The 135,737-nt window shown below is 34.8% G+C and overlaps 23 protein-coding genes across 36 annotated transcripts in view; 14 read left to right on the forward strand and 9 right to left on the reverse strand.

Annotated features, from left to right (window-relative positions):
• Nucleotides 1-3,278: 3,278 nt before the first annotated feature.
• LOC9329584 (glyoxysomal processing protease, glyoxysomal) lies at nt 3,279-7,538 on the reverse strand. 2 transcript variants are annotated; one of them, XM_021013337.1, is made up of 14 exons: nt 7,340-7,538; nt 7,177-7,223; nt 6,898-7,081; nt 6,757-6,804; nt 6,608-6,667; nt 6,287-6,415; nt 6,015-6,125; nt 5,780-5,883; nt 5,578-5,663; nt 5,392-5,486; nt 4,628-5,306; nt 4,212-4,404; nt 3,843-3,934; nt 3,279-3,743 (listed from the first exon to the last, which is right to left on the reverse strand). In XM_021013337.1, exons 1-14 carry the CDS (start codon nt 7,403-7,405, stop codon nt 3,496-3,498), a joined length of 2,142 nt encoding a protein of 713 aa, XP_020868996.1. In that variant the 5' UTR covers nt 7,406-7,538; the 3' UTR covers nt 3,279-3,495. The 2 variants fall into 2 exon arrangements, with proteins under 2 accessions (XP_020868996.1, XP_020868995.1); XM_021013336.1 differs by having other exon boundaries at nt 3,843-3,979; nt 7,340-7,512.
• A 3,356-nt stretch (nt 7,539-10,894) lies between these two features.
• On the forward strand, nt 10,895-11,974 carry LOC9329585 (putative E3 ubiquitin-protein ligase RING1a; the record flags this gene model as incomplete). The annotated part of the gene is made up of 3 exons (XM_021014790.1): nt 10,895-11,206; nt 11,286-11,393; nt 11,496-11,974. Coding segments are annotated over 3 exons (660 nt in total), but the record flags the coding sequence as incomplete, so codon positions are not given.
• Nucleotides 11,975-13,392: 1,418 nt separating this feature from the next.
• On the reverse strand, nt 13,393-14,805 carry LOC9326831 (dormancy-associated protein 1). Of its 2 annotated transcripts, XR_002329613.1 has the most exons (4): nt 14,650-14,805; nt 14,339-14,558; nt 13,990-14,107; nt 13,393-13,800 (listed from the first exon to the last, which is right to left on the reverse strand). XR_002329613.1 is itself a non-coding variant. In XM_021014301.1 (3 exons), the coding sequence occupies exons 1-3, from the start codon at nt 14,753-14,755 to the stop codon at nt 13,764-13,766; spliced, it is 363 nt and encodes a 120-aa protein (XP_020869960.1). In that variant the 5' UTR covers nt 14,756-14,794; the 3' UTR covers nt 13,393-13,763. The 2 variants fall into 2 exon arrangements, 1 of the variants encoding a protein (XP_020869960.1); XM_021014301.1 differs by lacking the exon at nt 13,990-14,107 and having other exon boundaries at nt 14,650-14,794.
• A 3,381-nt stretch (nt 14,806-18,186) lies between these two features.
• LOC9329586 (defensin-like protein 153) lies at nt 18,187-19,111 on the forward strand. The gene is made up of 2 exons (XM_002890723.2): nt 18,187-18,278; nt 18,700-19,111. Exons 1-2 carry the CDS (start codon nt 18,218-18,220, stop codon nt 18,882-18,884), a joined length of 246 nt encoding a protein of 81 aa, XP_002890769.1. The 5' UTR covers nt 18,187-18,217; the 3' UTR covers nt 18,885-19,111.
• A 9,392-nt stretch (nt 19,112-28,503) lies between these two features.
• Nucleotides 28,504-31,925, forward strand: LOC110224775 (putative leucine-rich repeat receptor-like serine/threonine-protein kinase At2g14440). Its single transcript, XM_021011827.1, has 9 exons — nt 28,504-28,707; nt 28,878-29,933; nt 30,274-30,421; nt 30,647-30,718; nt 30,935-31,006; nt 31,098-31,169; nt 31,258-31,335; nt 31,450-31,631; nt 31,722-31,925. The coding sequence occupies exons 1-9, from the start codon at nt 28,635-28,637 to the stop codon at nt 31,847-31,849; spliced, it is 1,881 nt and encodes a 626-aa protein (XP_020867486.1). The 5' UTR covers nt 28,504-28,634; the 3' UTR covers nt 31,850-31,925.
• A 568-nt stretch (nt 31,926-32,493) lies between these two features.
• LOC9326832 (tyrosine--tRNA ligase 2, cytoplasmic) lies at nt 32,494-38,395 on the forward strand. Its single transcript, XM_021011826.1, has 21 exons — nt 32,494-32,602; nt 32,999-33,071; nt 33,392-33,545; nt 33,664-33,947; nt 34,029-34,125; nt 34,306-34,411; nt 34,498-34,580; nt 34,667-34,812; nt 34,997-35,102; nt 35,287-35,346; nt 35,462-35,478; nt 35,574-35,660; nt 36,003-36,156; nt 36,503-36,786; nt 36,868-36,964; nt 37,042-37,147; nt 37,223-37,305; nt 37,389-37,531; nt 37,637-37,742; nt 37,955-38,014; nt 38,109-38,395. The coding sequence occupies exons 2-21, from the start codon at nt 33,013-33,015 to the stop codon at nt 38,127-38,129; spliced, it is 2,253 nt and encodes a 750-aa protein (XP_020867485.1). The 5' UTR covers nt 32,494-32,602; nt 32,999-33,012; the 3' UTR covers nt 38,130-38,395.
• A 5,463-nt stretch (nt 38,396-43,858) lies between these two features.
• On the forward strand, nt 43,859-45,073 carry LOC9326834 (ethylene-responsive transcription factor 12). The gene has a single exon (XM_002890726.2). The coding sequence runs from the start codon at nt 44,061-44,063 to the stop codon at nt 44,610-44,612; it is 552 nt and encodes a 183-aa protein (XP_002890772.1). The 5' UTR covers nt 43,859-44,060; the 3' UTR covers nt 44,613-45,073.
• A 4,792-nt stretch (nt 45,074-49,865) lies between these two features.
• On the reverse strand, nt 49,866-50,711 carry LOC9326835 (ethylene-responsive transcription factor 11). Its single transcript, XM_021014924.1, has one exon. The coding sequence runs from the start codon at nt 50,594-50,596 to the stop codon at nt 50,096-50,098; it is 501 nt and encodes a 166-aa protein (XP_020870583.1). The 5' UTR covers nt 50,597-50,711; the 3' UTR covers nt 49,866-50,095.
• Nucleotides 50,712-56,437: 5,726 nt separating this feature from the next.
• LOC9329587 lies at nt 56,438-57,155 on the forward strand. Its single transcript, XM_002890727.2, has one exon. The coding sequence runs from the start codon at nt 56,562-56,564 to the stop codon at nt 56,871-56,873; it is 312 nt and encodes a 103-aa protein (XP_002890773.1). The 5' UTR covers nt 56,438-56,561; the 3' UTR covers nt 56,874-57,155.
• An 862-nt stretch (nt 57,156-58,017) lies between these two features.
• LOC9326836 (MACPF domain-containing protein NSL1) lies at nt 58,018-60,861 on the forward strand. Its single transcript, XM_021011206.1, has 7 exons — nt 58,018-58,531; nt 58,612-58,850; nt 58,933-59,134; nt 59,226-59,306; nt 59,396-59,579; nt 59,667-59,833; nt 59,914-60,861. The coding sequence occupies exons 1-7, from the start codon at nt 58,259-58,261 to the stop codon at nt 60,604-60,606; spliced, it is 1,839 nt and encodes a 612-aa protein (XP_020866865.1). The 5' UTR covers nt 58,018-58,258; the 3' UTR covers nt 60,607-60,861.
• A 236-nt stretch (nt 60,862-61,097) lies between these two features.
• Nucleotides 61,098-63,442, reverse strand: LOC9326837 (serine/threonine-protein kinase-like protein At1g28390). The gene has a single exon (XM_002893480.2). It carries the CDS (start codon nt 62,768-62,770, stop codon nt 61,373-61,375), a length of 1,398 nt encoding a protein of 465 aa, XP_002893526.1. The 5' UTR covers nt 62,771-63,442; the 3' UTR covers nt 61,098-61,372.
• Nucleotides 63,443-63,884: 442 nt separating this feature from the next.
• On the reverse strand, nt 63,885-65,920 carry LOC9329588 (protein NUCLEAR FUSION DEFECTIVE 6, chloroplastic/mitochondrial). Of its 5 annotated transcripts, none has more exons than XM_021011210.1 (4): nt 65,704-65,920; nt 65,508-65,623; nt 64,266-64,333; nt 63,885-64,077 (listed from the first exon to the last, which is right to left on the reverse strand). In XM_021011210.1, exons 1-3 carry the CDS (start codon nt 65,853-65,855, stop codon nt 64,314-64,316), a joined length of 288 nt encoding a protein of 95 aa, XP_020866869.1. In that variant the 5' UTR covers nt 65,856-65,920; the 3' UTR covers nt 63,885-64,077; nt 64,266-64,313. The 5 variants fall into 5 exon arrangements, with proteins under 5 accessions (XP_020866869.1, XP_020866868.1, XP_020866867.1 ...); XM_021011209.1 differs by lacking the exon at nt 64,266-64,333 and adding an exon at nt 64,608-64,648; XM_021011208.1 differs by having other exon boundaries at nt 64,269-64,333; nt 65,704-65,919.
• A 9,933-nt stretch (nt 65,921-75,853) lies between these two features.
• On the reverse strand, nt 75,854-77,333 carry LOC9329590 (homeobox protein 2). The gene has a single exon (XM_021013680.1). The coding sequence runs from the start codon at nt 77,135-77,137 to the stop codon at nt 76,142-76,144; it is 996 nt and encodes a 331-aa protein (XP_020869339.1). The 5' UTR covers nt 77,138-77,333; the 3' UTR covers nt 75,854-76,141.
• Nucleotides 77,334-81,584: 4,251 nt separating this feature from the next.
• LOC9329591 lies at nt 81,585-84,436 on the reverse strand. Its single transcript, XM_021010867.1, has 9 exons — nt 83,933-84,436; nt 83,691-83,818; nt 83,354-83,401; nt 83,104-83,217; nt 82,647-82,697; nt 82,466-82,522; nt 82,189-82,347; nt 82,021-82,101; nt 81,585-81,925 (listed from the first exon to the last, which is right to left on the reverse strand). Exons 1-9 carry the CDS (start codon nt 84,066-84,068, stop codon nt 81,869-81,871), a joined length of 831 nt encoding a protein of 276 aa, XP_020866526.1. The 5' UTR covers nt 84,069-84,436; the 3' UTR covers nt 81,585-81,868.
• Nucleotides 84,437-84,542: 106 nt separating this feature from the next.
• On the forward strand, nt 84,543-92,804 carry LOC9329592 (homeobox-DDT domain protein RLT1). Its single transcript, XM_021010866.1, has 18 exons — nt 84,543-85,181; nt 85,291-85,770; nt 85,899-85,969; nt 86,297-86,659; nt 86,751-86,840; nt 86,949-87,113; nt 87,239-87,461; nt 87,865-87,965; nt 88,134-88,220; nt 88,323-88,475; nt 88,565-88,720; nt 88,895-89,104; nt 89,192-89,839; nt 89,939-90,469; nt 90,593-91,147; nt 91,228-91,332; nt 91,428-91,670; nt 91,782-92,804. Exons 1-18 carry the CDS (start codon nt 85,001-85,003, stop codon nt 92,535-92,537), a joined length of 5,118 nt encoding a protein of 1,705 aa, XP_020866525.1. The 5' UTR covers nt 84,543-85,000; the 3' UTR covers nt 92,538-92,804.
• A 5,033-nt stretch (nt 92,805-97,837) lies between these two features.
• Nucleotides 97,838-99,956, reverse strand: LOC9326838 (cytochrome P450 705A5). Its single transcript, XM_002893485.2, has 2 exons — nt 98,774-99,956; nt 97,838-98,683 (listed from the first exon to the last, which is right to left on the reverse strand). Exons 1-2 carry the CDS (start codon nt 99,674-99,676, stop codon nt 98,030-98,032), a joined length of 1,557 nt encoding a protein of 518 aa, XP_002893531.1. The 5' UTR covers nt 99,677-99,956; the 3' UTR covers nt 97,838-98,029.
• A 2,068-nt stretch (nt 99,957-102,024) lies between these two features.
• Nucleotides 102,025-105,780, forward strand: LOC9329593 (receptor-like protein kinase HSL1). Its single transcript, XM_021011687.1, has 2 exons — nt 102,025-104,809; nt 105,077-105,780. The coding sequence occupies exons 1-2, from the start codon at nt 102,223-102,225 to the stop codon at nt 105,478-105,480; spliced, it is 2,991 nt and encodes a 996-aa protein (XP_020867346.1). The 5' UTR covers nt 102,025-102,222; the 3' UTR covers nt 105,481-105,780.
• Nucleotides 105,781-109,656: 3,876 nt separating this feature from the next.
• On the forward strand, nt 109,657-111,774 carry LOC9326839 (NAC domain-containing protein 10). Its single transcript, XM_002890731.2, has 3 exons — nt 109,657-110,079; nt 110,185-110,377; nt 110,899-111,774. The coding sequence occupies exons 1-3, from the start codon at nt 109,879-109,881 to the stop codon at nt 111,453-111,455; spliced, it is 951 nt and encodes a 316-aa protein (XP_002890777.1). The 5' UTR covers nt 109,657-109,878; the 3' UTR covers nt 111,456-111,774.
• A 1,298-nt stretch (nt 111,775-113,072) lies between these two features.
• Nucleotides 113,073-114,552, reverse strand: LOC9326840 (glutaredoxin-C9). Of its 2 annotated transcripts, XM_021014692.1 has the most exons (2): nt 113,948-114,552; nt 113,073-113,300 (listed from the first exon to the last, which is right to left on the reverse strand). In XM_021014692.1, the coding sequence occupies exons 1-2, from the start codon at nt 114,300-114,302 to the stop codon at nt 113,239-113,241; spliced, it is 417 nt and encodes a 138-aa protein (XP_020870351.1). In that variant the 5' UTR covers nt 114,303-114,552; the 3' UTR covers nt 113,073-113,238. The 2 variants fall into 2 exon arrangements, with proteins under 2 accessions (XP_020870351.1, XP_020870352.1); XM_021014693.1 differs by lacking the exon at nt 113,073-113,300 and having other exon boundaries at nt 113,760-114,546.
• A 6,107-nt stretch (nt 114,553-120,659) lies between these two features.
• On the forward strand, nt 120,660-122,818 carry LOC9329594 (syntaxin-61). Of its 2 annotated transcripts, XM_021014335.1 has the most exons (8): nt 120,660-120,789; nt 121,166-121,247; nt 121,340-121,453; nt 121,705-121,818; nt 121,914-122,101; nt 122,245-122,335; nt 122,421-122,486; nt 122,571-122,818. In XM_021014335.1, the coding sequence occupies exons 2-8, from the start codon at nt 121,194-121,196 to the stop codon at nt 122,679-122,681; spliced, it is 738 nt and encodes a 245-aa protein (XP_020869994.1). In that variant the 5' UTR covers nt 120,660-120,789; nt 121,166-121,193; the 3' UTR covers nt 122,682-122,818. The 2 variants fall into 2 exon arrangements, with proteins under 2 accessions (XP_020869994.1, XP_020869995.1); XM_021014336.1 differs by lacking the exon at nt 120,660-120,789 and having other exon boundaries at nt 121,164-121,247; nt 121,701-121,818.
• Nucleotides 122,819-122,898: 80 nt separating this feature from the next.
• LOC9326841 (putative UPF0725 protein At1g28500) lies at nt 122,899-124,872 on the forward strand. Of its 4 annotated transcripts, none has more exons than XM_002890733.2 (6): nt 122,899-123,182; nt 123,463-123,606; nt 123,701-123,893; nt 123,982-124,115; nt 124,202-124,288; nt 124,372-124,872. In XM_002890733.2, exons 1-6 carry the CDS (start codon nt 123,096-123,098, stop codon nt 124,681-124,683), a joined length of 957 nt encoding a protein of 318 aa, XP_002890779.1. In that variant the 5' UTR covers nt 122,899-123,095; the 3' UTR covers nt 124,684-124,872. The 4 variants fall into 4 exon arrangements, with proteins under 4 accessions (XP_002890779.1, XP_020869993.1, XP_020869991.1 ...); XM_021014334.1 differs by having other exon boundaries at nt 124,381-124,872; XM_021014332.1 differs by having other exon boundaries at nt 123,985-124,115.
• Nucleotides 124,873-129,475: 4,603 nt separating this feature from the next.
• On the forward strand, nt 129,476-131,772 carry LOC9329595 (OPA3-like protein). The gene is made up of 4 exons (XM_002890734.2): nt 129,476-129,811; nt 129,964-130,098; nt 130,643-130,729; nt 131,287-131,772. Exons 1-4 carry the CDS (start codon nt 129,683-129,685, stop codon nt 131,449-131,451), a joined length of 516 nt encoding a protein of 171 aa, XP_002890780.1. The 5' UTR covers nt 129,476-129,682; the 3' UTR covers nt 131,452-131,772.
• A 2,813-nt stretch (nt 131,773-134,585) lies between these two features.
• The window catches only part of LOC9326843 (transcription factor VOZ1), a 2,703-nt gene continuing 1,551 nt past the window's right edge, over nt 134,586-135,737 (forward strand). For 2 of the 3 annotated variants that reach the window (XM_021013219.1, XM_021013220.1), the window contains exons 1-4: nt 134,586-134,692; nt 135,054-135,319; nt 135,458-135,607; nt 135,705-135,737. The exon at nt 135,705-135,737 is cut by the window's right edge and continues 484 nt beyond it. In XM_021013219.1, the coding sequence (XP_020868878.1) occupies nt 135,089-135,319; nt 135,458-135,607; nt 135,705-135,737 (414 nt within the window). In that variant the 5' untranslated portion in view covers nt 134,586-134,692; nt 135,054-135,088. The remainder of the gene's footprint in view (nt 134,693-135,053; nt 135,320-135,457; nt 135,608-135,704) is intronic. The other variant, XM_021013221.1, reaches the window with a different exon arrangement.

The following is a 135,737-nucleotide window of genomic DNA, read 5'->3' on the forward strand; positions in this document are numbered from 1 at the left end:
ACCCACATCACCCTATCAATCCCACTTCCAACTCTTATATTTTAATTTATATACATTCCAACAATTATATTATATACACATATTCCTTGATTGAAAAATCGCCAGGCGCTAGTCGGGCGCTCGGCATGGGCCTAGCGATTAATCGGAAAATCGGATTAAAATCGGGGATTAATCGGAGATTAGTTTTAGGGTTATTTTAATATTTTTAAAACATATTAATCCAATATTATTTTTAAAATTGCAGTAAACACATAAAAATGTATTTTTGAGACAAATATTTATGATTTTTATTAAAATATGAACATAAATTATTGTAAAACATTACAAACTCCCAATTCAAATGATTGAATAACAAAAATAAAAAGTTTTTTTATACTAACAATCTAAAAATAATCGGGGTATGTAAGATTAGGCGGGGAATAATCGGATTAAGCGGGGAATAATCGGATTAGGCGGAGAGTAATCGGATGACTGATTTCTTTAAGGGATTAGTCATTAATCGAGACAGATAGGGTGGGCCTAGCGATTAAGCGGGGAGTAATCGGGTCTAGGCGAGGATTTTTAGAACAGGGCACATATCTATCATACAAGCTCACTATAGTTTATAAGCGTCGGTTTGAATATTATATCGTACTCCTACCCCTACAATAATACTAGTTGCAACTTTTAAGATGTCAGTAATAATTCAAGAGATTTCTTACAATATTTTAGCAAGCTGGAGAATGTTTAGAGATATTGATAATTAATACATCCAAGCCAAGAATGATAGCAATGCACAATATAATAGTATACAAATAATGTTCTTTTGAAATCAAGATATTCAAGTTTAAAATCAAAGGTTATAGTATAGTAGTTACTTCGTATTGATTGACGTCACAAAATCACATCGCGTTTTTAGTGACTACGATGGTCATGCGATATATTCTGAAATAGCCAATATTGTCTACTTATAATTGAGACTATATGCATGGTAGATCAAATTATCACATCATTACTAAGTCATGAATAGGAAAAAAACAATGAGAATCTTTAAGAATTAAATAAGAAATGGGTTTAGATTAGAGTTGCAAGAAAAACAAATTAGAAGAAGGTTTTTGACAAGCAGGGCCGGCCCGCAGGACAGGCCACCCAAGCGGTGGCTTGGTGCACCACAATTTTTTTTTTTTTTAAGGGTTTTATTTTTTTTTTTTTTTGGTAAAAAGGCTCATAAAATGAAAATATTTGGTAGAAACTAAAGTTTTTTTCGAAAAAAATAAATAAAATAGGGCCCAAACAATTAAATTTGAATGTAATAATATTCAAAATATCATTATTTTTGTATAATTTACTAAAAATAGGTCAAAAAAAAATTTTAGTCCTAAAACTTATAAATATATTGGACCTCATTTTATTTTTTGTGTAGAGCCTCACAAATGCTCGGACCAGCACTGTTGACAAGTGAAAGTGACAAGTGAAAGCTCCAAGAGGAAAGGGACAAAATAGAGCACAAGTGCATGTGATGTTCCATCTCACTCACTGCCAACCCCAAATGGGTTCACATTTCCAATCTTTACTTTATTCTCCATCGTCTCTTTCCTTGCATTATCTTTGCTTTTCCTTACTTTTTAATAAAATAATATAATTAGATCTTAGGACTATGTATAGAAAACTAAAACATATCACATCTTACTACATATTTGCAATTTTTTAGTAGCATTTAAACTATACTATTGCAAAAATTAATTATTTCAATTGATTTATCATGAGATGACCATAAACCATAATATATCATTTAGCCAAAGAATAGCGTTACAAAAACAATTAAGAAGTTGCAAACCCTTCATTAAAAAATTAAGAAGAAAAGCATGCACTATAGTTATACAATTAGGATATAGTCATATAGATTATTGTTTATTATAGTTTCGAATCTAAAACCAAATATCTTTTTTTTTAATATGTGATTAATTAAGAGTGCAGTTATATCTGTATATGAAACTGATTTTTGTAAATAGTTAGCCGTGTCATTTACAACCAATATGGTAATGGTAGACCATATGATAAAATGTACATGAGACTCTTTTTGCAATTTTTGCATGAACCGCACAAAATCTCATTCTCTCACTCTCCCGACTAGCTCGGTTTTTACATATGTACTTACTTAAAACTTTCGTTTTCCTTAATATGTCTTCTTCTAGTCGTCCTCTTTCTTGGTACTAATTTCTCAAGACATCACCGCAAACTCTATTCACCAAATAAAAATTACCAAAGAACTACTTACATACGTCGAACTTCTTAGATAAGTCATTACTCATTTTTAAAAAGAGTCTACACTTTATCCAAAAAAAAAAGAGAGTCTACACAAATACTTTTAATTAGTGCATATGTGGTATGTTGTACCGTACGTATGTGTCAATATATTTACGATGATGCATGTGGGAGGCAGATTGGGAAAAAGAAAAGCAAAAGCATTAGCATAGGGAAACTAACGAATTTTGTATAACTCCAAGGGATTTTCTCTTCTCCCCTAAAGTTCTATTCTCTAATTAATTACTGTAAAAATCCTCCTCTTTTTATTTATTGTTATTCATTTTTGTCAGATTATTGTTAATTTGTTTTTTTATTCCCCTGAATTTGGTTCTATTTTCTCGAATGTCGAGGTTACTTTGTCTTCTCCAGATTACTCTTTTTCTTGGAATACTTGCTTTTGCCAAAGAAGGTTAATGTTTTTTTTCTTTTCATATTTTGTTGTTTTCTTCGATAGTGTTCTCGCAGTTTGATTGGCAGTTGATTTCGATTCCTTTGCATCACAATCAATATTAAAGTAAGCATATTCAGTTATTACACCCAAAAAAGAAAAAGAATGTTTTGTTTTGTTTTTATCCAAGAACTTGCGAATACAAGACAAAGAAGGGAATGATGTTATTGAGAATAGTTTTACATGGTTATAAGATTAAACAAACAAGGATAATATTTTCAATATAATTTTAGAAAGGCACGAAACTTTTAATATATAGTTCAAATAACGCAAAGTTCCCCCAAATTATATTCAAACCACGCAATATCTCAAAAATAGTCAAGGGACTTATAAAACGTAACACTAATGAAGTAATAACCAAACTAACAAATCAATAAAGTCGAAGCATTACACTATTACTGGTTTCATGTTTTCCATATTGTTTGAATAGATGATCATTTGTATATCATGAAAATCTGTATGGTCTACATGTTACTTTACAAGGTACTAGTGCTTGCCATTGCTTGCAATCACTGAGATATGGCATGAAAAAAGAGGAGACGACGAGCTAAAAAGCTATTAAAGAAACACAGAATCACAGTTTGAAGACTGATAAACAGTTGCCAACATACTACTGTATAAGGTTTTACATATGTTACAAGCAGAAGAATCCAGAAACAGCAGCAACACATTGTAATCTCTCTATCTATACAAAAGTTAAAGTTGCCACTCCAGCAAAAGGGGGAAAAGAAGGCGCACACTCTGCAAAAAAGCTAATCTTGTCATAACTTGCTAGGGATCACATCACGGGAAAGCTTGGTCGGCTTTACAAACATGTCTTGGGTCTCTGCAATGAACTTGGCAAACTGAGATCCTTTCTTTTGTTTGTTATTACCATCTTTGAGTAACTTAGGCAGATTGGGTAGAGACTGCTCAGTCTTTGGTGATAGTGATGGCATCAAAGCCCAAATGGATAAGAGTTCTTCGCTTGGTTGATCAAGTGTTTGAAGGATCTCCATGTTTTGCATATCTGTTTTAAGACGGGAACAATAATAAGCAAACACTTTTTGTCACATCTGCTCTTTATTCTGCTTCCATAAGTAAAATAAACCAACTATATTAGACAAACCTTCTGCAAACTTGAAGATTGGTGCCAAGACTGCACATGGGATGCTGAAGTTGAGATGCGGTATAAGAGTCCCCGCTCCATGTCTTGCGTTGCTGCAGATACAGAAAAAGACGTTTTCTCTTTGGAACAACAGAAGCCTACTTTAGGTACAAGCACATAACATCTATTATAAAAATCTTGTCGCAAGCATAGCAAACATCTATCACAAAAATCTTGTTGCAAGCATAGCAATGAAAAATCAACTACGTATCATGATTAAAGAAGACCTATCCGTTTCAATGCTGTATAGATATGTCCGTTTCTAATGACCCATCTTATATTTGAATCTAAAAGACCTACATTTTGTATTTGAGAATGATTTTCTGTTACCTGGTAACAAGTCCAATCATATGGCCACTTGAATTGAGAACAGCACCACCACTACCACCAGGATGCACAGCAGCTGTTGTTTCGAGCATAGCGGGGAACTCTGCGACTTCTTGCGAAATGGATTGCGTATTCAATCTCCTCTTCACGTGAACTACCTTTGCTACAACTCCAGAACAAATAGAAGGAGAAAGCCCTAATAACAAAACAAAAATGTTAGACAACAAAACTATCACGGAAGAATAGAGAGGATCTTTTCTTTCTTCCATTTAAGGACACTTGGCTCATATAAGGCACAAGAGAATGTAGTTTTAGGGTGTGCAAAGAAATCTATGCAAGATTATGGAAGCACAACATAAGCAAGAATTAATCACAAATCTGATTCAACAAGATAATTCTAGGACTAATGGAGTCTTTACCACATCTTGGTCCGAAGAGTCCATGTCCAACAACATGCGCTGTTGTACCCAAAGGAGGAGAAGAAAAATTGGCAGCAATAGGTTGGAGCTTTCCAGGGACATATTCTAGCTGCAGTAAAGCAATATCTAATTGTTCCTTGCAAATATAGACCACATTTGCCGTACACCAAGTCCAAGAATCTAGGTGACACAATCGTACACGTATGTCTCTATGCCCAGTCTGAAGGAAATTGTGTTTGTATTCCCTAATGTTCTCTCCAACAGCCGAATAGAGATTTGCTGGAGCTTTCCGTGGCAATGTTTGACTCTTCTGTTCCCAAACTTTACCTCCCGTGGAAGAAAACTCATCGGCTCCTAAGACATAGGGTTTTAAACCAGCATCGTTTCCTTCACCATATACACCACCTTTTCCATACCTCCACGGCTCAAGCAGGTGAGCATTTGTTAGTATGAGACCATGTTCGTTAAGAATAATACCAGATGCCCAAACACCATCATTGACCGTAATAAGACAAACTGATTCCATCGCCTTCTCAATAGCCACTTGTGCAGGAATACTAGTATCTGATTTAACATTTAGTGCTTCACTCCCCCACTTACTTGCTTTTCCTGCTTCAGATGGTTCCTCAAGCAGCAAGTGGCTGCACGCAGTTGTGATTGCTCCCCATGGAACCACCAGCTGCTACCGAAGGCTACAGTTTTGCATGAAACATTACAATAAAACTTCAATGAACATAAAGGAAATGAGGCTGGCGTTGACAAACCTGAATTTCAACGCCGCTATTCTTTTGCCTTAGTGGTCTAATCAAAATGCCAATTAAGTGCCCATTCTTATCAAACACCGGGGCCCCTTCCATTCCTGAAAGAAATTGAACCGGAAGGGAACAAGTTTTAGCTCTTAAGATGAAACAAATGGAGCATATATAAAAACTATTGAGAATTGTACATACCAGGGAGACATCGAACATCAGCTATCATCAGTGACTTCTTTAGGGATCCAGAAGGATAGCAATTCGCAATGGAACCAGTTGATACACTGTTTCAAACCAGTTTAGATTCCCAGAGTTAAATGCTGACATTATCAATAGAAAGGAAATCATGATGAGCTCTAGTCGATTAAAATGCAGTAACGCTAGTGTAGCCATAATTCACCTGTTAAAAAAGTTAACAGGTGAAAGGATTCCAAAAGGAGAACCTAGTGCTACAAGTGTATCACCCTTGCTACTTGATGAAGCAAATTTCATGTTTGGCTGACCCTGATTTCACAAAACATTTGCACCACGAAGCATAGTTTAAAATAGTTAGAGATAGTGTAAGGTACAGTAACATTAAGATGAACCATAAATCATAAAGAATATACGGGGAGGAAAATCAGGGAAATATTTACCAGTAAACTTAAGGGGACTCCTAGAAGAGCCATTCGAGTGGCAGACTTGGCCATGAAGTTAGCATTGAGTGGCTCATCAAGTTGCATCAAGGGCTTGCTGTAATGTTCAATCTAATAAATGATAGAAAACTGATTTTCAGAAATAGACAGAGCTCTTTCATTTCAAAGAAGGAAATACAAACACACATCAATTACAGGTAGAAGTTCAAACGCTCAGAATGTTTCCCTTGCAACGAGCCATCAAAGAGCATTCGTGTTTGCATTTGACTTACCTTGGTTGAAGGCTGAGAACCATTAGCAGCAGAAACCAAAGACCAACCAACATCCCATCCAGAATCTTTCGAACCGGAAGAAGCTTCAATAAGAGATTGGAGTGCAGCAGAAGATACAGGGACATCAACCTTGTAACATATTAGTAAAAATCAGCACCGAAAAGAAGTTCATATTCCACGAAAAGGGAGCTACAACATATGCCATAAGAAGTGCATATCACCCATCTTGCAATATCAGTTTAGTGGATTCATAAATCATCACCACAGGGAGGTATCAATTGTCACTTTTAATGCAAGGAAGAAGGGGCATTTTATCCGTACCAGAGAAAGAAGTTGCGCAGGAACCCAAAAAGGAGCTTCCTCTCCTGACTTTAGCTGACCCTGGAAAGAGTAAGTATCTAGATCATACCTTAAAAAATCCAAACAACTTACCATTCAACATAAACTATTCATAAACACTATCTGTATACCTCCACCATAATCTCAATCCGAGCACCCGGAATAAGCTTCACCGGATCCTTTACCAAAAAAACAAAAGACATCAAGATTGAAGTAGCACATCAAGCAAAAACATGTATCATTGATAGTGAATTCTAGCATGTGTATCTAACCTGAGAGATACTACTACTAGTTCTGTGACCTAATGTTAAGAATGGCTCTACAACAGATGCAACGGTCAAAACCAGGGCCATCTCCTGACCAGCTTCAAACAGAACCTTAGCCGTGACCTCACCACCACTTAAGATATTTCTTGGAAACAAGATCCCAGAAGCTGAAAGTGTTGCATTGCCAGAACTTCAAACACACACAAAATTTCAGCCACATTAAGTTCCAAGATAAGAAACCAAATCAAAGAATATATCTATGAAAATAATTCATCTTGTGCTCACTGGTATTGATGAAAAGCATGCTTCCTCATCTTCAATCCCTTTGGATCCTAAAATTGACACCAAGTATGATTATTAACACTTTGTACCCGATCATGTGTAAAGTAGATAAATTCATGGATAGAATCTGTAAATAAGAATTGGGTAAAGAGAGATAAGAGCTTACAGGGCCTTCGACTTTGACCAAGACGGCGAAATTCCGGGAAAAGCTGACGACTTTCGACACATCCATGATCGAAAGAGAAGGCGTTTTCAATCGGAAGATGGTGGATTTGGATTCTGTATAGCAGACACCAAAATTGCAGAAGTTTGGATTTTGTTGGATCTTTTTAGTTTTCGGGGTAAAAGGGCAACGAAGATACTGTAATCAGCTACGGAAACGGAGTCTTCGGGTCGGGTCGGTTCGGTTCGGTTCGGTTCGGTTCGGTTCTTCGAGTTGAAAATAATATCTCAGAATTAGTATTTTCGGATTAGAGTCTAAAGTTTCGGTTTAAATAATTTCTTTTTAAATAAAGTTACGACTGCGATTTTGAATTGCAAGATGTTGTTTGTTTAGCAATCGCGTGACTAATCGCTATTTAAAAAATCGCATCACTAAACCAACAATTTTTAGTCTCAATCGCAGTCGCAGAAGACCTTATTATTGGTAAATTTATGGTAAACTTATTATGAAATATTTGCAAACTTCGGTTTGTTGTATGAATTGACATGTTTTCCGGAGTTCTCTATTATGTATGACTTGGAAAGTGTGTCGATACTTAGGGAAGTCCGTCATCAAGTGTCGTTAGCTCAACTTGTAAAGATCTTAGGCGAAGCTTAGAGATCGCTGGTTCGAGTGACGTTTGGGACGAAACTAATATTACATAATATGGTTTCGGGCCTGGGGGATTACGGGCTTTGGCCCAAAACCTCTTGGTATTCAAAACAAAAAAAAAGTCCGTCAACGTGCTCAATAATTCAGATATTACGTGGCATGCAGTGATTCGTGTTTTATATATTTCATACCATATTAGCTATTCAAATACATTTTAGCTATTATTAAGTAAAAAATTTGATATGATATTTTAACATATCTTTAAAAATCATATGGTGTAAAACGAAACACGTAATACAATTAATTAGGATAAAAAGGTAAATAATTAATTCTCTCTTTTGACTTAATTTCTACCAAAAAAACCAATTTAAGAGTTAACAAATTTCTTTCAAATAATGCTATTTATTTTTTTAATCCTCGTTTTTTTTAGATTTTTTATCAGATATCAGCCAATCGGAACTCACCATCGAGCGACGAGACGGAAATTTAGGTGTAAGCAAATTGTTTTCTTCTTTTGTGTTTTCTTATCGTATCTTTTATGTTCCTCTTTGTGATTGACATCGTTGTTTTAATAGATCTACATACAATTTACGGTGCGGTTTATAAATTTTAGTTTGAACATAATGAATGTGCATTTTGAGTAAATGTGTGTCCCTTTTTTGTTCTTATATTTTGGGGGCATGAATATGGTTTGGATATGTCAATATATGGATGGAGACTTTAGATCTTGGGCTCGATTCTTCACATTTATTATGTTTGATTGAGTTTACTAGTAGAAAGTAAATCTGATGTTAAATTCAGTTCTGATTTTACCGTGCTCTTATATTTTTGGTTTGATTATTTGGGACTAGTAGAGCTTTACAATAATGATTAGATGCTACAACTTATCAAATTCTTGCATTTTTTGCTTGCAGATTTGTCATGGTGAACTTCTCAAGACTTCTCAAGGAAATGGAATGTCCAATCTGTCTAGGTATCTTAAAAATTAACCTTTTTTCATGTATTTGTTTGTGGCATACATATCTATATAAGGTATATGTAAGCCTCCTTGATCGGCTTCGATAAAATTTAAAATTTAGCTAATGTGAAGTGACAAAAATCTTTTTTATAATTAAAAAATATTTATGGGAGTTATTTTATCCCTCTATAAGGAGCTAAGAAACAAAAGACCTAATACATTTACATGCATATGTTACTTTTTTTTTTCTTAAGCCATTCATGTATTAAGAAAAAATATAAGTTTCGTTTGGAGCCAGGTTTTCCTTCTCTTTATGTAGAGTCCACCTTTTTAGAATTTGTCCTAGCATATATTTGTAGGTCTGTCAAGCGGGTCAAACCCGTCATGCGAGTTCAAAATTTATTTACCTGCAATAATCCACAAGAGTAAATAATATGTCCGCATCCGCCTTGTGGGTTATCCGCAGGTATGGTTCGTTCGGTTATCACCGAATGCGTAGCCCTACTTTTTCTAATTTATAAAATATTTTTAAGCAAAAAAATTATTTAATATTAATAGAAATAATTTTAAATGTAATACACATTTTCGTTTTAGAAACTCAAAATTTGATAATTTATTTATATATAAAAATTTTAAATTTATAATATATATATATATTTTTTAAAGCTTGCGGGTAACTCGAAAACCATCATGATTTACCCACAAAAACTTGTAATTTATGAAAGTGAAACCTCTGTGTCCAAAACCTGTTTTTTGCGGATTAATTTTTTTTAGACCTCCACTCACCTCGCGGGGGTGTGGGGTGGGGTGGAGGGGTAGGTGGTTTGCTCGGTTTTGGTTCATATTGACAAACTTATATGTTAATATCAGAAAGCGCTAGGCGTTAAGCGGGTGGTGACTTAGTGCCTAGCGCCTAGAACGCTTAATCGGGGTCTAGGCGATTTTTAGGTGGTTGAGACGTTTATAACATAAAACATTATAAATATAATATTATATATAAAAGTTATATAAAATATCTATATAAAACTAATATTATGAAATTATAAACAAAAACTAGATAAATATTTATATTAAACAATATAAGAATATTTATAACTATATATATAAATAAAACTCTAATTAAAATTGAAAAAATATATTAAACAAGATCTATATAATTTTAGGCGGTCAAAGCGGTTATCTAGGCGTTGCATGAGAGCCTAGCGCCTAATCGGGGCCTAGACGACCGCCTAGACCGCTTTTTAGAACACTGTCTTAATATTCAATCATAGTATTTAATATGATTGTGATGGCATTTTGAGAGTTTTTTTTTTTTTTTTTTTTTTTTTTTGTTAAAAAGGCATTTTGAGAGTTATTCTATCAACAGGAAAATATTTTACACTGACATGTTTATACCAATGATTTGGCTTTCTTCAGGTATCCTTCGGAAAGCTCAACTTTGTGTGGAATGCATGCGCCGTTTCTGTAAAGAATGCATTGAAACATCCATGAACTATACGTATATGACTATTTCTTAAATACTATTTGCTTTATAAGTTAAAATTTTTTTGTGCTCACCCTTCTAGTTCTTTTTTTTTTTTAAAGAGACCTTCAATGCCCTTCTTGTTGTGTCCGCTTTCCCAATCATCACTCTCTCAAAGATGATAAATTTGTAGATGCAATAATTTCATGTCTGGATCCGGATGATAACCAGTACCAAAAAGAGGTAAACCATTATTGTCTTTTCTTGATTATATTATATATCTTTAGACCAAATCTTATTTTTGCTTTTATGTTGCGGAGGAGCTAATGCTCAATGAAATAGAACAGATTAATATTAAACAGCTGGTTAGTTTGGCCATTAAAAGATTATGTTTAGCTTCCTAAGTCTCTTTTTAAAGATGGTTTTGATTAGTACTAATTCCTCTATTCACTTAATTGAAACATGACTTTTTTTTTAATCTAATCGTTCAACGAAGGTCAAAGTTAGAGGACTTGCTTCTTCTTCTGGTGATGGAGATAGTCCATCTTATCCATCTGAGAATCAAACTACCATTCGTGAAAGAGAAAAAGCTCGTTTAATGTATGAAATTTTTGGTCCTGAAATCACGGATGATAGTGATGAAAATGGCTCTGAAGAAGAATTTATGGAGACCAACTTATTGCCCTTGGTGCCCTTGGAGAGTCTGAAATGGGGAAAACGTGGAAAACGCAGCATGCGTAGTGGCACATGCAAAAGACACATGCTAGAAAATCATGTTGAACAACATAAAAATAATGAGGTAAAAAAAAAATTGTCTACATTGTGAAACATTAGGTCATAGTTTTTCCATTTTGATCGGTGTTGTTTCCATGATGCAGATGGATATTCAAGTCTTGCTTGTTTCAATGGATACGTCAGTGATACCAAATTTGCAGAATCCTCAAGTAAGCTGCAAACCTAACGTGACAATGAAGTCACTATGTGAGGTATGTTAAATTTTAACCTAATCTAAAAACAAAAACAATGCATGCTTATTGATTTCATGAGTCTAATTAAAACTTTTTCATATAAATTGATCATATGTTTAGATGTACGTTGCTCCTTACGTTGAGGCACAAGTTGAAGAAATCGAGATGTTTGTGGTTAACGAGTTGGTGACAGAGTCGAGAGTGATTGATCCCCACAAAGACAGAGTACAAATTGTGAAGAAAGAAGACAATGTTGGTGGATTGATGAGAATGTATGACTTCAACAAGGGACATGTGGTGAGTCTTTTGATCTTCTTGAAACCTTCTATGTATCGAAGTTACAATTTTTTTTCTTACTAGGAATATTGTTTTTGCTACAGATTATTGGCTATATGAAGACTCCTTCAGATAACCAAGAGTAATAACAACAAATTGAGTGATGGAGGCCAGTGGAGATGTCAACTCATTTACAAATAAGAAACCACCGAGACTTTAAGTTTGTTTTTTTAAATATTTTTATCGACAAGAGAATGAAAACTTTGGTATTTTTGAGACAGGATGAATTGTTTCATATATTTCATTGTAGAACTTTCTCTCTTTCTGTTATTTGCCATTTCTTGGACAAATGTGTTGTTTTTCAGGTATTTCAAGAATTTAACAACCTTTTTGCATTACTGAACACCTATCCAGCTTGCATTTTAGGATAGACCTACTTCCATTTTTTTTGTTTTTCTATTTATTCCTACAATAGAATTAGAGTTTTCAAGAGTTTTTTTTTAAGAAATTGTTTCTAAGATTTTTTCTTCTAAAGAAAGGTTTTAAGATTGAGGTTTTTTTATCTGTAATTTGATTAGTAATACACACTAAATCGTGTTCATCGTGATTACTCTTGCTTTTTTTTTGCTAAAAATGTAAATATTTCATAAAAATAAAAACGGTTTAGGTTTACAATCGATGATTATAGACCCACATAAATGGTTCCATGGCAAAAAAAAATTATAACATGGAAGCATAATTCATACCAAGAATTGGGTCCATCTGTTGGAGATACAATCCAAGTCCCACATCGGAAGTTTGATGGGACAATCAATAATATATAAAGGGTTAGAGCCAATCCACTAATTGCCAATTGGTTTTTAGTTGGAAGCCCAGAATTAGCCCAAATTTAACATGGTATCAGAGCCCAAGATTCAAATTCTAGTGGACCTAGAAAAGTGGATACGGACATACCTCAAACCCGAGTAATGGGGGCCCGAGAAAGAGGCTTATTATCGGTCCGAGTGAGGGATCGAGGATGTGTGTTACGATCTATGTGGTCCTTGGATTGAAGGGGAGATTGTTGGAGATACAATCCAAGTCCCACATCGGAAGTTTGATGGGACAAACAATAATATATAAAGGGTTAGGGCCAATCCACTAATTGCCAATTGGTTTTTAGTTGGAAGCCCAGAATTAGCCCAAATTTAACACCATCCACTCAAATAAAACGATGAAGCTATAAGAGTTAGATGAAGCGGTGAAGATTTTGATTGCATAGGAATTAGGTGAAGCTATAGGAGTTAGGTGAAGCTATAGGAAGTGATTAGTCTTGTTGAGTTATTACATAATTTCTAAGCTAGCATCCATAGAATCAAAAACCTCTATAGAACAAACTCAATCTGTTTTGTTTTAAGTCTTTGAGATTATATTACTAGCATTGAGGGTCTCTACCCCTTGGCAAAATAGACAAATGTCATGGATTCAATATTAATTTCAAAAAAAATCCCAAGGTTAAAAAGACCCAATGTTTTTAAAAAAAAAACTTTTTACTAAGAAGTTTTAGTTATTCATTTGGTTTTGCCGGAGACCCCACTATATATTGAGACAGCCTGCTAGCATTAGCTTAATAAGAAAAAATTGACAATGGCTAGAACAAAACAATTGTCTCAACAACAACGTACGTCACTCATCAACCTCCGCAAGAATTCTTGATACGATATTGTACAAGAAAACTAGGAAATGTGAACTGATGCAATGGTAACTAGCAAAAATATGCTTATTTATTGAACATTAAAGCAAACGCATCAACCATCATCAAAATCCAACAAGATAGTGAAAGATCCAACCGCCACTTGCAACTACACTACACAACTCTAAAATACAAAAAGAAAAAACTTGCAAAACACAGCCCAAAACAGAAACGAACACACATTGCGTAGGTGCCAGGTGGGAGACAGTTTTATGCACAAAAGAAAAACATCCCCCGTCACTTTATCCACTCTGATAAAGTACACAAAAACAGTAAAAAAAAACTAAGGTAAATAGTAAAAAGTAACTAAACAGACACGTGGCGAAAGATCTGGTCACCGTATTTACATCACCCGCATGTCACACTCCATCGGACCATCCTTAATGGTGCTGACTCCTTGACTCACTACTGTACAACCTGCGAACACCACACGTGCGATCAATTAGTGAACTATCAACTTCTGATCTGAACCCTCCGATCAGCAATCTTCAATACTTTAGAAAATCAAAGGATGTGATTAGCACTCTAAAAACTTTGGTTATGTTAAACCAAAAAAAAAAAAAAAAAAAACTTTGGTTATGAGTTAAAGAGTTAATGATATTATACCATATATGCACAAAAAGGAAGGTTGATTTGGTAAAACCAGAATAAAAATAGTCATTTAATCCAAGCGCCCACTAAACACAGTGCCACATGTTCCTTCCTTTGAGCTTCGTTATCAACGCTGACACATACCAAAATATTCAGATAATTATGTTAAAAAATCAATAACCGGACTAAACCAACCTAACCGTTCCTAGATTAATCCGGTTCTTTGTTTCATAAGTCATAAATCTTAAAGGTTAAGTCGATCACATAACTTGTTTCTCTCTATACTACGACATCGACTAAGAGTCTAAGACTATGTTATAATCATGTACTATATGAAATAAAATAACATAAAAATAGTAGTTACCAGTCGTAGACGGAGGGAGAATTTGGATGGGTTGGTTTATCGAAGATGTTGGAGCCGATAGCTCTAGTGGCGAGGTTGCTTCCCGGATTAAAGACACTCCTCCACACGTTATCCTTACGTGGAGTGGTCGGAGTCGTCGGAGTCGTCGGAGTTCCGGGGCTAACTGCCGCCGGCATGGTCAACGACCTATGCATCACCTTACTGCTCCCTTCTCCTATATCTTGCATGCCAACAAAACATACTAGTTATATTTTCTTATTCTAAATTTTTGATTAAGCTTCAAGTGTTTGAACGTATAAATAGATAGTTACCTCTGATATTAATGGGTTGGGTGGTGATCTTACGGAGGCGGCCAAGGCCACGGTCAGGCTGAGGTCCAGCCACAACATCATCCCAAAGCTTCTCTAGCAGAACCATCTTTTTTTTTTGGTTCCTCTTCAATGATTTTGTAGACAGTGAAACACTTTTGGTGGTGGTATATGACTTTTATAGACAGACACCTTATCAAAATATCTTGATTTTATTTATACATTATAAAAAAAAAATTCACTACCGGCCACGCCATTTAAAAAGTTTGGTGACTTTATTTTACTGGTTGTTTTTTTTTACTGAATAAAATTTATTAGTTTAGTTTTTCACTATAATCCTAAATTTTGTACTTAAATATTTATCATTCAATGTTTAGTTTAAGAAATCGGAAGATTCCAAATTAAAAAGTATACAAATTTTGAAATTAATTTTAGGACAAAAGAAAAGGAGTGAGGAGGGTATGCAAATAAAAAAAAGTGCAAGGTGGAATGGAAGATGACAGAGATATAGATAAGGATGATGAGTCATTGAAATGGGACCTATAAATTAAAGTATCCTAGGCTCGAGATCCGTGAAATTATCACAAGGTAACAAATTGGTAATTATTTAGATTTTTATGTAAAGTATCATGACAAACTCTTAGAATCCATGCATATTCACCCATTCATTTCAAATGATCAAATCAAACTTACTCGTTTCAACAATAGAACAAAAACTTTAAAAATTGGAAATAGAATAAGGGATTGATGATTATGGATGATAGACAAGTGGTCACCTTTTGAAAATCTGGCCAGTTATTTCATTATGACAGGAGGCACATTTTGGGATCGAAGTTATAGTTTCATTCTCCAAGTCCATGGAATGGGCAAAACTGGAGGTTACTTGCACCAAGATCAGAACAACAAGTCAATTTAAAACTTTATCTTACCACAGTAAAATTAGATGAAAGTAACATTTGTAATAATTCTTTGTTCTAATAATAATATACTATTTTGTTTTCACAAATGTCCAAAAGCATGGGAAGATGTCTCCCTATGGACGGCCTTACTGGGACCAAAAGTGAAAAGAGATCGACTGCGAGCGACACGTGGGCCGTCAGATCCAGCCATAACATGACTCTTTTACCTTTTTAGTTTTTACCCACAGATTAAAAAGAGCATTTTTCTTTTATCTCACGATCAAACAGAATCTTACGCGTTCCCGTATAGAAGACTAATAAATTATAGGGTTAATTTAATCTAAATACATATAAGAGTAGTTTATTAGTTTTATAATATTGATAATTTAAATATTAAATAAATAGGAAAGAGAAAATAAAAATAAACCATAAATATCATTTTCATTTAGTTTAATTACATAAATGTCATTGACATGATAAACTTTTTTTGACGTGCTAAAAAGTATGATGTCACGATAAATTTACTTATTATGTGTTAAAATAAATATTTATCGATTTGAAATTATGAATCAATACTTTTTATTTATGTATATATCAAAACAATGAAAAAATTAGATTTTTTTTACATAATTAACATGATAACAATTATAACAACATGTTAAATAGAATAATAACATGCTAACATATTAAATATCCGAATAACAGTTGTATGAACACGGTAAAATAGTCGATATGTGGATAATATTTATATTAACATGTAACTTACACATAATATTCATTAATAATAATTGATAACGAAGTTAACGTGATAACAATGAAAATAACTAACAGTGAAATATAATATGTTTTGTTTTAGATCTGTTCACCGACAAGATAGACGGAGAAGACGTTGTCGCTTATAAACCTTTTTAGCTCTCGCATCTTCTCCAACGCTATCACCATAAAATCCTTTAGCTTGCCGCATCTCTCCGACGCCATCTGAATCCACGATTCCATTCACGACACTTCTTTTTTTCCAAAACTCACCACCACCGATAATATAATCATCACCACTATCATCGTAAATATCATCTCCACCATTGTTAAGAATCCAATTTAAATAGAAATAAACACCACTTACAATCACCACCGCCCGACACATAATCGAAATAAGAATCACCACTACTGGTTGTCTTTCTCCAACATAAAATCAAATTGACTATGTAATTTTTAAAACACAGAGGTTTGTTCCAAAATTTTCATGATAATTTGAGAATCTCATTGATGGGAAAAAAAAAAGATAGAAGAGGAAGAAGACATGAAAGAATAGATGAAAGAGTAATATAAAGAAAAAATAGAGAGAATGATAGTGATGTAACTTTATATGTTTTTGCACTGTGTAAATAGTGACCAAAAGTCTCACCTAATTATTGGGTCTTCTATGGTCACCGCTTGTAAATACTCTAAATTATACTATAGTTTACAAGATTAAGAAAAGAGATACTTTGATAAACAAAAAAAAAAAAGAGATACTATATTGATCAAAAAAAGAAAAGATACTATATTGTTTGCAATTGATTTTCACCAAATAAGTTTTAGGAGAATGAACCAACTGTTGTCATTATATTTACAGTGGCCTATAAATTGTTAAAAGTTTTATTGATTGACGAAGCTGAAATTCAATAACTAATCTTTTGAGTCAAAGCCGGGTTTTTGGGCCAACTGGCCTCTTCACTAGCCTAATGGGTTTCCATATGTCGCACAAATAGTTTCCATGATCTATCAACACTAGTTCTTGGTTAAGCTCATTTGTTTGTCTTCATACTTGATTTTATATATATTTCTTCATACTTGGACATACAGTGAAACTTCTATAAATTAATAACCTCTCTAAATTAATAAATTTTTTCGATCCCGAGTTGGAACTAGTGTAAAATATGACATAAATCGATAAATTAATAAGATAATAATTTTTTTGAAAATCTCATGTAAACATATGGTCCCATCTATATCATAAATTAATAATTGTATTAACTTCTCAATATATATATATATATATATATTATAAATTTATATATGTAATATATGAATTACTATAATATATATTTAATATATTATATGTAAAACATTTGATGAAATATGACTCTATTATTCGAAAAAAGTTTGTGTTGTTTTTTAAACTTAATAATTGTTTCTCCACTTGTAATTAGTTTTAAAAAGATATTGTTTATAAAGTAAAAATTTATTTTTAGATAGAAATTTTTGTAAGAAATTACAAAATTAAGAAAATCTCTCTATAAGTTAATAATTAATAATTTATCGATAAATTAATACCTCTTTAAATTAATAAAATTTCTTGGTCCCAACATTATTAATTTATAGAGGTTTTACTATGTACAACTCGAATTCTAATTAAATAACATAGCAAAATGATATATGGTAAATTAATTTTACTTCCAGTTTTGGAATAAATATAAATATATATCTTTAATTTAGAAATCTATTTTAAGCTTTTTTTCTATGTTATATTTCCGGAATTGTGTAAAGCATGATCCCTTTAAATCGGAAGTTAATTGCTTAAATTAGACATATTTGAATGTGAGATACATGTAACTTTAACTTTACATAAATAAGTACATGTTTTTGTTTCTTTTTAATTTTCAAAAACCATCAATTCATTTATATCTTTAAAGATGAGGAATCTCTCTCAAGTCTCGGTAGCCGTTCTACTTATCTTCTCCATTCTGATACTAGGTTTGTTCTAAATGAAAAGTATTACAAATACCATGTGATTAAAAAAAATGATATGTAGTTCAAACTAATGTATATAATTATTATTTTTTAGTTCCGATTTATATTATCTCAAAAATAATCAATAGATCAAAAAATAAATAAATTAGAGTTTATTATAACAATCTTATAATTTGAACATAAAAACTGATTTTTTTTTAATAATTAAGACATTGTGGGCCTAGCCCCGTACATCCCTTCAGACCAAATACCAGAATATATTATATGATTTTTTCTCAAGAGTCATGCGAACCGGCGCTCTCTAAACTTTGTCTGAGAGTCTTTACTAATTAAGATATTGTCACTTAGACTAGAAACTGATATATATATTTTTTTTTTTTTTTTTGGGCAAAGAAACTGATATTTTATGTTTGAAGAATTACAGGAATAGGAGTCCAAGGAAAAGTACCATGTCTTAAGCGTATATTTAACAAAAATAATACGTGTGCTTTCCTAAGATGTGAAGCTAATTGTGCACGGAAATATCAAGGATATGGTGATTGCCGTCCAGGAGACAGACCACACGACAAACGAGACTCCGTGTTTTGTTACTGCAATTATCCTTGTTAAAATTAAACACCTAAGGAGTGCGCATTCATTTACCTGATAGCCAAATAATATATTCTGTTACATTATTTTAGGACTCTGTTAATATTGTTTGTACGTTCCAAGATATGAGGAACCGTTCCTATTTTTGTGTAACAACTAAGGCTATAAAACCATATATTAACTCTGTCAATAATCAAGGAAATCTTCCAATGGTATCAGAGCTTCTACGGTTCTGATTCTTCATCTCTTATCTATCTCTATTTTTTTTCTGCTTCTTCTTTCCTTCAATCGCCATTAATGGCTGCTGCAAATGCTCCAAACGAGCGATGTTTCGGCGTCACAAACATCAAGAACCAGATCCTGATCCTTCTTGATGAAAACGAGCACAATTACGATGCTTGGCGTGAGCTTCTTCTCATGCACTGTATGGCCTATGAAGTTTCCGGCCATCTAGAAGCCACATCACAACCTGCTAACGCAAATGATGACGCCTGGATGAAAAGGGATAACGTTGTCAAGCTTTGGCTTTATGGCACAATGACTCCGCAGCTGTTTCAACATTCCTTCTAAGCTTGCGGCAACGCCCGTGACCTATGGTTACGAGTGGAAAATCAGTTTTGCAACAACAAGGAGGCACGCTCAATTCAACTTGATAACGAATTGCGCACATTGGAGATCGGAGATCTAGGGGTCGCTGACTATTGCCAGAAGATGAAATCAACGGCTGCTCTCCTTTCCAACGTCGGCTCTCCGATCACAGATCGTACTCTCGTTATGTATATCATCAATGGACTTAACGAGAAATTCGATAACATAATCAATGTTATCAAACACAAGGATCCATTCCCATCGTTTGATACTGCCAAAACGATGCTTGAATGGGAGGAAAAGAGGCTTAAGAAAGCGCCCCGTGCCATAGCCTCTAATGCCGAATCGTCTTCATCTTCTACAGCTCTCACTGCTTCCTCGACGCAGCAGAATCGCAATGGTTCGAACAAAGGACGCAACAACGGCAATCAGAGAGGCAATCGTCGTGGCGGTCGTGGATTCAACAGAGGCCGCGGTAATTCCTCAAACCGAAATCCCTGGGGTGCGTCGCCATATTGGCCACCACCACCGCCTCCTTACTGGATGCAGCCATACCAAGGTTGGCCGCATATTTCTCCAGCACCACTGGCCCCTCCTCAGCAGGCTAATTTGGTTGAGTTCAACCCGATGCAAGCATATACCTCAGACTCGGTTACAGCTCCACCAGGCTCCGACTGGTACATGGACTCGGGGCATCATCACATCTAGCCACTTCTGCAGGTATGCTTCAATCTAATCTTAAACATAGCACCTCCGAGTCTGTCATTGTAGGAAACGGTTCTTCCATTCCTGTCACAACCATAGGTTCCACTTCTGTTAGATCAAACACCAAACCTCTGTTGCTTAACAATGTTCTCGTAACTCCGGATATTGTTAAGAATCTCATTTCTGTTCGTAAATTCACTAGAGATAATTGGTGCTCAGTGGATTTTGACCCCTTTGGTTTTACTGTGAAGGACCTTCAAACCCGGAAAGCCCTTCTCCGATGTGATAGCTCCGGCGACTTGTACTCCCTTCCGTCTTCCTTTAATAAAGCGCCGCCCATCTCTTCAGCTTTGTTAGCTTCTACGCCTGATCTTTGGCACAAAAGATTAGGGCATTCCAATGTTTTTACTCTTAATTCCATTATTCGTTCGAATCCGGGTTTATGTAATAAGGGAAGCCTTTCATCTTGTGAACCTTGCTTTCTTGGGAAATCAATAAAATTGCCTTTTGTTCCTTTGCTATCAACGGTTTCAAAACAGTTTGAGATTATCCATTCGGACTTGTGGACATCACCTGTTCTAAGCTTAAGTGGAATTAGATACTATGTTCTATTTCTTGATCAGTTTACACACTATTTATGGGTTTATCCTCTTCGACGTAAGAGTGAAGTTCTATCCAAGTTTCTTCATTTTTCTGCTTACGTTGAAACTCATTTTTCAGAAAAGATCAAGAATGTGCAATGTGATAATGGTGGTGAATACAACAACACTGAATTTCACAAATATTGTGCTTCAAAGGGTATTTCTTTCCGATTTTCTTGCCCTCATACATCACAGCAGAACGGTCGTTCCGAGAGAATGATTCGAACCATCAACAATGCGGTTCGAACACTCTTGTTTCAAGCTCGCCTCCCAGAATCTTTTTGGGTTGAGGCTCTTCATGCTGATGTGCATGTCCTAAACATCACTCCATCCAAAGCCATTCGAAATCAAATTCCACATACTCTTCTCTTTCGCCGAAAACCTACCTATGAACACTTACGTGTCTTTGGGTGTTTGTGCTTTCCGAACCTAAACCACTCAAACCTACCAAAGCTTTCTCCAAGAACAACCCCGTGCCTCTTTCTTGGGTATCCTTCCCAACATCGAGGATACCGTTGCTTGGACTTAAAAAGCAACAAAATCATCATCTCTCGCCATGTGTTTTTTGATGAGGACAAGTTTCCCGGCGCCGTCTCTTCTCTACCCACAAACACTTATCACTTCCTTGAGGTCACGGACGACCCGTCTCCTCTGATCCAAACGATTCTTCAAGCACCGTTTCGAAACACATCTCTTCCCCATATTCCTTCTAGAGCCCAAGCTCATAGGCCCGATCCAATGTTTAGAGCCCCATACTCTATCCAAACACGATCCAGGTCTGGTATCTCTAAGCCCAAACAATCTTTTCCCTTCTTGCCAAAACCAAGTCGCCAATCCCTAAAAGCCATCTCCATGCTCTTTCCGATCCAAACTGGAATCCCCCAATGACGGATGAACATGGTGCTATGATTAAGACTAAGACTTGGAGCTTAGTACCAAGGCCTCCTAATGTTAATATCGTCCGGTCCATGTGGCTCTTTAAACATAAATATGATGCTAATGATGTTTTGTCTAGACATAAAGCAAGGTTGGTGGCTAATGGTAAATCACAAGAAGAAGGTGTTGATTTTACAGAGACGTTCAGCCCGGTTGTCAAACCGGCGACAATACGCACAGTTCTTAACGTCGGAGTTGCTTTGAATTGGCCTATTCATCAACTTGATGTCAAAAACGCGTTTCTCCAAGGCGATCTTGACGAGATGGTGTATATGCATCAACCGCCATGATTTGTGGATAAGATGCATCCGGGTTATGTTTGCAAGCTCAACAAAGCGATTTATGGACTAAAGCAAGCCCCGCGGGCTTGGAACACGAAGTTCTCTACATTCCTGAAACTCATGGGCTTTACACAAAGTCGAGCCGACTCTTCTCTTTTTATTTTCAAGAAAAACAGAGATTTCGCATACCTCCTCCTCTATGTCGACGATATCCTGCTTACCGCTTCTTCCCACGTGTTAATCCAGCGAATCATCGACAAGCTGAAAACGGCCTTTCCCATGACGGACTTGGGGAAACTACATCATTTCTTGGGGATCAAGGCAGATTTCAATACCAAGGGACTCTTCTTGTCGCAGACTCTCTACGCCGAGGATATCATTACACGAGCAGGTATGACAGGTTGTAAGCCTCTCGCCACACCCGTGGATTTGAAATCTAAGCTACCGATCGACGAAGGCGAACTCCTTCAAAATCCAACGGTTTACAGATAATTGGCGAGAGCACTGCAATATCTGACACTCACTCGGCCCGATATATCATACGCTGTTCATCAGGTCTGTCTATATATGCACAAGCCGCGAGTCCCTCATCTTCAAGCCCTGAAACGCATCATTCGCTACATCAAAGGCACGTTGACACATGGCATTCAGATGGTCCGAGGACAACTTGATACTCTCACGGCTTATTCTGATGCCGATTGGGCAGGATGCCCCGACACTCGCCGATCGACTTCCGGATACTGTGTTTTTCTTAATCCCAACTTGGTATCCTGGTCCGCTAAAAGACAACCGACACCCGCACGATCAAGCTCCGAGGCAGAATATAAGGGTGTCGCAAACACGGTGGCTGAACTCACGTGGATACGCAATTTGCTGCTTGAACTCCATCGCCCTATCAAAAGTGCTTCAGTGGTGTATTGCGACAACATAGGCTCCGTATACCTCTCAACGAATCCAGTTAAACATCAGCGGACCAAGCATATAGAACTTGATATCCATTTTGTTCGCGATAAAGTTGCCATAGGAGAAGTTAAGGTTTTGCACGTGCCTACTTCACTTCAATACGCAGACATTTTTACCAAAGGCCTTCCCTCCTCGCTGCACTCTGAATTCCGTTCCAGCCTCACCGTCGTTCCGCCGCTGTGACTGAGGGAGGGTGATAGCCAAATAATATATTCTGTTACATTATTTTAGGACTCTGTTAATATTGTTTGTACGTTCCAAGATATGAGGAACCGTTCCTATTTTTGTGTAACAACTCAGGCTATAAAGCCATGTATTAACTCTGTCAATAATCAAGGAAATCTTCCATCTCTCATTACCTTCATGCCCTTTATTTTTTTTTTGTATTTACAGTAAAAATCAAATCATATTTATAATAAGTGTTGTATTGTATTATAATGAAACACTAGGATATGACCCGCGGGTTAATTATTTGATTGTTTTTTATAAACTGATTGTTGTGTATAATATTTTTTTGTTGTACATTGCATATTGATTTTTTGTCGCATAAAAAATTTGAAATTTAAATTATATTTGTTTTGTTTAGTGTTTAAGAGTATATAATTGTATTTTGATTGTTAATACGTAATTCTAGGATTTTACCCGTGGTATATCGTCCCATATTAATATCGACCTAATCACCTAAACCCGTCCCACCATATAATCCCGTTCTATGAAATTAAACATCAAGTCAATTTAAAAGTTTGCTTTCAAATAGTTTCTACAATAAATATTTCTAAATTTTATAGAGTTCATCTATATTATTAATATCATAAACTTTTCATAGAATTTAAATATTATAAATACTTTAAAATTTCTATAAAATTTAAATATCTTTTAAAATTTTACCTTACGATCATGATGATTTTCTATGAATAAGTTACATGTTATTAAATATCTAATAAAATTGATATATAGAGAATTAATGCATCATATGTTTAACGTTATTTAGAGAAATAAATTAATGATCCGAGTATGCCTTATTAGATGCCAATTAGAAGGATTCGATTATATTAATTGTATTTAATACGATCTAAATTTGTCAAGAAAAGTTAACATGGTGACTTTATAAAGATTTCAAAGAAACGTCATTAATAAGAAGAGACTAACTAAAATTAACCATAAAAATTTTCTTTTATGTAAATGGTAAGCTTTGTGTATCAATGGTCGAAATGATCTTCTTTATATAGATGAATGAAAAGTACTCAAAAAGTTAAGGTTTTGACTATAAAAATCTAAACAATTTTCCATATATTTGAAAACACAATATCTGTTTTTAATATTTCGATTTTTGTATTAGTAACTGAATATTGTCTACATTCATGATCGGATTTATGATTGACCAAGTATCAGAATCTAAAAAAATATCAAACTTATGGAATGAAATTAATGATTTTTTTTAGGTAAATAATATACTAAGGGGTTTTTGATATGTACTTCAAAAATGTTAAGTAGATATGTTCGGAATTTATGGTCGGACAGTTTGTACAAAAGCAAATTAAAATCACTATAGTAGTAGTAAATAACGTATTATTCCTAGTGAATTGTTACCAAATTATAATAAAGAATAAAATTTGGTAAATTACGTTTATATATTGTAATTTTTTTTTTAATCTCTCATCTAAAGATTGGATATGAGAAATGGTGCATAAACAACTAAACGGACCTTATATCAATATCTCGTTTCCACATATTCAAAGTGTTAACCTGAGAAGAAAGAATCTTCATCTCTTCTTTTTTTCTTACACCATAAATAGCTATATCATCATCATTTGCAAATGTGCAAAACCATTGGAAAAGATAGCGATATCAGCGACACATGGGCCGTTAGATCTAGCCGTCACATGACTCTTTTACAGTTTTACTTTTATCCATAGATCCACATAAAATCTTACACTCCCCTCTTTACAAAAGTCAAAACTAATATAAGATATCGTGTGAACAAAAAAAAAAAAAAAAAAAAAAAAAAATATAAGATATCGTTGCAGCATCAAGAAAAGATAGGAGAAGGATCGAGAGTCTTCCACATCGTGTGATCGAAGATTGTTAGGCTTACACTCTTGAAGCTTGCCATTGACTTAGAAAGCTAATGCTTTAAATGATGAAGGCCAAAATATCCACGCCCCTCACCAAGCCCAAGTATTATTATATTCACAATAGGCGCCCATTTGTTGTTAAATTTTGTTGATTGAATAAACCTAAATAGTTTAACTAATCTTCTACTCGAGACTTTCGTCATCGTTATTTACACGTTTACGTAAACTTTAACAAGTTTTGAGTTTTCACTTTTTTTTTCATACGAATTTTGCAGATTATCAATCAATTGGTGACTTCTTGTAGATTGTTTTCATCTGTTTTTGTTTATTTTAAATATAACAATTGGTATGTGGAAAAAGATCTCAGATTAGAAAAATGAAAAAGGATTTAAGTAGTATATAAGAAACATGGATCAATCTATTTATTGCTAATTGGTTTTGAATTAGAAGCCTTAACATGGTGACTTTATAAAGATTTCAAAGAAACGTCATTAGTACAACTACAAGCTACTAGTCTCGATTATATATGACCGGTTCACGAGATCTAAATCATCTATTTCTGACAAGTTAATTAATATATTAGTTATGTATTGGGTGTATCATCTTTAACCATACACCTTTAACCGGATGGTCAAAAGATGCACTGTAGAATATGAAATCATGCATGGTTTCCACTTTCTAGCTATGTCGCACAAAATGTTCCCATTATCATTAATCTGTATCAACAGTAGTTCTTGGCTATAAGCTCTTCAGAAAAGCTTATTTTCTTGAATTTTCTTTGCTATATAGCTAGTAAATACTTTTGATTACAATGACAACAACAAGGTTAGACATAGAACAGTAAAACCAATAAGAAGAACATTGACATACCTTTGCAGCAGGAAGAAAAGACGATCTCGCAAAGTCTTTTGATAAGTTGCGGTATCGTGTCACAACACTTGTGTATCTTTTGTGACATGTTTAAATATGTATATATGTCGTTGAGATGTGGGAGCATACATATTAAGCTTTGTACGCACAGAAAGAAGGGAAGAATAGTGTACAGTTTCCCTCTTTGTGGAAGTCTTGTTAGATATCTCTTAATAATATAAAAAAAAATAACGATAAAAGTGTAGACAAGTGAGAACAGAGATAAAGAAGCTAAAGCTCTATTATTGAAAATCAACTAATCAAGATTGCATCTCTTTGTCTTAGATCTATCAAGAGTACATTGAGTTTGCTTAAATACTAAAGAGAGACAAAGGGAACTAGGGTTTTTGATAGTGCCAGCTCACTGATCCATGTCTTTGAGTGAGTTATATTGGTTGGTGAGTTGGATTGTGCATGGAGACAAAACAGTACTTTGTGTTGCAGGTGTTGCAGGGGAAGCTCTGCTTTTAGTCAATAATGCCGTTGAGTTGGTTGACTCAACTATGGGCTTCATGGGCTTCAGATTCTGATGGGCTTGTTCCATATGCTTTACAAAAAGGTTGTGGAGAATGGAGACGATAGAGCAATTTTTCGTATCTTTATATTAAACCCTTGTTCTAAAAATCGGCCGCCTAGGCGCTGATCGGAGGAGCACTGCGGCGATTTTGTCCAAATCGGTGAGAAAAATCGGAGATCCGATTTTTTGTCCGCCTGGACCGCCTAGGCGGCCGCCTAACCCGCCTAGACGGCGCCTAGCCCAATTGTTTTTTTTTTTTTTTTTACTTTTTTTTTTCATCTAAAATTCAAAACGTTCTACTTATGTTCGTAATTTGTATAAAAATCATAAATTTGAAATTAAAATCTTGTTTTCATGTGTTTAATACAATTTTAAAAACAATATTATATAAATTATTTAATAATAATGGATTAATATGTTTTTAAAATATTAAATAGCCCTAAAACTAATCCCAGATTAATTCCCGTGTAATCTCCGATTTTCTTGCTAGGTGCTAGGCGCACCCTCACCGCCCGACTAGCAATATTTTCATTTGTAATAAGTTTTTTTTAATGTAAGACCATCAGCAGTGGCAAATGTGTTTGTGTGGGTGTAAGTATTTTTTTAGTATTATAATTTAAAGCAAAAGAGAAAAGAGAAAGAGAAAGAGAAAGAAAGAGAGAGATAGAGAGAAAAATTGTTACACCCGAGTGTAAACTTACACCCGGGTGTAAAGAAAGAAACAACTTTTTTGTTTTTTTAATACTTACACCCCAAGTCTCACACCCACCTGCTTGCTCCACTGCCCATGCCCTAATACTAGAAAAATTGGCCAACGACTTCTGCTTAATATTGGTTCAACGACTCGAGAGTGGGAATGCTTTTGATGTGCTTACCAAAGATTGCTGCGCAATCAATGGTTATAAAAGTCAATAAAGTCAAATTAGCCGGAGCTATGTAGATTACGACCATTCTCAGCCGTCCGATAAAATGGAGGGTATTTTTTTTGTCTTTTAGAATTGCACTAGCTAGCTTTTCTGATTACCCCGAGACCGGGAATGTTCGTCACGGGAGGTTTTCGTTGTCGTTCCCACCAACATTTAGTTCTAATCAACTATTGCTTGCAACAACTAGAAAAACTACTCCACCGACTCCATACATCCATAAATCAGTAGATTTTTCAGTCACAAATTTGTTTTCTATATCAATTTCTTTTTGACTAAAACTCACATTGACTAAACCATGATTAAGTGTAATCACAGTAAAAATATTTAAAACTCAGCTTTTCAACAATGGGTTGCGGTAAATCGATCACAATCATCTACAAGTACAAGTAATTCTCTAGTTAAAAGCATTAAACATGGTGGAATAAAGTATTCATCTATTTTTTTTTTTTTGTGAAATGTAACCACATAGAAAAATATACATCTGTATATAGTGGAATGAGTGAAGTAAAATTTTCATTTATTTCTATATCTCATTTCTCTTTAATGTTTTAGTGCCATGATGTGTTAAAGTTAGGGATCCGAATGCTGGACAATGAACAATCTCGTTTTCAAAACATATGTAACTTATTCCGGTGACCGGTGTAATTAATCGTGTTTACGTTTTGCTAGTAAACCGATTTCTTCTCTCCGAATTTTGACCAATTTTCAAAATTTGTTATGCATAAATTTACCTTGGAGTTGTTTATACCGTTACTAGAATTAGTTAAATTGTTGCTTGAGCGAAGTTTAATTAGACCACTCATTCGAGCAATTTCTTATTCGATATAATCGGATATCGTCAATCAAAGGAAAGGAGATGCAAGAAATTGTGGACGACATTTCCAAAGCTATAAGATCATCAAATCCAACGGTTAAAAGGTAAAATGACATAATCCAACGGTTACAGCAAATTTGAGCTGGACTACGATAACTTAAGTGCGCATCAAAACATAAGAAAATTAAAATTAAAAAAAAAAAAAAGAGAGGTGGGAGCATTTAATAAATACTAGTATTATTATTTCTTCAGTAGAGAAGCTTTTTTACCTGCACTCACGTCCTCTCTCTTCCCTGTCTTCTTCTCTCACACAAACAAACAAACGAACCAAATAAAAGTTATTTTAGTGCTCCTCCTCTAATGGCAATATCAATATGAGAGAGAGATTCGTGAGAGCAAAGACAACTTCTTCTTGAATGATGCTTCGATTTATCCTCGCTTCTCTCCTCATTTTCTCTGTTGGTCTTCCCTCTTCTTTAGCTCGACCAGGTTCGTTTTCTAGATTTCCAACTCTACTTTCCTTTTTGGCAACTTGAGATTCCGGATTCGTAAATCTTGACTCGCATTTCCGATTGTAAAATTGGATTCACACTCATCAACAATTTCAGGATTTGAGAGTTGCTATTTCTTGAACATGTATGTATCTTGCAATTTTGCAGCTCCATATGCTTTGAGGATTAGTTGTGGAGCTCGAAACAATGTTCGAACCCCGCCAACTTATGCTCTTTGGTTCAAGGATATTGCGTACACAGGAGGCATTCCTGCCAATGCAACTACGCCTAGTTATATTACTCCTCCTTTGAAAACACTTCGTTATTTCCCTATCTCCGAGGGCCCTAACAATTGCTACAACATTGTCCGAGTTCCTAAGGGTCATTACTCTGTCAGGATCTTCTTTGGACTTGTTACTCAGCCTAGTCTTGACAAAGAGCCTCTCTTTGACATTTCTATTGAAGGCACTCAGATTTCCTCTCTTAAATCCGGTTGGAGCAGTCATGATGATCAAGTTTTCGCTGAAGCTCTCATCTTTCTTTTCGGTGGGACTGCTACTATATGTTTTCATAGTACTGGACATGGTGATCCTGCCATCCTCAGTATTGAGATTCTTCAGGTTGATGATAAAGCTTATAACTTTGGTCAAGGTTGGGACCAAGGACTGATACTTAGAACTGCCACGAGGTTGACTTGTGGTACTGGCAAACCCAGGTTTGATGAAGATTATAGTGGGGATCATTGGGGTGGTGATAGGTTTTGGAATCCCATGAGGTCTTTTGGTAAGGGAGCTGATTCTCCCAGATCAACTGAGAATACCATTAAGAAGGCCTCAGTTTCGCCTAATTTTTATCCTGAAGCACTGTATCAGTCAGCGTTAGTTAGTACGGATGACCAACCCGACTTAACATACAGTATAGATGTGGAACCCAACAGAAAGTACTCAGTATGGCTACACTTTGCAGAGATTGATGCTACAATCACTGCTCAAGGGAAAAGGGTGTTTGATGTCGTAATAAATGGCGATACTTTCTTTGAAGATGTTGATATCATAAAGATGAGTGGTGACCGGTATGCTGCACTTGTTCTCAATGCAACAGTGACTGTGAGTGGAAGAACCTTAACAGTCGTTCTACAGCCCAAGGCAGGTGGTCATGCTATTGTCAATGCCATTGAGGTCTTTGAAATCATAACCGCAGAGTTTAAAACATTACGGGATGAAGGTACGCATTCTTTCATGGACACTTTTAACGTTTTCCTTTCACCTCTGTTCTTTTTCCTGCATAGATTCTCATAAAGTTTGGTTACTTGAAAACGAGACATGTGTGCCTCTTGTTGTCAGCTGTCTTTCTACTGTTGAAAGAATGGTATTTGATTTATATGTAATGTGATTCAAGTGAATTTATATTCTCATTCGTGCTAATCTAGATAGGATTATAGCACTGGTGTTAGAGACACTCATGGTTTATTCGTCTAGTGACTAAGCTGGTTGATTGCTTTATGTATCACTGGATTATAATTGTACGTAACATCGTATATCTTGCTTGCTGTTTTCTGTTTCAGTCAGTGCGTTACAGAAAATGAAAAAAGCTTTAGGACTTCCTTCAAGGTTTGGATGGAATGGGGATCCATGTGTTCCCCCACAACATCCATGGAGCGGAGCGGATTGTCAGCTGGACAAGAATACCAGCAGATGGTTCATTGATGGACTGTATAGCTCGTTCCTCTTGTTTTTGTGCATATACAGAAATCACAAACATAAAAATATGAAGTCTAACATCTATTTAAGTCAGAGATACATGAACTCTTTTTTTTTTTTGTTTGTTTAGGGATCTCATTAGTTAGAGTCTTAGAGGCTTAGAGTTAAAGGATCTCTCTTTGAGTTTCTGGTCTTCAATCAGGTTTTTGAATAGACAAACTTTGTTTTTTCTTGCAGTGATCTTGGTAACCAAGGTCTGAAAGGTTTCCTACCAAATGACATATCAAAGCTGAAACATCTTCAGAGCATGTAAGTCAATACATTATGCACATCCTGCAAATGTTTATCCAAGTGTCTACGAATATTGTATGTAAACGAACAATTTTGTTATCTTCTCCAAGAAATATAACTTGTCTAATGAAGAAATTATGTCCATTTTTCTTGTGTCATTAGCTTTTCTTCCATCATTTGTGTAATCCTCTTTACAGTGAAAGCTTCTTGATCAATATCTTGTCCATATTTCAGAAACTTGAGTGAAAACAACATTCGTGGAGGAATACCTGCATCGCTTGGAAGCATTACGAGCTTGGAAGTATTGTAAGTAATCAGTTTGTTTATTAATTGAGTACTTTATGTGTTTACTTTTCAATTCTGAACCCTGAAACTGAATTTTTATGCTTCTTTGCAGGGACCTCTCGTACAATTCTTTCAATGGATCTATCCCTGCAACCTTAGGAGAGTTAACATCCCTGCGGATTCTGTAAGATTTTTTTCTTTGTTCCATGTCAAATTCAGTGGCCAATGGAGTTCATATGATCAGCAACATAAAACTTTCTATTGTATTGCAGGAATCTCAACGGGAACTCTTTGTCTGGAAAAGTACCAGCGGCTGTAGGTGGAATGTTGTTGCACAGAGCAAGCTTCAAGTAAGAATATTGAATCAGAGACAAGTCTTTAAAAGAAATATTTGGATTTGGCATGTGAAGAATGCTGTTGGCAGAAGCACTCACTTACCCGGTAATGTTTTTCTATCTCTGCAGCTTCACAGATAATGCAGGTCTTTGCGGAATCCCGGGGCTTCCAGCTTGTGGTCCCCACCTTTCTGCTGGAGCCAAGATTGGCATTGCATTCGGCGTTAGTCTAGCTTTCCTATTGATCGTTGCATGTGCAATGATATGGTGGAAACGACGGCAGAACATTCTTCGGGCACAACAGATTGCAGGTAAAACATTCATTTCTGTCTTCTGCTCTAGGAAGCCGGATTTAGTCTTAAAAGAAAACCTTTATGAGCCTGCACTGTATAATATTGCAGCAAGAGGAGCTCCTTATGCGAAAAAGAGAACACATGTATCTCATGACATCCAAATGTCACGGCACGGGCACAATAACCACGGCCAAGCTCGTACCGCTGTGGAAAATGGACCGAGCTTGTTGTCGTGAGTCACTTCTCCGGAAGTTCAAACTTCTCCACAAGTTTTTTCAGCAACACGAATCCAAAACCCCCCCCCCCCCCCCCCCCCCCCCCCCCCCACAAGGTCAAAATGTTCATATCATGTCTACAGGGAGAAGACCAAGAGGAAATACATTTGTAAATGGTCTTGGGTTCTTTTAATCATCACAAGAAGCGAAACCAGTTGTCATAGAAATAGAATTCGATTTTTCTTGTTTATTTTTTATGGGATTAGTCCCTTGTTACTGTTGTCTGGTGGGAGCTTAGAGGATACTAGAATATAAAAATAACGTTTATTACACATGTTAGGTGAAAACAACCTAAAGTTGAGTTGTTGTAATACTCAATGGATACATCTCCTAGAGGCTAGAACCAAATCAGTTGATCACAAAACAGGACTTTGTCCCCAAGAAGCATGCTTCTGATGGAGTTTTGATGCGGTTGGTTAGGAAGTTGGCGGTTCTTGAATTTTGCTAAAATGCTCTCCTTCAGCTTCAACTTCCATAAAAGCCTTGAATGTATGCAAAATGATCAAATGAAATGAATAAAGTCTTGTTCTCTTCAAAGAACCATATAAAAACCGGGTGTTTTAGTGAACCGTAATGAACCGGTTCTGATTTTTTTTTTTTTTTTCCAAATCTGAGTCAAAGGCTCTCAAAGGGTTTCTTCTCTGTTTCTTCTTTCTTGAGGGTTCAGGCTTTTCACGGAGTGGAGACAAACGCTTACGGTAATCAATCGCAGAGGTCAGTTCAATTGTCTTCTTATTTCTGTCTTTGTTTCTTTTCTTTGCCTAGAAATTCTTCTCTGTTAGGTTGTATTTGGAGATTTTTCATTAGGAGTTCTGAATATTATGAGCCAATGTCAGTTTCTAGATTGAAATCGATCTCAAAACACAAAGCCCAGATCGAATTATAAGCTAAAGCTAGCAACTTTGCATAAACTATTATGTGTTGGTGACAATGAGAACAAGTGTGAGTAAGTAAGTCAAAGAAAAAAACAAGAGCTTGGAAACGAAACAATATAGATAGAGAGATACAGAGAGAGGAGAGGATTGGATAGGATAAGGTGTTACTTCTTTCTGCATAAAGTTTGAAAATATAAGTCATTTTTTTTTTTTGTGTTCTGATTTTTGGAAACAGATTCATCGTCAGAGATGGAGACTCTTTCCATCAATTCACCAACTCAGGATTCTACTTTGCCCTCCGGATTACAGTGAGTTTCTTTTCTTTATCTCCCCTGCAATTTTGATGCCTAGGATTCAAGAAATGAATGAAACCAACATTGGTGTTATATTAGTTGATCTCTTGGCTAGTTTATTCCGCATGTTTTAGATAAGAACTCAGGGATAAAGGCACGACCTTAAGTTTGTATTCTTCAATTCACCATCGAAATTGGTTTCTGATTCCCTCTTTTTGCATACTCACTTGTCGGGAGAAACCTTACGAAAATTAAAGAAGGATACTTTATTTGTGAATCTTCCAGTTTATATTTGCACTTGTTAGCTTACCGGATTAGATCTTTTATTGATTCAGAATAAGTGAGGAGGTCGAAAAAAGATACAATGTAGTTAGAAGTGTTGGCGAGCAATGCATACATGATGATGAGCTGAAGGATCTTCTGGCTAAGAAGGCTGCTCCTGTTTGCTACGACGGGTTTGAACCATCAGGGAGGATGCATATCGCTCAGGTGTGTTACACTCCTCATATGGTTGTTTCATATAGCTTTCTTTGGAATTCTTTTGTTTTCTTTCTTCTTTAAGGAGAAGCTTCTGCTAGCGCGTTTAACTCTGCTATTACCTTGGCAGGGACTGATGAAGATCTTGAATGTGAACAAATTGACTTCTGCTGGTTGCCGAGTGAAAATTTGGATTGCAGATTGGTTTGCATATATGAACAACAAGTTAGGAGGTGATTTGAAGAAAATCAGGGTGGTTGGAGAATATTATAAGGAGATATTTCAGGCAGCTGGGATGAACAGTGAGAATGTAGAGTTTCTCTGGTCATCCGATGAAATAAATGCTAGGGGAGATGAGTACTGGCCTCTTGTGATGGACATTGCATGCAGAAATAGTCTAGCCCAAATAAAACGGTAGGCCCCCGGCCACATTTCATTTATGCAGTTAAGTGAATAGTTATGATAGACAGTTGAGTATGTTTCTGGTCTTATCAGGTGTATGCCTATTATGGGTTTGAGTGAAACTGAGGAGCTGAGTGCAGCTCACATTCTGTATGTATGTATGCAATGTGCCGATACTTTCTTCCTCGAGGTACTTTAATATGTATATTGTAACAACTTCTCCCGTGTATAAGTCTTCTCCTGCTCTCATTAATCGTGTTTGGATCCTTGTAAATCTGTTTTTAGTGGCGCTCCGATCCGTCTATATCAAGTCCATCGACCTTTTGACTTTTCTATGATTGTTCTTGAAACGTTTCCTTAACCTCTGCAGGCTGATATTTGCCAGCTTGGGATGGATCAGCAAACAGTAAATCTGCTAGCAAGAGATTATTGTGATGCCGTTAAGAGGGGAAACAAACCTGTCATCTTGTCCCACCGTATGTTTTACTTTTTCTGTTTGATAACTGTGCTGCTGTGTATCCTTCCAAGTGGTCTTTTAATCTCTAGTTCTAACGGATTGCAGATATGCTTCTTGGTCTTCAACAAGGACAGAAAAAGATGTCTAAGAGTGATCCTTCCTCTGCTATCTTCATGGAAGATGAAGAGGTAAAAGTAGCTTGTTCGGCACTAAGCTTAAAACCAGAGAGGAGTTGTATAGTTATTGAATCGTGTGAAATGATTTTGACTTCCAGGCTGAAGTTAATGTTAAGATTAAGAAAGCTTATTGCCCTCCGGATATTGTGGAAGGTAACCCATGCCTTGAATACGTAAAATACATCATTTTACCCTGGTTCAGTGAGTTCACAGTTGAGAGAGATGACAAGTATGGCGGTAACAGGTGAGTTTTTCCAGCTTTTCTAGACCTTCTGTGTTTTTTGTTCTGTTTCCGGGTTTAATCTCAAACTAATGGCTGCCATTAAATATTCCCTTTGGTCAGATTTTCTCAGTATACATGTCTCTTTGTCGGTTTATCTAGCAATGCAATGTACTAACCTTTGGAATCACATTTTTCCAAATGTCAGGACCTTCAAAAGCTTTGAAGACATTGCCACTGACTATGAAAGCGGCGAGTTGCACCCTAAGGATCTGAAGGACGCTCTGTCGAAAGCATTGAATAAGATACTACAAGTGAGTATTTCCTTCTGTTGCAACAATATGGTTACAATATTAGCAAAAAATTAAACTAAATGTTACCTTTTTCTTTGGATTCAACTGAATCATCGTGGAACATAGAAAATTACCTTCTTTAGGAAATTAGGTCATTAATTTTAGGTTTTGAATAGTTTTAATCTGTTTCTTACCCACATTGCAGCCTGTTCGTGATCATTTCAAAACCAACAGCCGCGCCAAGAATCTGCTCAAACAGGTCAAGGTAATAAAAGTCTCTTTCCACTCATGTTTCAGCTACTTATAGTTCTAGTGCTTGGACATTCACACGCAACCTCTGAATTTTTCTCTTTTTTTTGGTTTGTCATGTGTTATTGTAGGGTTACAAAATCACCAGGTAAAAAACTTACGGAGCAAGAAGCATATTCACTCATTAATGAAACTTCTTATAACCAAAAATCTAATATAATCCTGTATTTATTGATCTGTCAGAGTCATGCCAACAGCTTCATCCACAGATAAGGAGGATCTTTCCGTCAACACATCAAGCGCAGCATCTTCTTCGGATACCGGATTACAGTAAGTAATCTTGTAGTGCGTTTCTTGACTTTCTTCTGTATCTCCTATTCACTTTCTTTCATTTGTCGTTGCTTAGTGTCCGATAAGATAGATGACTTAGGAGTACTCAATGTTTGTTTTCTCATCTAATTTGGTTTCTTCATGACTCCTATCTGAAACTTGGGGAAAATAGTTTCTTGCTTTAATTTACTTAATAGTCTCTCCTGTGATTTTAGATAGATGACTCAGGAAAACAAGGCACAGACTCTAGTTCAATTTCTCCGATTTTTTATCAATATTATGTGAGATTTCCTATCATATTATGCACTTGTGGTTTAGCTGATTAGCACGTTATTAATTCAGGGTGAGCGAGGAGACCGAGATGAAATACAAGACTGTGAGGAGTATTGGTGAGGAATGCATACAAGAGGATGAGCTGAAGAATCTTCTAGCCAAGAAGCCTGCTCCGATCTGCTATGATGGTTTTGAACCATCAGGAAGGATGCACATCGCCCAGGTCGGTTATCATTCCGTTATGCTTGCTTCATATTGCTTTGAGATTCTGAGTGGCCCATCATAATTGATGCGAAATTCTCTCAAATTTTAAGCCTCCTCTTTGGAAATGTTTAGTCAAGGTTGAAGATGCAGCTTGAGAAATGTTGAGCTTTAATAGTTTATTCCGTTCTATTTGATTATTTTGAAAATTTTTATAGTCTGAAGGATAAGATAGTTCATTAGGACAGATTTACAAGTTTTATTGAATAAGAAGATTACTGGCAAAAACTGAAAGCCTTTTGATTGTATATTTTTCTCTGTCTGAGAACTTTCTTCTAACTTGTTTCATTTTGGTATATCCTAAACAGGGAGTGATGAAGGTCACCAATGTGAACAAACTGACTTCAGCTGGTTGCCAAGTGAAAATTTGGATTGCAGATTGGTTTGCTCAATTGAACAACAAGTTGGGAGGTGACTTGGAGAGAATTAGAGTGGTTGGAGAATACTTCAAGGAAATTTGGCAAGCGGGTGGGATGAACAATGACAAAGTAGCGTTTCTTTGGGCATCAGACGAAATAAATGACAAGGGGAATAAGTATTGGCCTCTTGTGATGGACATTGCTCGTAGAAACAACCTCCGTCGAATCTTGAGGTAACTAATTTCCAATGCTTGGTTTAAAGTATAATTGCAACAACAATGGATCTGAATGAAATATGTCACCTTTCCTTACAGGTGTGGGCAGATTATGGGACGTAGTGAGACCGAGGTGCTGAGTGCAGCTCAAATTCTTTACCCGTGTATGCAGTGTGCGGATATTTTCTTACTCGAGGTACTTTAAAATACATTTTTTGATTATATATTCACTTCTATGATTGCTACTGATACTTCGTTGTTTGACTTGTGTAGGCTGATATTTGCCAGCTCGGTATGGATCAGCGAAAAGTAAACATGCTAGCAAGAGAATACTGTGCTGACATTAAGAGAAAGAATAAACCCATCATCTTGTCCCACCGTATGTCTCTTCGCATTTTTTTTTTTTTTTTTACAGTGTCATCATCATCTTTAGCTGTTGTTAACGGCTTTGCAGATATGCTTCCTGGCCTCCAACAAGGACAAGAAAAGATGTCTAAAAGTGATCCATCATCTGCAATATTTATGGAAGATGAGGAGGTAAACGAATAGCTATAAAGGTTGCAAAACAGAGAAGAGTTTTTCGTAGGTATCGAAATGTGTAATGATATTTTGTCTTCCAGGCTGATGTTAATGAGAAGATCAACAAAGCTTATTGCCCTCCGAAAACTGTGGAAGGCAATCCATGTCTCGAATACGTCAAATACATTGTTCTACCACGATTCAATGAGTTCAAGGTTGAAAGTGAAAACAATGGGGGCAACAAGTGAGTAGCTGGAACTAAATCTTGCAACTTTTGGGTTTCTGCATCACATATGGTATTTGCATAATCACATCTCAGACTGATCTTTGAAATTCTTTAAATTGTCAGGACCTTCAAAAGCTTTGAAGACATTGTTGCCGACTACGAGAGCGGCGAGATGCATCCTGAGGATCTGAAGAAAGCCCTGATGAAAGCATTGAATATAACTCTGCAAGTAAGTACATTTCCTTCTATAAATGACTATACCCTCAACACAAATGAGCAAGCAATCCTTGTTAAAAAGTCGTCTATTTCTCTCAAGTTTCTGGCATCAGTATAATCATCATGGAACATGAAAGTCGTTTCTTATCAATCTTTATTTTGATGTCCTAGTCGTTACTTTATATATGAATGATATGCTTCTTATTGTTTACCAATATATCTCAGCCTGTTCGCGATCATTTTAAAACCAACGAGCGTGCCAAAAATCTACTGGAACAGGTCAAGGTAATGAGAAACTGTTCCCCCTCGTTTTGATCAAAACCCATTGCTTATACATTCCTCCAACTATTTTGGCTTATCGTTTTTTGTTTGTTATTAGGCTTTTAGAGTCACCAGGTGAAGTTGCAGAAGCAACGAAGACTATTTGTGTTCGTCGTTACAAAGCTTTCCTAAGGATTTTGGGGTTACAAGGAAAGCTTGCAATTTTCTTAAAGTTCATTTTTGTTGTTTAATAGATATGAGCCTCGAAGATTTTGGTGATTAAGAATCCAAATTTTGTGATTTATGTTCTGGTTTAGAATGGCTAAGCAGACAAGAAACACATTTGGTACTTGCTGCTTTTATCCTAAACCTCTTTTTTATAGATAGATTAGACAAGTTTTTTTTTTTCAAATCTTTTGTGAAGCTGCTAAAAAGAAAGAGTGATAATATGATATTTGTTTCTTAGTTACCAGTCAACTACCAAATTGTTTGAAGCAAAGAATTAGCCATAAAAATGTGAATAATCATAAATACTGAGATGCAAAATACAGTAGACTGGAATAAAAAACATAACTTCCATTTAGCTCTCAATATCAAATTATAGAAAAAGTAACGACTTAGGTGGTGTTATTCAATGATGGTTTTAATAGAATTGAAATTCAACACTAATCTAGTGTTATTCAACTAATCATTCTAAATCTAACTTTAAAATCTAGTGTTATTAGATCTTATACTTCATTAGATTTTAAAAGTTTGGTGTTATTCAACTAAGATTTAAAATACTTCATTAAAATTCAGTGTTATTCAAAACTAAAAGACTTGTAAAATTTTTGTATATTAAATCATTTGAAATGAATCTTCTTTGGAGTTTCATGAGTAAATTATTAGAATCAAAATCCAAGATATATTGCAAAGATTTTGAATCCATACAAACAAATTCTTAAAAAATAATAACAGGAAACAAATCTAAACTTTAAAGAATTGACTTTAACTTCATGGTTCATGGTTGAATAACACTCCCTTAATTTTAGCATTGGTTTAAGGATTTTTCAAGTAGAGAAAATCACTACGTCAACTAAACTAAACTCCACTAACGTTAAACTAAAATTTTCCAGTATTTTCTTTCCTCAATCGAAATAGTGAATCAGTGACTGACGTGGTGGATAGTAAAAAATTATGGAAGTAAAGTAAGCCTGTGAAAATAGAGATAAGAAAGCAACAAATAGTCAAAAAAGAGGCGCGAAAGTGAAGTCAGGTCAGGTGTGGGAGGAGAGGAAGAGGGTTCATGGAATGAGAAGAAGACACGTAAGCCGAGAGACATCGAAGTCATGATTTCGTGTGTGTGTTGTGTTGTGTTCTGTTTCTGTAGGAGGCAGTCAGCACCACTTGATGACGATGCTCCATTTGTCCTCTCTCTCTCTCTGTAGAGAGAGCTGCTGCTACAAAGACACGTCATAAAGCTCTTATCACAGGCTCACGTGAACACGAAAGCTCAAATTTAAATTTTCCTACCAAAAACAATTCTTGAAAATGATTATTACTGTAGTAGTAGCTTATAGCTTTGGGATATTATTTTCACTTTACTATAGGTAGGTTAATTTAAATAAAAGTAAATCACAAAACTAGTTTGTCAGAGAGAGAAGTCAGACATCAGAGTTCGCACGTGTAGAAACTTTGTTAGATATGGACCAATGCATTTGTTCAATCAAAACGACAGACCCTAAGCCTTGTCACGTGAAAGGAAACACATCTCTTCCATAACCCCTAAAACAAACAAAAACCTCTCACAAAATCCGTCTTCTGCTGCATTTTAGTTATTTTTTCGTTTGGATTTGGAAAAGGAAAAAAAAGAGATAAGTTAAAAGACAAAGAACCTAATCAAACTTCAGTTCATAAACAAAAGAAAAAACTCAATTATTTGTTTTTAAAGTATTGTCCGTTATTGAAAAATTATATGCTACTTCAATTGCTTTAAAGTTTTGACTCCTATGATTACTTCTTCTTTTTTTATCAAAAGACTCCTATGAGTACTAAAATAATTTTTTTAATACAGAATATGGTCTTTAGAAAAAGTGTTTTGATAAAATAATATATCTTGTACAATTAACTATCCAAAGGCTTAAACTACATCACTTTTCAGAGGAAACAAAGAGCCTATATATGTAATCAACTCTATTAGTAGTACTTTAGAGTATAGTAAGTTTGCATAAGATGGGCTAATGAATTTTGGACAAAAAGAAAAACAAAATCAGTCAGAGCTAAAGATAGAGTAGTTGTGTCAAGTTACTTTATTTAATGATCTCCTTGTAGCCTTGTCCTCGTGCATCATAATCACATCATAAATATGGGTTCCAATAAAACCCCAAAAGAGAGCATTTAAATACTTGTCAAATAATAGAGTGCAAAGATTAAAAAATAGATAGAGAGAGGTCTATTATCAGTACTAGGGATTACGTCAGCATCCCAATGCCTCAGGTCCAGTCAAAGAGGCGGCCCATTTTTCTTTCTTCTGCGTAAATATACAAAATTTTATTGTGAGAAAAAGCATCGAGATTGTTACGATCGAAAACAAGAACTTGAATTTGAGTTTATGTTTACCTATGGAAAGTGATTGGTATATTAATTACAGTTACTAATGAACCTTCTTCGATGATAGCACAAATTTCGTGGTATGGCACCATTAAAAAATGGTTGATTAGTAACACCATTTTCTGCATGCATCTAGACAATTTCATCTGTCAAATCTTTTATGCGATCGTTTTGAGAATAGAACTGAAACGGTTTTTTTCCTAACAATTACATCTTTTTTTTTTGTCGTTTGAATTTTATTATTAAACCAAGAACGGATACAAGTTGAAATTACATATGCCGGCGGACAATAGAAATGTCTCCAGAGTCATTAGCCCAAAAGAGGGAAGCAAAGCCCCAAAGTACAGGGAAACTGATTATAACCAAGGTGAAAAGCTAAAGCCGGCGGAACAACGAGATATCCCCAGAGACGAAAACCCAAACAAAGGAAGCATAGCCCTAATCAACAGGGAAGCAACATAGAAAAGACGAGATAACCAACATAAAAAGCTTATAAAGGAAAAGCTAAGACCAATGCACTACACTTGACCCTCTGTTCCAAAGAGAAACCCACAAGCTTTCCTATAGAAACTGTAGACGTCGGATAGCATCATGGAGACCGGTAATGAAATACGTCCGAAGTCTCCAACCGCAACACCAACAGGCAAGAAAGCAAGCTTCACCGATACCAGGAAAATAAGAACCACAACAGCCAAACCACACTAAGGCAGACGAGGAAAAAGAGACCAGCTAGGAACAAAGAAATAATCTTGAGATTCGGCTTGAGACAAGTCAAGGAAGATCAACAGCACTTACACGCGGACACTCGTCGACCCAGTTTAAGCCACCTACAGACAAAAAACTGGTAACCTCCTCGCAAGAGAAGAACAGGAGATCGTTCCACTGCGACGCCTAGAACCCAACTTCAAACCACAAAGTAGCCAAAGGGAGGGCTAGTAGATGACTCCGCAACAAAACACCATCCCAAAGACAAGCACAAACCAAAACCAAGCCAACACCAGAACCACGAAATGCCAAGAGAGCCCAAAAGAGCAGAAGAGCAAAGGTCACAAAGCCAAACCCAAAATCAGCTCACACCACAAACTTCACAAATCAAGCACAAACCCTCGGTTTATGCCACACAAACACCAACACCAACAAAGCCTTATCGAAAACACAATCCAAACAAATGATAGACGAGAGAGAACAAATACCCGACCAATAGACGAAACGTGCCCGTCTCCTAGAATCCACCAGCCACAGGACCACCACCAAAACTGAACCACAACCTCGACAAACCCGCAGACCAAACGGACCCGTCACAGACCAAAACCAATCCTCAACACCGATGGCTTCCCCTCCTTCAATCGTCTATCACCGCATATAGGATTTTGCTGACAAAAACGCAACAACACCGAAAGCAACAGATCTAAACCAAGCAATCCAAAGTAAAACGAAGGAGATGAAGCAAAGAACTCGACATAGGAAGCAACGAAAACTCCGTCACCCACCAACCACCGAATCCCTCATCAACCAAAATCCACCTTTGAAATTACCCTTGAAACAAAAGAAAACGCAAACTAACAACCAAACTAAAAACAAGACAAAGATCTACACCCTCCCACAGCTCCGGCGAGAAGCCCGGCCGCCGGGGAGGTCTAATCGGAGAAATTGAAGGATGGGCGGCGGCTAGGGTATTTGTCGAGAGAGAAAAGGAAAAAAGGGGACCAGAACCTTAGAAAAGTAGTCTATATATTAGAAAAGTATTCATGCTAACGATTACGTCTAACAGAACATTTTTCTTTATGCACAAAACTAAAAAGGGTGAGTTAGCTCAGAGGTAAAAACAGAGATGCAAATTAGCGCAGAGGTAAATGACTGCTTTGTCTCCAAACATTGGAAAAATAGCTTCACTTCTCGCCCTCACATTCGTAATAATAACGAAAAAACCAGTGGTTTACATATCCATGCGAGTGGGATAACATTGTTGTCTTTTTTTGGCAAAAAAGGACGAAGCGACGTCTCTGTTTCGGACGTGATGGTTACACGGCGACAGAAGAAAGGAAGAACATTAATTATTGTGTTTTTATCAAATTGAGAAAATTTTAGCACTCTACAAATATATATTATACGATTTTAATATTTGTAAACATCTAAACACATATATGGATCAATGTATACATGTAAATATATATATATATATATAGAAAACATTATAAATATTTGTATACATGTAAACATGTACATTAAGCATTATTAACATTTGTATACATATAAACACATATATATATATACATATATATAGCGTTATTAATATTTGTATACATGTAAACACATATATAGAGCGTATTAACATTTATGTACTTGCTTCAAACATAATTACAACCATTGTAACCCAAACTATTGCACAGAGCAAGTGTAATAGTGCATCGTAATTAGACACTTAAATATCATAAGTTTCGTCGGATTTTCGATTGATTTTCACCGATTTTCATCGAGTTGTCACCGGATCTATACCGTATTTTGTCGAATTGGCACTGACTCTTACCGGATTCGATCGATTTGTCACTGGATCTTTATCATATTTTGTCAAATTTTTACCGGAACTTATATAGATTCATCATACTGAAATTAAAGTACGGATTGTCTCTATATATCTTTAACCAATTTTTCTTTGTTCGAAAATAATCGAGAAGATAGCTTCGAATTATTTATAGTCTTACAAAATAAATATATGTTAATCGGATATTATGACCAAAGAAACAAATATATAAATAAATCTACATATTTTGTTGGATATCTACAACATATTGATAATGAACATAAAAGAAAAGTCAGAAACTAAGCGAATGAGGTTAAAATCGGAAAAATAGTAGGCTAATGTTACCATTGTTTTGGTCCCGACAAGAATTTACCAAAAACTAATTATGATCCAGATCTTTACTTTCCACCTAATTATCTCAACTAAAAAATGGTAGATAAAAGAACAGTATTAGCATCAAAATCAAAAGAATTAGTCCATTCTCTTTTTGTCATACAATTAGTCCATTCAATTTTTCACTTTATTTTTCATTCATTTCTAAAATCGTCAAAACAAAATATTTTGGTGTCGACCACCCACGTGTAACAATCTCTCAACATACCACAGTCACATCACCCAACAGCAAAAGATCGAACGGTGCTTGATTCTTTGCAAACCCCAGAGAAAACCTCGATTCTAGAAATCAAACACTATTCAGTTTTGTTTTACTATTTAACTCGACATATATATATTACGTATAGGAAACCAAAAAAAGAAAAAAAAAAAAAAAAAAGATAATCGTCAAAGAAGCCGAGGATTACGGGTGTTCTCAAGCGGCCCTACAAACACACCTCCTCTTCCTCTTTAAACTCACTCTCTTTCTCTCTCTTTTGGGTCAAACAAGTCAACAAAGCAAAACCTCTTTCTTCTCTTCTCCTTTCACTCTCTCTAGATTCTCTCGTTTCCTCTGAGATTGTAACAATGGCGTCTACGACGTGTGCAAGAGAGGTGCATTACAGAGGAGTAAGAAAGAGACCATGGGGTCGTTACGCTGCTGAGATAAGAGATCCTTGGAAGAAAACTAGGGTTTGGTTAGGCACTTTCGACACTCCCGAAGAAGCCGCTCTTGCTTACGACGGCGCTGCTCGTTTCCTCCGTGGTATCAAAGCCAAAACTAACTTCCCTTCTCCTCTCTCTCTGGACCTCAACCACCTCCCTTCCCCTCCCTCCGCCGCCGCAAATAACCAACACCAACAGCTCTGGTTCGCCGCGCCTCCTCCTCCTCCTCCTCCTCCAATCTCCGACCACCATCACCAACGGATTTTTCTCCGAACCGGTGTGCTAAACGACAAAACTTCAGATTACTCCTCTACCGAAGCGCCGCTTTACTTCACCTCCTCGCCTAACGCAGCCACGTCGTCGCCTGGTTATCAAGTGGTTGGGTTTCCGATGATGAGTTCGTCTCCATCCCCTGTTACGGTGAGACGTGGGCTAGCCATTGACCTCAACGAGCCTCCGCCGCTTTGGCTGTGAAACAAACGATAAAGATGGATGTAGCGGCGCCGTTTTCCGGACTTTTCTACACGGCGCCGTTTGAGACCACTTTCGGTGGAACTACTTTAACTAGTTTCTTTTTTAGCAAATATCTTTTTGTTAGAGTTAGTAGACTTGTTTTTAAATTTAATCCTTCTTTTGTTCGTTATGTAAGAGTTGGATATCGATTGTTGTTATGAGAGATCCATGTTGCGGAAATAACAAGAAACTTCTTAATTAGCAACAAAAACTTAACAACGTTTGAACATGGATCTAATGATGTTTGTGGATTGTGTTACGACCGTCGCTTATGTCGGTTTCGAGGGGGTTTTGAAATCTTATCGTATTCCATGGCGTGTCGTGAAGTACGGACTGACTTTGTGCAGCTCTTTGCTTTGCTAGCTAGTGTCCTGTTTGACTCACGCGCCTCTCTCTATAAACACGACAAAAGACTGAGAAAAGAAGGAAACAAACAAAAGAGATAGAGACTAGTGAGAGACATAAATACAGAGTAAGCGTGTGAGTTTGGACTGGCTTATTCACTTACGGACAAGATATGTGAATTATGAGTTTGAGTTTCTAAATAGTTTCTTTTATTTATTTTGTAAATTTTTCAACAAAAGTATTCTGATAAGTTTAGAGGAAGTTTAATTATTCTATATAATTTCTCTGCTCATGTTCACCAATCTTATAAAAATGTATGTATATATATATTATTTTTTAGCGGTCCTATATACAGTAGATATAAATCAGATTCACATAATAAAATATCTTTGTTATTAATAGCACACGGCTAAACTTGGAAAAATAGGTTAAAAAAACTCTTACTTTTTCTAAAAATATATAAAAAAATTCAAACTTTTTTTATGGATTTTTAAACCTCACATTTATATAAATGGTAAAATAAATCCTACTATTAATAAACTAATTTTTATAAACAAATCATTATATGAAAACATAAATAAATATAAACAATTTAATTTAGGATTTTTTTTCTAAAATTCAAGTTTACAATATTTTTCTAAATTGAAATTTTGTAAGGCATAGTGTAAAAAGGTTTATTAATAAAGTTTATTTGGTTGTGTTACAAAAAATCATCAACGTGAACCAAACAAAATTTGTTATGAGTGATATATAAATTCTTATGCTAATCTGAATATGTATTCATGTTAATAAAGGTTTATTCGGTCTAATCACACAAATTTACTACCGTGAAACCAAATTAGATTTTATAATACTACGTAAAGTATATGAATTTCCACATTAAAATATTTTAATCTGACCAAATAAACTATATAAATATTTATTAACAGCTAACATTTATATATATATATATATATAAATTATGATATATTAAAATATAATATAAATTATATTTAACTAATTATTATTTAACTATATTTTTATCCTAAATTGAACCTCCAACTGAATATGAATTTTGTTATAATTTTGACTATTTCCTAAATCAAAACTTGAAAAACTCAAACAAACCAAAAAAATCAAATGCGCTATCCTGTAAGTTTTTGTAGTTTATATAACATAACTTTTAATAGTAACAAAATGTGATTTGTTTAATCTCAACTACATGGTGAATGAACTTTTATATCGCAAAAACCTTAATTTTAGAAGAAAAAGAATCGAAAACTCAAATTTGAAAAAAAAAAATCATAAATAAATTAATTTTGTTTGTTACTGTTTTAATATAACAAAAATTAAAGTTGAGTTTACTAGTAATAGGGTTTATTTTACCATTAATGAAAAAGTGAGAGTTTAAAAACCCACAAAGAAATTTGAAATTTTTTTATATGTTTTTAAAAAATGTGAGAGTTTTTCTACCCATTTTTCTTGTGTCTTTTCAAATTTAAATAGCACAAAATTCAGTAATAAATGAATCATGTTTGCTTCAGTTTTTTTTTTTGGTAAGGATCATGTTTGCTTCAGTAGTGCGAATCAATCTAATTTATCTCAAAAATCATAAGAAGTCTATATATCTCATTTTAAAATTAATTAAATATAGGAGATCTCATGTAGCGAAATCAAACTTTTCATGCAAATTGTGATGATTTTATGTTTATGTTTTACATGTGATTTAGAATCGAATTCGTGTAGTTGTATGAGACTATATATAACATTTTGTCACAGAACTGTTACATATGTTAGTCATCTGTAATATTGTAATAAATATATATATATATATATTGTAATAAAATACCAATTTTTATAGTCTTATTGCAAATTGTTTTAGCGTAACCATTTAATAAGCATAAAAAAAAAATTATTTGATAAGCAATTTGTAATCTAACTCATGTAGTTATTTATACCGAGAGAGGAGACAGAAAGAGTTAGCGAGAAATTTTATAATTAAATAAGTATTTATAGACTAACCAAATTTTCGGTCGTACTATAAATAAGTATTTAAACAAATGCTCGCTATGACGAACCTCTGCATGTGTTTCTGCGGTGACATGGAATTAACCAAATTTCCCTTTTGGCTCTTGCGGAGACCCCACGCGCCGTCGCATGACATCGCTTGTGTTGTGAAAAATCATTTTGGGTTACTACTTTACATTATTGTATGGGCTTAAATGTTTAATTATTTGACAAAACTAAAAGGTATATTGTAATTAACAATTTAGTGCTGTTTTACTTGAAAGTGTGGCGGCAGTGGCCGACCATCATTTTTGAGGTTTTTAATCAATGTAATGCCTTTTTTCGTGTATAAAATGGTTCGAGGATATGTCCAAAAAGGAGTCCCAACAAAAACAATCCGCGGTTTTGGAAAATTTGGTTTCTGGTTTATAATTTCTGAGTGTTAACTTTTTGTTTTATGTGAATATATTGTGCGCCTGTTTTAATTTAACCCATGAATTTAGGTCATCCGCCTAATCTCTTCATAAATCATTCATTTAGCTCAAAAAAATTCAATAGGAATTAATATTCAGTTTTATGTATCCCATTTGATTTCTTCATGTCCGAAAACCAACAAATTCGAAATGAATGATTTTTGAGATCTGATATATTACTGATAGGCTAAAAGAATAAAGATTATTCCTGTCAAAATTTTCTATAAGCTAATTGAAATCTCGTTATATAATTGAAAGACCATGGACATTGTTGACTTGCCAGTATTAATCTTTTTTTTTTTATGGGCCAAAAGAATTGATGGGCTGTTTTAGCAATCAAGGTCCAAGATCAGTTTGTGCTAACGTTGATACTTGATACAATTATGCAAAAAAAAAAATTCATTGTCTGAAAATGATATCGAGCAAGTGACCTATACACAATACACATGGACTATTCATCTAACATTTTCCCATTATTCATCCGACTTTCACATGTATGTTCACTTTTCAAATCAATGACAAAAAAAGTTCTGTCCTATAAATTTATCTCTTCTTTATTCACTTTCTTTGTTCACTGATATAGTTTAAGTGACCATGGAAAATTGATACGACCGTACATTTCCAATTTCTTATATAGGAAAGAATGAAAATTATATTTTATATAATAAGTATGGTTTTCAAAATTAATAACTCATATGATCGTGACACGTGACAAATCTATCTATCTTAGATTTTGACACGTGTAAAACAAAAAATTTCATTTTAAAATAAAAACTAAGATAATTGAAAATAATTACAAATTTAAATAATTTAAAAAATATAAAAGATAATTATAAGAATAATTATAAATAATTCATATTTATATAAAAAAAAATTTTAAAAATGTCAAAAGATAATAATAAGGAAATTATACGTTTTTTATATTCCAATTAAACAAGAAAAAAAATCAGGCAAATTTATTAAAAAGGAAACATATGTTATTATATATTAATTTAAAATTTGATATTATTTATCTTAATTTCTTTTCCAATTAGAAATATGTGATGATTCAATTAAACTAATGAGATCAATTTTTTTTCTTTTTTGTAATATTTTTATACTTAACTGTTTTTTTTTTGCCCTCAATTATGATTGTTGTGTAGTTAGATTGTTTATTTCAATTTTTTCATATTTAAATTATCAAAGATTCACATATCATCGTGTTTATAATTTTTTGATTTTTAGTTTAACTGTTGTATCTTTAAATTCTTTATTTTGGTTTCTATGTTCAGTTTAAATTATATAAGATTTACAATATATCATAGTTCTACTGATTTAAGATAGCGACATGTGTCATGATTTAAATTACAAATTTACATTATTTATGTCAATATAATTTTCTAATTAGAAATATGTGATGATTTTAAGTAAATTTTTATATTGTTTTATTTGAAATTTTTGAATATGTAAGAAACATATATGCTTCTTTTTTGTTTTTGATATTTTGAATTTAATTATACTATTTCAGAATTGTTTATTTTAATTTATATATTCATATTTGAATTACATAAGATTCATATATCATCGTGCTTATAATTTTTTAAATTTATCAATTTTTATTGATTGATCATAAAATTATTGCAATCGAGTATATAAGAACTAAACCCGAAACGTTAGCTTTGAAGGCTAATTTAGTCAATTTATCATTTTTATATTTTTAACGTGTCTAATTAAACATCAACTTTATGATGAATATTTTTAATTTTTGTTTTTCATATAAGTATATCATTAATTAGTGTTATGTGATATATCTTTCATTCGAAATAATTTTGATTTAATAATTTTAGTGGTTAAAGAAACAATGCAACAATGAAAAAGTAAATATTGTTTTTACTTTTGAAAAAAAATTTCTACTTACTATGTTAATTAATTTTTTGTTAGATTTGATTTTAATTTTTAAAAAATAAACCCGTCCATCGGACGGATCCTTATCTAGTATGTATATATATATATGACCACATAAGTAGCGATATACAAAATTCATCTTAGTTAAGAAAAAAAAATACAATAGATCTGAATTCTGGTGGATTTAGTTTTAGCTGAAAAACTTTGTGGTCTACAATAGTAAACCCAATAAAGTATAAAACAATTTAGATAGATTTGTTTTTATAATAGCAGGTTTAACATAAATGCCACCTTCCATAACAACAAGAAACAATGCAACAGAAAAATAACTTAGCAATTCTGTGTTTGACCAATAACCGCATTATCCTAATAAAAGTATTTTCTCCATTAATCTTTTTTGTCAAAAAAGTAATTAAGAATTCTACTATGTATTTCCTCAAATCCAATTGGATATGGATAAAAATCATAAGATCAACAACCATATATATATATATATATGTATGTGTGTGTTCATCAGAGAGATCAATGCCAAAACAAGGTATTATTTTAGTTGATCAGAATTATAATTAATGGTTACAAAAAAAATCAGCAGATTGGAACAAAACACGATCTCAACACTAAAAATTCTTTTAAATTCTGCTGATGACAAAAATTGGCACCACTTACATAAACTTAAAATTAAAAGCTTCTACTTTGATGATAAAATAATACTCAATTCAGAAACATTTAATTATATCTAATAATCATAATTAAATATTAGTTCTCAGTTGGAGGAGGAAAATTAAGATCCAAGTCCAAAACCACACGTCGTCCTTCATAGCTAAGATCCATCACCACCGACGACGATTCCGATTCACTCCTTTCATCAACCACCATCATCCCAGCCTTAACCTGAATCTTAGGAAAAGGGAATCTCGAACTAACAGACTCAGATCCGAGGTTGATAGCCGGAATCGATGATTCAACGGTGCTGCTCTGGCTCAGGCTCTGGCTCTGGCTCAAACTCAAGCACTGGTTGATGTTGTAATAAGGGAAATTGGTTTTGGCTTTAGCTCCACGAAACTCAATAGCACGTTTGTCGTAGGCACGAGCCGCTGCTTCAGGAGTGTCGAAAGTACCGAGCCAGACTCGTGACTTCTTGAAAGGATCTCTGATCTCGGCTGCGTAACGTCCCCATGGTCTCTTCCTCACTCCTCTGTAACGGACTCCGTTACCGTCGTTGGTTTTGACTGCCGCCGTTTTAACTGTCGGCGTCATGACAACAACAAAAAACAAAAATTGTTTATGTAAGAAAGAAAAGATGAGGAAGTTTGAGAGTTTGTTAATGTGAAGAAGTTGTGAGGAAAGAGAGAAATATTTATAACAAATGTTAGTCAACCGCGGTTTTGACTTTAAGGGGCGGCCGAGTGGCAGTTTTGGTAATTATATCCATATTACGTGGCATCTGCTTTTTGTCTCCACGAAAGAGGAAAGTGAGAGTGAAGAAGCTTTTTTTTTTTTTTCTTATTATTAAAAGACTTTTTATCTTTTTAGTGGTTTATTTTCTTAAATGTTATTTTTTCTTCTTTTCATATTAAAGTTTTTTTCTTGAATTGTTTATGATTTAATTGATTTTATTTGGATTACTATATATTGCGTGTGGTGAGGAGCCCACGCGCTTACTAGGCACGTGTCGATTTTTATTGTCTGCTACTTCTGCTTGTATTGATCAGCAAATTGTAAACAGACACGATGTGTGACAAATGATTATAGATCTTTTCTTTATGGTTCATTTGTGATATCTGTTTAATTAAAGAAAATGTAATTTAATTTGTTACTAAAAACCGAGATTTAGTATGTTGTTGTCATCTTTATTTTTTAGAGGAAAGGGTAAAAATAGTTACTACTGAATTTATATATATGGGTCTACCGTTTTAATTTTAGCCAGGCTTTGGATGGAAACAATTTATATTTTGAGTTTTTTTGTATATTGATTGTCATATTTTATTTTATTTTGTTTTGGAAAATATAATTCCAGAGTGTTTTTCTTATTTATTCTTGTTTTCTTATTGAAATAATAAAGAAATAAGAAAACAACTTTCAATTGACTTATGGGAACGAAAACTCGTTTGGATTGATAAGAAAATGATTTTTTTTAATTAAATTAATGATTTATGAATTTTTATTTAAAATAATTATTACTATCGATGATTCGTTAATGAAATTTTGAAATTATAAATAATATTTCTGAAAGAAATAAAAAGTATATTATTCATGTAGTTAATAATTCTTTTTTCGATCTAGTTGTTAAAAATAGACAATTTTCATTTTTCAAGTGTATGATTTGATACAAAATTAAATCAATTGCTTATTTTCAAAAAGAAACCTTCCTACTGTAATTATAAATGTCATACTTTTATCAACATATTAATTATTTCAAACAATTTTTATACTAAAATACAAATATAAGTAAAGATATGGAGAGTTGCATACCAAATTTTCTCTAAATATATAAATTAACAAACTTACAACATGTGTTATTTAATTATCAACTGAGAAATAATAATTATTAAATGAAATTATATAATTTTAGTATTAAAAATTTAACATATTACTGACTAGTAAAGAAAAGAAATATACAATTATTTATTTTCCAAATTCTTGATAGTTGCTGAGCTGTCACGAGAGAAAATATTTCAAATATTAATACAATCATATATTTTTACAACATATTTATTAATTGATATGTTAACACTATATATAACACACTAAATATAAATCTAATAATTTAAAATTTTATAACTATATTAATAAGCTCCAAATAAAATAATATTGTTACATATAGTATTCTGTTATATTTAATATTTTAATAAGTTTATTTTCTATATTATAATAAAGTTTTAAGTCTTGATAATCTAATCAAATATTTAGTAACTAGCGCAACTGGTAAGAATCAATTATATGTTTACCGATAAACAACCATGATATTTGTTAATATTTCTTTTCTACTTTTATCAAATTAATTCTAAACTATTAGTATGATAAATTATTTTATTACCGTCTATCTTAGTTGTCATTTATGAATTAACTTATAAATTTCTAATACAAATTTTGAAATAGTGGCGAGTGGTGTTCTGTTTAGGTGGCGGCGGCATACCAAAGGAAAAAGACGGCGTCGTAGTTTGTAGAAATTAGAGATCAAAGGGCTTTAATATATGTAAGATGAAAGAATAATCTCTTATATTTGGTTTGAGTAACATTTGGGAGGAAAACATATAAAATGCTTTGGTTTATGTCCTATGAAAGAATCTATTATCATTCTAGATGGTATGAAAGAATTGAGTGAGATCCTACTTGAATAATAAATATACACAAACAAATCATAATATACTATATTTTAACAAGTTATATGTAAATAATTCGTGTATCAAACTGTTTAGTTCTGTTTTTCCATACTTTAGTAAACGAAGTTGAGATTAAAGATTTTTTTTAATATATTAAATGGTGAATTAAAACTTTTCATTTGGTATGCTATAACTTTTAGCTATTAGGGTTTAGAGTTTTAGCTATTTGGATGAAAAGTGTTTTAATACCATGCATGTAGAATAAAAGAATCTCTTATCATTTTAGATGGTATGACTAAATTGAGAGAAATCTTACTTCAGTAAATCTATAATATAAAAAGTATAGATATACACAAACAAATTACAATATATTCTAAAAAATTATATTTAAATAATTTTGTGTTCCAAACCGTTTAATTCTGTCTTTTAATAGTTTAGTAAACGAAGTTAAAGTTGCTTTTAGCTATGAGTTTCATATATTCAAAGGAAATTTTAATATACTAAGTGGGCTTGCAAAAAAATAGAGAAATATATAGTAACATTCAATCTTTTGCTTAACTCATTTGTTTTTTGTAGATTGAACGTCTGTGTAGAAAGTAAAAATAATAATATGTTTACATACTTTTATAACAAGAAACCACAACAATATATATATATTCAGAATCGTTTATCTTTTAAAAATATTCACCCAAATTTAAATATGTGTTTATATAGATGATTAAAAAAACAACACTCTTAAGATTTTTATAAAAAAAAAAAAAAAAAAACAAACGAAAAATTTAACTCTTTTCTTCCAAAAATAAAATAAAATAAAATCGTACCCTATATTGCAAATAGTCAAACTGGTCTCACATGCGGCTGCCCGCGGATGGCTTGACGAAGTACACATGCAGCTTTTACGCTCGATAATTGGTATAACAATGAAACCATATCTTAAAACCAAATCTATTTTTTAAAAAACAAAGAATGGGTTACTTGCTTATATATCTGTTACTTAAAAACAGACACATTTTGACAGGAGCAACATAAACAATGGACAAATTGTATAGACCATAAAACAGAAATATCGGGTTGAAACCAAAGACAGATGGCTGCAAAATTGTCGGAGAACAACCACTGATGAGAATCATATTTTACATAGTTTTTTTTTTTTGGTAGGATCATATTTTACATAGTTAATCGTAGTATATAATACTATAATACTAATACTTAATACTAATGTTTAAATATGAAAAATGGGATAATGTTACCGGTTTCCAGGATTGGCCACAGTTCAGATGCAATGCATTTGCTCCACCTTGATGTCAAAGTTTGATAGATTCTTCTCCTCACACTTTCACATTATTTAATTGCATTTTGGACTTTGAGGTGAATGGTCCATAACTACTTTGGTCTTCATAGAGTAGTATTGTCTCTTAATTAATGAGTATTAAGAATTTAAATCGAAAATCGTTCTGACTACCGGCAACTAATTTATGCAATGGTTTTCACCAAAAAAATCATCAAATATAATTGAATAGTAAACAAATAGCAAGTAACAGAGGATAAAAACTGCAAAATATAAATGGTTATAAAACAAACAATATTTCTAATAATTCTTATATTTTGAAACAAAGAAACTACAAATTTGTTTACATCAGAGTAAAAACGTTGAAATTAAACCCTATATTTTAGAACTTCTCTTTTGAAATCAAGTAACTTTAGACATTTTACTAAGTGGGTGGTGGTCTAGTGATTGTGAATTCTCAAGATCCCTAGTTCAACCCCACTTGGAAGAGATGATTGATGCCTTAAACGTGGTATTATCAACGGCTGGTCTCGGGTAACAGAGAAGACTATGGGTCAAAGAATTAATACAATTTATATCATAAAAAGCTTCATACATTTTCTTTAATCAAAATTTACAATATGATATTATAGAACAAATAAATTATGAGTTTATATAAGATTTTAATATATAGCTAAGAAATCCTATATTTTCTTTCTTGTTAAAGAGTTTGTAACTAAATAAGAAACAAAACAAAAAGAAATAATCCATCCATCGTCGATCGGATTCATTTCTTTTGGACAACTTACTATTCCGAATTAGATATGTAAGAGCATCTCCAATGGTAGACATCCATAGAGTGTCTCACCAATATAATATTAATATTTTTATGTTTAATTTATTTAGAGAAACTCACACTAAAATTCTACTTCCATTGGTGAGATATCTCTATGGGTGTCTCATCAATATAATATTTATATTTTTATATTAAATTTAATTTTTCAATAATATTTTTAAACATATCAAATTATATCTTAAATATAGTCATTCAAACAAAATAATTATATTTTTATAGAAGTAAATAATATAATGATTATTAATAATTTTAAAAACATTAATTAATAGTACTATTAATTATAAATAATATATTAAAGAGATTATTATTTTTAAAACCACAATTAAACATAAATTGAATTTTAAACAACATATAAAACCATAATAAAGATATATAAATTAAACACAAAATTGCATATAAAACCATGATAACATAAATTAAAATGCAAATAAAAACATACAAAACCAAAATAGATAATATATATTTTACTCTTCACTTGATGATGCGCCAAACTTTTGCCATATAGATTTTAATTATATATATTGGACATTTTGTAAATAATGACAAAAGATAACACATTATTTATCAAAATATCAAAATATTGACAAAAAATCAGATTATTCATCTCAGATTTATTTTCTAATATTATAGTATTTTATTAACTAAAAATATTAATTTAAACTTAACTAATATTAATAAATATATAAACTTTTGTATAATGGAACTTGATATATAGATAATTTTATTTTATGAATTGTAGAAAAATAAAAAATAAAAAAGAGTCACTTATAAACTATTTAATTGATATTATAAATCTTAGAGTAATTGAATTTAAAAAAAATTGTTAAACCAATATAAGAATGACATGTGTATGAGAGAGAGAATGTCTCAAAATATCTCAAATGAGAAACTTGTCTCAAAGTATCTCAGTTTTTTTGATTAAAAAATTATTTTTTATTTATTTTTGATTTATTTTTATTATGGGTGTCTTCATGAGACACCATTGATGGAAGTGCTCTAATAACGTCTTACGCGCTCAATGTTTTTTTAATCATAACAGTGGAATATAATACTAATACAAGGTTAACGGTTCAGATTGGATACAAAACAGTGGTTTGATGCATGAATGAAACTCACATGTGTTATAAAGTATCTTTACAAATTAAAATCATAATTATGGCCAATTAAATTATTGAACTTGCCGGGAAAATTAACAAAGGAGAAGACTTCGGATATTTTGGTGTGGTCAAGATGGGGACATTGGAGACATTTGGATCAAAGCGTGTCCGTCGTTGACTAATTAATCACATATATTCGGTACGGATCATATGGTTAACTAAAATAAATCATTTAAAACACATGTTATATTAATATAATGAATCATGAAACTAAATTTAAGTCTATTACATATTATGTATCTTTCAAATAGATGATGACAAAAAGGAAAAAAATAATTCGCCTAGATCATTACTACTTACTAGAATCGAGTCTTGACCACTACTGGGCCTTGCCATACTACTGGGCCTTTATCTATTTTTGAGAATTAATAGCCAACTGATTTCGTTTCCTAGTGTATAAACAACAAAGTACATGCAAACCTCATGATCTTTTTCATCCATAAGACGTGATAAACATAAACAACTATTGAATCCTCAAATGCCTTATCTTAATTACATTATACGTTTGATATAAAACAAGCTAGTTTCATAATTACACAAAAACATTAATTCAACAAGATATGAGCTGTAATCCTTTATGTAATCTGTTTTTAAATAGCTCAAAATAGGTAGGAGCATCATGCAGATCGTAAGAGTTTTAATGATAATGCGTCTTCATGTTTCTAGCATGTCTATGGTTCTCATAACTACCTTCATGATTATCGTCATTATCTCCACCGTAATGGCAAGACCCTCTATCTCTACGAACAAATTTCAATCTCAAGATTTAGATCCTTCGTTTAGGGTTAAATCCAAGAGCTTTTTACCAAAGCTGTATGGCGACTACGGGTTTTGGAATCCAAGCCCGGTTTACGGAGGAGGTTTTCCTTATCCCGGGCCAGTTCCTCATGGCAGTCTAGGTCCAAAACAGAGACATAAGAAGCCGAAATGAAACCGGAAGACATGTTGGATATGTTCTTCGACTTTGCTACTTACGGGTAAAGCTTTTGATATATGTGTTGTATAAATAACGTAGTGCTAATTAAGGCTTGTATATGTACTTACTGCATACGAATAATGTCTTCGTTTGTGTATTGTAGTAGATACAAATAGTTATATATATATATACACATCTTGTTCCACTCTCTACTCTTTAGATAAACCATGTATGTGTAGTATAATCTTAAGAACATTGTCATTTATTCAGTTATGAGCAAAGATTGAGTTCAAGAAATATTTCTATTAAAAACATGGAGCATAAGAAGCTACGACTAAAATTAGCATGCATAGCATAATGTTATCTTCCTTAGCAGTTTCCGTACGTAACAGAAAATTTGAACACGAGACAAACGCTTTATAACCAAAATGTCTAGAATTTTAATCCTGTGACCACGAACGAGTTAAGAAAAAACGATGGAAGAGAGACAAATAAACCCACAAAAATTATCACAATTCTCACTAAATTATGAATTGTTCAAATAATCTTACTATATTCAAACTTATATCTAAAAAGCTACGATATCCGGTCTAACGCCGCAACTTTGTCAATCACACAGTAACATGCGACGAACAACGTGTAAACAATCAAAAATGTACATATATCAACTATAGTGTGGTTGACACCCAATTATACAAACAAAACCCATGTAGGGTTATCGGAAAAAATCTTACATGGAAATAAAATATTAAGGTCGATGATGTAACGCCTCTCTGCCTCACAGCCTTATACTATGAGAAAAGTCTACCAAAGAAAGTTTCATGTTACATGTTTTGGTATGAAGTCTACATGACATCCGCCAGATCATTATTACTTTCATTTTAGACTAATAGAAGGAGGAGAGAAGTGGAATTAACATCATTAAACTAACAAAAAATCATAAAAGATATAATTTTTTTTTAAAAAAAAAATTGTGTGAAAACTCAAAACATTAATCTTTAAAAAACAGAGGGAGTCATTCATCAGCATAACTGCCGAAGTGTCCTCTAATAAAAAAAAAAAATCAATAATCGATTTCTATAGTTTAGTTGCTGCTAAATCAACATTAAATTAGGTACTACAAATATTATTATTCCTTTTGTGACAATAAAACCATTCATGTTCACACTATATAATTTTATATCCGAAATTCAAACATAAAGCCGTGAAGTCAAAGTAATTACGTGTTGACTAAATATTTTCTTTCCTAAATTATTTCTATTTGAGCCATACACCGTTGACCACTTCAATGGCTTCGCGCTCGCCTTCTTCTTCTTCTTCACCACACAAAGCCACAATCTTTTGAATTTTCCTCTTCCCTTTCGTTTCATCACCATCATCATCATCTCTCTCTCCGATCCATGGCTTTTAACAATTTCACACGCCTCGATGCTCAATCCGCCGCCGAGAAAGCCGTTTCAGTGATCGGATTAGGTTACGATCTCTGCTCCGATGTTCGTTTCTCCGCTTGTAAAACCACACCAGACGGTTCTAGGTTAGTCGAAATCGACCCGACCCGGAACCGTGACTTAGTCTTCCCCGGTGGGATCGTCGTTAATAACGTCTCGAGCTCGATTAAGTGCGATAAAGGCGAACGTACTCGATTACGCTCCGATATACTCTCTTTTAATCAGGTTTAGTATATCTAATCATCACTGATTCGTGTTTTCTTTGTAGAAACCCTAATTTTGAGTTTGATTTTTTTTTTGTGTAGATGTCGGAGAAGTTTAATCAAGATATGTGTCTCTCCGGGAAGATTCCGTCGGGGATGTTTAATAATATGTTTGCGTTTAGTAAATGTTGGCCAAAAGATGCGAGCTCTGTGAAGAATTTAGCTTATGATGGTTGGTTCATTAGCTTGTATAGTGTTGAGCTTGTTAGGAAGCAATTGACGTTACGTGATGAAGTGAAACGTGAGGTTCCTTCTTCTTGGGACTCTGCTTCACTTGCTGGGTATGATTTGATGACTGAGATTTTTGAGTGGGTTTTTTGAAGTGTGATTTGGAGCTTATGATTGATTTTTGTTTTCTTATAGGTTTATTGAGAAATATGGTACTCATGTAGTTGTTGGAGTGACTATGGGAGGTAAAGATGTTATTCATGTGAAGCAGATGCGTAAATCCAATCACGAACCTGATGAAATTCAGAAAATGTTGAAGCATTGGGGTGATGAAAGATTTTGTGTTGATCCTGTTGAAAGTAAATCTCCTGCTTCTGTTTATTCCGGAAAGCCAAAGGTAAAGAAGAGTCTAGTTGTCGGGGTTTAGCTATCAGTCTCGTTGTATTCAAATCACAATGCAGCTTTGTCATGTTTTGATGGTTTTGCAGGAGGAGAATCTTCATCAATGGGGACTTCAACCGTTTGGTACCTCGGTTAGCTCTGCTGTTGTCACTCACACCAAGAACGAGGTCCTCTATTTCTTAGCATTGATGCACTGAGTGAGTCATATAGGTTTTTCTTTTTAAGCTTAAAGTAAACGTGTATTTTGCATCTCCAGGAGATTGTGAGGGTTTGTATCAGAAGAGGAGGTGTTGATCTGGGGCAAAGTCATGAACGATGGCTCTCAACAGTATCACAATCACCCAACGTCATATCCATGTGTTTTGTTCCTATAACTTCACTCTTGAGCGGTCTTCCAGGAACAGGATTTCTTAGTCATGCAGTGAACTTATACCTCCGATGTGAGTATTTTGTTCTTTTTTTTTTGCTTTTGTATCTTAGGTACTCAACGGTTCATTCAGGTAACAAGGTTGTGTAAAATGTTGTAGATAAGCCACCGATAGAAGAGTTGCATCAATTTCTTGAGTTTCAACTTCCACGCCAATGGGCTCCGGTGTATGGAGATCTCCCTCTTGGACTACGCCGCTCAAAACAAAGTTCTCCATCCCTTCAGTTCTCTTTGATGGGTCCAAAACTATACGTCAACACATCAAAGGTACACTTGTTTTTCACATTGTTGTAGGTGATATACCTTTGCTCAAATGAAACTTTCAATTCTTGAAAACTGTTGTGTAGGTTGATTCAGGTGAGCGACCAGTAACCGGACTACGCTTCTTCCTTGAGGGGAAGAAAGGAAATCATCTAGCAATACATTTGCAGCACCTCTCTACATGTCCTCCAAGTCTCCATCTCTCACACGATAAAACCTATGAACCCATCGATGAACCAGCTGAAAAAGGGTATTATGTACCTGTGAAATGGGAAATATTCTCACATGTTTGCACCTTCCCAGTTCAGTACAACGGAGCACGGTCTGATGACACCGCCTCAATTGTAACCAAAGCCTGGTTAGAAGTCAAAGGAATTGGTATGAGGAAAGTTCTCTTCTTGAGGCTCGATTTCTCACACGATGCTTCAGCTGTTACACGCAAATCGTGCTGGGATAATCTGTCAACAAACTCGCGCAAATCAGGTGTTTTCTCGATGATTAGTACAAGATTAAGCACGGGTTTAAGTCCAAACCCGGCAACAACGAAGCCACAGTCTAAGATTGATATAAACTCTGCAGTGTATCCTAGAGGGCCATCACCGCCTGTGAAACCAAAGCTGCTGAGTCTTGTAGACACGAAAGAGGTGATGAGAGGTCCAGAGGAACAACCTGGATATTGGGTTGTGACTGGGGCTAAACTTTGTGTCGAGGCAGGGAAGATCTCAATCAAAGCTAAATACTCTTTGCTTACTGTTATATCGGAAGATTCGCTGGTCTGAGAGTTTCATTCATTCAGTTCCGAAGGACAGGGAGGGGTGTCTATGTGGGGAACACAAGTGTAGTGTGTGTGTGTTGGATTTTTGCAGGTTTCAGTTTGTGATTAGCTTTAATCAGGTGTTTTTGGGTTGTGAACAAAATTTATTTATCTGTTGTTGTAAATGTTTCGTTGTATATGATGTTTATTTTACATAATAGTATATGTATTCGTGTAGAACAAATTTGAATGAAACTGAACCGGCTTCGTTTTTGTTCTCCTTCGGAAACTTCACTGAATCACAAAAGTATCATCGTTCCTTGTTGCTTCAGATCTTCTTCGATAACAGTGGCTTCAGAAACTATGAACTCAAACACGTCTGTCCTCTTCAATGCGAGAGAGGAGCAAAGCTGGACCAAAAAGATTCATAAAAAATTTAGTTAAAGACCAACTTCATCTTTGACAAAACCTAGTTTAAAAAGAAAGATTCGATTAAATGTGAATGAATATTTAACATTCAACTCTCAATTTTCTATGCAACTTTATAATGTTCAAGTAGTCTATTCCATTCCCCTTTCTGACTTTTTAAAAACTTTTTCAGTAATCACTTTGAAAAATTCGTAGCAAACACAATTTTTATTCAATACAAAAAAAAAAAAAAAGAGTAAAAACCCCAATATCAGCTCAATAAAAAAAAGACAAAACAAATGAGACAGAGAAAAACAAAAATAGAAGGAAAACAAAAAAGGCAACGGTCAAACAAATTGCTGACTTTTGTAAAACACTCAATATCACTTCCGCGACGCCGTTTTGTAACTACGTACAATCCCCACCGACCTCGACTTGCTCAGTCTCATCGCCGCCGTCGTCACCGGTCTTTCTTTCTCGATAAATATTCTCATTGTAACCACCACCTGATCACCAAAGCCGTCGTTTGGATCCGGTCCGACTTTCGCTCCCACTGATCTCGACCTCAGCACAAAATTCCGACGACGAAACGGCGGCGTCTCCTCCGGAACTATTCTCTCGTATACATCATCCACACACGTCACGTTCGTTACCTTCCGGTTCTTCCTGCTTCCTCCTCTCACAATCCTCACATGAATCTCTTCCTTTTCTTCCTCAACCCCGAAAACATTTTCCGATCTCTCTTCACTCCTCCGCCGCAGCCTGTTCCACGCCGGTGAAGCCTGAGATAACTTCCTCACCGTTTTCAAACACTCAACCACCTCTAACATATCAGGACGTTTCTTCGCCGTCGATCTCACACATCTCGCCGCCATCATCACCAGTTTCCGAATCACGGCGGAATAAGGACGGTTCTTAATCTTCAAATCACAAATCGCGGCGAATTCGCCGCGTTTGATTAACGGCACCGCCCAATCTACAATACACGACGGACTATAATTCAAATCAATGGCTTCTCTACCACTAATAATCTCCAACAACAATATCCCAAAGCTGAAAACATCGCTCTTAGCCGTCAAATCCGCCGGAGCTAAATACGACGGATCTAAGTACCCCAACGTTCCCGCCGGCGGAGTACATTTCAAACGCTCATCGTCAACGTTTCCGATCAACGCTAATCCAAAATCTGCTAATCTAGCGTTACCGTTACCGTCGATGAGAATGTTACACGATTTAATGTCACGGTGGATCACCGGAGTCTCCGCGGTGTGAAGAGCGTGGACAGCAATCGCGATCTGAAGCGCGTGTTTGATTCTCCGATTCCAACTGACCGGTAACGAACTACGAGAATGTAACTGATCGTGAAGCGTACCGTTAGGCATGTACTCGACGACTAACAGCTTTGTTTTTCTCCGGTGGTCAACGCAGTAACCGATTAAGTTGACCATCCAACGGTGACGAACTCTTGTAAGAATCTCGATCTCGTTGTCTACTTGACTCACGTTATTATTATAATTACCAGCGGGGGTGATTGTTGTTCTCTTGACGGCGGCGAGAAGTTTCCCGTCGTCAAGAACCGCTTTGTAAACTCTGCCGTGACTTCCTTTCCCGAGGAAGTTTCCGGCGGAGAAGCCGTTTGTAGCGACGGCGAGTTCGTCATAGTTGAAAATCCGAAGCTTAGGAGGACGACGTTTCTCCGGTTTTGATTTTCGACGAGGATTCCAGTTATAAGGATCGCAGATTGCAACGGCGGATTCGCCGTTGCAAGAGAGATAACCCATTGGAGAGATTTAGAGAGAGAGAAGGAGAAGAATGAGAATGGAGCATGATTGAAGTTTTTGAAGAAGAAGAAGAAGGGTGAGGTTACTGTTGAACAGCTTTGGTGCAAGAAAGCAAGAGAAAGGTATGGTGTGAAAACAAAAATCAAAGTTGCTTTAATTTCAAAGTTGCTCAATTATTTAATTTGCAATTAACATTTTACGTATGTGTATCTGTGCATGAGACATGAGTGAGTGTGTGTAATCATTAGTTTGATGATTTTCTTGAATTATTTCCGCCTCAATGTATTGTTGATTTGTTATAATGATACACTTTTAGAAATTAAGATTTTGCATGTATCAATTATTGGTATTTGATAGAAAGATCATCGCCGGATATGTTGGTGGCTGATTGAAAGAAGAAAACGTAACAAATTCGAATTTTCTATACTCAGGCTGGTTTTCGGGCATGTGCTAAATGTGTATACAAACTTACAACAAAAATAACCAAAAGATATTTTAACTTTTAAGCCAAGACACACATATACATTTTTGGTAATGGAAGACACACATATACATAAGATTTCTATTTTTTCTTTCTTTTATCCTCACATAAGAATTCTCTTTTCACCTGGGACCATAATCATTACTTTGTCTTTCACTAAAAATGTATTTGGCCTAAACTGTAGAATCTAGAGAGCCTCTTTGGGATGAGACCAAACGGGAACAAAGAAACATGTATTGTTTTTTTTTTTTTATGTTATATTTTTTTCTGTAAATAGAAATGTAGTGTTATCATCCAATATATAAATTTTTGCACACATTTAAGTTTAAATCCACAAAAAGTGGATCATCGAAACCGTCGTCATATACGGAGATCTTGCTTCCCATTTGGAAAATCAATAGAACATGATTTTTTTTATTTCCAATTTAACGACTCGTTCGTTCCCGAGTCACTGAAATCAAGGAATCAAATTGGTTACTAAATTCAGCAGTTGCAACAGTCGTGTGGACTACTACGCTCGTCACGTGTGATGTTTAGGCGTTGACTTCTTGCTTATTTGTGGTATTTTTTTCTTCTTCTTCAAACCATATTTCTGGTTTCCGATTTGAATGCATAAACAATACGATAATCAAGTTAAGTCAAAATCTAGCTGCTTGCTTTATCCCATTTTGTAACGAACCCATGTAAAACTGATTCAACTTGGATATTTATAAAGTAAAATAGTAAAAACATTTGCAGATAGGGTTTAAGAATCAACAAAAGGGGTCTTGGAACTCTTAAGATAATCTTCCTGCTTACTGCAATGGTGAGGACAAGAATCATCCATCTACAACACCAGAAAACAAACGATACATGCACTCCATTAGAAATTTTCGACTCAATTTATTGCGGTAAAACAAAAACAAAAATGCCTAAGAGACGCAACCCTGTTATTATCGCTTCTAATGGTTTCTTTCTACAAACTGCCCAAAGATCAAATTCAAAAAACCCAAAAAAAAAGCTTCATTTCACCACCACCTTGTCTTAGACTGCATGCATCGCTGACCTCTCCCCAGTAATTCATCATACATCATCATTGCAATCTGAGTGAATACAATTTTGTATCAGTGTGATTCTTATGTTGATGACAAGTGTTCTAGTCCAAGAGATTCAGAAAATGCAACAGCATGTCAAATATTTCAAGCATATCCGACCGCATTAACAAAGACCACTATCACAGAGAATAAACCACAAATGACCCATCTTTCTATGAAACTATCGCTTAAGGATCCTTATAGAAAAAAAATCTATAACCATGATGGCAAAGCCAGTAAAAAGACACAACTCCAAGACCAGAAGATAAATTGATTGACTCACATCACTCTTGTTGATGGATCTTCATCTAGTCTCGTCTAGCCCTACAAAGCAAAAAATTGAATTTTTTTCTCAATGGATTCATGACATTGGATTAATTGGGTAAAGATATGTAAAAAAGATGCCACAGAACAGAATCTGCTAAAGGATTTTTATATTTGGGTAGTATGTTTTCCTTGACAATCCAACTAGTTAAAGGCGGAGTATTCTAGTGAAACATTAGATGCCAAAAAGATTTGTCAAAAAATGAGTTATGTTCATCAAAACGTCAAAGTCTTAAAGGGAATAGACCTAAAAATTTTAGTACTAGGACAAATCCAGACATAAGGAAAGTAAAATGACATGATTGCACGAGAAACTCAAAACCCAGGATCCACAAAATTTGTGTTCAAGAAAGAAAAAGCCTAATAGAGCTACCTCCCAATCAATAATGCCCACATAAAGAAAACTGAGAGATGCCAGAGAAATTTAGAATGAACAGAATTCATGAACACATAAAAAAGCCACATTCACCACACTAAATAAAGTTAAGATCTTGTTTTAACTTTCTATGTAAAACAGAGCAACTCTAAATCTAGCACACAACAACAACCGGAATATGGGGAGATCCACAAGCATATGACACTGGATCATTACCACTATTATGCAACAAACTGAAGAATGCAGACATTTGTCTAACCAATAATCATCACTATGATTTACATCTTTAACAAAAGAGGCTTCTTCTCACCAAGCTCTCCACTAAAACATTCACACGAAAGACTACACCAAACAATCAAATCAAACTCGGTATCAATTCAATTCAGGAGACCTATCGAACTTTGTCTTGTGGCATTTTTTTGTTTGTGCATTACAATTAGCAAACAACTAAGCATGTAGCGCAATGAGAAGAGAGTAAAGTACCATCAAGGATCCAACCACGGCGTGAAACAGAGAGCATCGAATTGAGCAAAGCGGAAGCAGTGGCAGTATGGTACGGGAGCATCGTCTCCACGCAACAGCTTAGTTCTACCGGAGATCTTTCATTCGAAAACCAAAACAATTTCAGAATGAAGAATAGAACGAACTAAGAGACCAAATCAGTGTTTAGAAGATTTACCTGAAAATGCGATTTGAAAGAGGGCTCTGTTTTGGCATCCGAAACGCGGACCGTGCAGATGAAGGCATAGGCTTGGGTCCGGTGGAGAATCTAGACGCGGCGGCCGATGCTCGGCTTGCGGCGGAGCGGAAGACGGACCTTGCGGCGGACATTGGACGTTTAGGATCTTTCGATTTGGCCTTTTTTTTTTTTTTGGGATTTCTGGAGAGGAGAGAGTTTAGGGTTTTGCGTAGGGTTCTGAGTAAGGGACGGATCTGGTGCAGCTGCACGTACAGGAAGCTTGGTGAAACTGTTGCTTGCTGCGGATAAGGGACACGTGTCTATCCGTAATTTCTAGTTTTTTTTTTACATTAATTGTTTTACCGTTTTACCGTTTTACCGGAAAATGAGAAAAATATGCTCAGCTAAATACATGGATGGATGAATTTTAGATCTAAATTAGTAAAAACTTTACTAAAAACTAAAAAGATAGTTAAAGATATAGAAAAAATCTATATATACATTTTTGGATCATAATTATCAAATAAATCCTGAAGTTGGGAAGTATTTACAATGACATGCTACTAGCATTAATTATTTAGATTTATTTTATTTAAGTAAAGATTTTTAATTGAAATTCATTTCTCATATATTTAGCAAAAGTCTCTACAAAATCTTTCCTTATCTATTTAAGTAAAGATTCTGAAATCAAATATGTTCTCAACAATTTACCAAAAATTTCTACACAATCTTTTTAAAAATTTCGACTTAGTTAACTTCTGATTTTTATCTGCAAAAAAAAAATTAATTGTAACGAGTGATGTAAAAATCGGGAATGTTGATACTACAATTTCTTCTACTTCTTTTTTTCATATAATAAAAATTATCTATATATACATTTTTGGATCATAATTAGCAAATAAATCCTGAAGTTGAAAAGTATTTACAATGACATGCCACTAGCATTAATTATTTAGATTTATTTTATTTAAGTAAAGATTTTTAATTGAAATTCATTTCTCATATATTTAGCAAAAGTCTCTACAAAATCTTTCCTTATCTATTTAAGTAAAGATTCTGAAATCAAATATGTTCTCAACAATTTACCAAAAATTTCTACACAATCTTTTTAAAAATCTCGACTTAGTTAACTTTTGATTTTTATCTGCAAAAAAAAAAATTAATTGTAACGAGTGATGTAAAAATCGGGAATGTTGATACTACAATTTCTTCTACTTCTTTTTTTTCATATAATAAAAATTATTTTTTAGGGATATTTTCTTAAAACCTCTAAACAAAACAAAGGGTTTCAAAAGATAGCTTCTCTTTTGGCGGATCGATCCGCAAACCCGTAACTCTCTACGGGCTTATCCGCATGAACCTGCAACCCGTAGTGGATAAAAATATTATTCAAAAAAAATAACAAATGATGTTTAATTTTACGGGACGGGGTTATATGGTGCAACGGGTTTAGATCAATATTAATATTAAACAATATATTATGGATGAAATCCTACAATTAAAAATCAAAATTTAATTATAAAATCAGAAACACTAAACAAAATAAACAATATTAACAAAACAAATACAACTTAAAATTTTGCAAAATAATTTTTTAGTTATAAAAAAATTGATCCGCGGTGTACCACGGGGTAAAATCTAGATTTAGAAGTTTAAGGAGAAATTTTTTTTAAAAAAATAGCTCCGCGGTGTACCGCAAGAAAAATCTTTCTCCTAAACTGAGGCAAGAAGAAGAAGAAAGCCAAATGTCGTTTAAGTGTATATATAGATATACCATTTAAACCTAAAACACAATTAATATACTCAAAATTATTAATATAGATATATGGATGGTACATTTATAAAATAGGTCAAAATATTATATTATATACTCTCTATTAATAAACAAAACTAATTATATTTAGATTTTTTAAAAAAAATTATAGCCCCGCGATGTATCGCGGGTTCAAATCTAGTTAATTAGTGTATACGGTTACAAAACTATTGGATGTTCTCTTATTTTCTACTACTACTAGATTTTTTTTTTTTTTTTTTGAATAACCGCGGGTCTCACAAAGGCTTTCTAGGCCCAAAGACTAATCCCACGAGGCTGACAATTCTCTTATGTAAACCTGTCAGTGGCCGTGCCTCGAATCCTGGTGGCGGAAGTCACAACTGTGACCCCTTTACCACTAGGCCACAAGGCCCGGTTGCTACTACTAGATTGTTTCCTACTACAGTACAATGGTAAAATATACAACGGAATTTGCACACGCAACACCAAAATTCTCCTTTTGTGTTTGGCTAGCTTTCCACAACAGACTTTCTACGGAAGACCGCATGATCAAATGGGCTACGGGAACATCGGTTGTGTTCTATGCAACAACAGTATTGAATCAAGAGATCACCTCTTCTTCTCTTGTAATTTTGCAGCTGAAGTATGGGAGGCTCTTGCTAAAGGGATATACAAAGCTAAATTCTCAAACAGCTGGTCATCTTTAATCATAAGCATTTCTGGTCCATGGCAGAACAGAGTACGGAGACACACCGAACTCTACGGCTCGTCTCATCAGCTGGATCGATAAACAAATCCGTAATAGGCTCTCATCAATTCGAGAAAGTGGAGATAGACGCTACGATACAGGTCTCCAAACCTTGTTTGAAGCGAGGCAATAATACACACTTATGTTTCTCTAATCTCAATTTCTAAATTTTTCTATCATACGTTGCACATGTTGTAAATGAAAAACGAATATTTTTTCTTTTGAGTATAATTTAACATTCTATTCAAAAAAAAAATATATATATATATATATATATATATATATACAAATTCAGTTTGAATCAAAATGTACCCTTGTAAAGTAGAAAGTTATAAATATTGTAAAAATTGTTTTAGTGATTTCTTCAAGAGAGCTAGCCATCGAGTTTAGTTAATCATGCGCTATATATGTAAGAATGATACTTAAATATATATATGTTGTCCGATCTATATAAGTTCAAGGCAATCAGCCAATGCAGAATTCAGGAATAAATGGATTATGTAAGGCCTCATATCATATTTTTGGTATGGAACATATTTGCATGTTGGAAACTCAATCTTTGATGTTAGGTGAGAAATATTAACAAAATTTGATTTTTAAGAGTATCGGATATGATTATATCTCGGATACGTAGGAATTGATACTGATATGTCAGATTAACAGCTGGATTGTGGAATAACTGAACACAAATAGAAAAATTACACGTCAGCAAGGGAGGCGATAGCAAAGGCGATTAGGGTTTCTGTCGTTCAAGTCACGCAAGCAGTTTCTAGGCGGTCAGCCGCCGGAGGTTTTTCAACGATGGAGGTGCAGGGTGGTGGTAGTGATGTGTCTGTGGCAGTGTCAAGTCAGTCAAAGGAGGTTTCGGGTCCCAAGTCGTATGCGAATGTTGTTGGAAGTAGGCCAAGGCTTGCTAAGTTAGATTTTGAAGTGTCAGTGATCGACGGCAAAAACACGGTGGCTGTGCCAGATTCAATCTTAGATGATTCCGTTCCACTATGGGAGGATTTTCTAATCGGTCGTTTTACCTCAACTGCTCTCCATGTTGTGAAGATTCATGTCATAGTGAATAAGATTTGGAACTTGGGAGATAAGAATATCAAAATCGATGTCTACGGTGTCAATGATACTACTGTCAAATTCAGGATCCATAACGTGTCTGCGAGGTTGCGTGCGCTACGTAGAGGCATGTGGAACATCTGCGAGCAACCAATGATAGTTTCAAAGTGGACTCCAATCGTGGAGGATGCTCATCCGGAGATCAAAACTATGCCTTTGTGGGTCATCATTAAAAATGTACCACATTCAATGTTCACGTGGCAGGGACTTAGCTTCCTTGCTAGTCCAGTGGGAGAGCCAAAGAGACTTCATCCAGAAACTGAATTGGTTTCTAACTTTGAGGAGGCAAAATTTTTTGTTGAGGTGGATCTTTCAAAAGAACTCCCAAAAACATATTTTTTCCAAGTCAGAGGGAAAGAGGTTCGTGTGGAATTTGAATATCCTTGGTTACCTCATCGTTGTGGCATCTGTAGGAAGTGGGGACATTTTGATGATGGATGTTTGTTAAGTTTGACAAAAGCTGCCTCTCCTAGAAGAGGTTCTTGTTCTCCTGCTTCTAGGCGGGAGTCACATGTTGCTGCGTTGAGATTGAATACTAGTAATGTGGCTGTAGTGAGTTCTGGCGATGCTAAGGCTCCAACCTCGGAGGATTTAGATTTAAACCAGAACAGAGATTTGACCCTTAGTTTGAATGGAGGGGATGTCTCAGTCAAGGATATCTCTGGTAAAGAGGCAGAGTCTCCTGTCTCTCCGGCGGGGGAGCAACAGGCTGATTTAAACAAAGGAGAATGGACGAAAGTCACTGGTTCATGAGGTAAAAGTGCAAAGTCTAGTCCAAGATTAATTTATGGGCAAGTGCGTATAGTCTCTCCCTCTCGTTATGATGCTCTCCGAGATAATAGGGAAGAAGGGCAGTTTATCCCATCCGAAGTTTTGAATGTAGAAACAGAGTCTTCCGTGATCCCTATTCTTGCGAAGGAAGCAGAGACAGGTCAAGCATCAGAACCGATACAAGATTCAAGCAAGGAGGTGAGTGCTTTGAGAGTGCAACAGCCCCGTAACTCAAAGAATACTCACAAATTCCTATCAGATTCTTCTAAAAGAGCAAAGGACCATGTCCCTAGCAAATTCAACAAAAAGAACTCCAAAGCTAAACATTAATGTCGGGGTTTTTTTGGAATATCAGAGGTCTAAATAAATCCAATAAGCAGAAGGTAGTAAGGGAGTGGGTTCGGAAAAATTCTTTTCAGTTTGGGTGTATTCTTGAAACAAAGGCCAGGGAAAACAGAGTTGGTAAGGTGCTGGATAAGACTTTCGGAGATTGGAGTTTGGTTACTAATTATGAATTCAGCAGATTGGGAAGAATTTGGGTGACGTGGAATAAACAAACTAAGATGCAAGTTGTTTTCAAGAGTGGGCAGATGATCACCTGTGCGGTTCAGCTGCAGGGTTTTGAAGAAGAATTTTGGTGCTCTTTTATTTATGCTCTCAATACAGCGGAGGAGAGAAAAGAGCTTTGGCGCGATATTAAACAGCAACATGACCTTGCATTAATCCGGGGGAAGTCATGGTCTTGTTTTGGCGATTTCAATGAGACAATTGATTTAGAGGAACACTCCCATTCTGATTTTTCTCCCATGGTGACTTCAGGGATGAGGGATTTTCAGGATGTAATTCGTTACTGTTCATTCCGGGAGATGCGTGCTCACGGTCCATTATTCACTTGGTGTAATAAAAGGGAACATGGCCTAATTTGTAAAAATCTTGACAGAGTCCTTCAGAATGGGGATTAGTTTCGAACCTTTCCGCAGTCTTACTATGTGATGGAACCGGGAGGGTCTTCAGATCATCTCCGTGGAAAGCTGTTCTTGTCCTCAGAGTTTCAGAAACCTAAAGCTTCTTTTAAGTTCACAAATATCATTGCGTCGCATTCAGAGTTTATCACTAAGGTTGAAGAATACTGGCGTGAAACGCCGGTTCTGTTTCAGTCCACGTCTTCGCTGTTTCATTTCTCCAAGAAATTAAAACTGCTCAAGCCAATCTTACGTGAGCTAAGCCGCAGAGAATTAGCTAATATTTCGCAACGTTCAGCTGAAGCTTATGAGGAGTTATGCTCAAAGTAACTAAGCTCCTTGTCCAACCCTACGCCACAAGAAATAAATGCAGAAGCTCAAGCTCATGAAAGATGGGAGAAAGTGGCGGGGCTAGAGGAGAATTATCTAAAACAGAAGTCTAAGCTCCATTGGTTGCATGTTGGTGATAAAAACAATAAGGTTTTTTACAATGCGATAGGCGAAAGGCATTCCCAGAATTTTATTCATGAGATAATTGATGAGAATGGCAATTGTTTAAAGAACATGAAGGATATTAAAGCTGAGAGAGTTCGGTTCTTCTCTCATCTTTTATCACATCAACCGTCAGATTTCACGGGTATTTCAGTTGATGATCTTCGTGAGCTGCTGACGTTTAGATGCTCGCCGCAAGAGCAAGAACAGCTCCTCGTCGACGTCACAGAAGCAGAGGTGAAGCAAATCATTTTTTCAATGCCTTTAAACAAGTCTCCGGGTCCAGATGGTTACACCGTTGAGTTTTTTAGAAGTACTTGGACAATCATTGGCAGCGACTTAACAGTGGCTATACAATCGTTCTTCAAGTTCGGCTTTCTTCCAAAAGGTGTAAATGCAACAATTCTAGCCCTCATTCCAAAAAAAACTGATGCAAGTGTGATGAAGGATTATCGACCTATTTCTTGTTGTAATGTCCTGTATAAGATCATCTCGAAGATTTTGGCCAAACGTTTGAAAGTTCTTTTGCCCAGTTTCATTGCACCGAATCAATCGGCATTCATAAAGGACAGGCTATTGATGGAGAACTTACTCATTGCCACGGAACTTGCAAAGGATTACCATAAAGATAGTGTGTCTCCTCGATGTGCAATGAAAATTGACATCTCCAAAGCTTTTGACTCGGTGCAATGGCCTTTCTTGTTGAATGTGCTTACGGCTTTAAACTTACCAGAAAAGTTTGTTCATTGGATCCACCTATGTGTTTCTACGGCTTCCTTTTCAGTTCAAGTAAATGGGGACTTAGCGGGTTTTTTCAAAAGCGAAAGAGGTCTTAGGCAGGGTTGCTCTCTCTCTCCCTACCTTTTTGTGATTTGTATGAACGTCTTATCATCTCTCCTTGATAGGGCTGCAGCTATGAGGAAATTTGGTTACCACCCGAGATGCAAAAATATGAAACTTACTCATCTTTGTTTTGCGGATGACATAATGGTTTTTTCGGATGGAAAGATCACGTCGATGGAGGGTATTCTACAGGTTTTTAACGATTTCGCAAAGGCTTCTGGTTTAAGCATTAGCTTAGAAAAATCCACTTTGTTCTTGGCTGGTGTCTCAAACCTTTCCCGAGAAGTAATTTTAACTCGTTTCCCGTTTGAAGTGGGATCTTTGCCTGTTCGTTACTTAGGGTTGCCCTTGCTAACCAAGCGCATGTCACTGGATGATTGTTTGCCGCTCCTTGAGAAAATCAGAGCCCGTATTAGCTCCTGGAAACATAGGCTCTTGTCTTATGCAGGTCGCCTACAACTTCTAAGCTCAGTGATCGCAAGTCTTACAAATTTCTGGATTCTGCCTTTCGATTGCCTAGTTCTTGTGTCCGAGAAATAGAAAAGATTTGCCTGCCTTTCTTTGGTCTGGCCCTGAGCTTAGTCCAAGGAAAAACAAGGTAACGTGGAAAGATGTTTGTAAACCAAAGAGCGAAGGTGGACTGGGGTTAAAATCAATTGTGGAAATGAACAAAGTGAGCTGTTTCAAGCTGATTTGGCGAATAGTCTCTTGTACTGATTCTTTGTGGGTCAATTGGATATGAAGAGAGCTAATTCGCTCAGCTTTGTTCTAGTCGGTTAAGGAAAACGCAAATAAGGGGTCGTGGATGTGGAGGAAGTTGCTTAAATATAGACCACAAGCCAAAGAGTTTCATTCAGTGGAGGTTCGTAGTGGGCTACAAACTTCTTTTTGGTATGATGCATGGAGTCCTCTTGGTCGTTTATATGAGAGGCTTGGTGATAGAGGTTTCATTGATTTGGGGATCTCCTCTGACGCGACTGTGGCTTCAGTAGTTGTTAACCACAGAAGCCGGCAGCGTCGACTTCCTCTTCTAACTTCAATCGATATGGAGATTGCAAAGATCAAAGAGAAGGGGCAGAATTTGGGACATGACATTGCATTGTGGAAGAGTTCTGACAACAAATTCAAGCCGCGGTTCGCGTCGTCAAACACATGGCAACAGATTCGTCATGCTGATCAAAAAGTAAGCTGGTATAAAGGAGTGTGGTTCTCTGAGTCAATCCCAAAATTCTCTTTTCTTCTATGGCTTGCTGTGAGGAATCGACTTTCTACAGGGGAGTGAATGTTAGCTTGGAACAGGGCAGTAAATCCATCGTGGGTTCTCTGTAATGCACCCATGGAAACTCTTGAACATCTATTTTTCGCATGCTCTTACTCTTCTCAGATTTGGAAGGCTTTAACCAACCAGCTCCTCACACGACACTACTCTCTTAATCTTTGGGAGATCCTTTTGTCACTTTCAACTCCAACATTCAAGGGAACAATCTGTTATATCCTGCGGCTAGTGCTTCAAGCAACCGTTCACTCCATTTGGATGGAACGAAATAGACGCAGACACGGAGAGCTTTCTAGCTCAGCTGAGCAACTTATCAAACTCATAGACCGTATCGTGCGTAACAAGATATCTTCTGTCCAGCTTCTTGGCTCCCGCATGCTAGAGGATGGGCTCCAGATTTGGTTCGCCTCTCGGGACTAGATTCTTTTGATCATCTCATTTCAAATCAAATTTTAATACAAGGACGCATCTAATGTACAAATGGTCTTTTTTTGGTTGAATACAATTTTACATTCATTCAAAAAAAAAAAAAAAAAAAATAAATAAATAAACTGAACACAAATGTTTTTAAAGAATCAATAGGACAACAACAATTTTAATCTGAACACAAATGTTTTTTTTTTCTAAAAAAATTGAGATGTCCTTTAAGTCTATTTTAATTAAGAAAATATTAGCTCTAAAAATAACAATCTTAAATCACAAACGGGTGGAAGCCCCTTTGGCCCATTGGTTGACCAAAGGTTGATTAATGCTTCTACACCAAGAGGTCTGGGGTTCGAGTCCCAGGTATTGTGATTTATTAACAAATTTGCAGATTAATGGAGGCAAGTGTGCAAGAGATCTCCAGCGATGTACAATTATAGCCGTTCGCCAGGATTCTACGCAGGGATGGAAGTGTCGCCAGGTCGTGGATCATTGAAGGTATTCATCAAGATTACGAAGAAAGAAGTATAGTATGTCGTGAATCTAGTAAGGGTCGGAAAGAATTGTCAGTTGTAGAATCGTCTATGTAACAGTTCTCATAATTTGCAATTAATAATAACTCTAGACGACAAAAAAAAAAAAAAATCCTAAACGGAAAACTTATACACACTGTTGTTTTAGCATTTGATTTCACGATTTTAACACACCAAAACACAAAATATTATATATATATATATATATATATATATATATATATATATATTACATAAATATTTTATCTGCATGGTGGTAAATGGTAATATACTAATATTCATTTAATAATTCTAAATATTTTTAGAAAAGGTAAACAAATCCAGAAAAGGAAAAAGAGGTTTCCAATTTGTCCTTTATGTTGGCCGTGATTAACGGAATGGGGACTCTTCTTTTCCTCGTAAAAGACTTGAGAGTTGGATTCTTATTGCTACGTGCCTTGGAAGTGTCGTTGTCTTTTACTTGTCCCGGCGTTTCTGTTAGTCTTTTCCACCCATATTACCACCATAATGGTGGCACCATTACACTAAATTCTTATTGTATAATTAAAGTTTTTTTTTCATACTTAAGGACTATATACTAGTATTTTTCTATAAACTATTTTTTTTTTTTTGATAATCCAGATATCCGGACCGAAACCCGACTAACACCAAGGCTTGAGGCCGGTTCCCTGTCGGACCGTCCGAGCCCAACGCTCAGTGTGTTTCCTGGAGGTCCGAGGGGGCCAAGTGAAAACCTCGGTGGCCAACGGAAATCGAACTGCGGGCACCATATTGGGATTACCCCCTCAAGTACCACTAGCCCAACCCACATTGGTTTTTCTATAAACTATTGATGCCAAGAAAGCAAGAAACGCGATAACAAAGGCTTAATGTATCTATCTCAAGGCTGAGATTATAGCTAACATTCAGGCACATCTTTGAGAAGATTGTTGTGGCATAGACAATATTTCGATTTAATCCAATGGAGAGTATATGTTTTCTAGATCCATAAAATTAAATATTTGGTGTGCAAGTAATATAATTATTACTTTCTCTTTTGCACTTACGCAAGGAGGAAGAGGCATCTTCATGTCCCCCATTATATAAATCATTATAAGCAGTCACGTTTGGTCCCATTTATAGTAATGGAGATCCATACAGTCTTTATCTAATTTTTTTTTTAACAAATTAACCAAAAAGTGATTAATTTAACATAAGCTAAGAGAATAATAACATAAAGTAGCACCATATATATAAACTATCTTTCTTTTCACCGAATAATATATGCAAATGCAAACATCAAAGTTCAAAAACCCATAAAAAAGCAAACCCACCTCAACTAAAAAACACAAATCCCTTTCTCTTTTTTTTTGTTTTTGTTTTCACTTTTAATTTGTTGCAATGATAACAACGATATAGTTTGACTAAACAATAAGTAATATAACTTAGTTGAAATAAAGAAAGAAAGTGCTTTTAAGAGTGTAGTAGTCTTGAGAGGAAATCAAATAACAATCTTCATCAAGGGTTGAACTTATTAGTGCCTTGCTCCTCAACAAACTCTTCAGGCTGTTCATTCATCAAGTTCTTCTCCCACTTGGAGTTGTACGGATCCTTAAAACTGTTCTCCTCGTTGTTGTTTCCGTACGAATACGATTGCTGCTCGTAGTTAGTCTCGGTTGCGGGGGATGAATAATAACCAGCGGGGCTTTTGCTGTGAGACTTTCGGTAGTAATGGCCGTGGTTTCTGTCGTTGTAAAGGTCGTAGTAGTAGCTACCTTTCTCCATGAACCTTGTGTCACTCATGCCTTGTCTCTCCAAGTTGTGGCTGTAACCTTTGTACGGTGTTTCACGTTCTAGCTCTGTCCCGTAAGCGTTAGAGTTGTAGACGTTTCTCTTGTTGTCTTCATTATTCTCGGGGAAAGACTCTTCCTTGACGTTTGCATCGTACTTGTAGTTGTTGTTGTTGTTGAACTCTTCCTTGGCGTAATTCTCATCGTACTTGTTGTTGTTGAACTCTTCCTTGAAGTTTGCATCGTACTTGTTGTTGTTGTTGTTATTGAACTCTTCATTGTTGTAACCGTTAGTGCCGTAGGTCTCTGTTGTCTTCGGGTACTTTTCGTCGTAGTTGTTGAAAGACTCCTCGGTCTCGCTCAGGCTTGGAGTGGAGAAAGTCTTGCTGTTGACTTTTTCATCGTACTTGTTGTTATTGTTGAACTCTTCTTTGTTGTCGTTGTTGTTATTGTAGGTGGTCTCGTGACCATACAAGCCATAGCCGTTTTCAGACTCGGGGACAAAGGTAGGATCTTGTTCTTGCTCTTTCTTGTTGGGGACGGATTCTTCTACGGTGGTTTTCTCGCTAGTCTCGAGAGGGATGAAACTGTTAGGGTTTTGATCTTTAGGGGATTCTCTATGGAATTTTCCAAAGAAATAGCTGTCTCTTGCATGGATTTGAGTGGAGAGAAGAACAAGTGTAGTGAAGAAGAAGAAGAGGGAGGTTCTAATGGAGAGAGCCATGATGTGTGAAGTATAGTGTGATAGAGAGAAGAGAAGGGACAATTAGATATAGTGGGTTTATTGAGAGCTAGTGTGAGCTTATATATATTGAAAGACTCTAAGCTCTCTGTGGCTTTTTTTCTCTCTTCTTTCACTTTTTTCTTTAGAAATTGTGGACTTTTTTAATGTGTTTTAATTTGAAGTCGTTAGGTGGAAACTGGGACTGGATAGGTGATAATGGTTGATGGTGGGTCCATTAGGATGAGATGATTTTTCAAAGCGGTAGCTCAGCTTTCTTGCCTATAAGATTAGTTTATCAGAAAAGGTTATTAACCATCCTTTTGGTTTGTTAACTTTACCAAATTACAATTGTCGACTAGTTTAGTCGAGATGAGAACATGGATCGTATTTTACTAGTCTTGTTGAAAACAAATATGGACAAGGAATAGATAGAGAGGCTTTTTTTTTTTTTTTTTCCATTCATCCATATCATACATACTGTCATTGTTGCTTAGCAGCTTAGGAGTTGAACCAAATTCAAGTCCTATCATAAAAGTTTTCATATTGGTAGCAGTAGCTGGAAGCTACATATTTTTAAGAAATATAAATACACTTGTTATTATTTAAATTGCAAAATATTAGCATTTTTGTTAATCCTATCCCTTATCATACCGATTTCTCATAATAGTTGTTAAAAACTCCTAACTGCACCGCCAATATGATTGTTTAAGAGCCACACATATAAAGTGATAGTTAACCAAAACATGAATCAATCCACTAATTCATATTTTTCACTTGAAATTTTACATGATAGTATTTCAACCAAAAATTTAAGTGTAATATACATCTAACATGAATCAGGAGTCCAAGTTTATATCTTACTGCAATTTATATAATGAATCATACACCATAAGAAATTTGTGATGCATCACACTCAAAATTTTATAATTATATAATATAATAAAGCTGATTTATTATCTTAATTATCTCAAATTGCACTAGGCCAATCCACATGGTTATTGCTAACAACATTTTAAATATCTTAATTATAGTCCTAACTCCTAAATAATACTCTCTCTGTTTCGTTTTAGTTGTCGTTTAAGGTTTTTTCACACAAACTAAGAAAAACATTAAATTTTCTGTTTTACCCTTTATTAATATATCCTATAAATTTTTTCATTGGCCAAAACATTAAAACAGTAGTGATAATACTGGAATTTTTACCAAACATTTGCATTGAAAACCTAAAACGAAACTAAATTTAAGTACTAAAACGACAACTAAAACGAAACAGAAGAAGTAAAAAAAATTTTGTATTTGTTTATAAACATTATTCTTCCTAATTTTTCCCCTTAATAAATCGACATAACAGTGTCGTGTTGATCATTGAATAGCCTCGAGATGCTTTTCTTATGTAAAAATCACTTTATAGTTATGTCTCCAACTTTCCCGATCTTCAAGCAAACTTATAGCATTTGATTATTTTGGATGGTCAGACAAAGCCACACTTATATAAAGCTGATTTGAAATGCACCAGTAAATTCAGTAATTTTTATCATCATGTGCTACTCGTAATCATTCTGGCTTTATAATACGAGCAAACAAGAATAATAGATGTGTGTTTTCTAAAATACTGTGTTATCAATGAATAGATATGTAGATAGTTGTGTGTTTTGTTTTCTAATAAACTGCGTGATATTGAATAAAATAACATGTTATTAAAAAAAAAAATTATTTGTTTAAGTTACAGTGTTACACACTAGTTTTAAAATATAATTTGAGGATTTAATTACAATCAAGTATTAGGTTATTAATTATAAAATGAATAAGATCATTGACGTAATTAATGAAAAAATGTAAGGTTCGTTAGTGCATATACATGTTTTTTACTGTCTTTTTTCTTTTGTGGAAAAAAACCGTGTATTTTGTTTTTTACAGTCTTAAAACTTATTTAGTTAACACAAGAAGTCACGGCGAATCGCATAGTTTTGCAAATATTTTTGTTTTTCTATAAAGCAAACTAAAACTTTGTCGTCCTTGTCCTTCCTCTGTGGTGTGGTTTCACTTTGTCCAAAAAAGGAGAAAGAAAATAGGATATTAGAAAGAAAACAAAGAGGGAGAAATTGAGAGGCGAGTAATAATGCGAGGATTGAGGGAGGGTTAGTGGGAATTGCCCCAATCCCACTGATCACTATGGAGACACCAATACACATATCATGTGACTCTAGTCTCTATTGTGAGTGATTAAATTTCTTGACTCTATATTTCCTCATATATATTTTTCAATCATAAAGAGATACACGTCTAAACTTCTAAGATATGCACTTACAAAAATGTATAAATGATCAAATTTTGTTTCTCGACAATGTAGTAGATAACTCATATGAACATTTTTTTTTTTTTTTGTCAAACTATAACTCATATGAACATAATACTAGAATTTATAGAAAAAGTAAACAAATAAATTATCAACAGAAAAGGAAAAAAGAGAGCTAGATGTTACAATTAAATTATAATGTCAAGCAACATTGAGTAATTCGGGGATGAGTATGAGAGAGTAGGTATTTTCACGTTTTCAGACGTTGAGACATATTAATAACATACCAACCATTTGAAAAGCTAAAAGGATTTAACAAAATAAAAGCTGAAAGGAATATAAATGAGAAGACTAAAGTGCATGTATAGTGTATTTGTTAAATAAATAAAAGACGGATACAATGGAAAAGAAAAAGAAAAAAAAAAGTGTAGAAGAAAAAACAAATTGGAAGATTTACTAATGGTTTGACCCAGAAAAAAAAAAGTTAATGCAATATATCAATCAAAGACAAAGACTCGAAAGTGTTGGGGAGATTTTGTGGCGTGACTAGCGGAATGGGACCGACAAAAGAGAGGTCGTGTGGTGGGAGTAGTCGAGCTTTGTAGGACCGTTGCATCAACAAATCAATCTCTCGAGAGACATTTTGTAATTTAAGGCATACTAAAATGTAGTTTTCCATGCTATAATAACTATTTATATTAAGTTTTTTTTGGAAAAAAGATACTCAGCTACACGAAGTATGACGGAATACATGGCTACACATGCCAAGTTTAAAAATGTACAACAAACTACACGAACTAAATGTATTGCATGCCCACATATACCAACTATATGACGACATGTGCTTAACATCACGAACATTTATTCCGGTACACTAATCAACGAAATCCGGCGTTGACCATTGTTGACCGGCATTGACCAACAAAAATATTCAAAAATTTTTTTAGTAATTAGTTAATTTTTTTAGTATTGACCGGTAGTGATTTTAATAATTAGTTAATTTTTTTAACTTCAAAACTAAACTAAAAGTAAAATGAAATAAATTTTATTATTTTTTAGAAAAATTGAGTATATGACTCTTTAATCTAAAGTTTGCATGTTTAAAAAATATTAAGTTTTTTTTGCTAAAATCAAAATCATAATACATAGTTAAAAACATAGAAAATTTTACATACTCTTTAGTCTAACTTTAATATATTATTAATTTATGTAATTAAAATTATTAAAAAAATTTTGTAATAACGGATAAAGAACAAAAAAGTTCGTAATTTGTTTTTTTTAATATATAGCAAATAAAAAATCTAACGATATTGATTTTAGCAAAAACATTTATAAAATAAGAAGTTAATGTTTTTATTGACAATGTAAAAATAAGGAATTCGCTTAATTATTTTTATTTCACTTTTATTTTAGTTTTGAAATTGAAAAAACTAACTAATTATAATAATCAATTTATTAAATATATATACAAAATTTATTTAAGTTGAATATACTATATAGAATGTGTTTTCCTCTTTAATTATACAATACAATAAAAGATTTAATAGAATAATTTTTTGTTTTTGTTTTTAATATTAAAATATAAAAAAAATTGAATATTTTTGTTGGTCAATACCGGTCAACGATGGTCAACGCCGGATTTCGATGATTAATATACCAGAATAAGATGTTCGTGATGTTGACCACATGTCGTCATATAGTTGGTATATGTGGGCATGCAATACATTTAGTTCGTGTAGTTGGTTGTACATTTTTAAACTTGGCATGTGTAGCCATGTATTCCGTTATACTTCGTGTAGCTGAGTATCTTTTTTCCTTTTTTTTTTTAATTAGATAATGAAAAAGATCAAACTTCCAAACAAGTTAAGAAAATTATGCTCAAAATGTATGAATTAACCCAAGATGATAATAATGAACGAGTGATCTCAATCTATTGTACTACAATATGGAATTTCTGAATTTCTTGCAGAGAGAATGTGTAAGGAATTTATTACTCAGTAAAAGAACTTTTCATTTTCCAATAATGTGGTCTTGTATATAAAAACTTTCACTACAGTACATGTAGTAAAATCATATCACGTTAAACCCTAAAAAGGCTACTCCTACTTAGTACTTACGACAAACATCATCTAACGTAAAACAACGAACAAGGGACTTGACTTTGTCTGCATCTCTTTGGGTTTGTCTCTTTTTCCAAAAACAAAATTCAGTCTCCAACAATTGAACTTGGATACAACTGTGCACCTTACCCCATAACAACTGGTTTAAACCACTGATTAACCGGATTTTCGGTTTGTTCACGGATGCAATAGATCCTACTAGGATCCTCCTACGGATCTCAAAGCTTAAAACTAGACAATTTCTTGAGCAATGAGAAGCAAAACCAATCTGAACATTTCTGATGCATCGGTTGATCATGTCATCCAGAAACCAAACTAGGAAGAGAGTAAGATCCAAGCTCCAAACACTGGGAAGGTAATCAGTGCAGATGCCTGGAGATTTCATTTTTACAGATTTGATTGAGGATCAGACAAATCAAACATTGGTTTAAACCATTTGAAGATCAGGAAAATATGAACTGACATACCATGAAAAACACCACTTCTCTGTTTGCCAGAGCCGCTGTGATCTCGGTTCTTTCCATTTCATGCTCGATGAAGCCTTGCAACTATAAATAATCAAAGCAAAGTGCGGTTACCGAATAATTCGATCTAAATTATGGAGATTGTGAAAATGTGATTATTTGAAACAAAACCTGGTGGTGATATTTGGTAATAGCTGCCCAGAGGCTTTTTAACTGTGACAGGGCTTGTGTGAGATACGGTTGCACAGAGAGAACCTTCTTTCCTTTCCAGTGAATGTCAAATGCTTCATCAACTTTGGGCAGATGTTTTCTTTGGATGTCGCTCATGAGCTAGAGACATATACACAAAGGAGAGATAAGAGGCTATGAGGTGATTAAAAGACGGTTTCAGTGTATATTCCTCTGATTTCATATCACTGTGAGTCTAACCGCTGGATTTGAATTTTACCTTCACGAACGGGCATCTGCTAGGTGTGTGATGCCTTCGGTTATTGAATTCTCTCATCTTCAAGATGCATTAGGAACAGAGAAAACCATCATCAGTGGCGTGAATTTATACCCCACTTGGTCACAACTCACAAGATTCAACTGCATTAAGCGAAAGAAACTTAAAAGCAAAAATTAAAGACCTGCTCAAGATGCTGAACCTGAATCCACTGCTCTGTAACAACTTCTGTCATCTAAAAATGATAGAGAAAGTAGGTCAGTCAGAACCAAAAGAGCTTGAAGCATTTCGTGAGCAACAATCTGAAAACTCATTTACATACAAACATATCAGAAATAGACAGATTTCATTTGCTACCACATCAAAAGGACAAACATAAACAAGACAAGGACAAAGCCAAACAAAAGTGGGGTAATGTGGACACATGAAAAATTTAGTTACATAGATTATTAGATGCTTAAATACCAAACATATTTAAGTTACATTCAGAGTTTAAAGGAGAAGGTAAGAAAGAATCAATCGATAGAAATAAATATGAAGTGAACTAAGAGATGATTCTGATCTACAAAGAATAGTTCATAATTTCTGCTTTGGATAGAAAATTAAAGGAATGGGTGAAGTAAAACAAAGCCAATAATAACCTGTTCAACTTCCAAAGCCTTAGCTTTAAGTTTATCCTTAGCTTCTCTTGCTTTATCCTCTAAAACGTGAAGCTCAAAGTTGGTTGTTCTCAAGGCAGCCCATAGGAGTTTAACCTAGCATTGCCAACCCTGTTCTTTAGATTAGTGGAGTTGAAGAAAAAGTAAATTGAGCCTTGGCAGAACACGTTTGGGAAATAAACCAAAAGAAAAAACACTTAAAGGAACTGAATAGCCACATGGCTGAACAGACCTCTTCTTCCAACTCGCTTATCCTCTTTTGAACCAAAGGTAAGCCGCTCTGAGATCAAATAGCAAGTGTCAGCAATGCAACTACCATCACAATAAAGAAACTGATTATAAACAGAAACAAAGACCCTAATTCAAGAGCAGCAACATAATTAAACTCAATAATATGCTTTTAAGGTTTATAAACTGATTCAAATACACCTAGAATCAAGTGCTTATCCATACAATTAGGCAAGTTTTCGTATCACCAATACTTAAACATCCTACATGAAAGCCTTTTAGCTAATTTTACTTAAGATAGCTAAATGTTCAATACATTCTCCTTAGAGAACCAAACCAACCTTGTCAATGTATGAAGCAGCCTGCAAATCATGGATCTGACTTTCAGCAACTTGAATCAACTTCTCACGCTCTTTCAAGTAAAGGGTCTTAGCATCCAGCTTCTGTATGGTCGCCTCAAGAACAGCTTCTACACGATCAGAGCCAATCGATTCACAGAAAACAAAACAATTAGCAAAAAAAAAAAATATCCATTTTGTGCTAAACCCAAAAGCACTAGGGACAAGAAGAGACAAAATTTTACCCAATTGAGGTATTCTGAGCTTAGCTGCGTCCAGATCATTGACCAAGTTCTGATTAGAACCGATCTGCTGGACTTCAGAGGATAAAACACAGAGTGGTGTAATAATGAAAAACAGAGCAGCCAAATGCATCCCCATTCTCTGTTCACCGGAGTTCAGACGTCCCCGGCGCCGGCAACTAAAGACAACAATTTCGTCTCTCCTCTTCTTCTTCAGCGAGATTTCGAGTCAAAGCTTCCTACTTTGAGTCGAATCGTAACTCTCTAAATTCAGGTTCTTTCGATTTTCTCTGCCTCTGTGATTAATTTCAGGGACGAAAACTGAACCGGGTTTGAAAAAAAAAAACTGAATTGAACCGGTTTAAAAACGACAAGGATTGTAAACTCCAAAACAATAAACGGCATGATGTTTACTCTCAAAACAAGTGGTTCCCAAAAAAACTGGGGGATATGGATAATCTTGCAACCTGCGGATCTGAAAGACAAAAAACAAACACAAACACGAGACCAAAGCTCGTAAAGCCCTTCCAGAGTTGTTGTATTAATTTAGTTTACCAATTAATAAAATCAAATACTAATTAATAAAATCAAATACTAAATAAATAAAAAGCCAAGAAAAAGGAGGAAGATTTGTATCATAAAAAGCTTGATAAACACATCAACGGCAGAAACACACATAAGCACGCGATTCGCTGTAGAATCCTCAAGTTTCGATTTTTTTTTTCTTTCATTTACACAAAAAAAAACTTTTTTTTTTTTTTAATAAGAAACAAGATTTTAATTAGAAGAGAAAAAAAAAAGAATATGAAGAAGGTTGAAATTGAGATGAGTGGTACGAGCCCTGTTGTTGTTTTTGTTCCTTTATGGTTTTTATCGATTTTACTATTATTATTGTTCTTCTTCTTCTTCTTCTTCTTCTTACTCTTCTTATATATTCTACTTGTTTTATTTTTACGTTTTTCGACAATTATAATTTGGGATCAGGGTTTGTTTGTTGAAAGCCCTAGTTTTTGTTTTTGTGTTCTTTGATTCTTGCGGCCGTTTCTGGGTTTCTTCTTCTTCTTCTCTTCCATGGAGATGGGTTCTGATGGCGAAGAAGATCAGATCAGGAGCGTTGGTGATGTTGGTGGTAATCATCTTCATAAGAAGAAGAAGATTGATAATTCCTCCTCCAAGGATGGTGGTCGTGTCAAGCCTAAGCGTCAGATGAAAACTCCGTTTCAGCTTGAAACCTTGGAGAAAGTTTATTCAGGTTCTTCTGATTCATCTCAATTATTTGATTCTTCTTCTTCTTCTTCCCTTTGTTCTTAGTATTTATGTTGTTGAATTGTTCCTTGTTTCTCTGTTGTTGTTGATTTCAGAGGAGACGTATCCTTCGGAGGCCACGAGGGCTGACTTATCTGAGAAATTGGATTTGTCAGATCGACAATTACAGATGTGGTTTTGCCATAGACGGTTAAAGGACAAGAAGGATGGTCAGTCCAAGAAACCCGCGAAATCAGCGGTTCAATCGTCTGCTTTAGCGTCTTCCGTTCACGAGTTACCGCCTGCTGGATCGGTACCTGAGCAAGATTCCAGATCTGATTCGGGCTCTGAGTCAGGTTGCAGTCCTTATTCCAACTCAAGGAGGAATTTTGCTAGTGGTAGTAGTAGTTCTCGAGCTGAATTGGATGAATACGACACAATGGGAAAGGCGAGTTATGAGTCACGCTTGTCGACTATGGTGCGTAGAGCTATTGTCTGTATTGAGGCACAGTTAGGTGAGCCATTGAGAGATGATGGACCTATTCTTGGTATGGAGTTTGATCCTTTGCCTCCTGGTGCATTCGGAACACCTATAGGTATACATTACTTTCTATGTTTGCCGTGTTTTATGACTTGTATAACCAATGGCATACTTGATGTTAGTGTTAGTATTACAATTCTTGTGATAAGTAACTCTCTAACTTTGTTTTCACTGTCATTGCAGGGATGCAGAAACACTTAGTTCATCCGTATGAGAGCAATGTGTATGAGCGATATGATGCCCGACCTCAAAGAGTTAGTTTTCTGACTAAATAGATATGCTCTTTTTAGTTTCTTTATTCTGAGCTATAATGTGCCACCTATATATCTCAAATTGACCAGTTGAAGAGGTTACCATAGACTGATGGTCTATGAATTTTATGGTAGGAGTAGTTTTTAGAGTTCTCATTGCATAGAGGTTAACATATTAGTCTTATGGCAGTAGTAGTCTCTCATCATTGTCCGAAAGATGAATTCCGCATTGCTGTTTATATTTTCTTTCTTGTCCATTCATGTAATCATAGTTTTATTATATTTTCTTTTTACTACTTTGCTTAACTTATTTGCTTTTGTTGATTATAGTCTCATGCTGTTGCCCGTTCTTTCCATGAGCAACAATCTCTGGATGATCCGTCTTCTTATACACCTGAGATCTATGGACGATACTCTGAAAATCATGCACGTGGTATGGACTATGAAATTGCACGTTCTAGGAGTTCATCATTTATGCACGCGAATGGGCCTTTACCAAGGTCCTATGTTACCCCTGGACATGCGTCTCGTAACTGTTCTACATCTCAACAAGCCATGCCAATCCCCATTGAATCAGCTCATCGTGGTGATAGATTCCTGCTGGAAAAGGATTCATCAGTCCTCGGTACAGAAGATCCATATTTGTTGCCTGATGGGGTGCGTAAGAGTAATGATGTGCATCGGAAGGGAAAGGTAGCTTCATGTGCCAACTTTGATTCCATCCGTTTTTGTTGACAAGATGTGTCTTTGTTGTAATGTCATTTTTCTATGTTTACTCTCACAGATTAACGATGATAGACTTGGAAGAGGAAGTGAAATCCGAGAGAATCATGGACCAAAAGATCTTGAGAAGCTAGAAATTCAGAGGAAAAAAGTATTTACTCTTCATTTATCATCTTCTTACTGATTATTTGGAAAGGTCTTATTGTCTTTTATTAGTATCATAACATATATATTGATGAGTTGATGCTTGTGTCCTCAGAATGAAGAACGCATGAGAAAAGAGATGGAAAAGAACGAGCGTGAGAGGCGTAAGGAAGAAGAGAGGTTGATGCGTGAAAGAATAAAAGAAGAGGAGAGGTTACAGCGTGAGCAGCGTCGTGAAATAGAAAGAAGAGAAAAGTTCTTACAGAGAGAAAATGAAAGGGTAAGTTTGGAAAACTCTGCCCAGTTGTTATTCTTTAGTATTTTTTATTAATCCTGCTGAGATTGAGCAACTCTTGTGGCAAGAGTTGGGAAAGTGAAAATTATCTTTTTGTTGACATGTTAAAGGCGGAGAAAAAGAAGCAAAAAGACGAGATTCGTCGAGAGAAAGACGCTATTAGACGCAAGCTTGCCATTGAGAAGGCAACTGCACGTAGAATTGCCAAGGAGTCTATGGATCTTATTGAAGATGAACAGCTAGAACTGATGGAATTGGCTGCTATTAGCAAAGGATTGCCCTCAGTATTACAGCTTGATCACGACACATTGCAAAATCTTGAAGTTTATAGAGGTATGGTCTCTCAGATTTAGTTAGTAGTGGATTACTTAGTTTTTAGGCTTTACAATCAATTATTTTGGTAATTTATTATTGTATTTTTCCTCTCTGAAATTTTAAGCTTAGTATTAATTTTTACGTTCTTAGTTTGGTACATGCTATGGCCTTGTCTGGAATATTCATATTGATGTAGCATGTTAGAACACTGCCAAGATTTATTGTAATTGCATTGCTTTCTAGGTTGTGTAGTAGCTTTTGTATTTGCTTTCTCTTATAAATCTATCTTCTTCATATACTTACCGAAATCAAGACAGTCAAAGTAATTTGCTTATACCTTACTCGAGTGCCTTAGCTTTATTACAGTGTTGTAATTTATTTCTGGATCTTGCAAGTCATCATAGCTACTCTACTTTTTCAGATTCTCTTAGCACATTTCCACCAAAGTCTTTGCAACTAAAAATGCCGTTTGCCATTTCTCCATGGAAAGATTCTGATGAAACTGTTGGAAACCTTCTAATGGTATGCTGTATTGATCTTCCCTCTCTTCAGCTGCTACCTCATTTAAAATTAGTATTATGATCAGAATAACTTAGAGACCAATTTGGAATCAGTTTGGATTTGTTTTTTCGTGTATTACGCCACCCCTTGTGCACATTTCACATTGCTTATATTGTGATTGCTTTTCAGGTTTGGAGATTCCTGATATCATTTTCTGATGTTCTTGACCTATGGCCTTTTACACTGGATGAGTTTATTCAGGCTTTTCATGACTATGTAAGTCTCTCTTTAGTACCTATGGCATGTTTTCTCGTGTTCTATAGTTGTTTCTTTCATTTCATTGTTCTTGCTCTGTATTTGATATAGATTCTATTGTAGGACTCAAGGTTGTTGGGGGAGATACATGTTACTCTTCTGAGATCAATAATACGAGATATCGAAGATGTTGCTAGGACACCTTTTAGTGGAATTGGAAATAACCAATATACTACAGCCAATCCTGAGGGTGGACATCCGCAAATAGTTGAAGGGGTAACTTTCTTCGTATGTTAATATGCTTTTCTCTTGCTGGTTTTGTTCAGTGGGCTTCATCTTTCATATGTTTTTTTTTTCTCTTTTAGGCTTATGCATGGGGCTTTGACATTCGTAGCTGGAAAAAGCATTTGAACCCACTAACGTGGCCTGAAATACTGCGACAATTGGCACTCTCTGCTGGATTTGGACCTAGGCTGAAGAAAAAACATTCCCGATTGACCAATACTGGTGATAAGGATGAGGTACTTATTCACGTTTGTGTGCCCCCTAAATCCTAACGAGTGTTTACTCAGGAGGTGATGGTAGTAGTATATATGTAAACAAAAAAATGAAATCCTGGAAGCTAAGCGAGGCTTTTGACATAAAGATGGTTTTAGTTTATTCTTAAACATTGTTTTGGTTTGTTGTGTATGCAGGCTAAAGGTTGTGAAGATATCATTTCTACTATCCGAAATGGTTCAGCAGCTGAAAGTGCTTTTGCATCGATGCGGGAGAAAGGGTTGCTCGCCCCTCGCAAGTCAAGGCATCGGTTGACACCTGGAACCGTCAAATTCGCAGCCTTTCATGTACTATCTCTTGAGGGAAGCAAGGGACTGACAGTATTAGAACTTGCTGACAAGATTCAGGTAAATATATAATCTATATTTATTCTGCAGTTTTCATCGTAACTGAAAATATTTCATTTACATCGTTTTTATGGTTTCCTTTGAAAGAAATCTGGACTTCGGGACTTGACAACAAGCAAGACACCAGAGGCTTCTATTTCTGTTGCATTGACAAGAGATGTGAAACTCTTCGAAAGAATAGCTCCTTCGACTTATTGTGTACGAGCTCCTTATGTGAAGGATCCTGCGGATGGAGAGGCAATACTCGCAGATGCCAGGAAGAAGATAAGGGCATTTGAAAATGGATTTACAGGTCCAGAAGATGTGAATGATCTTGAAAGGGATGAAGAATTTGAAATTGATATTGATGAGGATCCTGAGGTTGATGATTTAGCTAGTCTGGCAAGTGCATCAAAAAGTGCCGTTCTAGGTGAAGCGAATGTTTTGTCAGGAAAGGGGGGAGATACTATGTTCTGTGATGTTAAAGCTGATGTAAAGAGTGAGCTTGAGAAGGAGTTTCCATCTCCTCCTCCAAGCAGTATGAAGAGCATTGTTCCACAACATAGTGAGCGGTTTAAAGATACAGTGGTTGGCTGCGTGGATAACGTGGTTGATGAAAGCAACCAGGGCCAATCATGGATTCAAGGTCTTACGGAAGGGGATTACTGTCATCTAAGTGTTGAAGAGCGCCTTAATGCCCTTGTTGCTTTAGTCGGCATTGCCAATGAAGGAAACTCCATCAGAGCTGGTCTTGAGGTAAAGTCTGGGTTTTCTTTTATCAGCTTTCCTCTTGAACAGAGTAGAACTTGACCTTTTGAGTCCATTATTGGTTATCTGATTTAAATTTATTCACAGGATCGTATGGAAGCAGCAAATTCTCTTAAAAAGCAAATGTGGGCTGAAGCACAGTTAGATAACAGCTGTATGAGAGATGTACTTAAGCTTGATTTTCAAAACTTAGCAAGCAGCAAAACCGAATCAACGATGGGTCTACCAATCATCCAAAGCTCTACTCGTGAGAGGGATAGTTTCGATAGAGACCCTTCTCAACTTCTAGATGAAACAAAGCCCCTGGATGATCTTTCGAACAATCTTCATAAATCATCTGCTGAGAGAGCACTTATTAATCAGGATGCCAATATAAGTCAAGAAAATTGTTCTTCCCAACTTGGATATGCTTCAAAGAGATCACGCTCACAATTAAAATCATATATAGGCCACAAAGCAGAAGAGGTGTATCCATACCGATCTTTGCCGCTTGGACAAGATCGGCGCCACAATCGTTACTGGCATTTTGCTGTATCAGTGTCTAAGAGTGATCCTTGCTCGGGGCTCTTATTTGTTGAGCTACATGATGGCAAGTGGCTCCTCATTGATTCAGAAGAGGTAATATAACAACCTTAGCAATTTGTTATTTTTTTCTAGCTTTAAGTTTTTTGATTGCTTTTTGGTTTGCCTTCTGGTTAGATGGAGATTTAACCATGCCTTCTGCGAAATTGTTCTGTGTAGGCTTTTGATGTTCTGGTTGCATCGTTGGATATGCGCGGGATCAGAGAGTCTCATTTACGCATAATGCTGCAGAAGATCGAGGGATCATTCAAAGAGAATGCTTGTAAGAATATAAAGCTAGATAGAAACCCTTTCTTGAAGGAAAAGAGTATTGTGAATCATTCTCCTACAGATTCTGTGAGCCCGTCCAGTGCTATATCAGGGTCAAACTCTGATTCAATGGAAACTTCAACTTCAATTAGAGTTGAGTTAGGTAGAAACGACACCGAGAACAAGAATTTATCAAAACGGTTCCATGATTTCCAGAGATGGATGTGGACCGAGACGTACAGTTCACTACCTTCTTGTGCTAGAAAATATGGGAAGAAGAGATCTGAGCTGTTAGCAACATGTGATGCGTGTGTTGCTTCTTATTTGTCTGAGTATACCCACTGCACTTCTTGTCACCAGAGACTGGACGTGGTTGATAGTTCAGAGATATTAGATTCAGGTTTGACTGTGTCTCCTCTTCCTTTTGGAGTCAGGTTGCTCAAACCACTACTTGTTTTTCTCGAGGTATAGCATAAATGAACTTTGTCGACTTAGGCGCCGATTCTTTGGGTACCAACTCTTGACAACTCAATTTTTATTGACAGGCATCTGTTCCAGATGAAGCTCTTGAATCATTTTGGACAGAGGACAAAAGAAAAATTTGGGGGTTTAGGTTGAATGCTTCATCATCACCTGAAGACCTTTTGCAGGTTCCATCATCTTGTTTTTCTTTCCGAAATTAATGCAAATTGGAATGATGTTTTGATTTTAAACCCGATGTCTTCCTTTTTTTTGGTTTTGATAGGTGTTGACTTCCTTAGAGAGTGCAATCAAGAAAGAATCTTTGTCATCCAATTTTATGTCGGCAAAGGAGCTTTTGGGAGCTGCTAATGCTGATGTTGATGATCCGGGATCAGTGGACATTCTTCCATGGATACCAAAGACAGTATCAGCGGTTGCTTTGAGACTTTCAGAACTTGATGCATCCATTATTTATGTGAAGCCAGAGAAACCTGAGCTGATCCCTGAAGATGAGAACGAGCAGATTGTAAGTTTTCTAGACCATATTGGTTCAAGAATTGTGGAAATATTTTTCTACTTTAATCTTTTGGAAGTTATTTTTATGGTTTTGGAATCTTATTTTACCCACGTTATGCAGAGCCTTTTCCCTGGAGATTCCCCTTTCAAAGGCAAAGGACCCAAAGAGCAAGGAGATCAAGACGAGGTTGTTCCAAACTCGGGTAACAGACGTAATAAACGTGCACGGGTAAGCTTGGGATCTGGATCAAACAGAAAGGTGAAGAGGAAGAAAGCGCAAAGCGGTCTTAACAAATTTGTCGTGGGTAGGAGAAATGTTGCAGTCAATAGTAACTTAATGACCGTTGAGTTGAACCACCAAGTCCCTGGAAAAGGAAAGAGGACGGTTAGAAAAAGACCAGAGAGGATCGATGAGGATAATGACCACCTAGTCAATAGAATGGCTAATATTGTTAGGCCTAAAAGCGAAGAAGTTGAAGAAGATGAGGAAGAAGAAGAGCAAACATTCAGAGACATTGATGAAGACTGGGCAGCGGGTGAAACTCCTAGAGAGATTGATGAAGACTGGGCCAACGAAACACCCAACAGAATGATGACACCGATGCAAGTGGATGATGAAAGTGACAACAGTGTAGGAGTTGAATCAGAGGATGATGATGGTGGTGGTCAGTTTGTGGATTACAGTCAGAGAAATAAGTGGGGGTTGGATTGGAATAGTAACCCAAACGAGGCAATGGAGGAAGAAGTTGTCGGGGTTGGGAGGGTGGAAGGAGAAGATGACGCCGAGATGAGTGAGAGCTCTGAAGATGATGATGCTAATAATGCAGCAAACAATTACGACAGAGAATCAGAAGGTTACAGCAGCAGCGATTCATGAACTTAAGATCTAGTAGCTTGTGAAGAGGGAAGATTACATTCTTGTTGAAGATATATATATATATATTTTTATATAGGAGAAAAGAGAGATAGTATCAGAATAGGTTTTCACCTAAGAGAAGCTATAGAAGAAGAACATTTCTGATTAGTTTTGGTGCAGTTAAAAGCCAAGCCAAGGCATGTATTTAGCAAATGCCTTTGTTATCATAATTAACCATTTCATTATTTTGTTAAGTATAAGTTAATGATTTATGTGTTAATCTCCCAATGCTTAAGGGCTCTGCCTCTCCTCTCTTCTACTGGTTTAAAGTTTTCGATGAACAAGAAATGATTCTCAACAATATGCATGCGAGGGTGTGATTGTGATTTCATACATTTCTTCCGAAGGAGAATCACTAGTCCTAGGATTCATGCAGAATCTCACCATTAAATGTCAAAAGGTATATGCCAAAAAAACATTTTGTATCAAAACCAAAAAAAGAGAGACAATTTGGAGAGGACTTGAAAGATTTGTGTTGTGTGTTTTTCTCAAATTATTGCCATGTGTATTAGCAATGGCCTGAACTTCTTCGGCTTCGATGTCTTAAACTTTTTTGTCTTGAAATTCTTTGGAAAATTACAATTTAAGTTTTGTGTTTTGTATATTAGTTATTTTAAAGTAAAAGGTACTTTCACTAGATGGTCCAAAGTCGAGAGAGACCACTTTTATTGCGTAGTGATCCATTTTCTTAAATTAGTATTACAGGTTGAAAACGAAAAGAAAAAGGCATTTTTAGTTCTTTTGAATCTTCTATACAAAACAAGAATTTTTCATTTGTATATTCCGTAATATTACTAGTGATATGCTGTGAAATTTTTATGACACTGCTACAAAAACCACTCAATTTCTTGTACATAAGAAATATGTTACTCCCTCCGTTTCAATTTAGTTGTCGTTTTAGGATTTAAATTTTGTTTCATAATAGTTGTCGTTTTAGGTTTTCAATGCAAATGTTTAGTGAAAATTCCAGTTTTATCCCTACTGTTTTAATGTTTTAGCCAATGAAATTTTTATAAAATATATTAATAATGGGTAAAACAGAAAATTTAATGTTTTTCTTAATTTGCGTGCAAAAACCTTAAACGACAACTAAAACGAAACGGAGGGAGTAGTAAATACTAAATACTAACTAATTAACATTTAAGCTTCAAAATATAGATATTGAGCAGAAATATAATAGCCAAAAAGGGTGATAAAGAGATGTTAATGTGATTTAGAGCGTCAAACTCTGCAGTAACTCTGCCATATGAAATTTATGATAACACATTTTTTTCTAAAAAGAATTGAATTTGCCAATCAAACCGCTTAATTGTCACAAGTTACAATCGTTATTGAACTATTATATCTTCCTCTCCCTTATTGCTTGTTCTCCGAACATTACAAGCCTAGAGACTCTTTACCATGCCACCAATCAAAGTGGTAAATCTAATAGGAGTATATACTTTATTCATATACTACAAATAGCTTTGTAAGATGGAACATCCATATAAATTTATTCGATGATGACATTAAAAGATCTTTGCAAGATGACATGTTTGTATGAATTTATTCAATCAGCATATTATTAATTAAACTTGATGTGTTATATTTATCCATATCTTAAGGCCATAAGCTACCTACACAATTTTGAACAAGACACATATACGGTAATGATATATTACACATACTATATATGTATATGCAAGCATAGAACATGTATGAAAAATAGAGAAAGTCGAACTTTCGATTGGACAATACAACAAATACTGTATAGAATTTCAAATGGAAACTAAAAAAATCCGAAAATAGTTGTTAAAAGACTTCCTTTTTATTTACCTTGCCAACCAAAAGGAGAAGAGGAAAGTGGGAGAAGGTGGGATGTGAAATAAACTCTAATAGTATTCTTAAAGCTTAAAATTAAAGTGAATGATTAAGCTTAAGGGAATAATTATGATTGCAAGGTAGGAAGATGATCACCAAAACTTGGACAGAATAAATTGGACCGCTGACTCTTCTTCTCCCTGCTTCTATCTTCTAGATGCTTATTGTTATTTATTTCTTTTGCTCAACTTTTTTTCATATTTTAACCTATAAACAAAAACATATTTAACCACGTAGAACCCACAACTACTGTTGTTTTCATAAATTAAATGAATTATTGGACCCATCAGTGCAGATAAATACTAATATAGATCACGAGAAAGCATACGATTCATCAGCTCTTTCTCAATATTTTGCGGGAATTCGACCATTATAATACAAAAGTATATACCTAGGGCTTAACTCTGCTGCGCTAGTAGTTGCTAGGTTTTTCCAAAGAAGGTTGAATCTTATGACTCTTAAAATCTTATGATTAATACATCTCTTGTAATTGGGTATCACACTTGTGACTTCTAACAAATTACAAATTTATAATTTGGAGAGGAAGTGAAGAGGTAATACTAGAGTCTCCAAGATATATGATTAGAAGGTGTATGATTAAATATTCCCTCAAAGTTTGCAAAAGTGCCACTTTCTGATATTTATATGGTCCCACAGATCTTATGGCAAGTGGGATACTTGGGAAAAAGTTTGGGTACAACCACAAAAGCTTCTTTGAAGATTTCACCAAAAGCAAAAGAAAGTGAAAAGGAAACGCCTTTGAGAATAATATATCTAATAGTGAACAAAGTTTTCGTTTGGCTTATTAATATTAGTACATCTTTTATGACCCGAAAAAGATAATGGTTGTGCTAATCTCCTCTATATCTATATAACATTTTCAAAACATGTCATTAACATTTTATATCAAGAAATCAACTGTATTAATTATTATAAATGATTTAATAAGATGGATATGATGAAGAGATCTTTGCTTTTATAAATCTTTTTCTGTAAGGATATATTTTTCTAAACATTTTTATAGCTAAAAAAGAACAAGTACGCATATAGAAAACAGCTTGGGATTACAAGTTGTAACATGCATGTGGAAGCAGAAGGAGTTCATAAAATGATGGGTTGTCCAACTACTCCTAATAACCGTTTCCCTAACGGTTACAATGCGTCGCTCGTGATCTTCATGATCCAAATAACCCTCACACCAATCTTGCTAGCACTGAGTTAACGCTGGCTCTAAAGGTTTAGAAAATACAATTAACTTATAATATGACTATTTGCTTTGCGGATAAAAAAAAGAAACACAAAAAGACCAAACATGCTGTTTTAGTTTGATGTTTGATCTCGTGATATTTGCTTTGGTAAAAAAAGAAACAGACATCGAGATTTGCATGCATGTTTATTTGGTTTCAGCCAGGGCCGGCGCAGAGGACAAGCTACTGAAGTCACCGATTTGGGCCTCAAAATTTGAGGGCCTTTTTATCTAAAAATTTATTAAGTTTTCTTATAAACAATAATTTTTGTAGGGTCTTTTAAAAATATTATGGACGTTTAGAGACAACTACAATATTCTTTTTAATGGTAAAAATTTAATTTAAAATATTTTTTTTTATGGAATTTAATTTTGCTTAGGGCACTCAAATTTACCGGGCCGGCACTGGTTTCAGCAGTCCCTATAGATGGAAGAATGATAAGACGACCGACGCGATGTTTCCAACTTTGGCTTTGTCTCGGGAATACATACATATTTTTCTTTTCTCTTTTCTTTTTTGCCTTCTCTCTTCTCGATTTTTGCACCTCTCTCTTTTAGCAAAAACCCAAAAAACAAAACGTGACGAATGTGATATTATTTTGTTTTTTAATGATTAATTTGTTGAAAAATGTTGATTCTTCTTTCTTTAGTTAGTAGTTACTGATTGAAATCTGAAATACAGTACTTTATTTGATGGAAACTTCGACCCAGTGGTTAAAGATTTGAGGTGAAACCCCAATTTCCGTCATAATTAATATGGTTTTAACTCTCTCTTTATTAATGACAAAATTCTGTAAAACATTTGTATGAGGGTCTAAAATAGGAAATAGTTTTTTAAAAAAGGAATAACGAGGACTAAAATGAATGTGATAATTAATGGTACAGATATTCAGGAACTTAATGCTAATAAAAGTCTTGATTCTATGATAATGATGCTACTCTTTTAGTCCATAACTTCAATTGCACGCTAAAAGTATCACAATCCACTATGTTCGGTTTGTGTTTCCTGTAATTACGAGTTTCTTTTGTCTAATTATGATTTACGTAACTCTGAGTCAATATTGTTTCTTCCTGTTGTAACCCATATATAGTAATTTTCTATAATGGACTATCTAACCACCTAATTACCTCTAACCAAGAGAACAAAAGCTTCATAAAATAAGTTAAAAAATACGAAAATTTGATATGCAATGGAAAATACTACAATGGAAAGTTTCACACAAAAAAAAAAAGTGTGATAAAGACATATATGAGTGTGCCGGGGTTATATGGGGTGGTGGTGGTTTAACATCAAATTTCGTTGGAGGTGGGATAAAATGATATTGTTATCTTATGTAGGGTCTGCGTTAGATAACATTACATTTAGAGTTACGTATAGGACAAAACAAAAATTGGAAATGCGACAAAAGATAAGACAAATTTGAGTGTGTATTGAGATTGGCATGCTATTTTGATATGATAATTACTCCACATATTATTATTCACTGTCGGTCATCAAACATTTTGATCTCATCTATTTTCTTCTTTATATATATTTTTGTGGATGAACTTATTTCATGTTTGCTTGTTCATAAATCAAAATCATGAATCGTATTCATTACTGTATGCGTACATACAAATAACAAATCTCATATACCACATTTATTATTTGTGGATCTCGGTGTTGGGAGAATTGAACCATTTATTATCTATCATAAATTTCACTGCAGGATGCCATTATCTGAATAATAGGTATATTAAATACTTAGCAATGATTTGGTTATTTTACTAATGGATGAAACCTTAAAATCAAAACATGTGTATATGTTAAAAATTTATTTTTACTCTCTCCGTTTTTCAAAGAATGTCGTTGTAAAATTTAATTTTAATTTGTTTCACAAAGAATATTGTTACAAACTTTCTAAATCTCCTTTATTAACGCTTATCATTTTAGTTTATTCATAAAAAAAAAAGAAAAACTTATTGATGATATTGAAAGATATGTTCAAGCTATGGTAAGTTAAATGTAACAACCGTTAACAAAAATCAAATGAGAAAACAAATATAACAATCCGTTCGGTGTGGACTCCTATAAAGTATTAACTCTCCTTTCTTTTTTTCTTAATTGATGATGTATTTTGTTTAAGTAAATTTACTAAATATGATAGTACACAAATTTAACCAAAGATCTATGTGATTTTCATAAATAACTTAACATTAATATGAACATAATAAAATACAATAGTATAGGGAAAATGCATTCAACAACATCAACGAATGCAAAAATAATGTATATACCATAGGGGTGCAATAACGATCTTTTGAACCTATATAGTTATATATTTGTAAATTAAGTGAAATTTTGAACTCACGAATTTGAAATTTGCATATTAGAAGATTCATGATTTATGATTCGAGGAATAGGAGTGCACTTAAGGGGATGAGCCAAATCCAAGAAAAATCTTAATCCTGAACCTTCTTCCATGTTGACTTTATCTCCTTCGATCTCCCAGTCAAAGCATTGCACCATCACTCCAATTGTGGTTTCTACTAAGGTATAACCAAGATTTAATCCAGGACATCCTCTCCTTCCCGCGCCAAAAGGGAGGAACTTTAGTGTTTGCTCTTTTTTCTCTTCCTCTTGTCCTGATCTTGAAGTAGTTAGAAACCTCTCTGGTTTAAACTCATTAGGATCTTCCCAAATATCAGGATCTCTCATTATAGAATAAGCATTGATGACAAGTGATGTTCCCTCATGTATATAGAACCCTCCAATGTTACAATCTTGTGTAAATTCTCTTGGCAAGACCGCTCCCACCGGGTGCAATCTTAGAGATTCTTTGACGACTGCTTGCAAGTATGGAAGTTTTGGTAGATCACTTTCTTGAATCAACCTTGTATTTCCCACCACTAAATCTATTTCTTCTCTCAATCTCTCAAAGATCTTAGGGTTGTTGAAGATTTCTCCCATTGCCCATCGTGTTGTTGAAGAAGAGGACTCACCGGCTCCAAAGAATAGCTCCTAAGTATTGCAAATTATTATTTAGTATAATGGTACTAATCGTTTGGATCTCAATGAAATATTATAACCAATGATAGGATAACCATTTACCGCTAATAATGCCTTGATATGGTTTCTAGTGATCTTATACTCTGCGTTTTCGTCTCGATAAGCTGCCAATAATGCATCCATGAATTCAGTACTTTGATGGTCGTTCATTTTTCCCTCGTACTTCACAAGAATATTTTCTAGCAACTCCTCAAATTTATGTGAAACATCCATAATCTGCTTCTTTAAAAGAGAGATCCCCACCTTCTCTAGCGGCTTATGAAATATTTGTGCCACACAAAACATTTGAGACAAATCAGCTAACTTGATAGAAAATTCTGAGACTTTTGTTCCATCATTGTTCTCTACTGAAAAACTACTTCCAAGGCTCATTTTTCCGAGGGTGTTGTTAACGAGTATCCTTGCTTCTTCACCGATCTTAAGGCTTTGTTTTTTAATCGCCTTATCGAGTATATTTCTATGAAACCTTTCTAACTCAGCTACACGAACACCACGTGTCCGCTCTAGCGCTTGGGGTCCAAGCGCCCTAGCCATGATGAGCTTCCTCATGAATTTCCAGTAATCTTCAGATGGAGCTCTGAAATATCCAGAAGAACCAAACACAATGCATTCATCGATTGCAACATCACCTCGATAAGAGACTTTAATATCGTGTGCCTTGAAGATATCGTAAGCCGCTGAGGCAGAGGACACAAGAATAATGGGGACATGGAAAATGCGAAGATGGAGAAAAGGTCCGTATTTGGATGAGATTTTTTGAAAACACTTGTGGATTGAAGCAAAGAGGAGAAGGTGAAGATGACCAATGATGGGAAGAGAAGGAGGGCTTGGAGGCAAATCAAATCCATCATTTGTTTTTTTATAGAAGAAAACAAAGAGAAAAAGAGTTGAGATGAGGAATATGAGAGTAAAGATGAAACAATTTAGAAGATCAAAGCTAACCATTACTGTGATTGTTGCTCATAAGCGATGAGGAGGGAAATACCTTAAAACCATTTATATAAGAAGTTGAAATATCTCAAAAGTATATCAAATGTTGCTTCTATATACAATACTCGTGACAAATTTATAGTTTTATTAAATAATTCAAAGGTGACATTGTTGTGAAATTATATATAAGAGGAAATCAATCACACGTAATGGAAAATATTTGATGGTTTCTCTTTCAATCAACTAGCAACAAGTTTTAGGATGATAGAGACTTGCTTATAGCGATTTAAAGGCAGAAGTTTGCCGCTATTGTAGACTTGTAGTGTACGTAATATTTTAAATGTCGATCTTATAGGATACACCTATCGAAATCCGTTTAGTTTACCATACATGATTTCTAACAACTTGCATTGTGTGTTTCGCAAAAACTATTAGAGAAGAGAAGACTGCTTGGAATCCATCTCCAAAATATCACTCATCTATCTCTTTAAATATCATTCAAAGGGTATGTTGATTAAAGTATGCTTTTCTCAAAACCGATATACATGTTAGAACATACGTTTTCTAACACATATGTAGGCAAAATTTGTGTTGTTCTTTTACGAGTTTATTATTTTGTTAAATTAATATTAACTAAAATAAAATAAAATAATTCCAACTGATAAACTAATATTGAGATTATGAAAGTAAATGTAATGATTCTCATAAAACTGTGGAGATGGATTGATTAACGGACATGAAATCCAAATTGTAAAAATAAAAACAAATATATACACACAAATTTATAACTAGATTCAACAACGTATTCATGTTTTCAAAAAAAAATTCTTGAAAACAAGTATAGTTAGTGCAACTCTTTTTCTCATCCTATAAAATAGCTAAAGATGTCGTTTAGCCATAAAAACTTACGTAAACCAAGTTGTGAAAATAAGAACACAAGTGTACACACAATTTGTTTCGAACGATACATTTTCACGTCTTCAAATTTTGTTTAGTGCATCAATCTAAGATTTAAAAACCTCAAAGAACTCTTCTTATTTGACATCAAAACGTTTTTAACACTGTGAGATCTCTAAGATCGATAAGCAATACCAATATATATACTCATGACTCATGACTCTTGCTTGAGAGGTACTAAAGGAGAGCCAACCAAGCTACACCATTAGGCAATATGTTTGATGTTTCCTTACGTTTTAGGGTTGTTAATTTTTCTCAACCCTTAACCATACAAGTTTGTGCCATCTTTCCCTTTGCAATACTAACAAAATTCGTAATTGCATTAGAAAATATTACAATTTCATCAATAACTCAATATTTTGATATCTTATTATATCTTCCAAATATTTTCATGTTTTGTTTGCAAATTTTTGTAAATATTGTTTCTCGTGCCCACACAGCTGTGGTCCAGTGGTTGTTGAGAATTGGGGAAAAGATTGAAGGAACTAACCCAGGTTCGATCCACGCTGGAAACAAAAAAACACATTTGTGTGGGAAGTCTGGGCTTGGGCCTTTTACCTGGTAGTGCAGTAACAGGCGATCTGGCTACCCTTGACATTAGTCGGAAAACATTCCAAACTCGGGACAGGCATTATGGTAGCTCTTCGGAGAGAAGTCCACTCTGAAGCACTTCGGTGCGTTTCTACTGGGGCTGACCGGATCAGCCGATAGGGTTTATAAAAAAAAAAAATATATATTGTTTCTTGTATCTTCAAACAAATTATACATTTCAGCAAAATAAAATATTTTCACGTTTCTACATGCTACCTTATATTACATTCTCTTAATACAATGCTCCTAATACTCTTTAAGACGTGCATAAACTTTTAAAAACTGAATTAGAATTACTTTAATTCACATCGACTTTAGACTACGTTTCAAGTAAATTAACTTCCAATACATTCTGTTTTAAAAGTTTTGTTATGTTCTAACAATATTTGTACTTACTTTACAACTTTACAAACGCCGATAATAAATATGACTGTCGGAATATTTTGTCATGAAATTGTCTCCAAATACAAGCAAAAATTTCCGATATCTACTGTCTACATTTCAAATTTAATGTTTTACCGAAACTTCTTTTACCCTTGCCATTTTAAAACTTTCACATTTACTCTACTAATTAAAAAAAAAACACACTTAATCTGCTACACAACAAAGTACCAAAAAAGAAGATTTCCATAGGGCTATTTAGCTAAGACCATCATTATTGGTAACATTCTCTTTTATAATCAGCATAATCTTAAAACAGATAAACAGAGGATAATTATACAATGTTGGAAACTCGACATAGATACTAATAATTGCAAACGAATAATTAGAGAGAATCGATATAGAAAAACAAAACAAAATAAATGATACTAGTAGAAAACAATGTTTTTTATAGCATTCTCTCAGTCAGAGTCACGATAATTCACCTGTCTCCGGTCAACGCTTTTTAGACTCTCTCCTTCTTCTTATTATTCTCTTCTTTCAAGAGAAGCACTCTCTTCTTCATACTCACTCTCTCTCTCTTTCTTTCCTCAACACAACCACCGTCGCTTCACCGCCGGAGAAGAAGAAAGATGTATCTTCTCTTTCTCTTCTTTCTTTTTCCCACCGTCTTCTCTCTCAACCAAGACGGTTTTATTCTTCAACAAGTCAAGCTCTCTCTAGACGACCCTGACTCATATCTCTCTTCCTGGAACTCCAACGATGATTCTCCTTGTCGGTGGTCCGGCGTTTCCTGCGCCGGTGATTTCTCCTCCGTCACTTCCGTCGACCTCTCCGGTGCTAATCTCGCCGGACCTTTTCCTTCCGTCATTTGTCGTCTCTCTAATCTGGCTCATCTCTCCTTGTACAATAACTCCATCAACTCTACTCTTCCTCTCAACATCGCTGCTTGTAAGAGTCTTCAAACTCTCGATCTCTCTCAGAATCTCCTCACCGGTGAGATTCCACAAACTCTTGCCGATATTCCGTCCTTGGTGCATTTAGATTTGACCGGTAACAACTTTTCCGGTGACATTCCGGCGAGTTTCGGCAAATTTGAAAACCTTGAAGTTCTCTCTCTTGTCTACAATCTCTTAGACGGGACGATTCCTCCGTTTCTCGGCAACATCAGCTCCTTGAAGATGCTGAATCTTTCTTATAACCCGTTTAAACCGAGTCGGATCCCGCCGGAGCTCGGAAACTTGACGAATATCGAGGTTATGTGGCTCACTGAGTGTCATTTAGTCGGACAGATCCCTGACTCGCTGGGTCAACTCAGTAAACTCGTTGATTTAGACCTTGCGCTCAACGACCTTGTAGGTCATATTCCTCCTTCGCTCGGTGGTTTGACCAACGTCGTTCAGATTGAGCTATACAACAACTCGTTGACCGGAGAGATTCCACCGGAGCTCGGGAATTTGAAGTCGTTGAGACTTCTCGACGCGTCGATGAATCAGTTAACCGGAAAAATACCTGACGAGCTTTGCCGTGTGCCGTTGGAGAGTTTGAATCTCTACGAGAACAATCTAGAAGGTGAACTTCCGGCGAGTATAGCGTTATCTCCGAACTTGTACGAGCTGAGGATCTTCGGAAACCGGTTAACCGGCGAATTACCAAAAGACCTCGGTCGAAACTCGCCGTTGAGATGGTTGGATGTTTCGGAAAACGAATTTTCCGGCGAATTACCGGCGGATCTGTGTGCGAAGGGAGAGCTAGAGGAGTTGTTAATTATACACAACACTTTCTCCGGCGCTATACCGGAGAGTTTCAGCGATTGCAAGAGCTTGACACGTATCCGGTTAGCATATAACCGGTTTTCCGGTTCAGTTCCTACCGGTTTCTGGGGATTGCCTCATGTTAACTTGCTTGAGCTCGTCAACAACTCGTTTTCCGGTGAAATTTCAAAGTCCATTGGAGGTGCATCAAATCTCTCGCTGTTGATTCTCTCCAATAATGAATTCACCGGATCGTTGCCGGAGGAAATTGGGTCGTTGGACAATCTTAATCAGTTGTCGGCAAGTGGAAACAAGTTCAGTGGCTCGTTGCCTGATAGCTTGATGAAGCTTGGGGAATTAGGTACTCTTGATCTTCATGGTAATCAGTTTTCAGGGGAATTAACTTCTGGAATCAAATCTTGGAAGAAGCTTAACGAGTTAAACTTAGCCGATAACGAATTTTCGGGTAGAATTCCAGATGAAATCGGGAGTTTGTCAGTCTTGAACTATCTTGATTTGTCTGGTAACATGTTCTCTGGCAAAATCCCGGTTTCATTGCAGAGTTTGAAGCTAAACCAGCTGAATCTGTCGTATAATCGGTTATCGGGTGACTTACCGCCTTCTTTAGCGAAAGATATGTATAAGAATAGCTTCTTTGGGAACCCGGGATTGTGTGGGGATATCAAGGGATTGTGTGGCTCTGAGAATGAAGCAAAGAAGAGAGGCTATGTGTGGCTTCTTAGATCGATTTTCGTACTTGCTGCGATGGTGCTTCTTGCGGGTGTTGCTTGGTTCTACTTCAAGTACAGGACTTTCAAGAAAGCAAGAGCTATGGAAAGATCCAAGTGGACTCTAATGTCGTTCCACAAACTTGGGTTCAGTGAGCACGAGATTCTCGAAAGCTTGGATGAAGACAATGTGATTGGAGCTGGAGCTTCGGGTAAAGTGTACAAGGTTGTACTCACCAATGGAGAAACTGTTGCGGTTAAGCGTTTATGGACAGGTTCTGTTAAGGAAACTGGAGATTGTGATCCAGAGAAAGGTAACAAACCTGGAGTTCAAGATGAGGCTTTTGAAGCTGAAGTTGAGACATTGGGTAAGATTAGGCATAAGAATATTGTGAAGCTATGGTGTTGCTGTTCCACAAGAGACTGCAAGCTCTTGGTTTACGAGTACATGCCTAATGGTAGCTTGGGAGATCTGCTTCATAGCAGTAAAGGAGGAATGTTGGGATGGCAAACAAGGTTTAAGATTATCTTAGATGCGGCTGAGGGGCTTTCGTATCTTCACCATGATTGTGTTCCTCCGATTGTGCATAGAGATATTAAGTCGAACAATATTTTGATCGATGGAGATTATGGTGCAAGAGTTGCTGATTTTGGCGTGGCTAAAGCCGTCGACTTGACCGGAAAAGCTCCGAAGTCGATGTCAGTGATTGCTGGTTCATGTGGTTATATCGCACCAGGTTAGTCTTATGATTCAACTTAAATGTGCTTTGATTAATCAACAGTTTCGCTTAAGGTAGTAATGATCATTTGTACATGTTGCACGGAGATTCAGATGGAACCACATTTAAGTTTTATTAGTTGAGACTTAAATGAGCATTCACTATCTATTGAGACATGTCTGAAATCATGGCTCCACAACTTCTCACTTGTCCATTAATGGAATTTGAAACTTTTTGTTTGTTTGTTTGTTTCCCTCCATAACTTTCATTTCAAACTACTTGCAGAATACGCATACACGCTTCGTGTGAACGAGAAAAGCGACATCTACAGTTTCGGGGTAGTGATCCTCGAGATAGTGACTAGGAAACGCCCGGTTGATCCAGAACTTGGGGAAAAAGATTTGGTGAAATGGGTTTGCACAACATTGGACCAAAAAGGCATAGAGCATGTGATAGACCCGAAACTCGACTCTTGTTTCAAAGATGAGATAAGCAAAATCCTCAACGTTGGACTCCTCTGCACGAGTCCGTTGCCCATTAACCGACCTTCCATGAGGCGTGTGGTTAAGATGTTGCAAGAAATTGGCGGTGGAGACGAGGAAAGCCTACACAAGACAAGAGACGATAAGGATGGCAAATTAACACCTTATTACAACGAAGAAACCTCAGACCAAGGAAGTGTAGCTTGAGACACAAATGGAGAAAGAAAAGTGTTTTTGCCCAAAAAAGCTCTCTCAATTTTTGGTGCTTGAAGCTGGGAATTAGGGCATTGAATCAAGATTCTCTCCCTCCCTTTTTTAGGGTTTTGGTCTAAAAGAGAGAATCAGAGAATGTTGAATTATATTTTTATAATATATGAAAAAAAAAGTTTCTAATTCAGTGTTTCAGTTTCTCCACTGTATAAAGCTATATTAGTAAACTCTGGTTTTGTAAGAGTTTTTATTTTTAGTAAATGCAAATGAAAAAAGAAAACGATTTTCTGGCGTTAACATGAATTAAAATAGTTTCCATATTTGGGGTAACAGATTCAAGGTTCTTGTAGGAACATGTCTGTTTGAATCTTTTAAAGCATTGGGCTCTCTCTCTCGTTTTTAGTGAACTCTTTGGAGGCTCGTGTACAGTTTTATGTCACTGTAGATTCACATGGCTCTTAAATTCTCAACTTTTTCAAACCAACTTTTCTATTTTCTTAAATTTCAGGTTGTGTTATTTTCCTTTACTTACTCTCTCCGTACATGAGCCTGAGCATCAGACTTGACTAATATCAACTTTCCTGCTAAAAGATCTCTAACTCCCGGATACTTGTGTGAAGTCTGATTAGTACAATAAACTACGTATGTATTTTTGATATCTCATTCTTTAAATTCTTGGAGTTCGACAACTATTTTTAACAAAGATATATAATTCCAAAAAGAGAAAAAAAAAAAAAAGTAGTTAAGTCATCTAAATCGACCAGTAGTGATTATGTAAACGTTTAACTTCCTGATTGCAATTAAGTTATGACATTAAAAACTAAAAGCTAACTTCTATTGTTTGAGTACAAAACAAAAATATTGACATCTGACTACATTACCTAAGATTTATCTAAGTAGAGAATTTACATTAAGGTATTACTTATTAGTTATTACATACATAAATAGGTAAAGAATCTAAATATGAGCTGTTGGGTGAGGAAATTAAAAGTGGGTCCAATAAGCATTGAAGCCAGCCCACATTGTTATCATTCAATTAAGGGACATAGACACCTCACCTTCATCTTTTGCCTTGTCTCTCTGTCTCTTTCACTCTCTAAATCATTTCTCAATTTTGTTTTCTTTGTTTTTGCATTTCCTTTTTGTTTATTTTGTTCAACTTGTTTCATGATGAGTTTCATAGAGAGATTCTACATAACTTGTTTGTTTTTGCTAGAATAAGTATCACTCTTTTTCCATTCTATTTTGATAGTTTTGTGAAGTTTCTTTTATATGTGATGCAACTTTGTTCTAGTAATTTTGGTATAGTAGTCTTGCTAGTGGTTGGTATAATATGAGTAAGATAGTTCGTGGGTGGTATAATTATTTAGAAGAAACAAAGTATTATAATGGAAAGCATAGTAGGGACTAAGGGACCAAAGTTCAATAGATAAGGTCAGGATTGCGAAATGATCATGTACATCATTAATACATATGAGAGTAATTGAGTGTCATTATGACCCACACCACACGGTACACACTCGCACCTTAGGGTCATATGGCTTTTAAATGGGCCTATCGGACCCACATTGTTTCCACATTTTTGAATAAGTCTTACATAACGACTATTCATTCTCTCTCAATTCTCTAATTTGTCAAAGGCCCATTACAAAGACTAGGAAAGACAAAAGACGATTTTGGTATATGTTTAAAATTGAAGATAATATATGTATGGGATAAACAACAACTTGTCAAGCTTCTTAAGAACTTGTAAAATGTTTGAAAACTAGTAAAAAAAGTTTCTGAAAACTTTTCGGATTTATAAATATTTTCACAATTTTTAAGAATGTTAACAATCTATATGGGTGGTATAATCCACTATATAATATAGTGAATTTGGAATTACAATAAAAATTATATAGTGGATATTATTTATCATGAGTTTGTTAGTCTATATACCACAATTTATATAGGTGGTATATAATTTTTGTCACACATGAATTTGTTAGTTTATATTGTAATTCCGTAAAGTAAGAAAAAAAAAATTAGTTACTAAATGAAATAATATAAATTTTTAATGTTATCTACCTAATTCCCTTATGCTTTATTATATTTAATTATTTCATACTACGTGTGTGAAAATTAAAAAAATTACACTAATGGTAAAAAGTATAACTATTAAGAATTACGGACCAACAATTTTAACTCAGAAGTTTTTAAAATAGGATTAAAAAACTTACTACTTAATTAAAGAGAAAATCACGTTTTTAACCCTCAATTAACTAAGGAAAAAAAGAGAGAGAAAACGTTTGACTTACTAAAAAAATTATATATACTCTATTTTTTTAACTAAGAAAACGTCTATCGGAAGTTTTTACCATTCGATATTTCGATTGATTCTTTCTAGGATAAGTGAAATTGTCGAGTAGAGTACTCGCCAAATTTTCTAATAGACTTCAAATTTTGACACCATTTTAACTAGAATGAAGTGAATTAATAAATTTCGCGATCGAAGAAAATTTATTTCTGTCCTAAACCTACATAATAACTCCTCCTTAAATAGAAACCACTATTGCTACCATTTAGTTACGCAAATAAACAGAATTTCCATAGCATTAACAAAAAATATTTGATACTTGCTAGGACATAACTTTGGTCTCACCATTTTGCCATTTCGAGAAGTTATAGTAATACTATAATATATAGTGTAATGTGTTAATTTTGATAATAGGATCTATGTTAATTAAATATTTTTCTTATAAAACATTTAAAACAATAAAATCGATTGATTATTTGATATTAAATTCTAATGACATATTTGTAAATAGAATACAATTGAATAGAAGTATAGTATATACTGGATGAAAAGACAGATCTATTTGAAAATTAAAATGGATGAAATATACAAAATTAATCATTTCTAAAAGCTTTCTCAGTAAGCTGTTTCGTTTCTTTGCATTTGTCTTTTTTCATAATTTACTTTTGGGCTGAGATTATTAGTTTCTTGTTGAAGAAGCTTCGCATCTCCATCGAGGATCATGTGTAAGGACTCGACTGCTTACGCAAATAAACAGAATTCCCATAGCATTAACAAAAAATATTTGACCTCCTCGTAAACATTTATCGATGGTTGTACCATTCTAATTAATTATAGATCGTTTCAAAATATTGTGGCGAGCTTAAAAAAATCAATATTAGGGCTCCGTTAAGACAAGATTGAGAAAAATATAAGTTAATAACTATTGGTGGAGAATCCATTGTCAACGAGCCAAAATATGAGAATTTTGGGTATAGGTTACTTGCTTAACACGAGAGTTTGTTCTGTGCGTGAAGATATGGTCTTATGGCTTCACCAAGTTGGTCCAACATATATATTCAAGTTTCTATAAGTAAAATGATAGGTGGTGTATATGATCTAACATTTTATCTTCAATCTATTATATATTTTGTAAATGATAATCGGGCGCATAACTTAACGTTTTCCATTGCATAATTCATCACACGATCTTGTTCTTGGATTTTTTTTTTTTTTTTTAATATAATCTGTTAAAGGATCAGTCAAGATCATGTTATGGCATATCCGCATATGATATCTTGAAGAAAAAAATAAATAAAATTGGCAAAAATTAAAATAGTAAGTATTAGGGATAATATTATCCCATATTGGAAAGGACAAGGGATCTTGACTAGTATATAAGATATATGGGCCTCTCCAATGTGGGATAATATTATCCCAAATATGGGTTTCCAACTCAAAACCAATTGGCAATGAGGAGAGGCCCATACATCTTATATACTAATCAAGATCTCTTGTCCTTTCCAATGTGAGATAATATTATCCCTAATAGTAAGGACAAGAAAATGAGTTTCAATAACGACACTCCATCTTTCGTCACCTTTCTTGATTTTGAAGAGATTAGCTTTCTCTTCTTTTTTTTTCTTTTATAAATTCCATATCTTTATTTAGTTTAATATTCTCTTGAAGGGGTTTTTCCTAATTGTGGTTGGATCCCACAGTTGAACAATTTTTCACCACTCTAGCTAGCTATAACACATTAAATATTTCAACTGTGAAAACTAGAAAAAGTTAAAAATGATTCAAAATAGTCATAATCAAAATTTTGAAAAATGTAATTATTAATTATTTGTTGCAAACGTATGTATATACACCATTCATAAACTTGACGTCCACGCAACCTCCCAAAAATATTATTTTAGTACACCATTTTAATTTAATATAGTATAATTAAATTTTAGTTCCAAAACTTAACATTCACTTGCCCCTCTTTCTATATCACCTCCTCATCTTTAGCTCTGTCTCTCTCTCCCTCTCTCTCTTGATTCTATCGTTTGATAGTTCTGATTGTAATTAGATTTTGTAGGTCACTGTATAGAGAGATCAGTAAAATAAGAAGGATGAGTTGGTGTGATGGTTCAGATGATAACTACGATCTTAATCTTAAAAGAGTATCAAACATTGATCATCCATCGGTTCAACTCAAAGACCAATCTCAATCATGTGTCACGAGCGGTCCAGATTCCAAATTTAACGTTGAAACTCCCATCATGAGTTCTTGTCCTTCTTGTGGACACAAGATCCATCACCAAGACGACCAGGTTACATATGTTATTTCACCTAAATGTTCTCTAGTTATTAATATGATTACTTTAGATTATTTTGACATGTACATATAAATGTGAAAATAAATGAAATTTGATAAGGTTGGTGGCATCAAAGATTTACCAAGCTTACCGGCAGGAGTCAAATTCGACCCGTCGGATAAAGAGATCCTTATGCATTTAGAGGCGAAGGTATCATCAGATAAGCGAAAACTTCATCCCTTGATCGATGAATTTATACCTACGCTTGAAGGAGAGAATGGAATTTGTTATACGCATCCTGAGAAACTTCCTGGTACGTAACGCTCTCTTTTTGTAACATCAACACAGAGAAAAGAAAAAAAAAATAGAGATAAATTAATACTATTGACGATTTTTTTCTTAAAAATAACTCAATTGGCACCATGAAAAACAAGGAGAATTGTCCAAAAATGACAATTTGGTTATTGTGATTTTCATTTAAAATTTGGGTCAAAAGTAACACATGTTTGCATACGGATTCTACACAAACACTCTTGGCTTTACCCGTTTATATTAGAGTTTTCGGTTTTAAAGAAATTTGTAGAGACACATATATTTTGGTTTAATTACAAAAAAAAAATGATTGCTAGATTTGATAAAATGTAATATTTGTTCAGAAGTGTAAATGTTGGTTTTCTCACAAAAACAAATGATCACATGAATTAAGTAAAGTTTTGTGAAATAGCATTGTCTCTAAAATTTTGGTTTAGATTATAAAAGTGAAATCATCAAATCCAATGTGATTGGTGATTAGATCAACATATGCTTAACTTAAGTACATCTTGTCCCAAGTAGGAGTAAGCAAAGACGGGCAAGTACGGCACTTCTTCCACCGGCCATCAAAGGCTTATACGACAGGAACACGAAAACGTAGAAAAGTTAGCACAGATGAGGAAGGTCACGAAACAAGGTGGCACAAAACGGGCAAGACCCGACCCGTTTTGTCTCAATCAGGAGAAGCCGGTTTCAAGAAGATCCTAGTGCTCTATACCAACTATGGCCGCCAGAAGAAGCCTGAGAAGACGAATTGGGTGATGCATCAGTATCATTTAGGTAGCAGCGAGGACGAAAAAGACGGTGAACCTGTCCTCTCTAAAGTCTTCTACCAAACACAGCCTAGGCAATGTGGCGGTTCGATGGAACCTAAACCGAAAAATCTCGTAAACCTAAACCGGTTTAGTTATGATAATATTCAGACGGGTTTTGGGTATGAACATGGAGGTAAAAGTGAAGAGCCGACGACGCAGGTAATTCGAGAGTTGGTGGTTCGTGAAGGCGATGGGTCATGTTCGTTTCTTAGTTTTACTTGTGATGCAAGTAAGGGTAAAGAAAGCTTCATGAAGAATCAATAGAACATACTATATTTAAATGGAGGTGCTTTGTTGGAGTAAAGATGAGGAAAAGAATGAGAGAGCACATATTCTTTGTGTGTAGGTGTTGGGTAACTATCATAGTAATCTTTCTCAAAGCTTTTGGGAGATTTTAGGATTTAACCTTTTTTTATGATTAAATTGGGGGCGTAACTTTAACTTCGAGACATTACAAATCTTTGTTTTTATTTCTTTACTTCTAGATAAAATATGTCAAAACAATATATACTGTAATAGCTCTTCCTTCAATTATTGTAACAAATGAAATTATGAAACAAATAAAATATATGAAATTTGGAAACCGGAACTCTTGGTCTAGTAATTTGTTTTATTATTAAGAACTTGTATTAGTTGTATATGGATTTAAATCCGATGTGCTGCAGTATGCAGCTCGAGAATTATTTTTTGTGTAAAAATTAAAAAAGAAGAACAAGATTACTAGTTCTTATTGCCTGCAGGATAGGCAAATATAATTAACCACCACAATATTTTTCATTGTTAAATTGCAAATTATTTCCGTGATCTAATTTTAAGACCTATATATATAATATCTAATTTTATAACTATTTTAAAATAAAAAAATTTATTTTCTAAAATCTAAAATTATTCTAGTTAAGTAAGCTTTCCGTACTAATGTTTTGTTTAGTGTGAACCTTAATCAATTTTTTATTTCTTGAGTTTGGAAATCAACCTTAATTTTGTTTTATTTTCTCGATCGATCTTTAGCATTTGCTTATACCAAGAAGAGCAAAGATCCAATAAATTTGGAGCAGTGAGGAATTTGGGCGTGGCGTTACACCGTTACCAATTCTCACGTGAGCAGTGAGATTAATCGTGTGCATTAAATAGAAAAAGTCTTTGACAAAGAGAAATTAGAAATGTATTGAAGCCCGAAATTATGTCAACTAACTAAAAAAAGTTCTAATTGCCAAAATTTCGCATGAAATTGATATATAAACAGAAATTATTATGAGTTTAGCATGAGGTGTATTAGGACATAATGTTCCACATCGGAAGTTGGAAGGGATCCTAAGTAATATGGTATCAGAGCCCGATCCACACATGTCCAACCCGATCCGACCTAAAGATGGTCCAATCATCGACAAGGCCCAAAATTGATGCCGTCGATCTAAGCCCGAATATTCCGAGATTAATGGCCAAAGAGTCATCATCTCGAAAGGGCGTATTAGGACATAATGTCCCACATCGGAAGTTGGAAGAGATCTTAAGTAATAAGGTGTTTAATTTATTTATATTTATTTTAATTCATAAGATGACGAACGTACGACATCAACATGTGACTCAATTGCTTTTTCCTGACATGCTTTTATTATGGTAACTATGATGCACAAGATGTTGAAATTAAACCGTCAATTTCAAGCATTAACGAGTATACGTATTCACCTTTGTTCCAGCAAATCCTACAATGACTCAACTTAAGCTTTACAAGGAGAAGAAGACATACAAATTAAATGGATCGAAAGTAAAAGCTTGTCGCCTTACCAAACACCATGATCCCAAAATTCATGAATCTAAGATTGATCAAACACATTTAAGTGTCTAATTCAAACACATCTTGAATCTAAGATAGTAAAAAGATTAGAATGAAATATATTAATCACTATTTTACAATTAATCTCGTTGCAAATACATCAGTACTGTTGATACCTTCTAGCATTTTTTTTTTCTTTTTTTTTTTGCTAAAAGACCTTCTAGCTTTTCTTCATTGTCCTCCTGAATGTATTCTTTGTTGTTTCAACTCAGCCTAATTCAATCGTAAACATGCTTGAGCTTTAGAGAATCTTGATTCGTTCTCTTTATTGAATACTGCATGGGTGCACAAAAAAAAAAACATTGATGATACTTTTCCACCATGAAAGACTATGAAAGTTGTTATCTCCATTTTTTTCACTAAACTCAAAATTAGTAGACAGATCATAGTACAGTATTATCCAATAATTGGCTTTTCTGTTATTATCCATATCGTTTCATGAAACCGCAAGAGGAAACTTAACCTCTGTTTTTATTCATCCTCATAATTAATATTTGAGTGTGTTGACTATTTTTTTCCTCTCTATCTTCCATCTCTCTCACTTTTTTCAACTCAATCCAAGGGGTCTCTCATATTTTGGCATTTGTGATTTCTCAAATCTGAGAAACCACATACCCCCAAACAGGAGCATTAAAGTCACATTTAAATCACTATCACCTAAACAGTGAGTCAATGAGACCAATTAAAATTAGTGGGTACCATTTTTCTACAAATTAACTAGTACAATCTCTAGCGAATTTCAACTTAAGATTTTTTACGTTTTTATTTATTTCTTTATATACATACACAGTAAACAATCCAATTATAAAACTAAACCGATTAATAACCATTACCGAATCAAAATTCTTAAACTAAAAAAAATTTGATTACAATATTCACAACCACAGAGCCCCAACCTCCTTAAGAATTGGAACTAACTCACCGGAGATATGAGTGGCCATAACCCTATCTAATCCTCCAAACAACCTCCCTCCTACATAAACCGCCGGTAACTTCACCGTGTCTCCGCCGCCAATCCTCTCCAACTCACGCAAGACTTCCTCTTCCCTCTCCTCTTCAATCTCAAGAACCGCCGGATTCACTCCAAGTCCAAGAAGCAGCCTCCTCACCACGTGACACATGCAACATCCTCTCCGTCCAATCACGATCACCGCGTTCTCCTCCACCACCATCCGAACGCTCTCGCCGTTTCCTTGAGTTTTAAGCGGTAGCGGCCGCAGAGATTCCCCGACGGTGGTCATGTTATAGTTTCTTGCACAAGAAATCGTTCCTTGCATTTTCAAGTATGTTTTAAAGATAGATACCAATTAGGAAATGGAAGGTTCTGTTATATATAGTATAGAAATGAAGAAAGAGAGACAGAGAGAAAAGTCTAGCGTCAACGATGGTTACGTAAGGATCTGCGTCACAAGAAGCTATGAGTGATGCTGTTTACGTCACCGGATTGGAGTGGACTTAGTCATAGGACCGTGTCGTTATATCGTATCACATGTTTCACGCTGACTTTTTGGATCCCACTTTATTCTTTTAACAGAAATCAGCACGTTTTTTTATTTTGTTTCCTTTCTACGTGTTTCATTCATTACATAATTTTTTACTGTTTTTCATATCAATAAAAAATAGGATCAGAATCGTTCTTTTGGGTCAAATTAACAGAATAGTTTATTACTATTTTTGTTGTTGTTTTCGATAGATGGTTGTATACTTACAAAATATTCGCATGTGACCACATAGTGGATGCTTGCTTCTTTGGATCTCGACCATCAAAATAGAATCACAGGACTATATATAACAATTTTGGTAATCTAATACTATAATTGTATAAACACAATTTTATTTTGGAGTAGCTAAATATACTATAGAGACTAGAGAGACCTAATTATCTAAAATTTCGATATTTTCCCATTTTACCATTCAAGTTTAAAATAGCATTTAGATGAAAAAGTGAATATATATGACACTCTAGCTAGGACGAAAACATTTTGAGTGGTACATAATCTAAACATAAATTTAAAGAAAAAATACAGATACTAAATTTAAAGTTAATGTAAAGCGATCATGTCAATAATGCACTAAATCTCATCAAAAGTTTTGCATTGGCCGTGTTTGGATGAAAGTAGTAATTATGAGACGTGATTAATTTTGTGTGAAGTACTCGTGTTGGATCCTTCTTTTAAACAATAACTAAAAATAAGAAAAGTTTGACATTATTGTCATATTATTTGTACTCGGAATTTTCCGGGTAGTGGAGCCTTATTAATTTAATACACATGCCAAGAAAGAACTGAGAAGGTCATTTACAAAGAACCATCGTCGTCCGATATATGGACGGTGGAAAAGTCGGTATACGTCAGCACCAAGCTACCAACTTATTGGTTGTTTTAATGGAATCATGACGTCCTTTCTTCTTTAAACTCACGTCACCCATTTCTTCCTAAATTAGGACTATTATATGGGGATTGCATTTCTTTATAAAGTCATGTCATCCTTTAACCTTATAAGTTCTTCAGGTTCCAAAGCCTTTTAATTGTATCGTTCCACCAAATCCTGAAATGGAAGTTCAACATCCATCATCGTCCCAAAACGTTATTTTTTTTTTATAAAAAAAATAGAGTGTGACAAAAATGCATGACCGATATAATTTTCAACAAAAGAATGTTAATTAACCACCACAAAATGATCAGTAATATAAAAAGTTTAGAAATGATAGTTGTAGAAAGATTCAAGAGAGAAACGAAGAAGATAACGAAATTCTGTTATACTCTCTTAAGAAGTTTGTTACAATGGAACCCTCTATTTATAGGGGAGAGTTCCGGTTAACTGAGATAACCACACTCGGTTATCAGTTTACATTAAACCAATCTTATACACTAATATCCTCCCTCAAGATGAGATGTATATGGAGAGAAGACTCATCTTGCCTATAAGAGATTGGAAAAGAGCAGGATATAGTGGTTTCGTAAGAACATCGGCGATCTGATTTGTAGTTTGCACATGCAAAGTCTTCAGCAAGCCTTGGTCTATCCGATCACGAGTAATGTGGCAGTCATTCTCTACATGTTTCGTACGCTCATGGAAGACGGAGTTGTTGGCGATGTGAATTGCTGCAGTAGAGTCACAAAAAAGAGGAACAGGTTTGTTTTGAGGTACCTGAAACTCATTGAGTAACTTCACAAGCCAAGCTATCTCCTTGCTTCCCATGGCCATCGCTCTATACTCAGATTCAGCAGAAGAAGCAGAGCATACATCTTGTTTCCGAGATTTCCAAGAAATCAAAGAACTTCCAAGGAACATACAATATCCTGATGTAGATCTTCTGGAGTCTTGACATGAATTCCAATCAGCATCAGTATATGCCTTGAGACACAAGTCTGAAGTAGCAGAGTAAAATAAACCCAGTCCAATGGTTCCTTTTAGATAATGAATCACTTTGTAGGCTGCCTTTAAATGTGAGGCTTTAGGAGCTGATGAGAATTGACACAATCTATTGACCGCATATGTAATGTCAGGTCTTGTAATTGTCAAATACATGAGCTTCCCAATCAATCGTCTATAAACTTCAGGATTCTGTAAATCTGGTTCATCACTGTGAAGAGCTAATTTCACACTCGGTTCCATAGGAATAGTGGAAGGTCTGCAACCCAATAAACCAGTCTCTTCTAATAATTCCAGTGTGTACTTTCTCTGACAAACTGAAATCCCTTTCTTCGATCTAGCAATTTCCAGGCCTAAGAAATACTTAAGAGGACCTAAGTCTCTAAGCTTAAAAGCCTTTGCTAAATCAATCTTTAATTCCTCTATAGCAACATCATTATTCCCAGCAATAACAATGTCGTCAACGTATACTAGTAAAGCAGTGTAGATATTACCAGATATACGAGTGAATAGAGTATGATCCGCATGTGATTTCTTGAAGCCAAGATTCATCAATGTTGAGCTGAACTTCAAGTACCATTGCCGTGATGCTTGCTTTAATCCATACAAGGACTTTTGTAATTTCAATACTGCATTCTGAGGTAAGATTCCTCCCTGCTTCATAGAGTATCCTGGAGGCAAACTCATATAAATCTCCTCATTTAAATCACCATTGAGAAAGGCATTCGAAATATCCAACTGATGGAGACTCCATTCCTTAGCAGCTGCAACAGAAAGTAGTGTTTTCACTGTTGTCATTTTGGCCACTGGTGAGAAAGTATCACCATAGTCTTCACCTTCCTTTTGTGTATACCCTTTAGCCACTAGGCGTGCTTTGAACCTCTCTAGGCTTCCATCAGCATTAAGTTTTACTTTGAAAACCCATTTACAGCCAATAGGTTTCTTACCATCAGGGAGAGTGCAAACTGACCAGGTATCAGTTGATTCCAACGCTTCTATCTCTATTTCCATAGCATCAAGCCACTCTTTGATTTTCTTAGCTTGTGCATAAGTACAGGGTTCTGGATACTTATTTACTGCACAAATATAAGCAGTGAATTCTTCAGAGAGCTGAGCATAGTTAATATAGGCTGAGATAGGATACCTGACATCTTTCTGTACATCCGGAACTGCATTACAATAATATTCCTGTAAGTAACCAGGTGGTTTTGACTTCCTTTTAGACCATATGTCCACAGTTTCATTAGAGGAAGGTACAGATTCCACTGTCTTACTATCAACAGACAAGGATTCTTCTGAAATGTCATGAGGGACTGTAGTAGACACTGATTCATCAAAAATATCTTGAGGAATGTGTTTCTTATCAGCAAAAGGATATATAGCTTCAAAGAAAACAACATGCCTTGAAACGTGAATACTATTAGTTTCCAAATCAAGTAACTTATAGCCTTTATACCCTGCAGGGTAACCAAGAAATACACAAGCCCTGGCTCTAGACTCAAATTTGTGTCGCTGATGAGTACTTGTTGATTGATAGCACAAGCATCCAAAGACTTTAAGCAGAGAGTAATCAGGTACCTTGTTGTGGAGAAGTTCAAAAGGAGATTTGTTTGAGAGGAGAACACTTGGCAAACGATTGATCAGAAACACTGCAGACAATATGCAATCTACCCAAAACTCCAATGGTATACAAGACTGAAACATCAAAGCTCTTGCAACATTCAGTATGTGTTGGTGTTTTCTCTCCACAACTGAATTCTGTTGAGGTATCTCAGGGCATGAATGATATGAAATAATCCCTTTATCTCTGTATAATGAGTCAAATTTCAACTCAGGGGCATTGTCTGACCTTACTGCTTTCACATTAATCTGATACTGAGTCGCTACCATCGTAAGAAATCCAGGGAACAGAGTTAATACTTCATTCTTAGCCTTCATCAAGTATACCCATGTTGCCCGACTATAATCGTCTACAATAGTCAAGAAGTACCTGAATCCTTCAACAGTTGGTGTTGCAAACGGTCCCCAAGTGTCTATATGAACCAAATCAAAAGCATGCTCAGACATGTTATTCTTAGAAGGAAAAGTAAGACGCTTTTGCTTCGCTTGTTGACAAACTGCACAATGAACAATCTCATTTTTATTTCCTTTTCTCAAACCAAGTACATTGTGTAGTACATCAATCTTTTCAAAAGAAGGATGTCCTAATCGGCTATGCCAAAGAGCATTATCAACAATAGCATTGCAATTCGCATTTACTGAAACAGAGGAGCTATTATCTAAACTAGAACATTCAGCAGGACTAGTACTCAAGACATATAAGCCTCCAATTTGTTTCCCTTCACCAATCTTCTGCTCCTTGATAGGATCCTGAATTACACAGCAACCCTCATCAAAATATACTTTTGATTTCAAATCTTTAGTCAATTGACTTACACTGAGGAGATTAAGTCGAAATTGAGGAATATATAACACATTGTATAGTGTGATATACTCATTCAACTTAATAATCCCTACTCCTGCTATCTTGACATTAGAACCAGTAGGCAATGTGACTTCACTACGCAAATCATCAGATAGGCTTTCAAACAAATTTCTATCAAAAGAAACATGATGAGTTGCACCACTATCTATGATCCAAGTGTTAACAGTCAACATTTTCCTAGAGGTTGTCAAAACACATAGCAACCACAGAGTAGAGGGAGAGAAAGAAATACCATTAAAAGCAGAACCATCATTATTACTAGTGCTTGCAACAGAGGCAATAGTAATTGGTTGTGCAGGGTTATGGAGTTGTTTACTGAAATAGGCAATCACATCTTGTATTTGGGTCTTTGACATGTTTTCTACCAATTCAGCAATACCATCTGGTCCAATCCCTTTAGTATTCATTGTTTTTCCATCAGTCAAAGCGAGATTAGCAACAACGGGCTTTGATTTCTCTGGTGGTGTAACATTCTTCTGCTTGTGTTTAAAATCCAATGGATAACCGTGAATCTTGTAACAAGTGTCTTTCGTATGTCCAGTGTAACCACAATGAGTACACTGTACTTTAGGTGCTTTAGGAGGATAAGAACGAGTAGCATTCACAGCAAACTGCGCACTAGTAGAAGCTGCAACTTGAAATGCAGATGCATTAGTAACAGTAACCATACTCCTTTGACTATGATCTTGGTCCAAGAGGTTGTAAATTTCTGCTAAATCAGGTATTGTTTTCTTCATGATGATCTGACTGCGTATAGTTGCATAAGATTCATTCAATCCTGCAAGAAACTTCACAATTTTGGCATGATCAGCCTTAGAAGCAGTAGCTACACAACATTTGCAATTCTGGCAAGTATCCGCACAACTAGCACCATCCAAATCATCCCATAATGTTTTCAATGATGTATAGTACTCAGAGAGACTCATAGATCCTTGTTGTAATCCCCATATCTGCTGAGTCAAATGATAAGATCTAGGAAGATTCGTAATATGAAATCTTGTAATCAAATCTTTCCAAATTTCTGCAGCATCATTGAATCGCAATATACTTTTGTAAATTTGTTTGGTGACAGAGTTCAATATCCACGACTTAACCATACTGTTACATCGAGACCAAACGCGAAAGCTAGGATCGAATTCAGGAGGTAGTAACCGGCATGCTAAAAATTTAGTAGTCGTTTAAAAAATTCATTCAAGCAATTTATGAATAAAAATTTTGTTTTCTAAATTCACAAGGCTTGCTTTATTGGATATTTTACATTTGCAGTTGCCTATCGTGATAATTTTGCATAACAAAACAAGTCACAATATATACCATTCTTTCGTGTAACTGAAAATCTATAAAAGTTAAAACCTTAATTGTGTAAACCTAAAATTTTACCATACAGTTTTGAATGAGAAAATAATTATTTGTTTTTGGTGAAACAATCCCGTTACTAGGATTAGTAACAATGAGAATATGTGGTATCGAATTTTTTACGGACTATGAATCTTCTCAATAGACGGACGTAATTCAAATTTCGTTATGGCATGAGTCATGTCACGAAAAACTCAGCAAAAGTGGTTTCGTCTTTCGAAATGAAAAAAAAAAGTTTTCTATAATCATTTGATCGTTTCCCCATTTTACAAAACAGAATTTTGTAACGTAGTATAGTTTTTATTAGTGTCGTAGATTTGTCATAATTTATTGGGCTATGTGGTTTGTTATTGGGCTTTGTAATATTTTCCAATTTAGCCCAAAATTAAACTTTCAGCGACTCTCAAAGCCAACCGCGGGTGATGCGTTTTGCTATGTAAGAGAGACGAATCTCACGCCGGAATCCTTTTTAGTGCACCGTCGTTTGTTGTTGTTCTTCTTCTTCCTCGATCTCCGTCGCGTCACGTTTCGATTAATTCCTTCACAAGGTAAGAAGCTTCTTCAATTTTCCTCTACATCAATTCTGCTTTCTCATTGATCCCTGTCGTTATCGTCTCTAAACGCAAGCTTTTTTTCCAAGGTTTGTGTCGATCTTAAAGTACAGAGACTGATAAAGCCGTTCCCGTTCTATTGAAGAAAGTTCTAACCCTAGATTAGCCAGGATTTAATCGGAATTTTTCTGGATCTAATAGTGTTATCGAGTTGATCATTGTAACTTAGAACTCTAATTATGCAATCGTAGAATTTGCGCATCTCCAGAACAATCCCTGCCAATGAGTTGAATTTCAAAATTCTGTTTCTGTAACTAATTCTGCATAGGAACTTGTTTGTATATCTTAATCAGCTGTATTATTTGGTGTATAGGGTAGCACAATTTTGTCGATTTTCCGGGATGTCTTCTGCTCAAGATCCATTCTACATTGTTAAAGAAGAGATCCAGGATTCTGTAAGTTTTATTGTAATGGCGAGAGATGTTTTTGTTTAGATTTAAGGACAGTGATTGATGTTGTGGGTTTTTGGTTATGGATGCTTTGTTAGATTGATAAGTTGCAATCAACATTCCACAAATGGGAGCGTATCTCTCCCGACATGGGGGATCAAGCGCATGTGGCGAAGGAGCTTGTTGCTACTTGTGGAAGCATTGAGTGGCAGGTACTCGTATTTACTCACGGTCTTATTCACCTCGGCTTTTTATATAATTTAGCTGGCGTGGAATATGATTTGTGTTTGTCAATGGATTGTGTTTTTTCTTTGTATTAATTGTTGAATAGGATGATGGATACTGAACATAGCTGATGTATTGGCCCTTATTTACATGATTAGAAATCCAATAGATTAAGTAAGTGCAACGTTCGAATTAGAGTCCTTTCATGGCTATTGAAGCTGTCTTTACTGATAGGAAGGTAGATGAGCTGGAAAAGGCGATTACTGTTGCAGCTAAAGATCCTTCATGGTATGGTATTGATGAAGCTGAGCTTGAAAAACGGAGGAGATGGACTAGTAATGCTAGGACACAGGTATGTCTCTAAGTTTGTTATGAATACTGCTTTACAGAGTGGCATATATTTGTTGTTAGTCGACTTTTGCAAGACAATTACGATATTTTTTATAGGTGCGGAATGTGAAGTCTGGTGTTTTAGCTGGAAAGGTTAGTTCTGGAGCTGGTCATGCAAGTGAAGTGCGCAGAGAACTGATGAGAATGCCAAACTCGGGTGAAGCAAGTAGATACGATCAGTATGGAGGGAGAGACGATGACGGTTTTGTACAGTCAGAATCAGATAGGCAAATGCTGTTGATAAAGTATAGCTCTTTCTCTGTGTTCTACATTGTTTTGGAGTCTTTTCTTTGCTTCTGAGTTTATAACGATTATAGACTGAAGATTGTAGCATAGTTTTGTCAAAAACAGAGTAGTGCCATAACTTAACATCATTTTGTCACTTCAGGCAACAAGACGAAGAATTGGATGAGCTCAGTAAAAGTGTACAGAGAATTGGAGGAGTGGGGCTCACTATACACGACGAACTCGTTGCACAGGTTAGTAATATGGGAAGATGATTTAACAGTAGTACATATCAGTAGAGATCAGAAACATCAAGTTTTTGTTATTGTGCGTGTTCAGGAGAGAATAATAGATGAATTGGATACGGAGATGGACAGTACAAAGAACCGGCTGGAGTTTGTTCAGGTAAACCCCTAAAGGCCTTGTTGCTGTATTGATTGAAGTGTAAAGAAAGTAAAACCTGAAAGAATGAAAATGGCATTGTGACAGAAAAAAGTGGGAATGGTAATGAAGAAAGCTGGAGCAAAAGGTCAAATGATGATGATATGTTTCTTGCTCGTCTTGTTCATCATCCTATTCGTTCTTGTCTTCTTGACCTAAAGACGGAGCCACTGGATCTTATAGATGGGAGTTTAATGTCTTACATTATCATATGTTTTTGGTGAAACAAAAGGAATATTTACATAAGGTTGTCTGTTTTTTCTTCTCTTATCCAATCGCATATCTAATTTTGAACTTTTGGCTGTGAGATCTCAAGAGAAGCTGAAATTAAACAACAAACCCATGACACACATGAACGTACTTCCAAATTAAATCCCACGGCTAAGTTCCTCAAACATTACAAATCAGTCTGATCAAAAGTAAGCTGTCAAAAACTTCCCTATAGAACAAGTTTCTGCAGTGGAAGCCCATAAAAGAATCCACCGGCTGGAATATAAGGGCCATTATATATCGCCTGGATGGATTAAAAACAAGAAAGAGCACCCACACAAGGAGGCGGAGGCGGAGGAGAATATGACGACGGAGGATTGTGAGTATTTTACGGCGGAGGAATATTCCCGTCATGTGAGAGAATACTGGCGTGCAGTGGCGGAATCGGATGTAATTCTCTCAACTTCTTCTTCTTCTTTAGAGAATTTCCATGATTGTGATATATGTTGAACTGACATAATTATTTTACCCTAACCCTGATCCTAGTTCTTAATAGCTTGTAGAACACTAAATATAGATTCTAGTGTTGTTTACTAATTGATTATTTTGGTTAATTAGGGTTTCTATCGCTTTTAGGGATTGCTAACTGATTATTTTGTTGAATTAGGGTTTCTATCGCTTTTAGGGTTGTTGTTGTTTATGGGATTGCTAACTGATGGGTCTTAATTAGGGTTTTGATATCGAGGAAATTGATAGTCCAGTAGTACTTACTGGACTGCTTTCCTACGACTGTCAATCTGGTCATCGTTATCCTGAGCCTCTCTTGGTCAATCGATATGCTTTGTTGGGGCTTCATCTTTACAATATTTTGCAGGTAATATTTTAAAACTATATATAGTCTCATCTCTCTCTTTTGGTGCTTCATCAACATGTCCTGTACCACGTCCAATTTTCTTTTCATCTGTCAGGGGACAAGTTTCGAGCTCGCTACCTTACAAAAATTCAACAAGACAATGAACCTTACGTCTTCGTACTACATTACTCTGCTTGCACAAGATCCACCATTGCAGAAAACCTTTCAGGTTCGAGTTGATGAACGAGCATATCACAGTTTGGATTTGACAGTCGCTATTGCTAGACCTAAAAAAGATCAAAATGAAGGTGACTTGTGCTTCATTGTTCAATTTTTTTTTAATACAAGTCAAAGAGTATAATCAAATCTCACTTGCTGATTAATAATGTTGCATAGCAGCAGTGTCCACCAAGGAGCCCTTCATACCTCACTTTCATGGTGGCGCAGTGGCGGATGGTGTCTTCCAAGGTCCATTGCCTGATTGGCCCTCAGATGGTGCTTTTCATGATGATAGAAGCCGGTTTTACGCGGTAAGATTATTATTACTAAGACACATCATCAGTTTTTTTTTGCTCATGATCATTTAAGTAGTGATAAGTTTTTCTTGCTTTTGCAGCTAGAGAAATCAGAGTGGCAAGCCACTGGTTGGATTTCTCTATATTTGGAACTTTTGATTTTAGCAAATGATAAAGGGATGTTTGGTGTAAGTTTTTTTTCTTTTGCATATCAATGACATACCATGACTTTTGGTAATAATTATTAACACCAAAACTGTTGTTGCTGCAGATAGTGCAGACTGGTCTGCCCCAGGTTCAGATTCTGAAAGTGGTGATTCAAACTCAGGAAGAAGATGAGAAGCCCCCGGATGAGAGACTCAATTCCAGAAGGGCACATGTCTATATAACTTTTACGGGCTTGGCCAAGTCCCCACGTCTTGTTGAGATTGGTGAGCATGTTGCACGCAAAGCTATCATTAGAAGAGTTATCGATGATTCAGGATACTTGACTCTTCAGGGTAAGTTTTGGAGTCTCCAGAGTGGAGAAAAAGCCGAGAGTTCTCAAAAACGACCTCGCTCAAAAGGACCTCGCATTTTCTAGGTGTTTAGCCATGGCTGTGTCTGCGTAATGACAAGATCCATTTGAAGATGTTTTTCATCACCTTGTCTTTCAAATTCAGTAAACATTTGACTTGTTAGAACAAATATTGTTAGTAGGTAGCAGAATTCGGTAAATGTTTTGCCTATACGTCTAATCTTCTATATATCGAATGAACTAGACTTTGATTTTTCCAAAATGCATCAAATGTTTACAGAACAATGCAGAAACTTAACACCTTGCAACTGTTATACACAGTACCGGTCCGGTCCGGTAAAATTCGAGGCCAAATACGAAAAACATTTAGGGCCTCTTTAAAAAATAAATATTGTTAATTTTTGTTTTAATAAATTGTGAGATATTCATAATATTCATTTATTGTTTTGAAAAAAAAAATTGGTACTTTATTTTTTAATTACGAGACTTTTTTACTAATTGTAGAATATTTTTTGTTAATTTTGAATTTTTTTTTTGCTATTTTTGGGATATTTTTTTTGTATTTTGAAGCCTAGAAAAAAAAAAAATTTCTCAACAAAATGGGCCTCAAAATTTTGAGGCCCAATACAAATGTTTCTTCAAAATTGGTGCAGGGCCGGGCCTACATGTCTACACATAAAATGACTTGAGGAAATAACGCACGTATTTAACTGTCTCTGGATGTCTGATGACTTCACCTGCTTTTGTTTGAGCTTAGCAAACTCCTCGACTTTGGCAAGATAAGCTTCCTGAAAACAAAAATACGAGTAAGAAAGCCATCAGCTTGACTACTCTAACCCTCATTCCTTGAACCAAGCCAGTACATTAGTTAATTTGGTATCAAGAGATCTGAAACACAAATAGCTATGGAAAACAAACTAGTTGCCAGCCATGAGCCATGCCAAGACCATGTTACAAGTAAGAAAGAGGCTTTGTATTTGCATTTGTAAAAAAACTTTGACTGTTTTTGCATACGGTCACCAGTTCTTTACCAATTCTCTCAAGAAATGTTATTATCACTGAATGATATCCTTGGAAAAGAGAGCCATGTGTTTTGGGACCGTAAGAAATGATTTTTCCTGGTGTACCCATCCCTGAGTAGTGAATTAAGTCAGCTCCTATTGGCTGCTTGGGTAGCCGTTGGAAAGCCTCCTCCAACGTATTGATGATTCGAACATCTTTTATCACTTCTTTATCCATCAAAATTTCATCAACAATGACAGGCTCGTGATCAGTGCAGTTAAATTTGCTGATTCCATGTCTCTGGATGTGGAGTAAGGCCCCCTCCACTCTTCTTCATGTTTTTAGGACTTTCTAGATCACAATATGAGGAGAGGTACCAAGTGCAGAGCGGAGAATACACCTAGTCCCACTTGTGCAGTTGCCTCGCGACACTAAATTGGTCAGAGGCGGCATACGCCCAACAGAGTAAGTGATATATCTGATTTCTAATTGATACATATAATTTCTTATTTCTAATAATTTTTGAAATATAGATTAATTATGCATAATGTGCAATATAAAATACTATTTGTAGTTTTGTTTATTATATGTTACAGTATGATATTTAATCATATGTGTATTATTGAATTTTAATAAATTATCTATATTCATCGGAAGAATGTTCAAAAATTGTTTTTCTTCTAAATATTAAATTTTCAAGTCTAAAACTACCACAGTTATAGCATCCAAAGCATTACTTTTATTTAGATCAAATTATTTTCTCTCTATGTTTTTTAAAAAAAGTTTTAAAAAGCAAACAAAACTCTCTATAAATTAATAAATATTAATTTACAGTCTAAATTAATAATTAAGAATTTATAGATAAACTGATATCACTATGAATTAATAAATTATCATGGTCCCAACATTATTAATTTATAGAGGTTATAACACTTTCTAATTTCAATGTGGGCAAGATGGAAACAAAATTGTGAGAATATGAGACAGTCTATATCCACATCATGTAACTTTACTTGATAATATGAGAAATTCTAAAAACAAATAGACAAATTCATAAGGAACTAGAGAATATGCACTATATAACCTAAGACTTAAAAAAAATTAAGAAATAATATTAACTAAACAATGTCTATTTGCTATATGGTTTTTGTCAATTTTTGACCCATATTACTCATGAATTCTTCTTTGTCTATTTTTTTTTCTCGCCGGCGAGAAGTCTCAAATCTCTCTTTTGCTCTCATTAGATTTTTCTTAATTTTGCTCGATCCCCTCTTTTTTTTTTTCTCTCTCTCTTGTTGGATTTCTTCACCATAATTTTTTTCTTTTTCCATATCACTATTTCTCTCCTTCGTTGGGCATCACCACTGAGTTTCACTACTCCGACCTACCAGACCACCACCACAACTGAATCTCACAACTATCACAATCATCATCACCATCAATACTAGATCTCGCTAATTCCGACAGACCACTTTCATCTATATTTATCGCTTCCACCACCAAACTTGAACCACCGTCATCAACACCAACACCACCGTTACCGCATCTTCCCCTCTTTCCCCAACTACTCTAATTTCTCCACCTTCTTTATCTTCTCTGACATCGGGTCGAGCTTCTTCGACAAAAACTCTATTTTTTGTCAATCGCCGTTCATAATTCTTAATTTGCCTCTATCTCCAGATATTCTTAATTTTTCAATCTATCTATTTGTTTATTTATAGCGGTGAGTATTTATTTATTTTTTTATTCTAGGATTAATAATTGATTATGTAATTTCTTTATTTATCGTACTATACTATAAGATTGTATAATTTCATAAATCTATTTTAATTTTAAGGAAAAGGTAATATTTTTCTTTTAGAATTAGTATCTTTAAATTAGAATTAGTAAATATTTTTTTTTTAATTTCTATTTTTATTTAATAAGATACATATAGTTTCTTTATAATTATCTTCTTTACTTTTAAAAAATTGTTTTTTGTATGATATATATGTATAGTTGCCTTATATTTTTTTTTCTTGGATTTTTATTTTCATTTCATAAGATACATCTAGTTTCCTTATATTTATTTTTTTAGATTTTTTTTAATATAAGATATATAAGGCAACTATACATATATATCTTACAAATATTTTTTTTCTTGGATTTTTTAATTTAGATTTTCTCTTATAAATTTTTTTCTAAACAAATTTTTTTCTGGTTTTACACGTTGATAAATTTTGATATGACACGTTGATAATTTTCTTATAATATTTTTTAAACAAATATTTTTAGATAAATAAAATGTTTTTTTTTTGTTTAATACGTGTTAAATTCTGAGATCAATAAATTTGATACATGGTACGATCCTTAAGTTACTAACTTTAAAAACTATACTTTATATAATACTAGATAAGGACCCGTCCGATGGACGGGTTTATTTTTAAAAAAATTAAAATCAAACCTGACAAAAAATTAATTAACAACGTTGTAAGTAGAAATTTTATTTCAAAAGTAAAAAAAATATTTACTTTTTCATTGTTGCCTTGTTTCTTTAACTACTAAAATTATTAATTCAAAATTATTTCGAATGAAAGATATATCACATAACAATAATTCATGGTATACTTATATGAAGAACAAAAATTAAAAATATTTATCATAAAGTTGGTGAATAAAATCAAAGATTCAAAGTGATGTTTAATTAGACACGTTAAAAATATAAAGAGGATAAATCGACTAAATTGTTTAGCCTTCCAAGCTAACGTTGCGGGTTTGATTCCTATATACTCGATTGCAATAATTTTATGATCAATCAATAAAAATTAATAAATTCAAAAAATTATAAGTACGATGATATATGAATCTTATATAATTCAAATATGAACATAGAAATTGAAATAAACAATTTTGAAATAGTATAATTAAATTCAAAATATCAAAAACAAAAAAGAAGCATATATGTTTCTTACATATTCAGGAATTTCAAATAAAACAATATAAAAATTTACTTAAAATCATCACATATTTCTAATTAGAAAATAATATTGATATAAATAATGTAAATTTGTAATTTAAATCATGACACATGTCGCTATCTAAAATCATTAGAAATATGATATATTATAAATCTTGTATAATTTAAACTGGAAGTAGAAACCAAAATAAATAATTTAAAGATACAACAGTTAAACTAAAAATAAAAACTTATAAACATGATGATATATGAATCTTTGATAATTTAAATATGAAAAGAAAAATTGAAATTAACAATCTAACTATACTATTATCATAATTGAGAACAAACAAAAAAAAAATAGTTAAGTAAAAAAATATTACAAAAGGGAAAAAAAAATTGATCTCACATATTTCTAATTGAAAAAATAAACTCCAATAAATAATATGAGGATTAGTTTAATTAAATCATCACATATTTCTAGTTGGAAAAGAAATTGAGATAAATAATATCAAATTTTAAATTAATATATAATAACATATGTTTCTTTTTTAATAAATTTGCCTGATATTTTTTTTGTTTAATTGAAATATAAACAAACGTATAATTTCCTTATTATTATCTTTTGACATTTTAAAATTTTTTTTTTGTAGAAATATGAATTATTTACAATTATTCTTATAATTATCTTTTACATTTTTAAAATTATTTAAATTTGTAATTATTTTAAATTATCTTATTTTTTATTTTAAAAAGGAAACTTTTGTTTTACACGTCTCAAAATCTAAGATCGATAGATTTGCCACGTGTCACGATCATATGAATTATTAACTTTGAAAACCATACTTTATATAATAAGATAATAAGATCTCATAATTTATTTCCGAATAATCCCTATTTTCAACTTGCGAAAAGAAGAAAAAACAAAGAGAAGGGTCGATTCGCACAAATAAAATAAAGTTGTAAAAAGACGACCCAAACAAAACGACTCAGCTTCTTCTTTCTTCTTCTTCAAATCGGATCCAAGATAAACCTGGATTGATCCCAATGTCGATTTCTGTGCTCACCTAATTTAGCTCCAAATCTCTCGCACTCAGATTCTTCAAAGCTTTTTTGGAATAAAAAAAAATGGTGTTGCCGTTGATGAAACTGGGCACACTCGCCGTCAAAACCATAAGTAAACCATTGGCTAGTCAGCTCAAGCACCAAGCTAAGGTTCATCCAAAGTTTCGTCAATCTATCATCAACTTCGCTCAGGTCTCTGATTCTAAACTCGCTTTTGAGATTCGTTGCTTCTCTTGATCTCGATTTTTGAACTTCCAGAATCTAGTAGGATTTGTTGCAGAGAAAGGCGTGGTTTAGGTTAATAGTTGTTGGAATTTGATTGTGTTGTTGGATTATGTGAATAGAGAAATCATCGAATCACGACGCAAATGCAAAGACGGATATATGGTCATGCCACTGATGTAGAGATTCGTCCCTTAGATGAGGAAAAGGCTGTTCAAGCTGCTGTTGACCTCATTGGAGAGATCTTTCTCTTTGGGGTAACACTCTTTACTCAACTTTCTTTATGCAGTGAATTCTCTTGTGCATTCTCACCAATTGGTTATGGTTTATGTGAAATGGGTTATTGTGACCTTGAGCAACTGGATCATGGTTAACATGTTTAGGGGATGGAGGGAAACTTAACAGCTTATGTGATAGAGCTCTTTTGATGGAATGATTTGGTTCTACTCAATCATAGCTTGTGATGCCATCTAATCAGACTCTAGTCTTGTTTCAGCTATCTGTAGGTGTATTTTGATGAGTTACTATCCACATAAGCGTTGGAGAGTTTTTAGATACAAAATATTAAAGTTTTAAGGGAAATCTACCATATGATTGATTATTTCTTGCTCTTGTTTGTCTGGTAGCACAACCTATGCTAATAAGTTAACAATTGTTAGTTTCTTCCATATGTCCCGTATCAATTTAGTGGATATCTTGCATGGTGTCAAAGTCAGATAAATTATATAAAAAAGCTGGTCTGAGTGTCATTCTTCTATGCAATTCTCAATTGTTCTGTAGACTAATAGATTATATGTGCAGGTCGGTGGAGCCGTTGTTGTTTTTGAGGTGCAGAGGAGTTCACGGTCTGAGGCAAGAAAAGAGGAAGCACGTAAGCAAGAACTAGAGGTACACTGAATACTTTTGGAAAATAATTTTTGCCTCATTAAGTGTAGACTCCCATGTGCTGTTCAGGATTTAGCATTGTTACATACTGACACTGTTAGTTAGTAGAGAGTGGGTTGCATATTAATTCATCAAATATGAATATCAACATGCTCAGGGAGAACTTATAATATAAACTCGCATAGATAAATGGTTTTAAGGAAATGGTGGTAATGTTTTCAGATTCCCAACTCCAGACTTCCTAAAAGTTGCAGCCTGTAGAATTGGTTCTCATTCCTTGAAGCTTTAAAATATCCGTCTTATTTGAAGGAGCTTTGTAAACATTTATAAACATGGTTACATGTTGTGCCATAGATGAAAACAATTATCAACATTCGTATTCAATGTATGTTCACATTAGCTTGAAATCTGCAGTAACAACTAAACAAAATAGCATTACACTAGTTAAGAGACCGAACAAACTTGTGTGCTTGTTCTAATAAGATAGACTACTCAGAAATATCAATGTTGAGGTTTGATTATTGATTTGGTTGAGATTTGTGAATCTCTTGGTTTTACAGGATTTGAGAATAAAAGATGAAGAACTAGAAAAGCAAGTGGCGGATCTCAAGAGCAAGCTAGAGGAGCTTGAACAACTTGCTAAGGCACGCGGGTTGAGCGGTATTTTCCAGTTAAAACCACAGCCCGGTACTACGGCTAGTGGGAAACCAGACAAATCCAGTTGAATCATCATCACCATCTTATTCAATCTACAAGACTCAAACCAAAGTTAACAATTCGGTAATGATTCTTTTTCACAAGAGCTGAGGAGTTTCTGATTCTCTCCTCCACATTCATGTATCATCATCAAGAACTATCTGCTTTTTAATAATCAAATTAGGTGACAAATCAAAACAGTTTTGATGTTGAGGTTTTGTCTTTTCAACATTAGTTGCTTAGATTTGGTCTTTTGAGACCAATGGCTCGATTTTAGGTAATGTTGGATAATGACGAATTCATTGTGAAAGCGACCTTGAGAGATATACCAAAATATTTCTTTCTTCACATTACAAAATCTACATCATATTTATCCATGATCTAATAAGGTCAAAACTATAGCGACAACTAGTTTGGTTTTGTGGTAAAAGGCGATCAATTCTTACAAAAGAATAATGTCTTTATCCCTAAACGATTTCATTTTAAATGAGAGACGAAAGGAACCTATGGGTATGTCGTTCTGTTTATTCCACAAAAAGTCTCGATCGGTGTTCTTTTTTATTCTTTACTTTAATGCTAGAATGAAAGAAAAATTTAGTATATGAAAAAGTGAGAATAGCTTTTGGTGGTAGAGAAAGGGGATAATAGGGGGAACAATCATTTGGGCAAATGCTAAGAAATTCCTTAAGAAGTTTCTCATATTTTTTTATAACGACAATCAAAAAGAAAAACAAGACATCGATTTATAGAAACGCATGCTGCTTATGATGAGCTAATTATAAAGTTAAGTACATAGTATGTTGTATAATATAATCTTGGGAAAAAGATGGGGGTAATCAAAATGGGCTAACTAGTCGTTAAGCTAAAGTAATTTATGAATTATATTAGTTCAATTCATTTATATTAACTCGAATATATACCATAAAATGATATATCTTACTATTTAATATTAAAGATTGATCCATTTATTGGAAAAAAACTTTAATAGTTAAAAAATTACAAATAAATTAGTTTTGGAATTCTAAATTCAATCCAACGCACAAGAGTGAAAATATAGAGATCTAAAGTCATGTAATGATCATCTAAATAGTCTAAATTTATCCCATTTGAGAGTTTTAAGCAGATTTAAGAATAACACATTAGTAGTAAGTTTAATTAATAAATCTATTGGGGACGAACTTTCCTATTTACCAGACGGTTGAATCGTTAAGGTGATGTTCTTCGAAACACATCAATGTTGAACTCATTTTTTTGTAGATAATTTATCCGCGAGAGTGTAACAAGTTGATAAATATCATTTTGTTCGTTTCCAACATGGGAGGACACATGCTTTCTTCTACCATTAAAGTATTGGTTCGACGTTGAGCATCATCTAGTGGAACCACTCTTGTCCCTAGCTTCTTTTGTATTCGCGATGGATGTTTTGTCACACATGATATAGAAGTTTATTATGGTGAACACAAAAGATCAAAATTTATTCCATCGACTAGAGACATTCACCTTAGAGACCTTTAAGAAAAAGGAAAAAAAAAATCTGTAACTTTATTCACCTTGGAGACCTTTTGTATGAAAAGAGAAGAAATTTAGATTCAGCAAACCATCTCAACTCTATGATCAAAAAAATAAAACCTATACTTGTCCACTGTTACTAATTTGGTCCCGGATTTAAGATAAAGTGAAGTGGTGGACCGATCTATTCCAACCAGGGATATGATTGATGTAAGGAGCATACTATTTTTCACTTATACACACTCAAAGAAAATGTTGTCAATATGGCTATTTAACTGTGATTAAAATATAATCGTATTCAGTCAATAATTTGTATGTTTAAATTAGTGAGATATTATTTTTTATAACCTAATTAAGAAGATGAATTTGAGTTTGTTTTAGAGTTCATACGACGACCGATATGTATTTCAAAATGAGAATAATACATAAAGAACGATAGAATATGACCATTGATGAAATTGAAAGTAGATGAAAATTGATGAGCATCACAAAATAGGAATATGGAAAAACATAGTGGAGAAAAGCTAGTTATATTCCTTCCTTGCCAATATCTCCTTCTTTTCTCGTAAAAGAAAATAATTTTAACTAGTATTCACAACACTTGTCCAAATTCTCTACCCAAGATTCCTTTGTTTGCTTCTTTGCTTTTCCTCCAAAAGTAATGCAAGTCCTGCAAATTTACATTAGGTACAAAAAAAATTCTCATTAAAAGTTCTTTTGTTAAAACTCATTGAAAGGAAATAAGAAAAACAATTTGTTTAGAAATGACCAATGTCAAACGCAACCAAAATTACGGTTATCTATCTATCTAGTTGACGTTTTCATGAAAATACGTTACACTTTCAATATTCAAAAGTCTTTATCGTGGTTATACTACGATACTATCATAAAGTCTATGTCAATTTATCAACAAACTATTCTTTCTCGAAAGAAAGGTTATCATGAATGATGAATCGTATTTATTTATTTTATTCATACGACTACAAACTATGCAAAATTGCAAACCACTCCCCTCCCTACACATTGGTCTTAACATTTTCTAGTTATTTTTCAAATGATATATCTTACATTTTCTTATTAGGTGTTTGTCTTATTTTTCCCGCATGCATAAATTTTGTTTAGCTTCAGATTAAATCTTGGATTCAATCATCGCAGGATTACTATTTCTTATGGATCGTGATCCAAACTCTGGTTTTAGAAAAATTCTTGGCGGCTTCCCAAATGTATTACGACAGTCTTTGTGAAACGGAAAGAATAATTAAACTCTAGTTTGTTTAGAAAACAATAAAAAACCATAAATAATTATTTATACAACAAATAATAAATCTTAAATGCTCATTTAGTATTTTCTTAATATAAATGCCATAAAAAGAAAACATGAACAATAAAAAGAAAAGAATCCATAATAAATACAGTATATAATGTTTTCGTATATATACAGTACACAGGGCAAATTTTCCAAAATAATGATTAATTATCAGAAACTTTCCCCAAAAATTGATAATTTTTAGCTCATAGATTAATTCATTGAATTTAGCTCATAAAAAAAAAAGGAAAAAGAAAAGTGGAGGGTGAGAGAAGAAGAGAATCCAGCAACGTTTCTCTAATTCTTTTTGTGAATTTTTTTTAATTCATTTTGTGTGACACTCTCTTTCATTTTTTATTTATAATTTTTACTCTCTCTTCCTTTCTTCATTACTATTCTTCTTCTTTTTTCCCATTCAACAAATTTCTCTTTGCCTTTGTTGTTTGCTACAGAGAGTAAGTTTGATTTTCTGGGTTCCTCCAAAATTTCTTGTCGTTTTTTTCTTGCTTCAGAATCGATTAGTTCTTGTGATCTGTTGTTTCTTTAACTCTGTGCATGATTCAATTTCGTGTTCGTAACCTGTGTTTTTGCTGGGTGTTTAGTTCTATTAACCTCGAAGATTCGCTATGAAAAACTTGACGATCCTTTTGATTCTTCATCGTTTAGCTAGGGCTTTTGTTGGTTCATCGATTTTTGGAATTTATTTTACTGTAATCTAAGCATGTGTCAGTGATTCAAATTGGTTTGGTTAGAGTGATCAATGTTTGTTATAGAAGCAGAACTGATGTGAAAGTGTGTATTTTGAATGTTTTACAGAGAATCTTGTGTGAAGGAAGTTTTTTTGATTTCTTATGACGGGGAAGCGATCAAAGACTAATTGCAGATCTGCTTCTCACAAGCTGTTCAAGGATAAGGCTAAGAACCGTGTTGATGATTTGCAAGGCATGCTTTTGGATCTTCAGTTTGCGAGGAAAGAGAGTAGGACTACTGATGTTACTCTTCTTGAGGAGCAAGTGAATCAGATGCTTCGTGAGTGGAAGTCTGAGCTCAACGAGCCCTCTCCTGCTTCTTCTTTGCAACAAGTATGGTTGCCTTTGTTTCAAAGTTGCTATCTTGTTGTGACTTGCATGAGTGGTTTTTGGTCTGTGTGTGTTAACTGGGTTTATTTTCTTTGTTGTTTTAGTCATTGTTAGTTGTGTCCTTTTGTTTTGCTTAAGCAGGGTGGTACTCTGGGGTCTTTCTCATCAGACATTTGTCGGCTGCTGCAGCTCTGTGATGAGGAAGATGATGCTACCAGCAAATTAGCTGCACCCAAGCCCGAGCCTGCTGATCAGAATCTTGAAGCTGGAAAAGCTGCTGTCTTCCAAAGGGTGAGTTGCTCTTTACAACCAATTTCTTATGGTGCTTTAGTTGTGTGTGGAGTCCATTATTGTGTTGAAGTACTGAGGTTTTGGTGAAATTTTTCAGGGATACAATTTGGTTCAGGGGAAGTCAGAACAT

Source organism: Arabidopsis lyrata (genome assembly GCF_000004255.2).
Source record: "Arabidopsis lyrata subsp. lyrata unplaced genomic scaffold ARALYscaffold_1, whole genome shotgun sequence".
In the NCBI taxonomy this organism is placed as follows: Eukaryota; Viridiplantae; Streptophyta; class Magnoliopsida; order Brassicales; family Brassicaceae; genus Arabidopsis; species Arabidopsis lyrata.

Excerpts from the sequence above, each read along its gene's own strand:
- LOC9329584 (XM_021013336.1), bottom strand. The coding sequence starts at position 7,405 with ATGGATGTGTCGAAAGTCGTCAGCTTTTCCCGGAATTTCGCCGTCTTG. Across the intron at positions 7,082-7,176 it reads CATGCTTTTCATCAATACCA|TTCTGGCAATGCAACACTTT; the intron begins GTGAGCACAAGA and ends GTGTGTTTGAAG. Across the intron at positions 3,980-4,211 it reads ATGATTGGACTTGTTACCAG|GCTTCTGTTGTTCCAAAGAG; the intron begins GTAACAGAAAAT and ends TACCTAAAGTAG.
- LOC9326831 (XM_021014301.1), bottom strand. The coding sequence starts at position 14,755 with ATGGTTCTGCTAGAGAAGCTTTGGGATGATGTTGTGGCTGGACCTCAG. Across the intron at positions 14,559-14,649 it reads CCAACCCATTAATATCAGAG|ATATAGGAGAAGGGAGCAGT; the intron begins GTAACTATCTAT and ends TTGGCATGCAAG. Across the intron at positions 13,801-14,338 it reads TCTCCCTCCGTCTACGACTG|GTTGTACAGTAGTGAGTCAA; the intron begins GTAACTACTATT and ends TGGTGTTCGCAG.
- LOC9329586 (XM_002890723.2), top strand. The coding sequence starts at position 18,218 with ATGAGGAATCTCTCTCAAGTCTCGGTAGCCGTTCTACTTATCTTCTCC. Across the intron at positions 18,279-18,699 it reads CTTCTCCATTCTGATACTAG|GAATAGGAGTCCAAGGAAAA; the intron begins GTTTGTTCTAAA and ends GAAGAATTACAG.
- LOC110224775 (XM_021011827.1), top strand. The coding sequence starts at position 28,635 with ATGATGCTTCGATTTATCCTCGCTTCTCTCCTCATTTTCTCTGTTGGT. Across the intron at positions 31,170-31,257 it reads TTAACATCCCTGCGGATTCT|GAATCTCAACGGGAACTCTT; the intron begins GTAAGATTTTTT and ends ATTGTATTGCAG. Across the intron at positions 31,632-31,721 it reads TCGGGCACAACAGATTGCAG|CAAGAGGAGCTCCTTATGCG; the intron begins GTAAAACATTCA and ends ATAATATTGCAG.
- LOC9326832 (XM_021011826.1), top strand. The coding sequence starts at position 33,013 with ATGGAGACTCTTTCCATCAATTCACCAACTCAGGATTCTACTTTGCCC. Across the intron at positions 33,546-33,663 it reads GGAGGATGCATATCGCTCAG|GGACTGATGAAGATCTTGAA; the intron begins GTGTGTTACACT and ends TTACCTTGGCAG. Across the intron at positions 34,412-34,497 it reads ACCTGTCATCTTGTCCCACC|ATATGCTTCTTGGTCTTCAA; the intron begins GTATGTTTTACT and ends AACGGATTGCAG.
- LOC9326834 (XM_002890726.2), top strand. The coding sequence starts at position 44,061 with ATGGCGTCTACGACGTGTGCAAGAGAGGTGCATTACAGAGGAGTAAGA.
- LOC9326835 (XM_021014924.1), bottom strand. The coding sequence starts at position 50,596 with ATGACGCCGACAGTTAAAACGGCGGCAGTCAAAACCAACGACGGTAAC.
- LOC9329587 (XM_002890727.2), top strand. The coding sequence starts at position 56,562 with ATGCAGATCGTAAGAGTTTTAATGATAATGCGTCTTCATGTTTCTAGC.
- LOC9326836 (XM_021011206.1), top strand. The coding sequence starts at position 58,259 with ATGGCTTTTAACAATTTCACACGCCTCGATGCTCAATCCGCCGCCGAG. Across the intron at positions 59,307-59,395 it reads TCACTCACACCAAGAACGAG|GAGATTGTGAGGGTTTGTAT; the intron begins GTCCTCTATTTC and ends TTGCATCTCCAG. Across the intron at positions 59,580-59,666 it reads AGTGAACTTATACCTCCGAT|ATAAGCCACCGATAGAAGAG; the intron begins GTGAGTATTTTG and ends AAAATGTTGTAG.
- LOC9326837 (XM_002893480.2), bottom strand. The coding sequence starts at position 62,770 with ATGGGTTATCTCTCTTGCAACGGCGAATCCGCCGTTGCAATCTGCGAT.
- LOC9329588 (XM_021011210.1), bottom strand. The coding sequence starts at position 65,855 with ATGTCCGCCGCAAGGTCCGTCTTCCGCTCCGCCGCAAGCCGAGCATCG. Across the intron at positions 65,624-65,703 it reads CTTTCAAATCGCATTTTCAG|ATCTCCGGTAGAACTAAGCT; the intron begins GTAAATCTTCTA and ends TTCGAATGAAAG. Across the intron at positions 64,334-65,507 it reads CCGTGGTTGGATCCTTGATG|ATTGCAATGATGATGTATGA; the intron begins GTACTTTACTCT and ends GTATTCACTCAG.
- LOC9329590 (XM_021013680.1), bottom strand. The coding sequence starts at position 77,137 with ATGGCTCTCTCCATTAGAACCTCCCTCTTCTTCTTCTTCACTACACTT.
- LOC9329591 (XM_021010867.1), bottom strand. The coding sequence starts at position 84,068 with ATGGGGATGCATTTGGCTGCTCTGTTTTTCATTATTACACCACTCTGT. Across the intron at positions 83,819-83,932 it reads GCTCAGAATACCTCAATTGG|AAGCTGTTCTTGAGGCGACC; the intron begins GTAAAATTTTGT and ends CTGATCGTGTAG. Across the intron at positions 83,218-83,353 it reads TAAGCGAGTTGGAAGAAGAG|GTTAAACTCCTATGGGCTGC; the intron begins GTCTGTTCAGCC and ends TGGCAATGCTAG.
- LOC9329592 (XM_021010866.1), top strand. The coding sequence starts at position 85,001 with ATGGAGATGGGTTCTGATGGCGAAGAAGATCAGATCAGGAGCGTTGGT. Across the intron at positions 87,966-88,133 it reads CTGTTGGAAACCTTCTAATG|GTTTGGAGATTCCTGATATC; the intron begins GTATGCTGTATT and ends ATTGCTTTTCAG. Across the intron at positions 89,105-89,191 it reads AACTTGCTGACAAGATTCAG|AAATCTGGACTTCGGGACTT; the intron begins GTAAATATATAA and ends TTCCTTTGAAAG.
- LOC9326838 (XM_002893485.2), bottom strand. The coding sequence starts at position 99,676 with ATGGTTAGCTTTGATCTTCTAAATTGTTTCATCTTTACTCTCATATTC. Across the intron at positions 98,684-98,773 it reads ATATCAAGGCATTATTAGCG|GAGCTATTCTTTGGAGCCGG; the intron begins GTAAATGGTTAT and ends TGCAATACTTAG.
- LOC9329593 (XM_021011687.1), top strand. The coding sequence starts at position 102,223 with ATGTATCTTCTCTTTCTCTTCTTTCTTTTTCCCACCGTCTTCTCTCTC. Across the intron at positions 104,810-105,076 it reads ATGTGGTTATATCGCACCAG|AATACGCATACACGCTTCGT; the intron begins GTTAGTCTTATG and ends AACTACTTGCAG.
- LOC9326839 (XM_002890731.2), top strand. The coding sequence starts at position 109,879 with ATGAGTTGGTGTGATGGTTCAGATGATAACTACGATCTTAATCTTAAA. Across the intron at positions 110,080-110,184 it reads TCCATCACCAAGACGACCAG|GTTGGTGGCATCAAAGATTT; the intron begins GTTACATATGTT and ends AAATTTGATAAG. Across the intron at positions 110,378-110,898 it reads GCATCCTGAGAAACTTCCTG|GAGTAAGCAAAGACGGGCAA; the intron begins GTACGTAACGCT and ends TGTCCCAAGTAG.
- LOC9326840 (XM_021014692.1), bottom strand. The coding sequence starts at position 114,302 with ATGCAAGGAACGATTTCTTGTGCAAGAAACTATAACATGACCACCGTC. Across the intron at positions 113,301-113,947 it reads TATGGCCACTCATATCTCCG|TATTCAATAAAGAGAACGAA; the intron begins GTGAGTTAGTTC and ends GCACCCATGCAG.
- LOC9329594 (XM_021014335.1), top strand. The coding sequence starts at position 121,194 with ATGTCTTCTGCTCAAGATCCATTCTACATTGTTAAAGAAGAGATCCAG. Across the intron at positions 122,102-122,244 it reads AGGCAAATGCTGTTGATAAA|GCAACAAGACGAAGAATTGG; the intron begins GTATAGCTCTTT and ends TTGTCACTTCAG. Across the intron at positions 122,487-122,570 it reads ACCGGCTGGAGTTTGTTCAG|AAAAAAGTGGGAATGGTAAT; the intron begins GTAAACCCCTAA and ends GCATTGTGACAG.
- LOC9326841 (XM_002890733.2), top strand. The coding sequence starts at position 123,096 with ATGACGACGGAGGATTGTGAGTATTTTACGGCGGAGGAATATTCCCGT. Across the intron at positions 123,183-123,462 it reads GTGCAGTGGCGGAATCGGAT|GGTTTTGATATCGAGGAAAT; the intron begins GTAATTCTCTCA and ends GGTCTTAATTAG. Across the intron at positions 123,607-123,700 it reads ATCTTTACAATATTTTGCAG|GGGACAAGTTTCGAGCTCGC; the intron begins GTAATATTTTAA and ends TTCATCTGTCAG.
- LOC9329595 (XM_002890734.2), top strand. The coding sequence starts at position 129,683 with ATGGTGTTGCCGTTGATGAAACTGGGCACACTCGCCGTCAAAACCATA. Across the intron at positions 129,812-129,963 it reads CTATCATCAACTTCGCTCAG|AGAAATCATCGAATCACGAC; the intron begins GTCTCTGATTCT and ends TTATGTGAATAG. Across the intron at positions 130,099-130,642 it reads GAGAGATCTTTCTCTTTGGG|GTCGGTGGAGCCGTTGTTGT; the intron begins GTAACACTCTTT and ends TTATATGTGCAG.